This window comes from Haliotis cracherodii, unplaced genomic scaffold (genome assembly GCF_022045235.1).
Source record: "Haliotis cracherodii isolate W230 unplaced genomic scaffold, xgHalCrac1.p SCAF_11, whole genome shotgun sequence".
NCBI lineage: Eukaryota > Metazoa > Mollusca > Gastropoda > Lepetellida > Haliotidae > Haliotis > Haliotis cracherodii.
This window is the reverse complement of record NW_027266266.1, coordinates 45,305,288-45,449,466: the sequence shown is the minus strand read 5'-3', so window position 1 is coordinate 45,449,466 and position 144,179 is coordinate 45,305,288. Positions and strand designations below refer to the sequence as shown.

The 144,179-nt window shown below is 39.7% G+C and overlaps 2 protein-coding genes across 6 annotated transcripts; both read left to right on the top strand.

Moving 5' to 3' along the window:
- The first annotated feature begins 24,257 nt into the window (after window positions 1-24,257).
- On the top strand, window positions 24,258-30,725 carry LOC139455134 (E3 ubiquitin-protein ligase TRIM45-like). Its single transcript, XM_071236690.1, has 4 exons — window positions 24,258-24,281; window positions 27,805-28,906; window positions 29,380-29,424; window positions 30,085-30,725. Exons 1-4 carry the CDS (start codon window positions 24,258-24,260, stop codon window positions 30,723-30,725), a joined length of 1,812 nt encoding a protein of 603 aa, XP_071092791.1.
- Window positions 30,726-40,779: 10,054 nt separating this feature from the next.
- LOC139456545 (TNF receptor-associated factor 4-like) lies at window positions 40,780-141,495 on the top strand. Of its 5 annotated transcripts, none has more exons than XM_071238314.1 (7): window positions 40,780-41,729; window positions 129,742-129,793; window positions 130,618-130,722; window positions 134,431-134,595; window positions 135,283-135,444; window positions 136,344-136,499; window positions 137,647-141,495. In XM_071238314.1, exons 1-7 carry the CDS (start codon window positions 41,533-41,535, stop codon window positions 138,259-138,261), a joined length of 1,452 nt encoding a protein of 483 aa, XP_071094415.1. In that variant the 5' UTR covers window positions 40,780-41,532; the 3' UTR covers window positions 138,262-141,495. The 5 variants fall into 5 exon arrangements, with proteins under 5 accessions (XP_071094415.1, XP_071094419.1, XP_071094417.1 ...); XM_071238318.1 differs by having other exon boundaries at window positions 40,809-40,830; XM_071238316.1 differs by lacking the exon at window positions 40,780-41,729 and adding an exon at window positions 93,992-94,036.
- Window positions 141,496-144,179: the final 2,684 nt, after the last annotated feature.

Here is a 144,179-nt window from a genome sequence, read left to right as displayed (position 1 = left end):
GACTCATTCATCTATAGTTATGATGTTTTATATATATTTAGATAATTTTCCTGAAAGAATTTTACATCTTGTCCATATTACTTTTTTCATAACTATATTGCCTAAGTAACCAAACGGCAGTACACATTCTACCGTTATACTATTATGAGCATAACAGTACCTGTTACATATAACAACATAGAAATTATTTAGTGGTCCTCGTTAAAACTTCTACATCTAGTTAGACAGATATTTCTCACTCTCACACGTTTTAAGTCATAAAAAACATTTCTTAAAATGAAATAATGACAGATTAAATGAAATGACCGTTCAGCATACAAACAAAGTGAATTAGCTGGACATATAAATTGCATGTTGACATTGTAAATAAAAAAACTGGTCTGACCTATAGGGCGTGTGTCGTGCTGAGACGGAGTAATCCGAGTGGTGCTGTGACGGCTCCGAGTGGCGCTGTGACGGCTCCGAGGGGCTCCCTGTTGTAGTCATGGGGAGCTGCGATGCTGTCGAGTTCTGTAAGACCACCAAGAGTCGCCCATGTATTGATCTACGTAACACGGAATATCAACGAGTGGGAATTGAACGTGTGATGGAGGCTTAACAAGGGCCTGCTATACACGGATATGCTCTTTAGAGCGGCACACTTCCCCTTATGTCGAGGGTTATTGGTATAAATGGTACCTCGAGAAATAGTTTTGTTCGAGGTGGGAATATTTTAGAAGGATGGGAATGTGATGCGGTTAGGTTTAAGGAGTTTGAGATACATTGATTTACGAATTGGATATGATGGCGATCAGCTGTGGCTTTGTCTTGACATAAAGTAACCATCCTTTAAAGTATATGTATTTGTGTTAGTTATTATTTGTATTCCCAAAATGACATTTCGTTTGATTTTATTAATTATGTGTGTGAACAGATGAGTAAAGATGAATGTTTGAATAGTATTCATATTCGTACCATTGTCAGCAGAATAGGATGACATCTCTGCCACAAGTCTAAATAAAACTGAATGGCAAATTTAATATGAAGTTGTAAACGTGTAACATAACGCTGTAGGTAATGGTGGTGGTAGTAGTAGCAGTAGTAGTAGTAGTAGTAGTATAGGCAGCAGTAGTAGCATTTGTAGTAGAGGCAGTAGTAGTCGTTGTTGTAGCAGTAGTAGTAGTAGTAGTAGTAGTATAGGCAGCAGCAGTAGTACTAGTAGTAAAAGTAGTGGTAGTAGAGGCCGCAGTAGTAGCATTTTTAGTAGAGGCAGTAGTAGTCGTTGTTGTAGCAGTAGCTATATATATAGTAGTAGAGGCAGCAGTAGTAGCAGTAGTGGTATCAGTAGTAGTAGTAGTAGTAGTCGTAGTAGTAGTTGTTGTTGTATCAGTAGTAGTAGAAGTTGTAGCAGTAGTAACAGTAGCTGTAGTAATAGTAGTAGTAGTGGTAGTTAAATGTAGTTGTAGTAGTAGCATTAGTAGTTGTATCAGTAGTCGTAGTTGTAGTTGTTGTGGTAGTTGTTGTAGAAGTAGTTGTAGCAGGAGCAGTGGTATGTTTAGTTATGCCCTAAGGACACATACAGAAAGACATACATATTACAAAGTACAAAATAAATATGTGCGTCCAGCCAAAACTGATTTATGATCGCAATATTTACTTAAAATATATAAAATGTGAAGGAATGGAATCAGATACTAAGTGTCGTGTATTTCAGTTATCGTAAAGCTCGTTGTCTTCCTGACAATGAAACGAGTTAATCTGTAAAACAATCTAATAATACCAACCAGTGATGAAAATACGTTTATTATAGGTAACGATCATTGGGCCAAACATATATTCCTTTATAGGTTTAGACTCTTGAGCTTGTGGTCGAATCTGGACCAGGCAAACCAGTCACTGGAAGCATCGGCAACAATCCACGGGGACCCTGGACATACAATCAACAAAGTCACCGATCCTGTCCACCCGATCCCCAGGTTGCTACTGCACAGCCATTCTAAGGACCTCCCCACGGGGGAGAAGGTTGGAAGAGCATTCACTGCTGTCCTGGGTATTGATCAGCATGGTCATCTCGTGGTTTCAGAACTTTAAACAGGCAAACATTCAGATCAATAAGATTATGTAGTTTGTGTCACGGCTTGTCAGCTTAATATTGGAGGAGTTCTATAGCGTTAACGCTAGAGAATAACCCATCTCGATCATGCTCAATATAGAGGTGAAACATATGTGAATGGATCACTGAAAAGTGATGACACGGGTGTTTGCGAGAAAGGTAAGCACGTCCTACCCTACCGGTAACACATAACTTTCATAAAAAGGGAAATGGTTTGTTGGTCGCCTTACAAGCTTGAAGTCATGTATCTGTCAGACGTTTCCACGTTGATGAAACCACGAATACGACTATGGACAATCATAGAGTCATAACCAGGTCGAATCTATACCAACCCAGGATATCCTGGCATCCTGACCAAGGGACGCAACTCTGTATAGGATTATCTGTGCGAGAAAACATGAAGGAAACATACGCTTAGGTATTTTGGAAATGTAATTAGTTAAGAAACCTCCTCTCTGTCATTCAGGGCGTATCTACTTGATAATGGTACTGTATTCTTGAGTTATTTCTTACCGGACGCCGTCGCATGACAGGAATGAATGGGTGAATATTGATTTACGCCGCATCAGCAATGTTCCAGCTATTCGCGGTGAGCGCATGACAGGAGTACTGCTGGGCGACGTCAGGCAATGAGTACTCTCTTTTAACGCAGAATGTGTGAGCGGCAGGTCCCGGTACAACAGGACATGCGTATCTTTTTTCGCGAACACCTGGTGTCATTACTGATTTGCATATGCCCAATGGAATCTGTTTCAAGGGATAATCGAGACTGGTTGTTCTCTGCGTTGACGTTTCATAACATATTTTTTTTCAGCATATTTTTGTTTTCACTGAAAAATAAAATTGTGTCCAAATCAATAACAAATGCCTCTCCCCTGATGTATCGGCTGTTCCGGTAGTGAGGTGGTGGAATGGGTTTCCACGTCACTTTGAAGATTGTTGCACCTTGTAGTAATGTGCATGAATCTGCGTGCGTGCGTGTGTGTTTGCGCGCGCGCGTGCATGCGTACGTATGTGTGTGTCTGCTTGACAAGAATACCTCACTTAGACACAATATAAACCAAGTCGACCATTCCTTGTTTAATTACCTTATTGCCGAACGCCCTGCAAGGTGGCGTCAAGTAAAACCTACCCTTAACGTCTTATGACATGACGTGGCGGGGATCGGACCACCGACCCTCCGCTCTCCGGGCAGACGTTCTATCCACTATGTGAGGTGAGGTGAAATTGGGTTTAACGTCGCGTCCAAGATTATTGCGCTTATATAGCGACGTGCATGCACGCGTGTGTGTGAGTGTGTGTGTGCGTGTGTGTGTGTGTGTGTGTGTGTGTGTGTGTGTGTGAGTGTGTGTGTGTGTGTGTGTGTGTGTGTGTCTGCTTGTACTAGTCCGGACTGATGCCGATTTATAGTGCTAGCACACTGAGATATCATGCCGCAGTTTAACATGGATGCCCCACTCAGACAGAGTATACTGACTCCGAGCCGACCAGTCCTTGTTTTAGCCCTTTAATGCCGAGCGCCAGACAGGGTAACAACAAGTACCATTTTTTAACGTCTTTTGGTATGACGCGGCCGGGGAATCTATCTACTATGCTTCTGGAAGATTCATGTTGACAGTGAACATAAAACATGATGCCCCGCAATAACGACAGTTTTCCGAAACTCCTACAAGAGAGGTGAAATGGGTTTTAACGTCACGTCCAAGATTATTGCACTTATATAGCGACGTGAATGCACGTGTGTGTGTGTGTGTGTGTGTGTGTGTGTGTGTGTGTCCTGACATGCCGATTTATAGTGCTAGCACACTGAGATACAATGCCGCAGTTTAACATGAATACCCCACTCAGACACAGTATACTGACTCCAAGCCGACCAGTCCTTGTTTTAGCCCCTTAATGCCGAGCGCCAGACAGGGTAACAACAAGTACCATTTCTTAACGTCTTTTGGTATGACGCTCTACCACGAGACCACGGAGGCGGTCTTCCTACAAGTGAATCTCATCAAGTCAATCAAAGCAGTGCTGGACATAAACCATCCGTTGAAGAGTTTATTACACATTCAAGAATTATATAAAAAATCTTTTTGTAACTATAAAAGATGACATTAATCTGCCTTGGCGTCTCCTGTGTATTCGACAGCTCTTTGGGTTGATGTGTGCAGATTGAGTCTTTGGTGGATTGGGTCTCTTTTCAATACTGCACTTCGTATATTTTGGATTATATTCTCGTTCGCCCACTGCAATATTTTACGTTTTGTGTTATATTTCTTTCTCTAATCAACGTGTATGGCCGTTTAGAGAACAATCATCAAGCCATGGTTTCGAATTACTCCTTTACTCTTTATGTCGCTGAATTTTAAAGTGAGATTATAACATTTAAAAAAAAATCTGATTTGGAATTCATGTAGCGTCTGCAGATTGTCATGAATCTGTGATTAAATATTAATTTTTCAACGCATCGTATGTTTAACAACCACCAATATTATAACATGTTTATTGACGTAAAAGAAACAGACATACTTTCTGTAAAACGCACTTTTCTTACGACCCTCATTATATCAGGACTCGTACATTCTGAATCTTTCCGGAAAGATCTGGTTAGAATAGGTCTTCAGCAACCCATGTTTGTCGTAATAGGCGACTAACGGGATCAGGTTGTCAGGCTCTCTGATTTTGTTGATGCATGTCATCGTATGGTCATGGTGTCATTCACTGGATTGTCCGGTCCGGACTCGATTATTTACAGGCCGCTGTCATACAGCTCGGATATTGCTGAATGCGGTGTTAAACAACAAACAAATAACATTCTGAATCTTCCCGCTGGCGTGCTCGTCACGTATGACGTCACGATGTTTCTCTCTATTTCAAAATGACGTAATTCTGAATGTCCTTACTTCTACTGCGGTTTGATGACACTTGTTTAAAGAAACTTCTGCATCTCGAGATGAAACTGTAGCCATCTTGTTACTGGTCCTAACTGCCCCTTGGTTCGTATCAAAGACATTTAAATATATAAACATCCCACTTCTGACACTAGTTTATAGAGGCCCCGACCTGAACTTCCGATAAACCTTGGCCGTCTGGATGTCACTAAGACTCAAACACTTCTGTAAATGAATAAAAACCTTTATTCATGTGGGTTTAACAATGGGTTTTTTTATGCGTACAACAATGCTTTCTCATAAGAACATTCCTATCAGGTTTATGGTTTATTGTGCATGGACCAGTGTCAAGGCAACATAATTTTTTCCTTTGATAATAATTGTACACCATATGGCTTCTCTCTCTGAATAACTTGACAGTTACTGAGCAATATATGTAAGGACAAGGGGAACTGCTTGACTGTATTATTTGCCCTTTGGATTGAAATTGACCTTTTGACTGCGAAAGCCAGAATGTCCAGTATGGATCTCATCGTATTTATAGGTTTGATAAAATGGTCACATGTCTGTTTTAGACCAATCAAATTACGAGAAACTATGTCCCGTTACGCCCTTATTCCTTGGAGGGATCTACTTTCGCAACGTGAATCACTGAAGAGGAAGCCGAACCATCTCAGGAGGTAATTTGGTATAAAAATGAGTTTTTATACCAGTCATAATTTCGTCTAATTGATTCTCGAATTGCCTTCCAATATCACAAGATAAACAATTACGGCCTGCTACATGCTACAGGGGACGTAGTAACTAAAAGTAACGTCAACTAGGAATGACGATGGACAATTCAAGAGGAAGATTACAAATGCAAAGGGACAATCGGAATTTATCTGGTACATAAGACATTTAATAACATGAATCGGACACTGATATGATTTGAAAGAAGCGCCGGATGTCATGTCTATACACATTTATCTGGTACATAAGACATTTAATAACATGAATCGGCCACTGATATGATTTGACAGAAGCACTGGATGTCATGTCTATTAAAACATGACATTGTTCATAAATAGTGATGGGCACATGAATACATCAGCGAAGATTACATCAGTTCCTGATTTCAGAATTAACAGCAAATCTAAAACACGTCTTGACTGAGCATCAAATACAGGGATCCTCTGGACTTAATTCATCAGATTAAATAAACGCTAATCTTTTGGCAAAATCAGTAACTTCATTGCGACCTGAGCTGGCGGTCACAAGTTAAAATGTCGAAACACGTAGCTCCGCCCTGATCACAAATTCACATAAATATGGATAAATAACGAGGTTGGTTGGTTTGTTGTTTAACGCCGCACTCAGCAATTTTCCAGCTATATAACGGCGGTCTGTAAATAATCCAGTTAAGACCAGACAATCCAGTGATTGACATGAGCATCGATCCACGCAATTGGGATCGATGACATGCATCAACCAAGTCAGCGAGCTTGACCACCCGATCTCCTTTAGTCGCCCCATACGGCAAGCATAGTCGTCTTTTACAGCAAGCATAGTCGCCTTTTACGGCAAGCATAGTCGCCTTTTACGACAAGCATAGTCGCCTTTCACGGCAAGCATAGTCGCCTTTTACGACAAGCATAGTCGCCTTTTACGGCAAGCATGCAACGAGGGATGTCAAGGGATTGTGATCTGTTTGTTGAAGAAGGAAGGTATGATTTATCTATATCTGAAGGTGAATTTGTGTAACTGTATGCTTAGAACGATGAATTCTTCAAAGGTTACGGTCAACGGACACGTTATTGACATTAACGCTTATGAGGCATTGACATATCCTAAACAATATTAGTAACATAATAGCATTGACATATGATTATTTTACTAATAACAGAAGCCCTATAACAGCATGCTGACATAGATTATAAGTTTTACAATTAAGATACACTAATAACTCTTCAATCTTGTGATGGTCATCACAATATTCACATTATAATGTCATGGCGTTATATTTGAACCAACCGAAAATGTCTTGCGATGTTTAGAGCTAGACTCGCCATGGGGTTTTTCGCTGTATTTAGTCGTGTTTGATATCATAATACACTGAGGTTTAGTGTTCAGACTCTTACTATTTAGAAGCATAAGGAATCAAAGTACCGATTTCAAATCTTTGCAAATGCTTCCGAAGTACGTCTTCTTGTGTCTCCCCGAGACACTACTGCCCGTATTGTTGGAAGGAAATAATTAGCAATAATTAGGAGATAAACATACTGTGTTTTCAATGTAGAGCTAGGTGACCTGTAGATTTAACCGCGCTTAATTGAATTTGGAACCGAACGCGCACAGTCGTATGTAGAAAAGCGTAAATACATTCCCTTTGTTGATTTCTATCGTGTTTTCTGCACGAAATGTATTGTCACACATCCTTTGAATATTGTAGTAACCGCATCTGTGCATTTTGTAACCTGTAATTGTAGATATGATTATTTAGTGAGTGAGTGAGTGAGTGAGTTGGGTTTAACGCCACTTTTAACAGTATACCAGTTATATCACGGCGTGTCAGCTTAATGTGGGAGGAAAGCCCGAAATGATGCAGGTCTCAGACGTTTACCACTTCGGTGAAACCCACGAGCACGGGTATGGTGCTGACAAACCTAGAAACATAATTGGGGCGAACCAAGATTCGAACGCACAATCATAGGTTTCTGGCGTGTTATACTGCGAGCATGTGAGGTTGTGTACTTAACTGCGGGAGAAGGAAAGTTGGAGCACTTGGATTTGTGTTTTTCACTGTGCCATCCGAACAATAAACACGCGCCCACACATCGCTATATATATTCAATAATCTTGCACGCGACGTAAAACCCGATTAAACCTGACCAAACGTAACTGGAACTAAAACAGCTGAACCAAGTGCTTTACTCTTGCGCAGTGATATCGGTAATAATACTGTTCGACGGATCTGACGTCACCTCAGAGGGACATAACTCTGTATTCTATTTTAGAATCACGTTGGTTTGGTTTGTTTGTTTGTTTAACACCGCACTCAGCAATATTCCAGCTTTATGACGGCGGTCTGTAAATAATCGAGACCAGACAATCCAGTGATTGATATCATGAACCTCGATCCACGCAATTGGGATCGATGACATGCATAACCAAGTCAGCGAGCCTGACCACCCGATCCCGTTAGTCGCCTCTTACGACAAGCATTTTAGAATCTCAAGATGTATTAACGTTTCCGGGCCACTTCTTGACCCTTCATCAGGTGAATCAATACGCCACAGAACTAACTGTTTTGTAATCAGTACTTTTTCGACGTCTTCGCTCTTTGTGAATACCTTTCTCCCACAGTCTGAAATAATGACAGGGAATATTACCAGACCCATGACCCAGGCCTTTAATGGCATTTTAGCCACATCTTGACAACAGCTAAGACTGGTGTGATCAACTGTTACCTCGGGAACGGTAAGTCTGTCTGGCATGTTCAAGCTGGGTACATTCGTGTCAATCAGATCTGCACGGGTCCATTATCGCGTCCTAATAATCTTAACCCCAGTTTAGAGTTTCCATTATCAAGACAAACACGGCTTAATGAGATAATTGTTGTCTGCAGCTCGGGTAATGCGGATTACATTATGTCATGGTGGTTAGCCAGATGCTGCTGGTGCTGTCACGTCATGGGGACGCCAGAGATAGACAGATTGGCCAGAGAGTGGTTTCGTCAATGTATCAGCGGTATCGATACACACTATGCCAATCACCGTGATATGGGGAACGTGTGTGACATGGGTATCATATACTGGAATATCGGGACGTGTCTGGTCTGAACTGCAGTAAATGTACAATAGTCCAACACTGCACTTTATCTCTTAGCTACTATATTTGTCCTCTCATATTGTCTCACTTTGATGTCTAAGATCTCTCCACTGCTCTCCCCCCACCCCCCCCACCCCCACCCCTCTCTCTCTCTCTCTCTCTCTCTCTCTCTCTCTCTCTCTCTCGTAGCCTAGTGGTTAAAGCGTTCGCTCGTCACGCCGAAGATTCGGGTTCGATTCCCGACATAGGTACAATGTGTGAAGCCCATTTGAGGTGTCCCCCGCCGTGATATTGCTGGAATATTGCTAAAAGTGGCGTAAAACCATACTCACTCACTCTCTCATTCTCCCCCTTCCTCCTGTCTTTGTCTCACTCCCTACCTATCTCTCATTCTCGTCTTCTCTCTCCCTCTCTCATTCTCTTTCTCACTTCTCTTTCTCCCTCTCTCATTCACTCTCTCTCCACTTCTCTCTGTGTATCTCCTCTCCCTCTCTCTCTCTCTCTCTCTCCCTCTCTCTCTCTCTCTGTCTCACTCTGAATCACTGTAGCAGTTTAGTATGTATATCAAATAATGAGTAGAGTTTTAGCGCTCTAACGTCCATACTGTTTAATGAAACGGCATCACAGACACAAATGTAGCGTTGCTGTCATCAGGCTGCCTTGGGCATTTAACTCGGCAACAACGTCGACGATGTGTACCATAAGAAGTCCGCTATCAGTTGCAGTTTTCAATTCAAAATAACCAAAACATAATAATTTATTGGATTATGAAAATATTATATCTGTGAATGTACACGTCTGATAGTTGCACGGGTGTTGAGATACTGGCGTGTGAACATCAGACGCCTCCAATACAGGGATGTGCCGCCCACAACAGAGTTGGTCATTCAGGTGCCCGCCTCCGATATAGAAAATCCAACATAATTTCTCAATAAAGTGGTCATGGAACTATGTAGAAAGGTGTATATTGTCCTCATCGTTAGCTAATATAAGTTCGACGTGCAATAAACTCATTAAGGTCTTACTCTTTTCTATTTTTGTTTGAATTGTGAATAAAGATTTAAATTTTAAAAATGTTTTAAAACAATTCTTACTCTTTTGCCCTATGTGGCACTCGTGGAAAGTTGGAAGCATATCAGTTTCAAAGCTCAGGGGACATATTAGGGGGTGCAGTGTTGTGTCCACACCCCAGCACAGGGGCCTGCCAGAAACCTCTGTCCCACATTTGACCCGAGTATTATCCCTTCCGAGTTCGTTACAGGTGTGTCCGCCCGTCAGACATTGGGGACAAGGCGAGTTCGTTACACGTATGGTGTCCGCCCGTCAGACATTGGGGACAAGCCTAATTCGTTACAGGTATGGTGTCCGCCCGTCAGACATTGGGGACAAGGCGAGTTCGTTACAGGTATGGTGTCCGCCCTTCAGACATTGGGGACAAGGCGAGTTCGTTACACGTATGGTGTCCGCCCGTCAGACATTGGGGACAAGCCTAATTCGTTACAGGTATGGTGTCCGCCCGTCAGACATTGGGGACAAGGCGAGTTCGTTACACGTATGGTGTCCGCCCGTCAGACATTGGGGACAAGCCTAATTCGTTACAGGTATGGTGTCCGCCCGTCAGACATTGGGGACAAGGCGAGTTCGTTACAGGTATGGCGTCCGCCCTTCAGACATTGGGGACAAGGCGAGTTCGTTACAGGTATGGTGTCCGCCCGTCAGACATTGGGGACAAGCCTAATTCGTTACAGGTATGGTGTCCGCCCGTCAGACATTGGGGACAAGGCGAGTTCGTTACAGGTATGGTGTCCGCCCTTCAGACATCGGGGACAAGGCGAGTTCGTTACAGGTATGGTGTCCGCCCTTCAGACATTGGGGACAAGGATAGTTCGTTACAGGTATGGTGTCCGCCCGTCAGACATTGGGGACAAGGCTAGTCTGTTACAGGTATGGTGTCCGCCCGTCAGACATTGGGGACAAGGCGAGTTCGTTACAGGTATGGTGTCCGCCCTTCAGACATTGGGGACATGGATAGTTCGTTACAGGTATGGTGTCCGCCCTTCAGACTTTGGGGACAAGGCTTGTTCGTTACAGGTATGGTGTCCGCCCTTCAGACATTGGGGACAAGGCGAGTTCGTTACAGGTATGGTGTCCGCCCGTCAGACATTGGGGACAAGGATAGTTCGTTACAGGTATGATGTCCGCCCGTCAGACATTGGGGACAAGGCGATTTCGTTACAGGTATGGTGTCCGCCCGTCAGACATTGGGGACAAGGATAGTTCGTTACAGGTATGGTGTCCGCCCGTCAGACATTGGGGACATGGATAGTTCGTTACAGGTATGGTCTCCGCCCTTCAGACTTTGGGGACAAGGCTAGTTCGTTACAGGTATGGTGTCCGCCCGTCAGACATTGGGGACAAGGATAGTTCGTTACAGGTATGATGTCCGCCCGTCAGACATTGGGGACATGGATAGTTCGTTACAGGTATGGTGTCCGCCCTTCAGACATTGAGGACAAGGATAGTTCGTTACAGGTATGGTCTCCGCCCGTCAGACATTGGGGACAAGGATAGTTCGTTACAGGTATGGTGTCCGCCCGTCAGACATTTAGGACAAGGCTGGTTCGTTACAGGTATGGTGTCCGCCCGTCAGACATTGGGGACAAGGCGAGTTCGTTACAGGTATGGCGTCCGCCCTTCAGACATTGGGGACAAGGCGAGTTCGTTACAGGTATGGTGTCCGCCCGTCAGACATTGGGGACAAGCCTAATTCGTTACAGGTATGGTGTCCGCCCGTCAGACATTGGGGACAAGGCGAGTTCGTTACAGGTATGGTGTCCGCCCTTCAGACATCGGGGACAAGGCGAGTTCGTTACAGGTATGGTGTCCGCCCTTCAGACATTGGGGACAAGGATAGTTCGTTACAGGTATGGTGTCCGCCCTTCAGACATTGGGGACAAGGCTAGTCTGTTACAGGTATGGTGTCCGCCCGTCAGACATTGGGGACAAGGCGAGTTCGTTACAGGTATGGTGTCCGCCCTTCAGACATTGGGGACATGGATAGTTCGTTACAGGTATGGTGTCCGCCCTTCAGACTTTGGGGACAAGGCTTGTTCGTTACAGGTATGGTGTCCGCCCTTCAGACATTGGGGACAAGGCGAGTTCGTTACAGGTATGGTGTCCGCCCGTCAGACATTGGGGACAAGGATAGTTCGTTACAGGTATGATGTCCGCCCGTCAGACATTGGGGACAAGGCGATTTCGTTACAGGTATGGTGTCCGCCCGTCAGACATTGGGGACAAGGATAGTTCGTTACAGGTATGGTGTCCGCCCGTCAGACATTGGGGACATGGATAGTTCGTTACAGGTATGGTCTCCGCCCTTCAGACTTTGGGGACAAGGCTAGTTCGTTACAGGTATGGTGTCCGCCCGTCAGACATTGGGGACAAGGATAGTTCGTTACAGGTATGATGTCCGCCCGTCAGACATTGGGGACATGGATAGTTCGTTACAGGTATGGTGTCCGCCCTTCAGACATTGAGGACAAGGATAGTTCGTTACAGGTATGGTCTCCGCCCGTCAGACATTGGGGACAAGGATAGTTCGTTACAGGTATGGTGTCCGCCCGTCAGACATTTAGGACAAGGCTGGTTCGTTACAGGTATGGTGTCCGCCCGTCAGACATTGGGGACAAGGCGAGTTCGTTACAGGTATGGTTTCCGCCCGTCAGACATTGGGGACAAGCCTAATTCGTTACAGGTATGGTTTCCGCCCGTCAGACATTGGGGACAAGGCGAGTTCGTTACAGGTATGGTGTCCGTCTGTCAGACATTGGGGACAAGGCGAGTTCGTTACAGGTATGGTGTCCGCCCGTCAGACATTGGGGACAAGGATAGTTCGTTACAGGTATGGTGTCCGCCCGTCAGACATTGGGGACAAGGCGAGTTCGTTACAGGTATGGTGTCCGCCCGTCAGACATTGGGGACATGGATAGTTCATTACACGTATGGTGTCCGCCCGTCAGACATTGGGGACAAAGCTAGTTCGTTACAGGTATGGTTTCCGTCCGTCAGACATTGGGGACAAGGCGAGTTCGTTACAGGTATGGTGTCCGCCCGTCAGACATTGGGGACAAGGCTAGTTCGTTACAGGTATGGTGTCTGCCCTTCAGACATTGGGGACAAAGCTAGTTCGTTACAGGTATGGTGTCCGCCCTTCAGACATTGGGGACAAGGCTAGTTCGTTACAGGTATGGTGTCCGCCCTTCAGACATTGGGGACAAAGCTAGTTCGTTACAGGTATGGTGTCCGCCCTTCAGACATTGGGGACAAGGATAGTTCGTTACAGGTATGGTGTCCGCCCGTCAGACATTGGGGACAAGGATAGTTCGTTACAGGTATGGTTTCCGCCCGTCAGACATTGGGGACAAGGATAGTTCGTTACAGGTATGGTGTCCGCCCTTCAGACATTGAGGACAAGGCTAGTTCGTTACAGGTATGGTGTCCGCCCGTCAGACATTGGGGACAAAGCTAGTTCGTTACAGGTATGGTGTCCGCCCGTCAGACATTGGGGACAAGGCGAGTTCGTTACAGGTATGGTGTCCGCCCTTCAGACATTGGGGACAAGGCGAATTCGTTACAGGTATGGTGTCCGCCCTTCAGACATTGGGGACAAGGCTAGTTCGTTACAGGTATGGTGTCCGCCCTTCAGACATTGGGGACAAGGCTAGTTCGTTACACGTATGGTGTCCGCCTGTCAGACATGGGGACAAGGCTAGTTCGTTACACGTATGGTGTCCGCCCGTCAGACATTGGGGACAAGGCTAGTTCGTTACAGGTATGGTGTCCGCCCTTCAGACATTGGGGACAAGGCGAGTTCGTTACAGGTATGGTGTCCGCCCGTCAGACATTGGGGACAAGGATAGTTCGTTACAGGTATGGTCTCCTCCCGTCAGACATTGGGTACAAGGCTAGTTCGTTACATGTATGGTGTCCGCCCGTCAGACAATTGGGACAAGGCTAATTCGTTACACGTAGGGTTTCCGTCCGTCAGACTTTTATTATAAGCTTTTTCGGATACAGCTACAGGTAAAAACGGGTGACATTTTTCATATATCATTTAGGGATAATTATGCTGATGGATTTCGAAATCCGTCATCGAAAATTGATATTTGACAGAGTTATGCCGCTTGTTTGGGAGTTTTGTTCCCTGGACCCAATTAGGACAAGCTTTCACAGAAACTACTATGGATACAAGGATGATATATTGAGCACGTCATAAAGGGATACATATGTTGATGTGTAATCTTCATAAATTAATATCTTACAGAGGTATGTACGGAAGCTTTTAGGGCCATTTGGTTTTTACCGGGTTTTTTCGATACTATCTTGAAATTTCAAGATACTAAGTTGAAATTTCAAGAATCTATCTTGAAATTTCAACTTAGTATCTTGAACTTTCAACTTCTATATCTTGATATTTCATCTTAGTATCTTGAAATTTCAAACTAGTATCGAAAAAAATATAAAAAAACAAATGGCCCTAAAAGGCTTCCGTAGGTATGCCCCTCGATTATTGGGTGCATGTCCTACATGCTGCGCTGGCTCCACAATGGCGACAAGATCTCCCAGAAACTATTTCAAGTAGAGATTGCTGCAGAGCATCAATAGCTCCCCGCCATATGATGTTATGTGCAGAAGAAGGAAGTGTAAGCTATGGGAGGAGAGAATTTGTGTTAAGTACAAATTGGTTGTTATTAATGTACTTATCTTTGGAAAGCACAATAAATGAAACAGTGTCTTTAATTGGTCAGCACAAAGAAAACCCAGGCAAGAAAACTGGGCCTGTCAGGCAAAACTTGATATATACCCACTATTAGTACCAATAAAAAAAATCCTATATAGATAACACAACAAATGTCATTCTAAAGCATGTTTTTGCAGCAAATATCAATATTTCAGGTCAAAATGTTGGTTGGGTTAAATAAAGCAAACTTTTAAAATAGTAAACACAAAAAATGTAATGAATCCACTCTAAATATACTTCAGTTCAAATGTAAAAATTCACGCAATCATTAATGGATTCCCATGTATCTAGCAGCAAGTTAGGAACATACAGTTTGGTCACGTTATCTATAAATATTGAGAATTATCTTACATATTGTAAAAACAAAGGCCATAGGTCACTTTTCTCAAAACTTCGTTTAAGTAATCACAAACTAAAAATTGAAACAATTGTAGATATACAAAAACACCAACCCCATTTGAACAACGTCTCTGTGAAACATGTGATGTCTCAGAAGATGAAAAACATTACGCACTGTCTTACATAATACAACCAAGACAGAGAATCACAAATAATCCCCAGTCATGATAAAGAATTTGGTACACTCTGTTAAAAGGAGCAGATTCTTAATAAGTTTACCAACAGTTATCCAGAAACAACTTCCAAGATCTGTTAACATATCAACAATAACAAAGAAATTCCTTGTACATGTATGTAGTACATTACCATAGTTTTGGTCAATTCTCATATTGTTTCCATATCATTATAATACACTTGTTTTTTAAATAAAATTCTTATAATGTACCTACTTTGAATGTTGAATGTTCCTGTGTTTTTTAATTGTCGTTTATTGTGCATGTATTTTGTAGTTTGTGATTGTGTAATATTGCCACTGTTTCTTCATGGAATGTTCCGCAATACATATCTCATCTAAAACATCTTTGTTGTATAATAGTTTCTTACAGTTGTTTACGGGGGCATGGTTGGCCCAGTCGCCGAAGACGCTGCAATTCGCTATGCAGAGTTGTGTCCCTTTGGCACGCCAGAAACCTATGACAGTGTGTTTGAATCTCGGTTCGCCCCGATTTTGTTGTCAGCACAAAACCCTTGCTCGTTGGTTTCACCAAAGTGGTGAGCGTCTAAGACCTGCATCACTTCAGACTTTCCTCCCACATCAAGCTGACACGGAATACTATTCAAGACGGCGTTAAACCCAACTACCTCACTCACTCTTGTGTATGGTTCCGTTTGGTTAACTGGGTTTGTGTTGTGATTGCTTCCGGCTTAGATTTGAAATTTGTTTAGAAGAATGTTACTATGTTCAGCCCAAACATCGTGAAGATATCATGCAACCGTATTATCCTTTTGGAAAATAATTGCAAACTACAGACCAACCTGTTGATTTCCTATGTATCCAGAAGCAAAGAATATATACCGCCATAGATGGCATCTCGAATAGATTATTACCGAATGAATATGAGTTTGAAAAACGCCATCTAGGTTAATATCAACAGAGGTATGGCCGTACTTCAGTCATGACGCATAGTTACACCAAAATGGTAACAAATGGTACACGTGCTTAGGTGAAGATATAAAGAAAAATTTTCACAATTGAAAGGATGTGTGAAAACAATCTACTTTTGATTCCTTTGTCATGTGTTATGTTACTGCGATATATAGAGGATACTTCATGTGTCGAGTGAAATGACAGAGAGTGTGTGTGTGGGGGGGGGGGGGAGATATTTTCACGAGACACATGGAATATCCTATTTATTATATACTTTTTGAGTATCGCTAAACAAAGATCTGAGAACATCCCATTACGGATCACGTCAGAACGACATTTTATCCGACCGATCAAAGCGTCGTTTACCAGATCATGAAAGTGAAAGTCGGAATATTTTTTCTAATCATGCAACCTCGAAAACGTTAACACGGGGTATTCCGAACGACAGTTAGGGCCCGTACGACTGATTCCGTCAAAATTAAGGTCTATCTCTCGCTTCAGTGGGATTAACATTTGAACGGAGGAGGCGTTGCACAGTACGTGGGAAGCACTGCCATGCAATCTCAACCATATCATCAGATTTTGTGCGGCAGCGAAAACTAAGATCTGATTTTAATGAGATTGGTGGTGGTCTATTTATTGACCTTTGCACACCACAAACTTTCCCTGTTAGCTTCATAATATAAAGGGGGCACAGGTGGCCCAGTCGTCTAAGGCGCCTTAATTCGCTGTGCAGAGTTGCGTCCCTTGGGCACGCCAGAAACCTATGGTTGTGGGTTCGAATCCCGTGCTCGTGGGTTTCACCGAGGTGGTAAACGTCTGAGACCTGCATCACTTCGGGCTTTCCTTCCACATTAAGCTGACACGCCGCGATATAACTGGAATAATATTAAAAGCGGCGTTAAACCCAACTCCCTCACTTACTTATAATATATGGGGCGGTCGGGTAGCCTAGTGGTTAAAGCGTTCGCTCGTCACGCCGAAGACCCGGGTTCGATTCCCGACATGGGTACAATGTGTGAAGCCCATTTCAGGTGTTCCCCGCCGTGATATTGCTGGAATATTGCTAAAAGCGGCATAAAACCATACTCACTCACTCACTCATAATTAGATGAGCAGTCCTCACTTCTTTTCCTGTTTAGACTTGATGATATCGCAGTTTTTTATCAGACCTATATGCAGATACACTTTGGATGGGTATGGATCACTGTTATTTTAAGTTTGTCAGCACTATACAAGTACTTGAGTCCTCTCGGCCTTGCCTCTCTCAAGAAGCTGACGCAACAAGATATGACTGGAACACAATTCTCAGCGTAGTCTTTGATAAGCATTTACAAGTTGGAAGAACACAAATACATGGCACTTTTTCACCTAATGAAGGAGCCAGAAGTAGTTCTGAAACGTCGCGACAAAGAATAAAAGAAGTTGTTATCCATACAAAGTGTCATGTATTCCTATGCTCAGTGACTTTAAACACAAACCCCACACATGCACCCTTTGGTAATGTCTGTTTTGATGACCTCGCAGTTTGTTTTTGAGCTCAGTCGTAGTGTTTCTCCTTTTTTTAATTAAATTCTTACAATATTTCTACTCATGTTGCAAATCCCAGGGTCTTCTTCTAAAATGAGATTCCACACCACTGCTCAAGTCATGTAGAGAGTGTCTAGTTTCATGTAGAAACTCCCAACTTTTGTCACGAAGAAAATCAATAAAATCTGTATTAATTTCTATTTTTCACGTATATCCACTCCTGAACAAACGAAATTATTCACCCATGTACGTATGATGGGGGAAAATGAAACAAGCAAGATATAGTTTTTCGATGGTGATGAATTTCATTCGGGTATGATAATTGAAGAGCTTAGAGCTAAAAGGGGCCAAAATGCACTTTGGACGTTATTGCATATTATTGCATAAATTACATCTATGAGTTCTTGTCTACCTGTAGAAAGAATATTGTATGTTTTCAATGATGCGTTTTTGAAATAAAGCTACTGAACATTCTGTAAAAGGGCCAAAATCATGTTCCAAAAGGGCCCAAGTCAATTGCTAGATTTTGGCCTTTTTAGCTCTCATTTCCGTGTGTGGTTGAGACTGGTTGTCTGAGAGATTGGACACCTTATTATTGTGTTTCAACTATTTCAACAAAGTTAGCATTAGTTTAAATCATTTAAATGCACTTCAATACTATGTATTTGTACTTCCAGTAGTAGTTTATCAATCTCACATGTCAAATCCGATACAAATGCCTGAGGGTCAAAAAGGGCCAAAATTACAGACATTGACCCTTTCCACCCTTACACAAATTAAAAACGTAAGTTTATTTCCTTTTTTGAATGTTTTATATAACAACATTTATATCTCTGCGGTCAGAATGCATTAATGTCTAGGAATTCATCGGTAACAAATGTTCATTAGCATGCATATGGTTATGGTTTTCATCATTTTTCTCAAAACGGACTCCACATGACATTGGCCCTTATGGCTCTAAGCTCTTCGATTGTGTATCGGGACTTAAGTTTGCAGTGTTTCATCAACTGTTTTAAGACTTAAGGTTTTGAAAGCGTTTGTAATTTGTGGGTCAAAACAAATTTTGAAGTGTATACTTTTTTTGCCTGGAATCTACAGCAAGTAATGCTTCTGATGTGAAGCCGAGACGCCCAAACAAGGCCCCATCAATAATGTTTGTTTGTTTGTTTACGCCGCACTCAGCAGTATTTCAGCTATATGACGGCGGTCTGTAAATAATCGAGTCTGGACCAGACAATCCAGTGATTGGCATCATGAGCATCGATCCACGCTTTTGGGATAGATGACATGCATCAACCACGTCAGCGAGCCTGACCACTCGATCCCGTTAGTCGCCTCTTACCACAAGCATAGTCGCCTTTTACGGCAAGCATGGGTTGCTGAAGACCTATTCTACCCCGGATCTTCACTGGTCCTATCACTAATATGCTTATATATACGCTTCTATTGTTATGACACGATCACTGTGGTGACACTAACGGAATGTTTCACCTGTAGTGTCCTTAGGTATCATGGTACAATGATGTTCATGTATCACTGTTCAATCACTGTTCTTACTCAAGGATAAGGCCGCCTCCGTGGTCTAATGGTAGAGCGTCGCCCGGAGAGCGGAAGCTCCGGGGTTCGAGCCCCGGATGCGTCATACCAAAAGACGTTATTAGATGGTACTTGTTCTTACCCTGTCTGGCGCTCGGCATTCAGGGGCTAAAGCAAGGACTGGTCGGCTCAGAGTCCGTATACTGTGTCTGAGTGGGGTATTCATGTTAAACTGCGGCATGATTTCTCATTAGGCAAGCACTATATCGGCATCAGTCCGGACTCGTCCAAGATGACACCACGTACATGCACGTCGTATATAAGTGCAATATTTATGGGGCTATTTATGATAACGAACCCACGAAGGCCCGGGTTCGATTCCCGACATAGGTACAACGTACCACGTGTGAAGGCCTATTTCTGGTGTCCCCCGCCGTGATATTGCTGGAATATTGCTAAAAGCGGCGAAAAACCACACTCACTCACTCATTCTTACCTACATCAATTACAAGCCGTATATGAGGCAAATGAGATATATGTTGTTGTTTTTTTTAATAACTCCAATCTAGGAAGGGACACTAAGAATACTTGTAATTATAACTATCTTTTTCATTTTAATCACTGAAATACATCTTAAAGACTACTAGTACGTTTCGTGACTTCGTACTTAGCAAGAATTTTGTCAAAATTAATATAATACATGTGTCAAGACAATATAATGACGATTATTATAATATATTTTGGGATACTTAGTACACATTCACGGCCTGAAATATCTTGACTCAATTATTTCCCTAGGTCCCGATTACCCGTAAAAATATTACACCATTCATTGAGGATGTTGATGAAAATATCTACCTATGCGTAGGTTCGAATCCCGGTTCGCCCCGATTATGTTTTTAGGTTTGTCAGCACCATACCCGTGCTCGTTGGTGTCACCGAAGTGGTAAACGTCTGAGACCTGCATCACTTCGGGCTTTCCTCCCACATTAAGCTGACACGCTGCGAAATAACTGGAATACTGTTAAAAGCGGCGTTAAACCAACTCACTCACTCACTCTACCGGAGCGGTCGGGTAGCCTAGTAGTTGAAGCGTTCGCTCGTCACGCCGAAGACTCGGTTCGATTCCCGACATGGGTACAATGTGTGAAGCCCATTTCTGGTGTCCCCCGCCGTGATACTGCTGGAATATTGCTAAAGCGGTGTAAAACCATACTCACTCACTCACTCTACATTTTGCACTGGGAAGCGGACACTTCCGTCCTTGGAATTGAGCCTTGGTGTACAGGCTGACACGGGGGGACATTGTAACCAACCGATCCTCATTTATGTCAGTTGTTTGAACACCTGGTGAAATCACCGATTTTCAGTGATCCATTCATAATTATAATTTTCACCCGCTAGTTCGCCTTATTTAGAATCTGTTTCGGGAAACTGGTTATTCTCGCATTTTAAAATCTGTTTCGGAATTGAATTGTCTCCCAAAGTGCTTGAACGTATTTATGCTGCAAACTGTTGAAGAAAAGAATTTGTCCGCTACAAAGAATACAGTGTTGCAAGAGGCTTTTTTTAAAAAAAAACACACCAATTAGGCTGACAGTTTAAATGTTTTTTTAAATATCTTGTTTCTTCAACTGAGTGAGATGGGGGGTCGCCAAAATGTATCACAACTAAGTTGTTATTTGTTGTTTTGTCTCTTTGTTGCTGTTTTTTGTTGTTTTTATTTGTTTTGGGTTTTTTTATTTTTGGTATGTTTGTGTGTTGTTGTTTTTGTTTGTTTGTTTGTTTGTTGTTGTGGGGGTTTTATTTGGGGGGGGGGGGGGGGGATGAAAAAATGACACAGGATGAGTGGGGAGGGAGGTCGCCAAAATTTATCACAGCTAAGTTTGTTTTGTTGTTGTTTTGTTTGTTTGGGTTTTTTTTGGGGGGGTGGGGGGGCTTACGAAATTGACACGGTTCTATTTCTTTGACGGGGCATCAAATTATGAGAAAGTCGAAGACCAATCTCACCGTCCCCCCCCCCCCCCCCGTAGTAAATAACAAACCCCTAAATAAATATTTTACAGTGGAAGATAGGATCTTCTGTAAAATAAAAATATGAAGATTCAGTTAAATGCGATTTCCACGAAGAAATTAGTTCCTATGCAACACGCCATGTCCTGAAACCTACACACATTTAAAACGCAACCTAGATGGGATATCACAGCTCACTCAGCCTCCTGTCCGTGGCAGCAGAAACCCGCTGTGGGGCGAAAGCTTTCACGTCAAATGAAGGCCCGTGGCGCCCAAATGGCCATTGGAAAGGGTTACCTTGCTTGGACGTAAATATCCAGCCTTCCATTTTCCAATTTTCTCCTGGGGTGTGGAGAGTGTCTCTTCCATTATAACATTATCCGTCCTCATACTAGTAATGGGGGGACACACTCCCCTAACAACTTATGTCACGAGGCTGGGGAGTACCAGATGTCGGCAAGCGTTTAGTTCACCTCACAGGCGCCGTCGGAGATGTTGCGAAGGGGTCAGTGATGGAGCCACTGAGGAGCGGACATCAGACTAACGCTTAGTCTCTGAAAATGAATAATTTTGCTATAAACAAAAAACTCCATTTAAATGGAAAAAGAGACCCAGTGAGGTGGAAAATTCAGACCCTGAATCAAGACTTGCTTCATTTGGTGTTATAGCATGACAGTAAGGTGAGGTGAGGTGAGGTGAAATTGGGTTTAACGTCGCGTCCAAGATTATTGCACTTATATAGCGACTTGCATGCACGTGTATGTGTGTGTGTGTGTGTGTGTGTGTGGCTGCTTGTACTAGTCCGGACTGATGTCGATTTATAGTGCCAGCACACCGAGATACCCCACTCAGCCGACCAGTCCTTGTTTTAGCCCCTTAATGCCGAGCGCCAGACAGGGTAACAACAAGTACCATCTTTTAACGTCTTTTGGTATGACGCGGCCGGGGATCAAAAACCCGGGCCCTCCGCTCTCCGGGCGGACACTCTACCACTAGACCACGGAGGCGGTCATTACAGTAAGGGAGGGGAAAGTAGGAGATACTTTCCACATGTTTTCATGTTTTTAATCAGGGAAACCAACAATTTGCGGACTTCGCGGGGTAAGACCCGTTTTATTACAATAAAGAACTTGATAAAGGATCAGATCGTCTTGATTGAGCGCCGCCATTTTGTTTGAATGATTTTACTCCGCTGTTAGCAATATTCCAGCGATATCACGGCAGGGAACGCCAGAAATGGGCTTCACACATTGTACCCATGTTGGGAATCGAGCCCGGGTCTTGGGCGAACGCTTTAACCACTAGGCTACCCGACCGCCCTTATTTTGTTTGAAGCAGATGCAAGTAATATGACAGGTGGAATCTGATTGGTCAGTATGAGGGACGTAGAAGGGACATAATAGCCACTGGTGGCGCCACGATCGAGCCATGAAATTCCAGCCTCGTTCGGCAAGGGAACCTGGACTTTTATAGTCAGTTAACTCCCTTGTCTCGGGAAGATGCGTGGCACTGTTTCATGACGAGATCTTGGCACTACGACTGTTTATGGTATATCTATTTGAGATACGACAGTCGTTATGCTACGGTTGCTTTGTAAAAACCATGGGTTGCTAAACCAGGACGACCAATAATTGTTGATTAGTACAGGCTCCGTCCCTTATAGCAACGGAAATAACGATCGTCTTATCGCTAAGATTGCTTTGTGTGACAGGGCCCTTCCATTAAATAGCGGTGACTTCCCTGTACAGTAGAGTTTCTATAGAGGCCATGCTGTACTACGGGCAAGGACCCGGGTTCGATTCCCCACATGGGTACAACTTGCGGAGGCCAGGTCTGGTGTCCCCCGCCGTGATAGTGCTGGAATATGTCTTAAAGCGGTGTAAAACCATAGTTACTCACTAAGGGAGCTGATGTAACATTAATATTGTTCCTGTAAGAACGGCATAACGTATGATTTATCCGTGGGTAGCTATCAACGAACGAAAAGGTCATATAGTAGTGTTACATAGATGTGATTTCGTAGCTTTCATCTGCTATGCGTGATTATTTTAAAACAATGTAATATAATATGTTCGTACCACAAGCATGTGGGGTTTAACATGCTGGCACTACAAGCATTTGGAGTTTAATATGCTGGCACTATAAGCATTTGGGGTTTAACATGCTGGGACCACAAGCTTTTGTGGTTTAACATGCTCACACAACAAAAATTTAAGAATTGACCTTCACTTTGTGTGAGTTCATTGGAGTATGAACCTGCATAGAGTGAGGGCCAAACTGTATGAACGTCGGAGTTCGCACCACAATCATTTCGTGTTGAACATGTTCGCACCACAAGCATTTCGTGTTTAACATGTTCACACTACAAGCATTTCGTGTTTAACATGTTCGCACCACAAGCATTTCGTGTTTAACATGTTCGCACCACAAGCATTTCGTGTTTAACATGTTCGCACTACAATCATTTCGTGTTTAACATGTTCGCACCACAAGCATTTCGTGTTTAACATGTTCGCACCACAAGCATTTCGTGTTTAACATTTTCGCACCACAAGCATTTCGTGTTTAACATGTTCGCACTACAATCATTTCGTGTTTAACATGTTCGCACTACAATCATTTCGTGTTTAACATGTTCGCACTACAAGCATTTCGTGTTTAACATGTTCACACTACAAGCATTTCGTGTTTAACATGTTCGCACTACAAGCATTTCGTGTTTAACATGTTCGCACCACAAGCATTTGGGGTTTAACATGAGTTGGAGACATGGTAAGACTGTCACTGTGTTAGAGCAATTTTTTTAGCGATATGTGATGCATCATTCTTTTGCAACATCATACTTCTCCCCTCTCTCCTCATACAATTCCGGGGTAGAACTTGACCCTAGCGCCCTATACTTGTAGTACGCGCAATGACATGGATCAGGTGATGAGACTCGGTAACTTGGAACTTTTTCTTTGAACCCAACTGTGGGACGTTGCTCACAGTATCAGTGATTTGTCTGCCTGGTCCAACTTCATTATCTACAGGCTGTCGTAATATAGCTGAAATATTGGTGACTGAACATTTACGGCGTTTAACAACAAACACAAACAAATAAACATGCCCAACGTTGTCAACGAGGTCGTGAGTTTCAGAAGCGCACGTAAAATACGCATAGCATTGTCAGTCGGTGTTACCGTGTCGATAGCTGATGTGTCGACCGACATGCGCGTTTCCCAGCGTGATGCTTGTGATCTCACGAGGTTACACGAGACTGATTGGTTGACGTCGTCATCTGTGTGTGAGTGAGTGAGTGAGAGAGAGAGAGAGAGAGAATAGGATGGTCCTTAACAGAGTGTAGTAGGGGTCATGACAGAATAACGGGGCGGGAAGGGGGTGGGGGGGTGGGGGAGATACACAGAGAGAAGGGGAGAGTGAGTGAATGAGAGAGGGAGAAAGGGAGAGAGAGAGAGAGGAATAGGATGGTCCTTAACATAGTGTAGTAGGGACCATGTCAGAATAAGGGGGCGGGATGGGGTGGGGGGTGGGGTGGAGATACACACAGAGAAAGGGAGAGAGGGTGAATGAGAGAGGGAGAAAGAGAGGTGAGACAGAGAGAATGAGAGAGGGAGAGAGAGGGAGAGAATGAGAGATAAGTAGGGAGAGTGGGACAAAGAGAGGAGAGAGAGAGAGAGAGGGGGGGGGTGGGGGGGGGGGGAGGGAGAATCGGATGGTCCTTAACATATTGTGGTAGGGGCCATGTCAGATTAACTTTCGTTATATGAAAGAGTAGGGTGGTCTTTAACTTCTTTTGGGTAGTATATGTGTCAGCCATAGATACTCCAGTTGGTAAATACTTACATCGATTACGTCACATAAATAGGAACCATGTAGCAGAACGGGTTCGACATGAGAACAGTGTATGAAACCAATTCTCGGCCTCTACTTTTATTATATTGCTTGGGGACACGGATGTGATATAACTGCAATATTGTTAAAAGCGCCATGAAACCAAACTCATTCACTCACTATTTTGATGGAATAATGCTGAAAGCGTCGTAAAAATATGCTTACTCACTTATCAACAGATTTCATGTAAAACTGTTACAATCTCTGATGTCAAACAGATCTCACCTCTGATGTCAAACAGATCTCACCTCTGATGTCAAACAGATCTCACCTCTGATGTCCTCAAATACCCACGTGCGCTTTGTACACAAACATACATCACACACACACACACACACACACACACACACACACACACACACACACACACACACACACACACACACATCGCTCAATTCATTCACCTCTCCGGATATCCCTTCAGTACAGTCCCTGTCACAACACAGCTTCTCTATAGCATCACCAGGGGCGGTCGGGTAGCCTAGTGGTTAAAGCGTTCACGCCGAAGACCCGAGTTCGATTGCCGACATGGGTACAATGTGTGAAGCCCATTTCTGGTGTCCCCCGCCGTGATATTGATGGAATATTTCTTAAAGCGGCGTAAAACCATACTCACTCACTCACTCACTAACTCACTATAGCATCACTAGCCCACAGTACCTACAGACCGACTCCGTGGTGTGTAACTACAAGAAGTGGTATAAATAAGTGTCGCATGCAACTATGTATTTGATCGCCAACAGTTAATAAAGCAAAACAACCTGCACGAATTGTGTTGTTTAGTTTAACTCCGTTTTGCACAGTGTGCCAAGGCAATGCTACTGAGTCGACGTCCGCCATAAGAGCTACATACTACAGCGTGCATGTGCAATAATCTTGAACGTAGGGGGGCACGGGGGTCCCAGTCGTCTAAGGCGCCGCGATTCGCTGTGCAGAGTTGCGTCCCTTGGCTACGCCAGACACCTATGATTGTGGGTTCGAATCCCGGTTCGCCCCGATTATGTTTCTAGCTTTGTCAGCACCATACCCGTACTCGTGGGTTTCACCGGAGTGGTAAACGTCTGAGACCTGCATCACTTCGGCCTTTCCTCCCACATTAAGCTGACACGCCGCGATATAACTGGAATACTGTTAAAAGCGACGTTTAACCCAACTCACTCACTCACTTGAACGTAACGTTAAACACCGTTTAGCCTCACCAAACAGTACCCAAGTACCCCTGACATCACAAAGCCCAGGAGGATAGACAACTAAATAGTTAATAATGACACTTTGCAGATGAAAAGTGTATTGATCGTGACTGGACACTTAACGATGCCGGAATCCCGCCTACCGCACAGGTGGCTACACTCGCTTGAACGTGCCACAGGTCACGGCGTGGGTGCGTCTGATGGCGTAGCCGTTAGTCGGAGACATTGTATACCTATCTAGTCAAATATGGATGGTTCTATTTTAATCTGCAGTGAAGCGGTTCGTGTCACGTTTACGGGAACAGGTGTCATAAACCACAAGCCATTACTGCTTTGAATATTTGAAGAACTGCGTCGGTGAAGTCAGATCAAGATAAGTATTTGTGTGCATAAAAACTGTTATTGTAGTACCCGATACCTCTGCTGTATGTAAATATTGTACAAACATATCAGGCATAAAGGATAGAATGCCAAATGTTGCATCATTTATTTTACGGGATTTTATGGAGAGAAAAATCAAATGTCCCCGAAAAATCTGGGGGAAAAAAAGAAATTGCCTGCCACAAAAATCACATTGTTGCAAGATGTCTTACTTAAAATAATTCAGGCTCATAGTCTTAAATAAAAAGAACATGCCTGGTTTTGCAGCTGTAGCTAAACAAATATCTCATCTTGATACGAAATCCAAGGTCAAATTATCAATAAAATGAAACTAAAACAGTTCTAGTCTGATATGTTCAGAAATGTATATACACATGCTGCAATAGTGCGTTAAACAGCCTTGAACATTTATATCACAGCGTGTCAGCTTACAAAATGTGTGAGGAAAGCCGGAAGTGATGCAGGCCTCGGACATTTACAACTTTGGTGAAACCAACGAACACGGGTATGGTGCTGACAAACCCAGAAACATAGGGGGAATCTGGGACTCGAACCCAGGATCACGGGTTTCTGGTACAGCGAATTGTGGCGCCTCGGGCTGGTCCATTTGTGTCCTCCATTTGTAATGGGGCGCCTTGGACTGGTCCATTTGTGTCCTCCATTTGTAATGGGGCGCCTTGCACTGGTCCTTTTGTGTCCTCCATTTGTAATGCAAATGGTACACGGCAATATTAACGTCATGTGACTACAGCTGAGCACAGCCTCACTCTTGGTCTTTATATTCAGCGTTCTGCTTCAGAAAGTATTCTGCTGCCTTTACGCTCAGCCCAACACTTTATCCCAAGGGACCAACAGAAATAAAACAGTCTGCTATTCATTCCCACTAATCCATGTACGTGCACTTTATATTTAATTAATTAAGAAGTATTTGTGATGACATTCAATGTGTATCATATTACTTTATACATTAAAGAAGCTAAACTGTATTTTCAACACTGATGACATCTCAATTGAAGGCCCATTGTTCGACTAAGTTGCAGGTATCAAATATCTGCTTTGTCGTTGAACGGTGGTCTCGAACAGTATAGTCAGAAACATATGTCTGTGGTACACACAAGACCATGACGGACGCCTTAAACTCGTTGACACTCAGAAGTATTCTAATCAAGTGCCCTGTATGTTCCCAGCTGTTTGGCGAGTCCAGGGTTCCATATCGCCTGACGTGTTGTCTCCAGTCTGTGTGCGGACTGTGTCTGCTGGACAGCTACCCTGAAAGGGCGTTACAGTGTCCCGTGTGCCGTCAACGACATCATCTACCCCACGGCGTGACCTCCCTGCCCCCGGATACTCTCATACACAAGCTCATGGAGCAAGAGAAGATCAGGACCGGAAGTCGTCTGCCGTGCACGGACTGCCCTGACAACCAGGACGCCGTGTTCAGGTGCGAGGAATGTTGTGTGTGTCTGTGCAAGGAATGTAATAGCGCCCATGCCAGAAATAAATATTTCCTCAAACACAAGGTTATGACGTTAGAGGAGCTGAAAGGAAGCACTCTGGACGGATTCCGGGTCCGACATGAATGCAGTGAGCATCATCTCTCCCAAAACTTCTTCTGTAAGACCTGCGACGCAGTCATCTGTGTGTCCTGTACTGTTGAAGCTCATGACAAAGAAAAAGGACACACCGTAGTCCCTGTAGAGGACGCTCATAAAGACAAGGCCCTGGTCACAGAGGAAAATATGTCTCAGCTTAAGGACAAGGCTTCGAGTCTGGAGAAGAAAGTTGGAATGCTGGAGAAAACTGCTGACAGAATCGTCACGGCTAGACAAGAAGCAAGGCGGGAGATCTTGACCACATTTGATAGACTATTCGAAGAGCTGAAACTGCGAAGAGCTGTGGTTCTTTCCGATGTCGAAGATAAGTCAAACGCGAATCTGGTGCTGACTGAAGACGCCTTGGAATCGAATAGGATACTACTGAACCGGGTCACGTTATCTTCACAGCGCATTAAACAACTCAAAGGACAAGCCGACCAGACGGAGGACCTGCAGCTGATGGCGTCCTCGGTCGCCTCGGTCACCGCCATGTTGGAGGAGACGCCACTTGACGTCGACTTTGCAAGTTCGGGTGTTAGCTTTGTACCGGCCAACTCAAGCCACCTGACTTCTACTATCCAGATGACGGGGCTTGTGAGATCGGTTGTCTTTTCCCCTACAAAGAAGCCCAGGCATGTGCAGGAGGCAGACATGTATAATACCATCTCACTGACACCAGTGGAGATACCACAAGGTAAGTGTTACATGGAGAGGGAAAACACTGGAGTTGATTTGAGTTTAGTTTAGTTTAAGGCTGCTTTGAAAAGTTATGTGGGAGGAAAGCCCCATGTAATGCAGGTCTTAGTGTTTGACTTTTTTAAACCCATGTGGATTGTAATAGTGCTGCAAAGCATAGATTCAAACCACGACCATTGGCTTCTAGTGATTTAATAAGGGACGCGACTCTGCACAGCAACTTGGCAACCTGGGCCCCTGCAGACCATAGACTTGAAAACGATTTTTATACTAGAAGATCAGGCGAACCCATTTCTATGTACATGTGGTAAAGACCGCCTCCCTGGTCTGCCCAGAATAGCTAATTTTATCCAGAGCTCGGATGAACGTGACAAGGTTGTGAAACCTGTCTGAAAAAGGATTTACATAAATGAGTTGTATCAATTTCTATCCAATATACTTATTGTATGAAGTGTATTGTTTATTTTCCAGTCAGCTTCGAGGATGCATACATCGGGGGAAAAGCAGGAGTCTTCTGTGAGTATTCGATCTAGAAGCTGTAATCACATTGTTACCTACTGATGTCGGTAAATTAACCAATGTGCCTACGTTATGTCAACCCCAGTTACCTGGAAGTAAAACTGCTGTCCCGTGTGCACTATATATATGGGCGGTTGGCTCATTCATATACATATAAACTACGGGGCAAAAGAAAGTATACACCTATGTATGATGTTGGTTGGTTGATTGGTTGATTGGTTTGTTGTTTTACGCCGCACTCAGCAATATTCCTGCTATATGACGGCGGTCTGTAAATAATCTAGTCTGGAACAGACAATCTAGTGATTGATATCATGAGCATCGATCCACGCAATTGGGATCGATGACATTCTTCAAGCAAGTCAGCGAGCCTGACCACCGATCCTGTTATTTGCCTCTTACAACAAGCGTAGTCGCCTGTATGATGGTGGCAAAATATAAAACCAAAAAAATGGTTATTCGAGGGCGATGTATATATTTCAAACAGGTATCAAGTTTGTGTTTTGGTCCTTAAGTTTGCAGTGTTTCGGCGACTGTTTAACAGCCTAGTTTTTATGACGTTTGTACGTTTTCCATCAAATAAAATCTGTTCACCGCGGCTTTAAAGTCAGTCACTGTCTAACGTTACCAGTGATTATAAGCTCATTGTCTGCGCAGCCCCGTATTTGGAGTGGGATCCATCCACGGCAAGCAGTGACGTCACGGTATCTGGAACCATGGTTACTAACGTCCTTCCAGAACCCCCTCTCCGAGACACCGGAAGTCGTCTTAAGGCGCGTCGACACGTGATGACCTCTAAACCCGTGACCCTTGAACCCTGCCAGTGCGCGCTGTACCAACTGAAGGTGAGATTCTCCATCACTGAGGCACCGAAGGAGAATAGTATGATATTTGAGACTGCTCTGACTAGTACCCCAGTCGATGCCGACTGGTTCAAATCAAATGGACTGAGCGTCTGCGTAGTAGCATGCGACAACCACGAGGATCAACTCTGTCTCAAGGTCATCTATGACGGCAAAATTCTAACAGATGAGCCTCTCCTTGAAAACGAGGCTGGCGAATCACGTGATCTTCAGCTTTGTGTCGTATTGGACAACGACAAGAAGAAAATGCATATCGTCGATGTCGCCGACGCCAGGATAGTGCGGTCTATTACTGATCTTGACCTTGCTAAGCCGATGTGGGTCATGATGGCGCTGGCGTCGCCACAGTGGTCGGACGTCAGAGGTCAACTCATGTCAGGCCATAACGCCAGACTGACGCCTGACGTCACCAACCTTCTGTCCTCCCTGTGTTGAAGTACATAGGGGAGGGCAAGTACTTCACGTTCATGAGCCCCGAACATGGATCATTACGTTCACGGGGCGGTCGGGTAGCCTAGTGGTTAAAGCGTTCGCTCGTCACGCCGAAGACCCGGGTTCGATTCCCGACATGGGTACAATGTGTGAAGCCCATTTCTGGTGTCCCCCGCCGTGATATTGCTGGAATATTGCTAAAAGCGGCGTAAAACAATACTCAGTCAGTCAGTCAGTCATTACGTTCACTCTCCACTATCAGTGTTGTAGTATGAAATTGAGTCAAGATATTTCAGGACGTGACTGTGTAAAGGTATCCCAAAATATATTACAATAAATCGTCATAATATTGTCTTGACATATGTATTATATTAATTTTGACAAAAATATTGCTAAATACGAAGTCACGAAACGTACTAGTAGTTTTTAAGATGTATTTCAGTGATTAAAATGAAAAAGATAGTTATAATTACAAGTATCCTTAGTGTCCCCTTCTTAGATTGAGATTTATTTAAAAACAACAATATTTATATCATTTGCCTCATATACGGCTTGTAATTGATGTAGGTAAGAGTGAGTGAGTGAGCATGGTTTAACGCCGTTTTTAGCAATATTTCAGCAATATCACGTCGGGGGACACCCAAAACGGGCTTCACACATTGTACCCATGTCGGGAATCGAACCCGCGTCGTCGGCGTGACGAGCGAACGCTTTACCCGCTAGGCTACCCGACCGCCCCTTTGTAGTATGTAGATATGTAGAGTAGACACATAGGCAATTTTCTACCTTATGAAAGTTTAAAGTAATTCAATTTATACACATTTTTGGGCATAAATGAGGATTAAACTCCACTAAAAAGTACAGTATAAAAAAATTATTAATTTCAAAACTTTGAAACCACAGATTAATCCCACAAGATCCCTTGATATGCAGTATTTACAAAAATACTCAAAAGATACTCAGTTTTTTTTGTACAAACGTATTAGTCAAATATTGTTAAAAACGCAACAGTGCACGAAATTGAAAAATACGTTCAAGGAAGAAATTTCTCCTGTAGATAGATTATTTATGACAGCATACTTTTCAGATGCACTGCTGATACAAAACCAATATGGTTGCAATACAAAAATGTATATTCTGGTCCCACAAATGATAGATAATGTATCATAATTATGTAGTCAGCACTAAACGTAGCCTTTCCGCCACAAACACAGAGACGATGGAACCTGGAATTGCTGCAAAGTTAATCAGGTCTGGACTGGTCACATGCCACCGATCAAATGAGAGTAAATATCATCAGACAACTAATACCAATGTTATGAATATCAAAATAGACAAAAAACGATCATTTGTAATCTCCTGGTTATCATTTCCCAAAATGATACATGTCGAGCAATATAATGAACACATCCTTCTTTGGTGGTGGCTAAACATGAGACAAACAAAAAATGGTAATTCGAAGGTAATGTAATTGCTACGGGTGTCATAGTTGTGTTTTGGCCCTTCCGCGACTACAGTAAACTACGGTTATAACGAACACGCTTATGGCGAAAATTTACTTTTTTGTCCCAACTATTTGCTGTAGTTATGCTGTATATATAGAGGATTCATCACAAGTGTTTTTTAATATGGGAAATATCAACCGAGTCTTAGTTAATCGGTATTTGCCGAGCCTTTGGCGAGGCAAATACCGATTAACGGGACGAGGTTGATATTTCCAATATTAAAAAACACGAGTGATGAATTCTATTTATCATTTTTGCTTCCCTATTAAGGAATAATTGCATTAACAATAACATCAGCAACTTGTCGAAATCTTACGTATAGATCGTGCGTAGTGATATATGTTTTCCATAGCCGTGTAAACCAAAAAAACAACCTCTTAGCTCCTTTATGGCATATTCCTTCGCTGAGAAAAAAAGTACCATCAACCTGTAACCTGTAATATCCATTTGTCAACACGGATATCACTGTAGCACTTCCCCTTTGATCTATTAAAACATTGTCTCCAACATCAAAGGTATCCATGTTGTTTATAAACACCTACTCACGTGCACCGGCGAAAAAAGTCCCACTTCCGGTTATCTAATTTGCATATCTAATTTGCATACTTATGTCATTGGGGTATGACATACATGTTTTTATGTCATAAGCTTATGTCAAGGATAAATGCTTTAGTTAAATGATAAATGCATATAACGAACCGTGGCTACAACGAACTAAAATTAGTGATCCCTTTGAGTTCGTTACAACCGTAGTTTACTGTATGTTCATCCTTATAACGTTTTGATAAGGTTTATCATTTATGGTCAATTCCTATTGTTCTTTCAGATCTTCCATAAAGAACTTATACAATATTATTTCATCTCGAAATGTTTAACCCTTATAAGCTGCAATCTAGAAGTGTAGGCTTCCATGTTTTGTCCTCTTTCGGTAATTGTAAATTAATTCATCTAACACTTATACATAGTAAAGTATGTTAGTTTGAGTGTTGTTGTTGTTGTTGTTGTTGTTGTTGTTGTTGTTGTAACAAGTATTTGAACCTCTGAAGAAGTATAACCTATTTGCAGTGTCAAGACACACTTGTTAATCATGTGTTCGAATCCCTGATTTTGATATATATACAAACGGAAAAAAGTTGTGCTTCATATAAAGTGGCGTAAATGTTATTTTATTGAAACATAATATGCCGTCATTCGTCTGATCAATGTTTCACTTCATTGACAAATCCCAATAGCAAGTCATGAGTGTTGCCCTGCCACAGATGCGTCTCCATATATAGAGACAATATTGTGTTTCGATGAACACTTCGGCAACTTCGGCAACAGTCTGGCAACTTCGTTTTGCGCCATTTCCGGTTGAAGCATACCCACATCGCGTACACCTTAACTTTTTAGCTAGCCGTGTCATTGTTGACGGTTAAACAAAAGTGTTTTTTTTTATGAGCACCTGATAGCTAGACAATCAGTTGTTCACATTTTAAAAAAACACGTGTGTGAGTATCATGCTCCCAACAAACACGCAAACATCGAAATGAACATGCACGTGTTAATTATGAAACATGACCTTACAGTCGAAATGTCTTCATGAATATGTTACTTTTCCCGTTAGTATATTAAGCAATGCCTCAATATGAAGACAGTAGCACATTATTCTGTCACGCGTTCAGAACAGGTTCTTTTACTAGTGCTTCGTTTATTTGTACTGAATGATTGAAGCGCACGTAAAAGGTCCATACATTACTATATTGGGCATTAGCCTGTCCTGCTGGAGTGAGTGAATGAATATGGTTTTACCGAAGGCCCGGGTTTGATTTCTCACGTGTATACAATGCACTTACTCGCTCGCTCGCTCACTCACACTCACACACACACACACACACACACACACACACACACACACACACACAAACGCTCACGATGTCAATCACTGGATTGATTGTCTGGTCCAGATTCGATTATTTTCAGACCGCCGTCAAACACTTTGAATGTTGTTGACTGACGTTAAACAACTTCACACTATCCTGTGAGTGAGCGGAGGTTGTACTACGGCGGCTGGTAAATAAATCAGTGGGTGACTGAATGAACAAAGATCTGCGTCATAACGACACGATGACACACAATCTGTCAGGTAACAGGTCTTGTGCCAAACATGAGGTACTGGGGGGCCTATTCTGACACGGAATCCCCACGGGAGAGTTTAACTGTGTCTACTCTGTGGGTGTGGCATCAAGACATTTAGGTGTTATTTTTTTCGCGTGTCTTCACTAAAGAAATGAATTGGCAGTAAGGAACCATTACAAGAGGGAATAATGTTTTTAAGCTACAGTACAAACATTCAAGGTCCTTAACATGTGATTTCACTCTGTTTTGGGGGGTAATGGTGATAATCTTTTTGTATACGTGCAGTTTTACATGGGGTCACCTATATTAGCAGATAAGACAAAACATATGCTCGCTTCCTCGTCGACGTGCCAGTTGAAGCAGTGATCCCCCCTTCCTTCATCCATCGCACCCAGAATTCGAAAATAACCAACAAACCACAAGCAATTGCAGATTATCTTTCCCGAGCGAATATTTGTTTGTTTGTTGTTTAACGCCGCACTGAGCAATTTCCTAGCTATATGACGGCGGTCTGTAAATAATCGAGTCTGAACCAGACAATCCAGTGATTGACATCAAGAGTATCGATCTACGCAATTGTGATACGATGACATCAACCAAGTCAGCGAGCCTGACCACCCGATCCCGTTAGTCGCCTCTAACGACAACCATAGTCGCCTTTTACGGCAAGCATGGGTTGATGAAGACCTGTTCTATCCCGGATCTTCACGATCTTCGTCTGTTTGTTTGTTGTTTAACGCCGCACTCAGCAATATTCCAGCTATATGACGGCGGTCTGTAAATAATCGAGTCTGGACCAGATAATTCAGTGATTGACATCTTGAGCATCGATCTACGATCTTCGAAGACATGCATCAGCCAAGTCAGCCAATGACCACCCAATTCCGTTATTCGCTTCTTACCACAATCATAGTCGCCTCTTATGACAACATAGTCGCCTCTTACGACAAGCATGGGCTGCTGAAGACGAATCCTAGCACAGATCTGTGCGCACTGGTTGTCACATATATATCTCCATACATGCAGAAAGCACATTGAAGTCAGTTCGTCAACAACATCCCGTTAGTCGCCATTTACGGCAAGCATAGGTTGCTGACCTAGTCTACCCGGATCTCCACAGGCCCCCTGCCAATGTATTAATATACAATGTGTAACAGAAGTGTAGAGTAACAGATAGTCCTTGAAATAAAGTTATGTAGAAGGTTTAAAATAATCATTCTACAAGGGAACCACGAGTTTATAAAAGGAACACAAATCTCAAGGACTAGAAGGTCATTCACTTATTTAGAGAAATGTCCCAACTTTTGTGCGCGCCATTACTAATTACTGTTTACGTGCTGCTGTTCTGTTTCTAGGGCGCCGTGATTCGCTGTGCAGAGTTGCGTCCCTTAGGCACGTCATAAACCTATGACAGTGGGTTCGAATCCTGGCTCGCCCCGATTACGTTTCTAGGTGCTCGTGGGTTTTACCAAAGTGGTAAAGTTTGAGACCTGCATCACTGCAGGCTTTCCTCCCACATGAAGCTGACACGCCGTGATATAACTGGAATACTGTATAGAGCGGCATTAAACCCAACTCACTCTTTCCTTAGCCCTAGTCTTCCAGACCCTAGAGAATAAATATTACAAAATGAGTCCAACTCAAGTCTAGAATGATTGGGCAAGTCTAGCCAGCCTCAGCTCTCAAAAGTAAGCATTGTTCTGGGCTCCATTTGGATTTTTATTTTATTTTGTAGATACAGTAAAGTACGTTTATAACAAACACGCTTATAACGAACTGACGGATATAACGAACTGATTTTTTGTCCCGACTATTTGCTATAGTTATGCTGTATATATGCTTATAACGAACTACGGTTATAACAAACTAAAGTTAGTGGTCCCTTCGAGTTCGTTATAACCGTAGTTTCCTGTAAAAAAAAATTGAAATAAGAGAACTTTATTTCTGGGATTAAATGTTAGTCTCCCTGCCGCAGGGCGGCTTCACGTACCAGCTGTGTCAAATGCCATGGGAATGTATACCAACAGCCCTGCTCCACGGCCACCCACAGCCCCACCCCCTCCGCCATCGTGATGGGGGTGTCCCGGGGACGGTGCTGCACGTTTGTGGAGTATTGGTGGCTTAAACATTAACAAGGTCTCCTGACACCCATCAGCCATGATCAAAGCGTTCTGCTTGAACCATCGGGGCCTACTTGCACAAACCGACGTTAGTGCGTATGCTAAGACTGCTACGTGTCTCTGTTGAAGTGTTGGAGTATCACAAAATCTTAGCGCTAAGATTGCTTTGCGCAGCTGGGCCCCGATCCACAGTTAGTAGACTTGTGTCCAGCTTGATGGAGGTCTTGAGCTCCTGAAGATGCTATTGGGTTAAGGCTATGATAAATTAATGGTTAGATTTTCATCCTTGTCCACCTCATAACTAAATATCAGAGTGAGTGAGTATGGTTTTACGCCAGGTTCAGCAAATGTCCAGCAAAATCTCGGCGTGGGACACCAGAAATGGTCTTCACACATTGTACCATGTTGGAAATCGAACCCAGGTCTTCTCCGTGACGAGTGTACGTCTCAACCACTAGGGGGTGGTCGGATAGCCTAGTGGTTAAAGCGTTCGCTCGTCACGCCAAAGACCCGGGTTCGATTTCCAACATGGGTACAATATTAATGTTTGAAGCCCATTGCTGGTGTCCCCCGCCGAGATATTGCTGGAATATTTTAAAGCGGCGTAAAACCATACTCACTCACTCAACCACTAGGCTACACACCACACACACACACACACACACACACACACACACACACACAACTTACAGCATAGGGTCGTAATAAAAGCTTTTTGTGTTCCCATCGAGAGACTTTACCACTCGAAAAACACCAAACACGTCGTCTAACCGAACACTAATTCTTCACATGTAGACATGAGACATGTAAATAATGCACAGTGTCCTTGAGTATTCAACGCAAACGATAACAGTGAAGAAAGTGTTTTAGTCGAACATAAAATATTACAAAACTGGTATTCTAGTTAGTTAAGTGATTATTATTCAACATTAACCAACTTGTGTCGCGTGATTTTGTGATTAATGGAAAATAATTTAAAAAAACGGGTTCCAATATGTTTGTTGACGGACTACAGGTGAGTTGCGCGTCGCTGTCTGTGAGTGTCGAGTGTCGAGTGGTGTATGGCACTTTTCAGGGGCTACTGATGACGTCCACCGTGGCGCACATCACATGTTGATGAACGCCGCACTCAGCAATATCCCAGTTGTATGCATGCGGTCTGTGTACATCGTCGAGTCTGGACCAGACAATCCCGTGATTGACACAATGAGCATCGATTTACGTTATTGGGATAAAATGATAAGCATCAACCAAGTCAGCGAGCCTGACCACCCGATCCCGTTAGTTGCCTCTAACGATAAGCATGGGTTGCTGCTGAAAATTCTACCCGGATATTCACGTAGGTTCTCCACACGTACGACCACCAGCTGTTAAGGCTCCGTTCGGCGTTTGTCGGCAGATTATCTTGAATGCATACTGTATAATCGCTTTATCAAAACTGAACATGGTGGGTAGATAATAAATAATTGTTAAATCATAAGTAGATTATTACATAAGTATTAAATGATTTTTGTAATTTATTTATGTGACCTAAGACCCTTCAAAGCAAACTGTAGGTAACAAAGACGGAATTAAGGTTTTATTCCTAGATGAATGTTTACCTGTTGTGGCGCTTAACCCGCGACTTGTTGCCTCATTGTGAGCTGACTGGCTGATCAGCTGAGCCTGAGCGGTATGGTCGGAACACGTCCTCACAAAACAGTTTAACTGTTAATATCGTTTGTTTGTTTGTTGTTTAACGCCGCACTCAGCAATATCCCAGCTATATTATGTTGGCGGTTGGCAAATAAGAATTAGTACATACATTGTACAATAAGAATTTGTACATAGCATCTGTTTAACACACATATGGACCATCCTTTGTTTGTTTGTTTGTTTGTTTGTTTGTTTGTTGTCTCACCTTGTACTCAGCAATATTCCAGCTACATGACAGCGGTTTGAAAACAGTTGAGTCTGGACCAGACAATCCAGTGACTGGCATCAGGAGCATCGATCTCCGCAAGTGAGATACGATGACATGCATCAGCCAAGTCAGCGAGCCTGACCACCCGATCCCATTAAGCCTTTTACGGCAAGCATGGGTTGCTGAAGACCAATTTTCTAACCCGGATCTTCACGGGTCTTACCTGTTAATAAGATCAGGTTCGTCTTCACACTGTTTAGACGCATTTTCAATTTACAGACATAGAGGTTTTCGGTATCATTGACCATTATTTTGAAAAAAGATATTAACAGTTATTACGGTTATATATCCAAATCTCGATGATTAAATCTGACTAACACGATCGCCGATAGACAAAGGCGACGCCATGTTTGTTTGTAAACACTGGAAGTAGTACCTACGTATACTTGACCTTGTTAATTTGCATATTTATCGGTAAATGACTCAACGAATACCATCTTTATCCGTTGTCGTTATCGTGCATGTCAAGAATTCTACCATTGTACAAACCTATTTATCTAAGATAATTAAACCCAGCTACTTTCCCAGGTGGATATTTCCATGGTATTATGATTACACTGGCTGAATGGTGTTTTACGCTAGAGTCAGAAACTCAGTTGTATGGCAACAGCTTGCAATGTAATCGAGCCCGGGGCAGGAAAGAACGGTGACAGCATGATCACCGATCAATGCTATCTGGGTACGATAACACAGCTAGATTTGGTTGGTTGCTTTGTTGTTTAACGCCGCACTCAGCAATATTCCAGCTGGGTCTGTAAATAATCGAGTCTGGACCAGACAATCCAGTGATTGATATCAGGAGCATCGATCCATGCAATTGGGATCGATGACATGCATCAACCAAGTCAGCGAGCCTGACCACCCGATCCCGTTAGTCGCCTTTTACGACAAGCATGGGTTGCTGAAGACCTGCTCTAACCCGGATCATCACGGGTGTCACAGCGTTAGAAATTGGCACTAGTCCTATAGTCCTTGCCAAACTGCCCAATAGTGAAGGTATAATAAGGACTAGTAGAAATTTGCCATTTTTATGGGTTTTTTTAAGTGTTATCATTATAAGGACTAGTGGACTAAACTGTTAGTTTCTATCGCTGTAACACACAAGCAATTACACAAGTACCAACCGACCCATGAAGATTCGGGTTAGAAATGGTCTCCATATTTAGAAACCCATGCTTGTCGTAAAAAGCGACTGACGGGATCGGGTGGTGAGGCTTCCTGACTTGTTTGATGCATATCATCGTATCCCACATGCGTAAACTGATGTTTATATTGCCAATCACTGGATTGTCTGATCCATACTCGACTATTTATAGACGCCGAAATATTTCTGAGTACGGCGTTAAACAACAATGTACCAAGCACCCAAGCGGAGGTAGACGTATCTCTTTGCTGCCCCATATAAACGATTGATATTGATTTGTGAGACGCTCCTTAATTTCTTTTTTTTTATGTCGCTTGTCACAAATCAATACCAAAATCGTTTATAGGGAACCACACCCAGATACGGTTACAGCTACTACAACCACCCAATTGCTGAGTGTGGCGTTAAACAACAAACAAACAAACAAACAAACAAACAAACAAAAACAACCACCCAATTGCCGAGTGCGGTGTTAAACAACAAACAAACAAACAAACAAAAACAACCACCCAAGATCCGTTGGGGATTAAGGGTTAGAATTGGACCCCACCAATCTGTATGTCATGGTCGTAAGAGGCGACTTAAAGGATCGGTGACTTGATTAATTGAGTTGATGTTGCTCATATCAGTCACCTGTTTGTTTGGCCCATCTATTATGTAGAGACTTCTATCGTATAGGTGAAATATTGCTGGGTGTGCTTTTAAACAACAAACTACCTAACCACCCAATCCTTAGTTTAGTCTTTATTAACACAAGCAATGGATGCGTGTCAATGCTTGTGAATGCTATTCTGCCTCTGATCAACACTTGATGTCTTTATGCTTCAAGGTTTTGTCCTGAAATAGATAAAGATGACTGTAAACATGTCAATAAAAAGTTCATTGTCTTATTTAGAAACGGTAAAAAGGCTCAGGTAGAGATCGTGCCAGGCTTCCTTTCTCCAAACTTCTTGACGTCGTTTTTGTGACAACGCATACACACTCCTCACGTGAAGTCATTATCCAACATTCCGTCTTGTACATGCAGAACAGATTATCCTTTCTCCAGGTAACGCTATTCACTCCAACTCACGTTTGTATTTTTTCCTGCGGTTAATGATTACTAAAGCAAGATGCGGTACGTGCTGAGCGGAGATCGGCGTACGCGGTGAACGACATTGAACTTATCTCTTGAGCTCATTGAAACTATACTCTCAACTCTACGCTCGCTGCATAGTCGCATAACTGCTTTCGAGGTGGGCGGGTGGCGAATTCGAAGGTGTGTGTGTATACATAGATCTGTGACTATAGTTACTGATTGTAATACAACGGTGTTGTATGTTTTTCGGTATGTCTTTCCTTGTAGATAGTTAACTTGTAATCGTGTTCAGCGTGTGTTTTCTGTCACGATCGGTTTGATAAATGCCCGAGGTTTAATCAAGGAAATGTTCACGTGACGAGGAAATAGTACAACGAGACCTGTGCGCGAGAAAGTCAGCGAAGAAAACAGTCCACGACAATCACAAGGGTCTGATTCATGCAGCTTTGCGGAAGACAGGATGGGTCCTTTGAAGTAACAGAATCGGGGATAATTTGAAGAGGTGGATGATACCTGTCTCGACGATTATGATCGGATCGTCAGTCGTGTGACGGACGGCATGGCGATTTAAGGGACTTCTACGGCGTTGCTATGTTCAAAACGTTAATTGCAACCCAAGCTTATATTCTAATTATAAAGGAAGTGCTGTTATAATCTTCCATGGACTTAACGGTCCAGTGCACGCGCCGATGTTTGTCACGTGATACAATCTTACAACCACCGTTCATAATCTCGTCTGCTCAATCAATACGCAGACGATATCCCAGCCAGCTGTGGTCCACGCGGTGTAGCAGACGACAAATATACAATGTCATATTCAGTGGATATTAGCCCGTTTTGATGTCGGTCGACAGCGATTAGTGGCAAGTGAATTTCTTTTACATGAAACGTGTGAGCTGTTGTTGGACTGCCCCCCAGCGTGGATACTGTCAAGCGATGACTGGGTTTACTGAGATGTTTGCTGACAAATTACACAGACGATGCTTCTGTCCACTGTGTCGTCTGCCCATGAGAGACCCAGTCTTCATTAGCTCCTGTGGACACCGATTTTGTGATGTTTGCCTTCAAAGCTTTATAAGGTAAGTCACGCTCATTTATTGAACCAGCCAGTTCCCCAGTAACCTGTGACACAGATAAAGTGTGTTCAACCTAGTGATAGCACTGTTGTATACAGCTGTGTGCTGTAGAATTTGTTCACATATGACAGGTCGCATTGGTTCACTGTTTCACTTACAGTTACCAATTATACCACCAAGTACGAGCTGCTAAAACTAATATGGTTGATTTGATTTGAGTTCTGTCCAGAAACATCCAACTCGCTTCAGGATATATTGGTCATGTTATAACTACTTTATACCATGACTAGGGATAGGTAATGTTTACATGTTGGCAACTCTGTAGATATACTCTTTAGTTTGTTGGTAAATATTGTTCTCCATACCAAAAAGACTATGGACCACTCAGTAGTTTTCTGCTTATTCAGCACTTTTGATGCCAGAATACTATCCATGCCAATGGAGGTTATGCTTTGTTTGTTTGTTTGTTGTTTAATGCCGCACTCAGCAATATTCCAGCTATATGACGGTGGTCTGTAAATAATTGAGTCTGGACCAGACAATCCAGTGATTGACATCATGAGCATAAATCCAGGCAAATGGGATACAATGACATGCATCAACCAAGTCAGCGAGCCTGACCACCCGATCCCGTTAGTCGCCCCTTACGACAAGCATAGTTGCCTGCATTGTAAATATTAACTATGCTATACTGTTAAAGAACATGATAAATAAATAATAATTACTATCTCTATCTGTGACTTCAGTCCTCAGTCTGAGCCAAGTTTGTCTGTCTTATCTAACTGATCATCCTAATAATAATCCGTATTCTTAGACAGAAATACACTTCAAATGCAGTGCTCAGATTGAAAATGTTTTAGTCACAAATTCATAAGGAGTCTGTTTGCTTTGTTCCATGCCCAAAATAAAACCTGGCCGTCAGATATACAGGTAGCTGTATGCGGAATAAAACGCATGCCCTCTCACTCTGTCATAATTTAGATGTAGTTACTCAGGAATTGATTTGGGATTTTAAACAACATGTTAAAAAAACATCAGCCAATTTTGAAACATATTTGAGTACTTAATTTCGTAAAATTTGAAAGCCTAATGTAGATTTAACTATTAAGGCTCTTACCTCTTCATCATTCTTTCATCATCACCTCTTGAAACATCTCTTTGCAAAGCTTCTAAGACATCATTAATGAATATTATATCCTTTTTAGATTCCAATTTTGGAATTATTACCATCATTTAGTGTAGGCCTGGTGCTGAATGTTGCCTATCAGAACACAAAGACGTGCCAAAGTATATCTGTCCAGTGCCTCAACTTCAGAACTCATGGTTTTGATAACTGGAACTACCCTACCCATTATTTCATTTGTTAAATGTCCTGAGGTGGTTGTGGTAGATAAAACAATGGAGTAAGCCTACACACTTGCTAACAACCTGTCCATGTTGTAGGTAGGAACAGCAGTCATTTGTTATTCAGCAGTCCGAATGTCATAATCAATAATTGATAAATATGCATTAATTCAAGGTGTTGATATCCAACATTGGCTGATTACAATCCAGTATTGATGGAATACTCTATTGGATTAAGCCCATTTATAGTGATTGATTTAGCAATGATCATTAAAGGGTGTGCCCTGTATTATTCTTATCATTAAGCGACAGTTGTGTGGTTATAACAGGGATATTCAGCAAGTACGACACAGGTGGATAACAAACAATGACACAGTTGCCAATACAGCATGTCACCATGTGTCACCATGTGGCGCCCAGCTGAATTAAAGGTGTAAGGTCATTTCTTTCAGTTTACAGTTTAATATCAGTTACATGTAGTCTTGATAACGTCATTGCATGGATTTAACTCTAACGAATTATTAGTCTCTGTAAATATACATTTTTGATAGAAACAAGACATTCCATTGAAATTGAAAAGGAGGCCATTGAGATGGGTGATTACAGTGGAAAATCTAGTGTCAAATACTTACCTCTTCTTAGTGTGAAAGCATAACCATTTATTAACAGTTATTAACCACAAACTGTTATCACTTATATACATTCGTATTTGAAAAGTCTCTTCAAAGATGAAGAACATAGACATCAATCCAGCCAATTAGCCCTTCAAGAACCTCTTAATGTGAAAGTCAAATTATTGAAAGTTCATACCAACATTATTCCTTCGGTCAGTGTCAAATACTGACCTCTACTCAGTGTGAAAGCATAACCATTAAACTATCATTATAAGCTGTAAGTTAAAGGTCTGACCATCATGATAATTGTAGCTGTGACCAGATCCCCTGGGGGGCAAGGCAGCACTCCTGTGAGGTGAGCAGTTCATCCCCTACCCTCAGGTCCTAGACTGATGCTTCATCTCCGAAAATATACAACTCCATTTGAATTGAAAAGGAGACTTGTGAAATGGGAGATTACTGTGGAAAATCTAGTTTCCTTGATTTAGAGATGCGGTATTATAATAAGAGCTGGGTGGAAGGGTACATAATATGGTCCAGGGATCCTTTAAATCACTTGTTCAAGACAAGCAGTATTCATCTAACTTTGCAACACATCAAGGTGGCCCAGTTATCTAAGGATCTGCAATTACTCTGCTGAGTTGCATCCCTTAGGTATGCCAGGATCTGAAGTTGTATGTTTGATTATCAGATTTGCCCTAATTATGATCATTGGGCCGTAAGCACAATGTTTTGTTGATTGGTTTTATCAAAGTCGTTAATGTCTCCGCCCTGCATCAGTTTTGGCTTTGCTCTAATATTCATCTGACAAGCTGCAATAACATAGTACCCGCCCCTGGGGATTCCGGATTATAGAGGGGCGGTCGGGTAGCCTAGTGGTTAAAGCGATCACTAGTCACGCCGAAGACCCGGGTTCGATTCCCAACATGGGTACAATGTGTGAAGCCCATTTCTGGTGTCCCCCGCTGTGATATTGCTGGAATATTGCTAAAAGCGGCGTAAAACCATACTCACTCACTCACTCACTCACTCACTCCAGATTATAGATGATCCCTACCAACCTGTGCTGGTTGTAACAGGCAGCTCAATGGATCGGGTGGTCAGACTTGGTCCCTTGGTTGATGACATGTCATCACAGCGTTCCCGTTTACCTGTAATTACCATTTTTTTAACGGTAAAATTAGGCATTGACCGGTAATTCATGTGACTGCCAGTCCATACCTGCAAATAAACTACCTTATAAATCTTAGTTGTTGAACAAAACATTGGTTATATTCAATTAAGTATATTTTTCGAACAGTCATCTTGTCTGTTACCATCAGGGTTTCCACTTGTCTATTTCTAGGTTAAATATCCAAGTTTGTGTGAATGACGTAAACGATCTAAGTTACTTCAGAGATGACAGCTTTGCACTGAACATGATGTTGAAAGAATTAAAACCAAATAATTTTCATACATTATTTTATTTGGTGAAAAAGTTGGGACTGGCAAAAATTAGTGGGGACTGGTAACATTAAGAGTCGCCAATCCACCAGGACTGCTAGTTTCAAAAGCCAGTGGGAACACTGCATCATACCGAGATGGTTCATGTGCTTGCTCATAATATCAATCACTGGATTGTGTAGTGCAGACTGGATTACATACAGATTGCCTTCATATAGCTGGAATATTTTTGAGTGTGGAATTTAACAATAACACAGACAGACAGACAGACACAATACAATGGAAGTACTTTTCAGCATGTTCACAATAGCATTATAACCCAAACCCCAACCACCCACTCACTCACTCACTCACTCACTTGAACCTACAGTGCAATACATGGCTCATGGGTAAAAGATGTACATGGTTAATAAATATCACTCTTTGTTATTCTTGCATGCTGGTTCGACTGAAACAGTCTATTATAATGCATATCCTGGTTATGTGAAAAATGTGCAACCTTGCAAAAATCATGTCTTCAACACTTCACTTCATCCCTAGCACTAGTTGGTCTTTAACGATTCAATAACCCTGTTCCCATTACCAGCTTAGGGTACCCTCCCCAACCCTTGACATGGCCCCCTTCCCCACCAAAACAATAGTGAGAATGTTTAGTGACAATGGCAGTTAGTCAAGCTAGGTGAATGACAGAGCATTATCTGTTGAGGACATAGGGCAGGGATCAGCTGGTTCTATATATACCACAACTAGGCTGTATTGTATATATACTGCTGATGTAAGGCTTTCTCTTGTAATGTTGAATGATAAGTTTAGTGTTGTATAACATGTGTAATATGCATTGTTTAAAGTCATTATTGCATCAAAAGCTGTTTCTATTTATAACTGAATGTAATATGGGCTTATTGCCAGCAGTGTTTGTACACAGTGTGGGTTCGAATCCCGGACGGGACTCAACCCCAAAAAGTATGAGAATCTGTACTTTACTATGCAAGTGTTATCCCAAATATAACATTTGTTACATAATGTTTGTACAGTAATTAAGCAGGGTCCAGGGGTCCTTGAGGTTTCCGGTGACAGAATTCTGATCTAGGAAGCTCCTAAATGTTTTATGTTTAACATTAGCATGATCAGCATTACAAGAAAAGAAAACTGACATTATGTCCGCAAACAATGATTTCGCTGTTAACATTGAACTTTACAGTTTTGAAATTTGAAGTTAAAATGATTGATTTATTGACACCCCAGCACAGAGCAAAAGTGTATATAATGGCGTTTTAAGAAATGGTGACAAATGTTCACGAAAGAATTTGAGTTTGCATGCAAGAAACAAAGGGGAGTAAATATCAACTTGCTAAACCTGATCTGTAGTCCTGGTCCACATTTAAACATTGCTGTCATGGAAACTTGATCACAGACATCCAATCCAATCTTAAATGCCTATGTCAATGTCATGACAGTGGCCCTATTTAGAATGTTATTGTTGCTTCCAGTCACTTGGACTTTTATAAATGTTTGGGGGAGTGATTTGGCACTTTGAAGAAGAGTATAAGTGTGAACTTGTGTATCACATTGGTTTTAACCCTGTTTTGACCTCTCAGTTTAATCTTTGCCACTTACCATACAGAACCAATATTTGATAAGTGTTTAGAAGTAGTGCACATAGGAACCAGGCTTATGCCAATGTCAGTGTCTTCATTGTGGATAGGCAAACAAACATTGGGAGTTCTTATTCCTTAAAGGTTGTGGGGTGGCCTAGTGGTTAAAGCATTCGTGACCCCTGAAGATCCGTGATAGAATAGGTCTTCAGGAACCCATGCTTGCCGTAAAAGGAAACTAAGGCGACTTAACAGGATCGGGTGGTCAGGCTCACTGACTTGGTTGATGCATGTCATCGATCCCAATTACCTGGATCAGAGCTCCAGATAAGCTTTTGGTGTTGTAGGTATTTTACCCATGCATTTTAATATCATTGGGTATCAGTAATTTTTATCTGGGTATTCAAATTTCTGTTACCCACTAGTTTTTACACATGTGGGTATTTAAGTTAAATATTTAAAAAACACTTTTCATCAAGTCCCTGCAAACTGGTGTCGTCTGGGTTCGAGAGCTTTATAGGACTCAAAAATACCACAATACTTCCACAAGAAAGTGTGATGGCAAATGATCATGATGTAACTGTCATCGTGGAGTTTGGCAAGGTTGACAAAATGCCCGTTTATAATTTCAAAATAAGTTGCTGATTTTTTAATCGAATACGCAGGGTTACTTCACAATATTTTGATGATACGCACAAGTTTTATTTTTGTAGCGTATCTGTAATGTTCGTTGTGTATTTGATACGCTTGGATTTTATTTTACTGCGTATTTCTGCATTTCTGATGCGTATTTTACGCAGATATGCAGCTTATCTGGAGCTCTGGTGGATTGATGCTCATGATGTCAATCACTGGATTGTCTGACTCAGACTCGATTATTTACAGACCGCCGTCATATAGCTGGAATATTGCTGAGTGTGGCGTTAAAAAAACAACAAAAAAACTAACTAAAGCATTCGCTAGTCACACTGTAGACCCGGGTTCAATGGGTACAATGCGTGAGCCCATTTTTGGTGTCCCTTCACTCTGATATTGGTGGAAAATTGCTAGAAGCAGCGTAAATCCATACTGGCTCCTACTCCTGAAGACTGCCTCTGTGGTCTGTCCGAGCATCTGTCTGGAGAGTGGAAGGTTGGTTGTTCGGTCCCCAATCGTGTCATACCTGAAGACATTAAAATCTGGTACTTGTTGTTACCCTGTCTAACGTTTAAAGGGGATTAACGCATTAAGGTGATAAAACAAGGACTTCTCACCCCAGTGTCAGTATATTGTGTCTGAGTGGGGTATACATGTTAAACTGAAACATGGTATCACCATAAATCTGACTGAAGTCCGAACTCGTACAAGCAGCCACACACACAAGTACATGCATGTCACTATATATGTGCAATAAACCCGTATTCACCTCCCCTCTCACTCCTTGATTATTGATATTGGTGAAGTATGAACACTTAGCGAAACCCTTACGTACTGAACGAGCCAATCTAACAGTAGTTGTGCACATATTCTTTACATCAACCATGCAATCCTAACTCTTGTGAAAGATCATAGGTATGAATGATTCCTCTTAAAAAGACTTGAATTTAAGTAATCTTTAATTTAATCATAAACTGTACATATCTCTTTAATGTTGTAACACGGAAGGATGCAGAGTGTTTTATGTATACTGTCTACAATCTTTGTGTGTATTCTTTATGATTATTGTATGAACATTATTCTTTCTGATCATGCTGAAAAAGTTAAAAAGTATTAAATTCAAAGTCAGGTTCATATGCGTTAAGTATTTTATAGTTTGTATTCTACATTTGCTAATAAATTGTGAATTGGTTTTTATTTTGAAAAATAAATAATGCTGTTTCCTGTGGATGCAGTAAGCTGGGTAACGCAAATTGTTTCCTCCAGAAGGATGTAGGGCCATTAAGCTTATGGCATTCTTGCATTTGACATCAAACATGATCCGTAACTGATCGGAGTAGATTATTTTCCACAAAAGCAGGCAATATTTTTCCAATTGACATAGTTTGTTGCCAGGTGAATTCACATGTAAACAGACAGGTGAGTCATCAGTTGAAAGTAGTGCATGATGAGGTCGTTAACACAGGTAGAGGGGAAACCCAACCTCCCTGACCATTGTAGGAGGACTGCCCTGCTGAGTCCACACAATACACAGATTAAGCAGCACATAAAGTTACTGTTATATTGCTGATGTCTCTGGGGTATAATTGCCAGTTTTACCCTTCAGGCCATGTGGATATTGACAATAACACATGTTTGAGCTGTTTAAGTGCTGATGGATATGTATCAGCATTATTTCACAGTGTAAATAACAAGAAAGGAACCTAACAAGAGGATAATGGGATCGAGGTGGAACACTTTAATATACATCTACTTACAAACTATTCCAACTATGTACAAATAGCCACAAAATAAGCAACTCTACTTCATTTTTAGATTGGAATAGCTATTGACTGTGAGTAAATATTAGGAAAATGTGTTATTTATGTTAAGTTTCCAAGACAGCGATTACTAAATAGGAATATTTGGCAGTTATGATGGATAATGTTTTTTTATTACTTGTGTGTTGTTTCTTTAATGTTTTGTGTCAGATTTAGGGCTTGACACCCCACTGTAAATCACATGTAGTTTGGCAGTCAAACTGATGCGGGATCTTCAGAAGGTGTGCTGTTTGTTGTTAATTATGGAGCCAAACATCCAGATGGAACAGCATTGGTCATTGCTAATTTGTTTTGACTTAGGGTGGGTTTAAGTAACGTCATGAATCACCTAGGTTCTCTTCATTCAACTCACGAAGTGTCGACACAGGAGTTGAGATGTACGGTCTTCTAGTTGTTGGTCAGTGAGGTGACCGTCACCTTTGTGTGGTAGGCAAATATGGAGAAGGAAGACCTCAGGTATAGTTGTCAGTACTCATCATTAGCTGTAGAAGTGGGGTGAAATGGGTTCAAACGTTGTTTTCAAGATTATTGCATCTTAAAAAGCGACGTGTATGCACGTGTGTATGTGTTGTGTTTGTAGGTGCATGTGCGTGCTTGTGGGTGTGTGAGTGCGTGTGTCCAAACTAATGCTGGTTTTATAGTGCTAGCCCACTGAGATACCATGTCACAGTTTAACATGGCTACCCCACTCACAGTATTGTGACACGGCCGGTCACAGTATTGTGACTCTGAGCCAACCAGTCCTTGATTTATTCCCATGATGCTGAGCCCCAGGCAGGGAAAGAACAACTACCATCTTTTAAAGTCTGTCGGTATGACATGGCTGGGGGGTATCAAACCACTCACCTTCCAAACTCCAGGCTGATGCTTTATCAACTAAACCATGGAGGCGGTCCTTTAGATGCAGAAATGATGGTATGAACTTCGCAATGCTATTTTTTTTAAATTGTGTCTGGAATATGCTCTATGCTTTTTATTTTATGTATGATATGCATACTTTTGAAATGGATCCTGTCTTGGCACAAGTTCAAATGAAGTTTTTGGTTGTACTATTTTTCATGTGAGTTTTCTCTTTCCGCCCACACGTGGGTTCATCCAAACAGGTGTATTCACTATTCTGTTTCAGTTGAAGCATTACATGAAACACTAAGTATATATTAATGGCTTCTACCTGTATGCGATAAGCAGCAGCCACTAAAAGTAGCATAAAGTAGGAAAGATAAAAATTTACAAAAAACAGCTAATACAAGACGGCAATATGCCAGAAGGGTTGTGTGTTCCATAGCAACTTCTCTGTTGTATGCTTTAGAAGCTGTTGTGCGTTGTTTTCGATGTCTTTATCATGTTTACCATTATTTAACACTAGGTTAATGTACCTCTTGTGACCTTTAACCTGCTGGCAAAGGTCAAGGTTGATTAGGGTCTACAAATGCCCCATGGTATTTCAGTTATCTAACAGCGTAAATACTGATGGGTGTCCCAGCCTGATGTAAGGTTACGTAAATCAGTAGGTTTTGTTCTTTAACATTTCAGTGGAGGGTAGTCATTAAGACAGAAATATGTTCCCTTAGTTCTGACACCATGGACCGGATGGAGCAGAGACCATATATATATATATCGGCATGTGGTATTACTCAGCTTAGATCATGTAGATGATTTGTCCAATGCCAAGAATATATTTTTTCTCTCATGCAACAAATATTTCATGATTAGAATTAAATCAATTACACAATTAATGATAGATGAGAGAGCTCTTGAAATTGATATGAATATTTTTAATGAATCACTGGCACAATCACCCTCTCAAGTCGAGAATTCATGAACTCAAAATGTTTGATGTAAAATTCATTGACTGCCTCTCACTCCAGTTTGCATGTACCCGTGTGTGTATATTTATGTAATTGTGGAAGCATGGTAAGACCAAACAAATAAATACTTCTCACATCATTCACCTGTATCACTTCAAGTATGCACATGAGGATGTATGCATGGTTGTTTGTTTGTTTGTTTGTTTGTTTGTTTTACGCCGCACTCAGCAATATTCCAGCTATATGATGACGGTCTGTAAACAATCGAGTCTGGACCTGACAATCCAGTGAATTACATCATGAGCATCGATCCATGCAATTGGGATGCGATGACATGCATCAACTAAGTCAGTGAAAGAAATTTTCTTATTACAACCATCTTTGATGATGGTGATTGTAATTTCAGATTTTGCCATAGTTGGTTGGTTTGTTGCTTAACGTTGCACTCAGCAATATTCCAGCTATATGACGGCTGTCTGTAAACAACCTAGTCTGGACCTGACAATCCAGTGATTGATATCATGAGCATCAATCCACGCAATTAGGATCGATGACATCCATCTGACCACCCGATCCCGTTAGTTGCCTCTTACGACAAGCATAGTTGCCTTTTGCAGCAAGCGTGGTTTGCTGAAGACCTATTCTACCCCGGATCTTCACGGGTCTTTTACCATAGTAATGCTGACAAAATATATGCTGTTGTAAAAACACCTTAATGGTATCACGTTTGATTGAGCTGAGCAGATTTTAAGGTAAACATGGTAAAGAGCATGTTATTGATATGGTAAATATGATCTAAATCCTGTGTATTTTGATATCTTTAAGCCTCACTTTAATTAATTCAAGCTTCTTGTTTTCTCAAAATCTTGTCTTTGCCAGACTGGTTGGTATATTTGGAACTAGATTCAAGTTTAATATCAGAAAGATATTGAAAAACAGTGACAAACTGTCTGTTATTTACTCAATTTTTTATGCAAAAATAGTGTTCCAGATGATTGCATGATTGAGGCTTTTTGTACAGAGTTTAAGTTTGTTTTCCTGTGTGTATAAGTGCTGTTGGTTTATGGTTGTAAACAAACGGTTTGTGATTGTTGTAAAAACAGAGGGGATCTCCACACCAGCACGATGCGTTGAAACAGGAAGATAAAGTTACGTGATTGGGCAATGTGATGATTTCAGCAGACGTAAAAACTGTCCCCCAGTGCATTGGGTAACAGAATGTTGAAGTGCTTAGATGCAGATCTATTCTGGGATTTGTCTGGGAAGTGATGGGAACTAGGATCCTGACAGCGAGGATGCTACTGACATGCAATGACATGCTAGTGAATAGGGAGATGTGTGCATGCATGTGTGAGCATGTCTGTCTGTGCGTGCATGTGAGCACGTCTGTATGTGCGTGGGTGTGTGAGTGCATGTAGAAGCGCAGCTCTCTGTGCGTGCATGCGTATGTGCGTAAAATTATTCTTATAATTTGAATCAATAGGCATAAAAAAAACACCCATGATGATTCAGATTAGAACTCTTCAGCAACACTGGCGACTATGCTTGTTGTAAGAGGCGACTATGCTTGTCGTAAGAGGCGACTATGCTTGTCGTAAGAGGCGACTAACAGGATCGGGTGTTCAGGCTCGCTGACTTGGTTGATGCATGTCATTGTATCCCAACTGCGTGGATCAATGCTCATGATGTCAATCACTGAATTGTCTGGTCCAGATGCAACTATTTACAGACTGCTGTCATATAGCTGGAACATTGCTGAGTGCAGCGTTAAAACAACAAAGAAACAAAATATTGAAAACATAATAACAGGTCTGAAAATAACAGGTCATTATTCAATTCTGCAAATTTTGAGAAAAATAAATTTAATCATATTATTGTTTTCACCTTCCTTGTGAATATGCCAGGGGGGAGGAGGTTTAAACAGATATTGTCTGAGCTATTTGAAATAGCAAAATAATAAACAGAAAAATGTTCAAAATAGCATTTATTCAATCAGCAGAATTTATAATTTAATTATTCTGCAAGATTAACATGATTAAGTGAATGCTTGTCCAAATAGCAGTTGGTCCTTAAGCTGGTGTGTGAATTGATCCACCTTGATCTCTAATACCCGGATAATCCAGGAATTCAATAACAGATCGTGACTTTACGGAGGAACTCGAGGTGTAGTCAATAGTGAAGTAACGTGGGAATATGAAGGAGTAATCTCATTACCAGCGGAAAGAAAGGTCACGCTTTAGAGAGTGATGTAAGTCATAGATGTTTTCACTTTGGTGAAACCCTCTAAAATGAGGGTAACAAACCAAGGATCAATGTGAGGATATATATGGGATTAGGACCCTCAGTCAGCAGATCCTTGTTGACAGAGAGAACATGCTTGAATCTGAGAAAGTAGGCATGCACAGTCTCGTTATCAGTGTTCAGACAAAATTCAGTCCAAATCCATTGTCATACAAAATATTTCCTATGGTTTCTTTACAGTGTTCGACTTGTGAAGATTCCGAGGTAGAATAGGTCTTCAGCAACCCATACTTGCCGTAAAAGGCGACTATGCTTGTCATAAAAGGCGACTAACAGGATCGGGTGGTTAGGCTCGCTGATTTGGATTGCTACACATCATCTATCCCAATTGCATGGATCGATGCTCATAATGTCAATCACTGGATTGTCTGGTCCAGACTTGATTATTTTACAGACTGCCATCATATAGCTGGAATATTGCTGAGTGTGGCGTTAAACAAAAAACAACAACAAAACTTTATGCAACTTCACAAACAGAAGATACACTAAACTATGGTTATAACGAACTGAAATGGACCTCTAATTTTAGTTTGTTATAACCGTAGTTCGTTGGAAGCATAAATACAACATCTATACAACAAATGTGCAGGACCAAACATTAAGTTCGTAAAATCAGTCAGTTCGTTGTAAGCCTGTTTGTTATAAACATATGTTACACTATGTAAAATGTGTCCATGATATTCGGAACATCGGTTGCAATCAGATAAGGAAACATATTCATTCAGTTTAAATGTTACTGAATCTATAATGACACTGTAAATGGTTGTTATTCTGTCACATACATGATGCAACTTATGAAGGGAACAAAGATAATAATTTATCATTATAAATCTGCCAGTGGATCATTTCTAGTAGTATTTCAACAACTTTTATACTACAGTTGTATTACTTCATACCTAGTTTGAAAACATGACACCCCCCAGAACATATCTAAAAGCCGCTGTGAAAATCTGGATTAGAACTGTCGTCAGCAGCCCATGCTTGTCTAGTCCTGCGCCATGATTGTGGAATATTTTTATTTTATGAAAAAAAAAATAATCTAGAAATGCATACAAAAGCAAGTCCAGCCAGCTCAAGCTACCTCTATTCTGAAATCAGCATAGGGAAATTTTTTTAATTTTTAGAGTCAAGAAGGATATTGTGTAATATAAGATTTCAGAGACCAAATGTTAGTCTAATGCTTGTTGTAAGAGGCGACTAAGGGGATCGGGTAGGCAGGCTCACTTACTTGGTTGATGCATGTCATTTTATCCCATTGGCATAGATTGATGCTCATGATGTCAAAGGGATTGTCTGATCCAGATTATTTACTGTTCACCATCATATAGCTGGAATATTGTTGGGTACGACATTAAATAAAGAAGAAAGAAACAACCAAACAACCTGATGGATTAATATTATAAGTCAACATGGCTAAACACATATGGAGTTGTAGCTGATAGTAAAACTATGTACTGCATTTAGAAATCTTCTTATTTAATTTGTTTGTTGGAATGATTCAAGATCTCATGACCTTTAGGATATACAATCATTTTTTTATGAAGTCAGCTTCAAGGTTTAAAATGTCAGCTTCAAGGTTTAAAATGTCAGCTTGTGGCAGTAAATACCGACAGCATCTATCTTGACCTGATCAAGACTTTATTGCTTTCGTGAATATATCTAGAAGTCATGTTCATGAATGATTAATTGTAGTTCATATTTAACCTTGTGAATGCTTGATGTATGACTTGTGTTGAAGTCCACGCATTAGTACCTGTGATGAACGTACCCCCAGGCAGATGCTAGACACTTCTGTAAACATTTACTAGTACAAAGGAAAACATTTTTACGATCACTGCAGCCTATTATCATTGTGTCTGTCAACTATGTATAGATGATAATACCCAACATGTTCAGTCATGTTAGACAGGTACCCTTACAAGTACATTACAATACGTTTCTGTACAAATGTAGAGTTTTCAGAAAATACAATAATAATTGTAGAAATGGACAGATGACTAGTGAAGTATTTCTTAAAGATATTACAATAAACTATGTTTATAACGAACATGCTTATAACAAAACTGATAGATATAACATTCTGGTTTTTTTTGTCCTGGGGATTTGCTGAGTATATGCTGTATATATATGCGTATAATGAACTACGGTAGTGGTCCCTTTTAGTTGTTTACTGTAGCACTGAAATAATTGAAAGGCAAGGTATGCCATATGTTTTGCTGACCAAGTATCACATTTTGCCCATAACCTAGACAAACGCTACATTATTTTGGTAAAAACAAGCAACAAGATTGAAATTGAAAAGGGGCTGTATTGGGATGGGAGATTCTGAACCTGTGGAACATCTAGACTTGCTTCTATCTATCTATCTATCTATCTATCTATCTATCTATCTATCTATCTATCTATCTATCTATCTATCTATCGCAATACAGTAAGGACTTGCTTCATTTAGATCTATCTATCTACTATCTATCTATCTATCTATCTCTCTACTATCTATCTATCTATCTATCTATCTATCGCAATACAGTAAGGACTTGCTTCATTTAGATCTATCTATCTACTATCTATCTATCTATCTATCTATCTATCTATCTATCGCAATACAGTAAGGACTTGCTTCATTTAGATCTGTCTGTCTCTCTGTCTCTTTGTCTGTCTGTCTATCTATACAGTAAGGGCTGGGTGGAAGGGAAAATAATCTGGTTCAGGGATGTCAGGGACTGTGAGACAGACCACCCCATAGTCAATAAACTCAACTGTAGCACACACAGCTATCTGTAGGATACCTTTGAAATATTAATGTACTCTACTGGATCAAATGTCAGTGTGTCGGTGGACAAGATCTTTTCAACATGGCTTACACATCTTAATTAAGAATGTTTAATTTGTGACGATGCTGGCAGGTTTCTGTGTTCACTCCTTCACTCATGAATCGACATATTGTTGGTCAGTCTATCACCAATAGGACGTGGTGCAGTAGACTAACATCTAGTCTCTGAAATGAACATATCGTACAGAAAAAACAGTTGTTCAGTTATCTTAATAAGAATATATTAAAAGAGAGCCTAGTGACTCTTCATTTTCAGATACTGCACTAATCTAGACTTGCCAAACATTATAGACTTGCATGGGCTGTATTTGATATATATTTGTAAGACAGACTAGGAACTAAGCTAAGAAACAGGCTAGACATCAAGTCATCTCAGATAAGGTATCATGTTTCTCAACAAGAAGTGGTTTAATTCCTATTTTATAAGAGGTTGACTATTTGCTTTCGGCTAAAGTAATAGTGAGCAGCCTCCAATGTTCTGTAGACGATGATATCAGTGCATTGTAACCTCCTTGTGTGAACTCATAGAACTGTTTGACGGCATCACTGAAAGGTGCTGCATGTACAAGGTGCAGGAAATACAGAAATATGCATGTTTTGATCCAAATTTGTTCCTGATTATGTTAAGAATACCTATTTTAGAAAAGGTTTAACACTCTCAATGCAGACCAACAACCATTCTGAAAGCTGACCTTATATTATTTCATAAACGACCTTTGTATAAGTCTGTGGAAGAGTTGGAACATCATGAAGACAGGAAAGTTTTTCAGGTGAATGAAGGGAAAAGAAATAGCCCTGACACTTTGTTGCAAATGTAAAAAAAATGATCCATTAAAATGTCAAATGTTCATTCCTTTGTATGGTTGTCATAAACAATGTCATCAGTCTTGAAGAAGCATAAACTTGTCAACACACAAACAAGCCATTCATTTTTTCTTCAAAAGTCATGGTTGGTAGATGACAGACTATGTAGTGCATGGACTAAGACAGGGGCCTGAGCTGTCTGTCAAACAGTCCCTTAACCATTATATTTCCCCTACGACCCAGCCCTTATGCATACTGTAATGCTGTAGCCCTAAGTCAAGCAAGTCTAGATTTGCTACAGTTTCAGGCTGAAACTCCCATCTCACTGGAGCTCTTTTTCAATATAAATGAGGCTGCTTCTTTCTATCAAAAGTATATATTTTCGGAGACTAAGTGTAAGTCTAGGGCCTGAGGGTAGGGGATGAACTGCTCACCTCACAGGAGTGCTGCCTTGCCCCCCAGGGGATCTGGTCACAGCTACAATTATCATGATGGTCAGACCTTTAAGTTACAGCTTTTAATGATAGTTTAATGGTTATGCTTTCACACTGAGTAGAGGTCAGTATTTGACACTGACCGAAGGAATAATGTTGGTATGAACTTTCGATAATTTGACTTTCACATTAAGAGGTTCTTGAAGGGCTAATTGGCTGGATTGATGTCCATGTTCTTCATCTTTGAAGAGATGTTTCAAATACGAATGTATATAAGTGATAACAGTTATGCTTGACCAAAGTTTCTGGTTAACAACTGTATAAATATGGAAAAAAATTTATCAGGGTTTAAAATTGGTTCATTTTATAGGACATCGACAGATTGCTGTCCAAAATTTTCTAATGATATATTTTTAATGTTATAGAAATATTGTTGATTAATACATGGAAACGTCCTAATGGCATTTGTCTCCAAAAAGAATCATCGCTGCATATTGTTATGATTGTACTGTTGAATAATTGTCACAAGTACCATGACCTTGATATATAATTGTGTTTGATAAAAGTGCATGTATTTATATGCGTGTCAATTCAATTCCATTTCATGAAAACTAATTCTGGTAATTTTTTCTGAAATTGGTCTTGACTCTGATTGACATTACATGCATAGCTGATCAGACACCCGAGAGGCATTCTTCAAAACACTTGAATCCACAGAACCATACAAACTCAGCTTTTCTCAGCTAATAGTTATATAATTCAAATTCTTACATTCCCAGCATGTGTTTTGGGAAGTGGCCAGCAAACATGATTTTTCCTGATTTTTCTAATAGTAAATTACACCTCCATGCTTATATATCACTCAGGCTGGAAGTGCATCCTCACTCATCCATGTAACCACTAATGTTGGTTAATACCAGTACAAGCTCGATCAGGTTTGTTGCAATGGCAGTTACTTGGGTGTATTAGCATTACAGTTGAACTTAATTAGCTTAGTTTGAATGAAACCTCAATTCATCACCGGTAATGAGTTAGGGTTCGGTTATCACAGGGTACCTGCCTGGTGATTATAGCTTGTATATCAGTCTAGATTTCTTAAGTTAAACAACAGTTTGTTGTACAATGTAATGGGGTCTGTATTGGATATCATTTTTCTCATGTTTTGAGTTAATGACTAATGTGATGTCATATATCATGTTAATATGGGTTCACATGTTTAAAAAACTTACATGATTTAATTTGGGAATTATCTAGGTGTGATTTTACATGAGCAGTTTTGTGAAAATCTCTTGATTTTTATCTTTGTTGCCATTCTGATATGGCCCAGGGCAGTCCCTTGTCAATTTCAGATTTATTGAGAAATATCTGTCCCCATTAAGAGCTTACAGATAACAACTTGCTATGACAACATGATTGAGCACTCTGCACAAAGTACCTGTTTTGAGTTTGGAGAAGATGGTTGTACTTAAAGCAAAGCAAATATTTTTTTGTGAAGGAAAAAGTTGATCTTGAGACACATGATCATTTGAGGTTGGATATTTTTTCCCACTGAAATTAAAAATATATTTATTTATTCTTATGTACATATTGTGGGGTTTACTCGTGTATTGCAAAAGGTGAAAAGAGTTGTGTTGACTTCAAAGCAAAGTACATTTTGTTTTTGCTTCCATTCCTTGGAACTACCCGGTCCCATGGTTAGTCACGTGATTCATTGTTTAATAGCAACAATTATCTAGAACTTCCATGGTTGCACTATAAGTGACTAATGTTTGCATTTCTTTCTGACTATAATGCACGCATTCCGTCTGACTTTATATGTTTGATAGAGATAAAACTTCAGTTTATTTGAGTTTCTAAATACATTTTGCCAGGGCTATGGTCAAACTATTCCTAATTGGACATTTGTACGTATCGCTTGAGACCATCAGTGGGTACCCGGGTAGGGTCGGATAATAGTGGGGTGGGTACCCGGGTACCCCAGCCCTAGTATGGAGGCCTCTGATTGGCATGGACAGCCTGCCACTGACCTATATGTACAATGTTTATATACATACAGCCATATGAGTTGTTCAAACAATAAGCATATTGCTGTCTCAGCCTGTTTAACCTACACAGCTGAGAGGCAACAGCTGACGATTAATCCATCTTTGTCTAATGTGGGATAACGGGGTCAAGAAATAAAGATGATTAATTCAACAATGTAATGCAAGTCTGTTTTTTCTTGGGAAGAATAAACAAAGTAGGAAACATATTCCTAAAGTATCACAATGTTCTGCTGATACACTATTACCTATGTTTATCAAGTTTGTTTGTGGTTGGTCTGTGCCTGTCTGAAGACACAATTACTAACATTGTTGTAATGGGATATGTTTGAGAAGGGTGTTATGTTAATTTAACCACCTGTGGTATAAACAGATAATCATCAAGATAACAGTGATATGTTTGTTGGGATTTAGGGATTATAAATACGATCTTTTAAGAATATAAGGATCAGTAATTCCTGATAATGTTTTTGAATTGATAGATAATTGCCTTAGTTTGAATATCAACTTGATCAGCGATAAAGGAGTCCATTCATCATGGTTCCTTTAGAATGCCACATGATTGCTTCTTTTAGGTGGCTGGGCAATTGTGTCTTTAGTCTCCATGGGGATTGTGATGCAGAATAGATCTCCACTAAATCAAAAGAGCTGCATGACTAACATGGTGCCTGAGTGGTCAGAATGTGTGGTCTGATTGTGTATCACAGTGCTATGAAATTGTGGGTTTTTGCTCATGCAATCAACCACTAGATTACATAGAGATTACCCTACAAGCATGTCTGTATCATACTGGTTTTATGTAACAAGTGTCACAATTCTTGTATTTCCTGACCGAGAGTGAGGGTAATACATAAATTCTTAAACGTGTTTTGTAAAATCAGTACGACACACATGTGAGTGTAATATTTTCTTTATTACCCATTATATTTTAATTGTTTTGAGCAAACCCCGACAAAATATGCCCTGATCACCACCGCTGTCCAAGAAAACAACAATTTGTCGAATGATATCAACAATCTTCAGCTATGTCATCGTTTCTAGTGTAATGTCATTCGGTATGCAAGAAGTGATATTTGCACCAGTGTTCATTCGATTCTTATGAACTCGGTTATTTCTAACCCTATGGGTAATAAAGGCTGTTACGTCATCATGCTTAATGGTGTAAAACAACAACATTAAACAGTAGTGAATGAGTGAGTGAGTATGCTTTTACTCCGCTTTTAGCAATATTCCGGCAAAATAACAGTGGGGGACACCAGAAATGGGCAAAATAGGACTAAATGAGTTATGGTATTATTGAGTTAAGGAGGAATATGCATCTTCCAAACGAGCGATCACTATTAGGTTCAGACAAACTGTTTTGCGAATTTGCATGACATGGGGGAACTGTGCTAATTCATGCAGGATAGAGCTGATCTGAATGACGTTGAAGTATCATCGATAGCCTAAGGTATATAGAATCAGAATATCTTGGTATTTAATTGCTAGATGATACCATTGTGGGCAATGTAAGCAAACATGGACAGACACTAATCATAGTATCATGGTGCCATCAAGAGGCACTTGTGAATCACAACTCGGTGATGCTGTAAATCAGATGTATAATTAACCCACATATGTATGCTTATTTCGGAAACCTTTGTTTGGGCCTCTCAACAGCAGAACTGATAGTTCAGTCTCTGTGCCGATATTTACATATTGACATAGGGTATATCATGTATATGGAATGGCATTCTTTGACATATATTGCTATATTTCATTGATTTGTTGTCTAAAGTTACATTAAGGGTAAATTGAAATTGGACATTGGCTATAGGTCTAGTATCATGTTATGCACTATATTAATTACTGTGCCTGAATTAGAATGTTATTGGACATGTGCTTGGTCTAGTGTCATGTCATGCTCTATATTCCCTACCTGAATTATACAGTTGTTGTGATGGAGAGTAACATCCGAACATAATGCATCAGTTTTACAGCTGTCCTGTCTTGTGCATCCTTTGGTATATATTACACGACCCTTGAAGATCCGGGGTAGAATAGGTCTTCAGCAACCGATGCTTGTCGTGGTCAGATTGGGTGGTCAGGCTCACTGTGTCACTTGGTTGATGCATGTCATCCTATCTCAATTACATGGATCAATGCTCATGATAACAATCACTGGATTGTCTGGTCCAGACTTGATTATTTAAAGACCGCCGTCATATAGTTGGAATATTTTAGAGTGCGGCGTTAAACAACAAACAACATACATATTTTCCACTACTGTTACAACCATATAGTTTTATCAGTACCATACTTGAAATATGTTTGAAACGGAAACACGACAAATCAATCATCTTTTGGAAACTCAAGACTGATGTGAACCTCTGTCTTTCAGGGCAAGGGGAGAGAACTGTCTTCAACAGTCAATGGACATATTGTTGCCATTTAAATAGGGATGGGTATTGGAGGTTTAAAATGTATCAGAATATTTTGCAATGCACTAGGCCGTATTGCAATACGTATCACGATATATTGTATAATTCTTAACTTTTAATTCAGAAGCAATCTGATACATTAAGGTATGAACTGAAATTTATAAATGGAACAAAACAAGATGCTGGTACAACATAATGTTTACTCATTCAATAGAAACGCCATCATCTTGGCTCCTAGTGGCCCAGTCATTTATGGCGCAGCAATACGCTATGCAGAGTTGCTTCCCTTAGGTGCGCCAGAAAGCTATGATCCTGGGTTCGAATCAGGGTTTGCCCCGATTATGTTTCTAGGTTTGTCAGCACCATAACCGTGCTGATGGGTTTTACCAAAGTGGTAAATGTCTAAGACCTGCATCACTTCCGGCTTTCCGCACACATTTTGTAAGCTGACAAGCTGTGATATAACTGTTCGAAGCTGTTCAACTCATTTAATTACAGCATGTGTATATACATTTCTGAACATATCAGAGTAGCGCTGTTTTAGTCAGTTTCATTTTATTTCATTATCTTTAAATATGATTTTTTTTATAAATGTAAGGATCTTCTGACACAAACATTGTGAGGAACGGTTGTGTTGATAATAGGATTCCCTTGATCTTACCTCCAACCAATGTGTAATTACTGTTGATCTTTAATCTTTCCCACAAAGTCGGCTTTCATAGATTATTTTGTGGAGGTTATCTTGATGTTGCATAATTGTTCTTTGAATTCACTTGACAAAGTTATTTCACTTCCTCTCAAGGAAATAATGAGCTAACCTGCACATGAAATTATCATCCTATCAGTTAATATACTGGTAACAAACAAAGATGTAAGGGATTGTTCTTGACAATAGGCATTATGATGTAAATCTCTTTGTTTTGTGCCATCACACAATGCAACCTCTAATTATTCATGGTAAGCCATACACGTTCGTGTTACAAAAGCACCAGTGTTATAATTTTTATAAAAGGTACAGCTAGGCTACCACAGCACTTTTACTAAGTTGACACATGTTCTTAAATCTGCTGCAAGTTTATGAATTTTTACTTAACTTGTAATTAACCCAACTTGTATGTGATTAAATTGTAATCTTTGTGCTAATCAACTCAAATTAGAGTGGGTGAGTGAGTATGGTGTATGTAGATCTTGGTCCAGCACCTTGGCAAGATGTGACTTGCATATAATTTAATGAAATGGACATTTTGCTATTTATTCTGTATTTTATAATGAGTGAGTATTGTTTTAATGTGCTATTTGCAATATTCTGGCGTGGGACACCAGAAATGGGCTTCACACCTTGTACCCATGTGGGGAATCAAACCTGTGACAAACGAATGCTTTAACCACTAGGCTACCCCTACGCCCCATGTATCTTACATCAGTAGTCATCTCATGATATAGTGTATATGATTCCTTGCTATCAAAATGCAAGAATACTTTTATCTTAAAATTTGTGATATTAGTCAATCATTCTTGATATTTTGAATCAAAAGTATTTTTTATATCCTTAAATCAAATGCATAATGTTGATACATGTAATTCATTTCATGATATCTTGAAACTATTAACGATCCAAAAATTCATTAGTGATATCTAAATAAATACACACACAGAATTACACAGTGTTTTTAACTCCTCATGTTCCAATATTTTAAGTCGGAAAATATATTTAAAGGTGTTGTTATTATACATATATGTTATTTAAATCTTCAGAAGTCTTGTAACAAGAATTGTTCAAGTATATAGCTGCACAGGCCAGACTATTTTTAATATTATTTTGTGGTCCAAAATTTCAGTTTGGTAGGTCGGGGAAAAATAATCCGTTTTCAAATATTTGTTCAGATTCCTCTAACAATTAATAATAATTCTGTTGTGTTTTGAATTTTTGAAGGTACATTATAGCTTTTAATTATAGTATTTTATGTGATTGATTTATTTTGATAGCAACGGTAAATTAGGATGCATTTTTAACATTAATACATATTTCTGGTAATCGGAAAAAAAATTCAATGCTTTTTTTTGCTTTTTTTAAAAATTCACATTTCAATTTTTGGGATTTGGAGGATTTGTGAACCAAGTTTTACAAAATGTCTGGCATCATCACAGTGTGCACCTGACTTGGACTCACTGGAAGTAAGAAATTGACATGTTGGGTTAAGAGATTGTTGGCAATCAGTGGGCTGTAAGTGGACACATGCATTATTAAACATAATGAGGGTGTATGGGACTTGCGGTCACTGTTGACACAAGAGTGGTACTGACAGGGCCTTTGGGAGATGGGACTGACTCCTTTGAGGGAACCGCATTATCTGATTGTTGACCCTGTTAATATGATACTAGGGTCATTAAGGTGGACTGGGGAGGACAAAATCTGATTGAACTCTTGTCAGTTTAAGTGGGATTTTTCTCAAAACTAATCTGTATTGTTATGTGGATCACAGGTTTTTAGGTTTCAAAGATAAATGCCCTTGACAGGCAAATTGGGAATAAGTTGTTATTTTGTACAAAATTAGGATTTTTAAAAAGTTTTTCTTTTGAGAGATATATTAACATAGTATCATTATATTTCTTTCAATTAATTAACAATTATAGCCTTTTCATCGTTTTCACGGTTATTGGTCCTGTTATCAGTGTAATACAAGACATCTTGACCAAGCTATCACACTAGTTATAACAATATTGATGTAAAATGGGATGGTTTTTATTTGTGAAATTTGGATTTGGGGATGAATATCAGCCTCGGATGAATATCAGCCTCTGAGCAGTTCCAGATAAATCCCAAGGGATACAGGACATTTTATTATTTTGCTCCATGTTTGATATAAAATGAATTAAAATGATGAAACTACACTTGTGGTTTGATAGTTTGAAAGATGTTTGTAGATCCTTGATAGGTGCAAAAATCCATGTTATCTTTAACTTAAACAGACCATAGATGAGACCTCAGGACATATTAATTGATTTTTAAAAATAATTTGTTGATTTTTCTGGAGCATTTAAATGGTTTTGCATAACAATTTTTCATGCAAATAAAATATTGCGCCTGAAATGTATAGAAATAATCTCTATGACAATCGATGGTGGATGTATTCTTTGGTAACTTATCAAATTCAGTGAGTTCCGTTTCTATGAGACCGCCTCCGTGGTCTGGTGGTGGAGCATCTACCTGGAGCAGCACAGAGATACAGTTAGTCTGTCTCACAGTCCCTGAACAACTTTATTTTCCCTTCCGCCAACCCCTTTCTGTAATGCAAAAGCCCTAAATGAAGCAAGTCTAGATTTGCCTCGGGTCCATCTCACATCTCACTGGGGCTCATTTTTAGTTTAAATGGAGTTATTTGTGTTTCTGTAAAAATTATATATTTTCATAAACTACCGCATTCGACTTAATAAGCGCCCCGATCTAATAAGCGCCCACAGCGACAATTGCTAAGATATTGGCTAGTGAACAATCCCAATTAGCACCCCTTCCGATTGATCAATGTACACAAGATTTATTTATTCGCGTATAATACGCACTCATGTGTTATATGCACCCTTAATTATGGGCATTTAATTCTAGAAAAATATCTGTCGTACATAAACATTTCAGGCTGTCAGCATAAACCACGAAATTTATCTTTCAACTCTGTTTTTTTCACCAAAATAACATTCTAATAAGAGCCCCTATTTCTAATTTTGAGAGCGCCTTGGGCGCTTATTACATCAAATACAGTAAGTGTTAGTCTGAGAAACAGTTACAAAAGCTATGAAGAATTCATGTTTGTTGGTTTTAGCATGCATGTTTAGATATGGTACAAAGAGTGATCAATCTTCAATTTCACTGATTTTGTTATTTTTCGTTCTTATTCTGAACATTGCCAGATTCAGAACGAAAAAGTGAAAAGAATCTCTGTAATCTTTTGCATCAGCAACGTTTTTATGAAAGTACATCCTCTTTCAAGTGTGTTCATCAAAGTTCACCTCTAAAACATCTGCTGAGCATTTACGTAGCGCGTCGCCTATAGAGCATTGATATGCAAATCACTCTCAGCTAAACAAACAGATCAAAGTGTGGCACTGTTTTGCATTGTTATACTCTTTACCACAGTATTGGCACATTGATCCTAATACAATAAATTGATACAAAACACATCAACAGCTGGTACCGTAATATCAATATGCATAATTATTTGCAACATCTTGCTTTATTGAATTTTGTGTTGGGTGTTTTGTCAAGTTCTGTTTTGCTTTCAAAGCTTTCCGGACCATGAGCTTCGGATGTAAATATTGCATTCCTTGTTCCTCACTGTCCTTTGGGGTTCAAGGTTGGAGGATCTGATAATCATTTCTGTATTGTATGTCAAATTCTTTCCAAAAAATATATGAAATGAGCACAATTACACTTTGTTAATATATATGCTTCTGACCCAGAATATATGCAACAATGCATTGTGAATACTATCATAATACACTGCAGGTGCATAAAGCATGTTTTGCCTTGATGCCTATATGACATAGATTATCATCTCATCTCGGAAATGAAAATATTTTACAGAAGAAATGTTTGTTAATCATTTTTAAAAAAAAAAATGAATCATTTCGGAAACTACAGTAATCTAGACTTGCCAACTACATGTATTATAGACTTGCATGGGCTGTATTGGATATATTTGTTTCAGGGTTTGTATGACATTAATCTAGACTTGCCAACTATTATAGACTTGCATGGGCTCTATTGGATATATTTGTTTCAGGGTTTGTATGACATTAATCTAGACTTGCCAACTATTATAGACTTGCATGGGCTCTATTGGATATATTTGTTTCAGGGTCTGTATGACAGACTAACTACATGAGCTCCCCTTGCCCTATCGTTAAGGAATTGGCTGAATTTGGGAAGGTTTTGTTGCGTATCTGTCAATAAATCAGTAAGGACTAGTGTGTTATGTATGAGTTTCTTCCGATGCTTAATGTCAATGAGTTACGAAGTTGGTTCGTATTACATTGATATTCCATCCTATCTAGGTCATCATATATATAAAACATCAATTACAACACCAGAGAAGAATCAGTCTCGGTCTCGAATATCTGCCGAAACAGATTTCATATGAGGGCTTTTCATCAGTGAACTTCCCCTCGTTCTTGTCATCATTGTATGTCAAGATCTTATACTCATACTCACACTAACAAAGACAGGCTTCTCTTTTATACTTGTGTATGCTATACTTTTTATACTAAACTGCTTCTTTAAGAGATGGCAATTTCTGATGAATACTTTATCAAAAGGTGGAGACCTTAACTACGACTAAAAGCCACATTACACCTCTAACTGTTACTGTATTAGTGTCTAAGTGAAATTGCGGATGTTCCCACCAAGCCTAATTGTGGTTTATGAATAGCCCTGTGCATGATTGGGAGCATTCATTGAGCAGCAGGTCAGTCCTAATGATGTGTGATGGCTTTGATCACTGTAGTGTTGAACATGGACCAGACAGCCCCTGGGGTGGGGGAGAGCTGCTCCTGGGGTGGGGTTTTGTCTGAGGTGCGGCTGGTCAATTTAGAGTCCTAACTGACCACTGGGCTCATCAAACATTCCCTGTACTTTTAATACAGGCAGACTGTAACTATGGGCAACTGGCCACAATAAAACAGTTTCAGGACCTGGTGTGTTGCAATGAATGGTCCTTAGGGATTCTACTTGTTGATGGGATCCTGGCAAGGGTAAGTTTCTGTCAAGTGTGTTGGCAATTAGTGTGTGGATGCTGAAATGGTAATATGCCACTTTGATGTTTCACTTGAAGTATTTCCACAAGGTTTAATGATTTCACCTCTGTTAAGTTCTTAAGTTCACAGCTTCCCATTACAATTAGATCTTTGACAACTGCAAGATTTAAGACATTGCTTTATTTGCTAGGATGTGAACATTAGCAAGATCTTGCTTCTTGGGAGTTATTTATTGTAATAATGAATTAACTAAATAATAGGTAAACCAAACCTGGGACCAGGTACTATGTTTAGTAAGTCTGTGTGTTTAGCCTATGTGGTCAACAAATCTGTCTTCATCTTATTTCATTTCTTTATCCAGAATCTGATTACATTGGCATATGTCTCATAATCATATAATTGTGTTCTTTTCTATAAACATAACGGGTAGCCTAGTGGTTAAAGCGTTCGCTCTTCACGCCGAAAACCCGGGTTCGATTCCCGACATGGGTACAATGTGTGAAGCCCATTTCTGGTGTCCCCCGCCGTGATATTGCTGGAATATTGCTAAAAGCGGCGTAAAACCTTACTCACTCACTATAAACATAAATGTAATATCATATATTCAGTACAACTGTTGTGACTTATCAATAACTATTGTAACTTATCAATACAGTATCTACATTAAGTTTTCACTGCTAGCCACCTCATGATATATAAATGTTTATATACCGTGAATGAAAATAATATGTATATCTCTATGTAATGTACATTATGTATATCTACCTCTCATGTTTATAGTTATATTTATTCCCATATGTAGATAGTTTGTACCCTGCCCTACGTGGATGTTCTGTACAATAAACATTCTTGATTCTTGATATACCCTAGTTGTTAACAATTATGATCTATTTCATACCCATCGCTGGTAAACATATCCTACACGCCCCAATGTTTAATGTCATAGATGTAATGTCATATACCCATGTTGTTAACTATTACGATCCATTCCATACCCTGTCATAAACATATTATTATTACTCATTAGTAATATTGTAGAAGTCATTTGGAGGAAATTTCAACCTAAATAATATGTCACTAAAGGCTCCTTAATATGGAGCAGAATAGGCATGTATGATGCCATTTATCATCATTCTCATAAATAATGGTCTGTAATGTCTTTGAAGGGATAATTCCAAATGTCTGTGAAGCCATACTGTATGGTAATGGATTCCCTGGTCCTCCCATTATCTGCAGAGAGCATAATCAGGACCATATTCCTCACTGAAATAGGAAACTGTCAGACACGTTAGACAAATACTTGTGTTATTTCATAGAAGATGTTATGGTCAGTGCTATGTTATTATTCTAAACACCACCCAGACAAACAGATGGGAAGATACAAAGTAGCCTGTGATGCTGGTAGACACTGGATGCATGATGAACACTCAATTAGTGTGGAAGAACAGTGGACAGATGGATCGAAATCAACTTATGAGGAGAAAGTACCGTATCTGACCAGTAGATAAGCCAAATTTTAAGGACCAGGGTGCCGTTGTACAAAACAACTTTAGCGCTACGACTGTCGTAAGTCTATGTTAAGGTATTGGAGTTGCGATCCCCTTACCGCTAAGATCGATTTGTACAACGGCACCCAGAACAAGATTCTGTAGAAAGGATTCGGCTTATGTAAAGAGTAAAGTTTACACTTTCTTCAAACCTTTTCTGTTGGTAAAAGTAAAACTACGTTGTATCGCTTCAGGTGAATGAACAACGGTAGAATAACATTTAAAAAATAACAGTTGCTGAAACAACTGTGGCATTAAATATTGTTTCAAATCCATGGGTAATACTAGTACATTGGAACGCCAGGAACATTATGCCCTCCTTGTATCCATACTGATTGTTTTGCCCACTTTGTTTTGTACACATGTGGCATTTAATGTTACATAGTGTTTCAAAGCGATATCAAGCAGCAGTATATTGGAGCCCCAGTAACATGGTGCTCCTCTTGTATCTATACCATTTTTGGCTGCATGCATACCTTGATGGTAATGTGAGGACACCATTCACAACATGAGACCTGAAAACCTGACATTGAATGAACCAAATTTGGTACGCTTCAGTCAGTGGAATTAACACTGGTTTGAGAACTTGTTTTAGTGAAGGTCATATTTTACCGTTCAATTTCATATGAAGTACACATGCCGGTCACATTTTTACATGACCTCGTGATGCGTCCATTGTACATGTAACATATTGTACATATTTTTATGAGTGTGTACGGGGGCACGGGTGGCCCAGTCGTCTAAGGCGCCGCTATTCGCTGTGCAGAGTTGCGTCCCTTAGGCACGCGAGAAACCTATGATTGTGGGTTCGAATCCCGGTTCGCCCCGATTATGTTTCTAGGTTTGTCAGCACCATACCCGTGGTCGTGGGTTTCACCGAAGTGGTAAACGTCTGAGACCTGCATCACTTCAGGCTTTCCTCCCACATTAAGCTGACACGCCGTGATATAACTGGAATAATGTTAAAAGCAGTGTTAAACCCAACTCACTCACTCACTCACTATGAGTCTGTACAGCTCTAGGGGATGTTTAAAGAATTGATCTGAAGAACTTTAATTTTTATGTCAACCTAGACAGAAGAATAACTACTTTACCCTTTGTTGATGAACTGACTTCAATATGTTTTTTGCATATATGGAGATATAAATGTGAAATCCAGTGCACAGATCCGTGTTAGGATTCGTCTTCAGCAGCCCATGCTTGTCATAAGAGGTGACTAACGGGATTGGGTGGTCAGGCTTGCTGTCTTGGTTGATGCATGTCATAGTGTAGATCGATGCTCATGATGCCAGTCACTGGATTGTCTGGTCCAGACTCAACTGTTTTCAAACCGCTGTCATGTAGCTGGAATATTGCTGAGTACAAGGTGAGACAACAAACAAAATATTTTAAAGGATGGTCCAGATGTGTATTAAACAGATGCTATGTACAAATTCCTTATGATATTTGAACATCTCACTTTGGTTGCAAATAGGAATACTGCTAAAGCCATTGAGGTTGTTTTGTTTTTTTCTGATATGCACACTCTGCATCTATTTCTGACATATTAGTGCCACTGTGGGCAATCCCACATAGCAGAATGTTAATGAACTGTATCTTGCCAGCTCCTAGCATCCAACACATTCACAAAATCAACAGATTTCCAAACAAACTTGATGTGGTGTTTGTTGTGGTTAGCAGTATGGTGCACTGAGGAGCAGAGTTTGGTATGTTGATGTTCCCAAGGCGCTGTCAGTGTTGTAGTGTACCACTGTTCACACATCTCACTGTCATACAGACCTAGACTGACATTTAGTCTGGGAAATAGTTGTTTTATTAAAATATATATCTCCAAAATAAAAAACAACATTAAATCCAAAAGGAGCCCAGGACAACCCTTAATTTCAGGCTGAGGCAATCTAGACTTGCCCAATCGATCTAGACTTGACTCTTTTTTAATTTATGCTCTATTTCTCTAGCTGACAGACTAATACAGACTCTGAAACAAATATATTCAAAACAGCTCATGCAAATCTATGATATTTGGCAAGTCTAGATTACTGCTGTTTCTGAAAATGAAAAAAGTCTCTTGGCTCTTTTTATTATATTTTAAGATAATTTAAGACATGTTTTTTTCTGTAAAATATGTTTATTTCAGAAACTAGATGTTAGTCTAGCTTCTCAAGCTGTAGTTTTGACTCCTATCTTTGTAAGTGGGATTTTCCCCAAAACCTAATTTGTCTTGTAAGGTGGATCATGGATTTTTTTGGGGGGGTAATTTTTGCTGACATTTGCTGAAGATTTATAGCTGAACATCTGCCTCTGACAGGTTTCACATAATCCCAGGGTATATGGGAAATGTAAAGGTCATTTTGCTCCATGTTTGATCTAAGAATGAATTAAAGTGATGAAATAGATTTGTGGTTTGATCTGTAGCGTGAAGTGTACATGTACTTTCTTCTGCTGGCCATGACCAGCATTGCAGAGAACAAGCAGGGACGTAACTACCGGTCTGTGGCCGTTAACTTCACACTGGATCACAGTAGTCATTATACTGACAGTCAGGATGTTTGAAAAAACAGTGACTTGTTATGATTGTTGTAGTGCTAATATTGTTTTATACTTGCAGACTCAGGAGGTAGTAAATCATGGGTTGCACGTCTCCAGCAGAACATTGTGAACACCTGGTGTCATCCCTATCATACACCATAGTTTGTAGGGTGTGCATTCATTACTTCCTCATTTGTTTCCGGGACAACACACACACCCCATTGTTAACACCTGGTGTCATCCCTGTCCTACACCATAGTTTGTAGGGTGTGCATTCATTGCTTCCTCATTTGTTTCCGGGACAACCCCCCACACCCCACACCCCCTACACCAGGAAGTCCAGGGCAGAGCAGGTGCCCTGTACCACGTGCTTACATTTACTCACTCACATAAGAAACATTTGGGAAAAACCCTACGACACTGATAATAATTTACAGTAAAGTTCAGTGGGGTTATTAAAATAAGCAGCATTAGTAGAGGTCTTTGAAAGGCATTTAGAAGTGATACACATAAGGAAGAGAATTTGATGAAGGAGTATGCATATACTCCGAAACATTATGTTCCTCATAATATAGCATTAGTAGAGTGTAGTGTAATCTGTCTTCCAGATCCTAGAGAATAAAATTTGGCAAATCTAGATTTTTCAGCTCTGAAATTAAGTATTGTTCTGGTCGCCATTTGGATATTATTTTATGTTTGTAGATATATGTTTTTTAAATAAGAGAAATTTTTTCATGTACTAAATGTTAGTCTATGTGTAGTGGAATCACCCGATTCTTTCATATTGGTAATGTTAATCTGTCATGGCATGAGAGATTAACTATTGTAATATGGAAGAATCAGGTGATCCTTAACTTCTTTTGTAGGTGTGTGTACAAGAAAAACATTGTACGTTGAAGTTGTAGAAGGAAACACATTCCTTTAGAAGACAAGATTATCATTGAGAAGGAAGTGGTGACAGAACTTGTACAGGACAATCAGGAGGGTTTGATTACAACTGTTATTGCACCCCCAGATGTGCGATACAGGATGATAGTGTCCTCACTTGATAGGGACATTATCTTGGCATATCACTTCTTCTCAATGGGGAATATTGGGATCATTTGACAGCCAATGATGACAGGATAGGTATCAAATTCTCATTTCCAATTTTAAATGTTGGAGTTTAGAGTGAGATCCTGACTATGTCCTTGTATGCTGGAGTTCAAAAATATTGTTGTCAGCTAGGGTTCGATTCAGCTTCCATCTTTATCAGAAGTACTCCATGGATCAGAACATGTGACCAGTATTATATATCCTGCCTGTCATAAAGCCAGCCAATGAGGATTCAGTGGTCACACCATGCTGATTGTATGTCATTGAGCCCTCAGGTTTTGGCCAGTGCTTACATTTTCCACAGGTTTTCCTGCTCTAGACTTGATTATTTAAAGACTTGATTATTTAAAGGCGACAATTGTACAGCTGGGGTACTGCAGACTATGGCATATACAACATCACCCACTTTATCTGATGTATGATGACAAGGAATGACAGATACAGTATTTTACTAAATATTTTCACAGAACTGAATACAGTAATTAAGTTGTCTTCTTTTGTTTCCAGCTATTTCAATTTTATTAAATTCACGGAAAGAGTGAGTGAGTATGGTTTTACGCCGCTTTTAGCAATATTCCAGCAATGTCACGATGGGGGAAACCAGAAATGGGCTTCACACATTGTACCCAGGTCTTCGGCGTGATGAGCGAACGCTTTAACCACTAGGCTACCCGACCGCCCCTTCACGGAAAGAAAAAATATATTGAAACTACCTTGTTTATCATTTCTTATAATTATAGGTTCATATCTTGGCTGCTGGTATTGTATAATAATTATAGAATACTAAACGAGCTCCCGTGTAGTACCAATTTTATGAAACGAGTGAATAGTTCTGGTATCTGACGAGCGAAAGCGAGTCAGATACCAGAACTATTCACGAGTTTCATAAAATTGGTACTACACGGGAGCGAGTTTAGTATTTTATTTATTACTCGTCATTTGTACCTACGTAAAAATCAGCTGATTGACTCCGTACGTCGCATCCCGAGTTCAAATCAGGTCATGCGTATGAATACAAAGTCATGAAAATAGTCATCGTCAAGTGCATCTATAATATCAAAATTTTAGCAATTCCAATGGAGAAAACAACCGAACGCTCTTTTTTTCCACAATAAATCTACTTTAATGAACTTCCTGCGAAACTTCGAAACTGCGGTAATGTTTCGAAAACAATAACAGAACAAGTTTAATCGTTCGTTGACAAGGCCAAGGTCACAACGTCACATGACCGCAGGCAGAGGGATTCCCCCGATGACAGTCTGTTTTCAAACTTTCTATCACTGGCGATTCATGTCTGATGACATGTCACTGCTATGGTTTAGAAAATTTACATTTATCACAGAATTGGTGATTGTACCGGCAAAGATAGAGCTGAGTGTGCGAGACTGGCTAGCTGTCACATTGAAAGTTTGGGATGGAGCAGAGACGGTCGACGGTTGGCAAGTCGGAACACAGAGCAGTGATTGTGAAGTGCAAGAATCACTAGGCCTGTCAATCAATGTACTGATGTGTTTGTGCTGCTCTTCAGAAATTTGTGAATAGTTATTGACACTCTGCACATTTCTATGGCCACTGATTTGCATTATCTGAGTAGGTGGAACATTTTTCTCAGAAAGAGTTTGGACCAGATACTTTCGGGCGGAATGATTCGTCAACCGTTTGGTAGATTCAAGTTTTGCATTCGCTGCCATGCGTTTCATTATGGACCCAAGCTTGTTGATGCCAACAGGTTGTCGCTTAAACCAAGGATGTGTCGGAGCGGGAGCAGTTTTAGAATTTGTTGCCAAGTAGAATGGCGCGTCATGGCCACTGAAACCATTTGGTCTAAGGTTAGCATAGCGCTTATACGCAAGGACGGGGCAGCGATTGTCACCTGTCGCCCAAGCTTTCGGCGTGACAGTCCGAACATCCCGGATGTTTACACCAGTGCGTGTTTTGGTTTGCCGCTCAGCAAACTGCAGGTACTCCATTCCATTTCCATCTTGATTCAACATCACGTCTCCCCAGTGCATATTTCTATGGGGAGTAACGCTACGAAGTCCAAAATGTGTCGTGTTGTGCCACCAAAGTGTATTCAAAATGGACTCGGGAGTTTCGAGACCTAATTCCCCGGATTTCCATAATGTGTCAATGTCGTTCTGACTTAATGACTGCGCACGCATAGGTAAGTTTCCGAGACCTTCTTGTTTTAGAATTTTTTGTTTGGTTTTCAGTACCTCCCTGACGTGTGTAAACTCTAAATCGTGCATAATTGATTTCCCGTAAAATTTTGTTTTGAGGTGCCTGTCTATACTGGCAATCATCCCCCTCAAACTTGTGGGCTCATAATCGGACCCGTCTCCCTTTTTGACGTTCATAAAGAATTTGCATAAAGGTTTACAAAGTTCATGGGCAGGAATGGCTTCTAGTTGTCTGAAGTCATTCTGCTCGTGCATGAATCTAGTGATGATTTTCATGTCATACGCAGTCTTCCTGGAAGTGTTGACATTCTGATTTGTTGCAATGAAATTCGCAATTTCGGAATCGTCACAGTAGGTTGGCAGAACAGGTATTTCATCCCCCTTTAGAGGCACAGGCACAATATCAAAAAAGTCATCTTTGAATAGATCATTAAGATCGAACAAACTGTTGTCATTATCAACAAAGGTGGGTGGGGGTAACATGGCCGAAACTGTCTCCGGAATTCGTTGCGTTCGATAGCGAGGTACCTGTTTCGTGGAACCATCATCCAGTTTAACGTTGAACATGCTGTATGTCCCTAAAGGTTGAACAACCGATAGCACCCGTCCCTTCAGCTGACCATCAATTTTGACACAATCGTTTACTTTTATAGCTTCGGTTGCCATTGTGATAGGATTATTCACTTGACGATAGATTCATCGTCTGCTATATGTACTTTAATTTTCATGTCGTTTATTATTTCTTATTAATAAATATTTTCTCATCCATATATTTAGAACATATTATTTTTTCGGTTTCATGATAATTCATCTGAAGAAAAAGTATTTGTAGTCACGCCCTGGTGAGAATCGGTACATTTTGACAGTAGCCATTTTGTTTGGTCATGTGATGTATCATGTGGCCGGCCAAAAATAGTTCCGTGTGCACGTGATGTTATTAAACAATGTGTAATACCGCTGTATGTTTATTAAACGGGTGATCTCTTCATGGATGAGTAATAATGCAATATACCGGTAATCTAATCATGATATGAATGATAGATATTGGTAGTTTTCACAATTTGATTTCAGTATACATGTATTGATAGATGGTATATATATATTAACAATGCACTTACATTTTCTGAGCCAGGATGGTGACAGCTGTATTTGGAATGACCTTGAGAAATCATATTTCATCTGGAAGGCATATTATATTTTTGTTTCCTTGGTATATCTATAGTGCCTCTTCCTGTGTTTCTGATAAGGTGAAAAGTGTGATTATAAATGGTGATGTCCTCTGGTGGGTTGTGTTTGTTGATGTTGGGGATGATTTGTGAGGACTTGAGAATAAACATTGGGGTCCACAGATAAAATAATCTGTCAGATGGTTTACATCCCCCTTCTTTGTGTTTGCTACCTAATATCTTCCAAAAGTTCCAGATGGTTTTGAAAGAACTTTGAAATTTCAAAATATATTTAGTCATGGTCTGTAAGGAACTCAGCTTGTCTGTATGTTCGACTGGCATGTCTGTACTCAATTGTATTTAATCAATTTAATTGTGCTTAATAGGTTATTAGCATACTGTAATTGCCATAAAAAGTGACCCAGATGTTTAGAAATTGAAAAAGGGGGTGCTTATTAAAACAATTTATTTTAGTGAGTGAGTGAGTGAGTGAGTGAGTATGGTTTTACGCCGCTTTTAGCAATATTCCAGCAATATCACGGCGGGGGGACACCACAAATGGATTTATTTTAGAGATCAAGTGGTAGTGAACACGGCATCTTAGTAAGGGATGCTCAAATGATTATTTATAGATAGATCAGTCTAGAAGTTGATCAGGAGGGCTAATTGAAGCAGGGTGTTTAATACAGTGAATACAGTAGCTGTAGATTCTATTGGTGTACTTGCACTGTGGTGCATAGCAGTATGGGGCTACCAGTATGATTCAATCAAACATATCACACTTAGATTAATGTAAAGAAGAAGTGGAATGTGTGCATCAGATTATGTTTGTAAGTCTACAAGAGAAGCAAGGACTCAGTAGTTAGTTTGAAATATATGTACATTAAGCTTGTGATAAAGGGAGATCCTGGGACCATTCAGTAAAGTAATTTAATTACACCCTAAATCTATCATTTTTAGCAGCAACATCCTTCATTTCCAAACATCGCATTTATGACATTTCTCTCTTAATATATGTCAAATTCATGTGTTAATTCAGAAAAACTGTTCTGATAACTTAGTGAATGAGTGTGTTTGATTTTACGCCGCTTTTAGCAATATTCCAGCAACATCACAGCAGGGTGCACCAGAAATGGTGAGGCCCTTGTTTGACAGTAAAAACTTTATGATAAATAATGCAAGTGTTAAGCATTAGGATTTTTAAATCTTGCAATAGAAGAGATTGAAATAATAGCATGTCCTTTCAGGTTGTTTACTGGTCTTAGACTCAACCAAGATGATTTTGTCCACTTGCCTGTATATCAAGAAGAAAATAGAATTGTTATTGCACAAAAACTCCCACTTGGGACCTAGTACAAAATAGAGTATTTATATGGTGTAGAGATGAGAACATGATATATGTATACATGACATTAATGCATGAAAATGTGATGGAAATGAAAATACAGGTGATAGAACCCTTTTCATATGTATGATTTTTACAAGTTTTAGAATTATTGGCAATGTTCGTCAGTATATATTTGGAAGGTGAAGACATATGATTATGATTTTTTGTACAGATTTTAATGGCAGATACAAAATTATCCAATTTGGGCTCCCCTGTTGGTCTTAGCTGAATATGTATGACTTGTGTTCGAACCCAGAATCTTGTACTTCAAGGCAAAGTTTAATTGAAAATGGACGTGGCCTGATTGGTAAAGACAGATGTCAGATAGGAGGATTCTTGGGCAGCCTGTGTTAAGATAAGATAGAGAGAATTAGCATGGGGACCGGGTGTTCACAGCTTCTGGTGTAAGGGAGGATAAGAAAATCTATGGGGGATTAGGGGATCTCCAGGGCTTAGTTCATTTCCCCTTCTGTTCTGTGAGGTTCTTCACATCAAAGGTAAACAGTTTAACTTTTGTTGAAGTGTCTTGCTAGTGTTGGTAGGAATCAGGTGTTATGACAGGAAGGCTTTAACCATGATCTATACTTAATGGAGACCACATTTCCTGATGTATGTTATCACCAATGTTGATGAAACTGCTGTCATATCTCTGTCACTATGGTTGATGTACCAAAATGGTAGGTATGATGAGTACAAAAGTGGGACTTTATGCATGTGTGAAGACATAAATAATTTTAAATACTGTTCCTCTTTCTGTAGATTTTTAGTAGTTATTACTTATAATATACCATATGTTGAAAGCTTTCTTTGTGTTTCTGTCTGTCTGTCTGGATGGATGGATGGATGTATGCATGGATGGATACTCACAGATGGATGGATGGATAATCAAGGATGGATAGATGGATGGATACTCACGGATGGATACTCATGGGTGGATGGATGGATGGATTATAAACAAACTTGACATACCTCTTGACAGACACTTACACTATGATTGTACATTGTGCTATTTCATTACATGTGCAACTTGCTATCATTACTGGGTTATTATCATGCACATATGTATGTAGTTTATAGTATAGTTATCTCGATGGAACGTTTGTGCAATGAAATATCTGTCTGTCTGGCTGGGTGGCTGGTGTCCATGTCTATCTGTCTGTCTGTCAATCACTGTCTGTCAATCTATCTGTCTGTTCATGACTGTCTGTCTGGCTGTCCATCTGTCTGTCTGTCAATCTATATGCCCATCACTGTCTGTCTGTCCATCACTGTCTGTGTGTCTATCTCTGTCTGTCTGTATCAACCATGCCTGCTACAGTGTTGTTTGTGTTTCAAGAGACAAAGTGTTTTACATTTGACCCTGGTATATGCTTCCTACAGGCCAGACCCCATTTCTCAAGGTGTCTAAATACCTGCAACATAAGTACTACCTATTTGGCCTGATTATATGGATACTGAACACATAAATTCCTGAGGGAAAGTTATTGATTAGGACACATGCAATGCATCTTTCACCATGAATAATGTAACCAATGTTATAAGGTCAACATGTTTTATTACTTGAGTCATGGAATATTGCATAGTCAGATGTTTTTTAATGTGGGGAAAACATGAGAAATATATCAGAATTTATGTGTTTCTATTCATTTGATAAGTATTTATTTTCAAAAATAAATGCCAGGTGTGTCACTGTCAGGTCATTGGACATGTTGAAACAGTGTCTAGTAGAGGGGGAACAAGACTGGGATAAGAAAGAGTACTGTTTTCATTTCATCATGATTTGTCCAAGTCAATAAACAATGTTTGAAGTTGATGTTTCAATGCTAATCTGGGGGCAGCCAGGTAGCCAAGAGGTTAAAGCATTGGCTCACTGTAAATAAGGTCTGGGTTCAATTCCTCACATGGGCAAATGTGTAAATCCTGTTTTTAGTGTCTCATGTATGTCGTGAGGTTGTGGTTCGATCCCCTGGCCTTAGATACCGAAAGATCTTAAAAATACTTCTTGTTACCCTGCCCGGCATTCAGCATTAAGGGGATAAAACTAGGACTGGTTAACTCGGAGTCATTAAACTGTGGCAGACCATTTCACCATCACCATCACCACTCACTCACTCACTCACTCACTCACTCATTACAAATCTGTTGCAATGCCTTCTGTTTCATTGTCTTCAAATTGCTTCCTTGTATGATACATGGGTCAATTTAAAACAAAAATGATTTACAGCTACATATTACTGTGATTAAGCCTGCTCCAAGTAATGGAAAAGGTTACGCCAGAATCAGTTAGGCCATGGTTTATTAATTTAATGTTTCACGGTTTTATTCCAGCTTTATTTTCCACACAAGGTTGGTCAAAATAAAAATAGAAATAAATGCCAATCAGAATTTATATCTGATATTTTGTACTGTATAAGAGGGTCTATGTTACTAGCGGTACACTTAATAAATTAAGTATTTGTAAGTTTAATTCATTTCTTATACTGGCTGCTTTTCAGTTCCTTGAATCGAAAAATGAAAAATATATGGCCTTACAGAATTTGTTATTATTATCATATGCAACAATTCCACAAACGTTATCAAAGAGTCAGCTGGAGGAAGGTGCATTATGGGTTATCAGTGTTGCTACCAAGTCAATTAACTTCTCCTGGGTTTTATCTGGACAAGAGGCAGAACACTATGGACCTATGGTGGTATCACTGTTTGAGATTTGTAAACTCAATTATTGAGGAAGCACTTGATAAGCTGAACTTGACACTATCACAGCACAAGACCAGAAGTGGGTGCAAAGTGAGACCTTATCTGAAGGGCAAGATACAGTCATTTGTCAATGAATAAACAAAAGATAATGACAATTTTCTATAAATGGCCATCGGGGTTATCTCAGATTGGATACAGTTTCGCAGATAATAGGTGTTGATGTGTTTTCAATAACTGCAAGCTCACGTGCAGATGAGGATAATTCAAAGTTCATGTCAATGTTTAAGTAGATTATTATTGCACTCTGAACAACTTTTTGAGGCATGGACATATTTTGTAGAAAATGCCCAAATCTGTAAACATTTTTTACCTTCACGCCTTGATTAGAGTACACAAAAAGTGTTTCGTGTCTGTCTGTCTATCTGGCTGGCTGGCTGGCTGTATGTCTGGCTGGCTGTATGTCTGGCTGGCTGTATTGCAGCTGTATGTCTGGCTGTCTGTCTGTTGGGTGAAGAAAGTGACTGTTTACTACTGCTGTTACATCACCAGCATGTAAATAATCAAATCTGGACTAGGGAAATCATTTCTTCCTGATCTGCTCTCACAACATACATGAGACACTAGCTACATTTTCTTGTGTGGTATCCTTATGTGTTGAGTCCTTGTGTATTGAGAACTATGCTTTATTCTGAGGGTTTACTGATGACACGTTTCATGTTGTTAACTGACAATATTTGTGAATGTAGCTATACACATTGTCAACATAATGTAAACGGTTATTACCCATTGATATTGCTTCACTAAGAATACAACAGATGGCATGTATGTCATGTGGACAATGTCTTAAAGCCTAGTGTAAGCCATATATTGTAGGTTAAAGACCTTCATATCAAAGATATGTGTTTATAAAGTTTATGTTATACAGATGTGAAATATCTCACATGTGCTTTCAGTTTTATCTCTATTAGTAGTCACCTTTGCCTAAAATAGTTCACCTTTTACCCTGCAGTAAAACGATTAAACTGTCCTACAATCTATCCACACATCAAAGAGGAAGGACAATATTCAGGCATCATTTATTTAATAGTCCTATAACTGAGGTGGATTATTGCCTGTTATTACATAGTTCAGGCATGCATACAGTCGGCCCATCTCCACGTTCCCCATGTGATCAATGTTTTATTGATGGGATTGTACATCTGTTGGACTGTGAGGTGCCTAAGTGTTGGGACCATGTGCTCAGTGTGGGGTGTGAAGGTGGGCTTCTATGCCTGAACAAACTGGGGTAAGCCTGGTCAATCCTTTGGTGTATATGGGATGTTATCTTCAACTAGGATCATCATTATGTGCAGTGGTCTGAATGTGGTGATAAATGATATATTACATGCAACAAGTATTCCATGGTTGTTTGTTTGAAAAAGCAACAAAACCTGTTCGGTTCCTTGTAACGTCTTACATATACTGAACAAAAGTAGTAAGGGATCATGATATTTTGGGAGATTATTTTATCATGTTTATGAAATTGTATGAAAAAGAATGCCCCAAAATATTCATGGTTCATAACTTGTTTTGTTCAGTTTATTTAAAAGTGACAAAAACCTTTCTGTAGACTAACATCTAGTCTCTGAAATGACATTTCGTACAGAAAAAAACCGAGTTGTTAAATTATCTTAATAAAAATATAATAAAAAGGAGCCCAGAGACTTTCTTCATTTTCAGATATACAGATACTGTAGTAAATCTAGACTTGCCAAACATTATAGACATGCATGGGCTCTATTTGATATATTTGTATCAGGGTTTGTAAGGCAAACTAACCTTTCAGTTCCTTGTATGATTGGCTGACAATGTATTATATTAATATTATCATCAGTGGTAGAAGCCATATAATGGTCCATATAATGGTAACATATTGCAAATTCCTTAAAAATGGCATGTTTCTACAAGTCCTTTTAAAACCTTATCTCTTGGGCAGTTTGGCAACTACTTCAGGACCCAGAGCCAATTTCTAGCACAGCTTGTGACTGAAATATTCCATGGATGTATTCTTTCCTGTAATGTGATGTATGAATTAGAATTGAAGACTTTTAGAACAAACACAAATTGTTGGTATCTGTCAGGCATCAGTAAGACATTAAATACCAGCAAGAATTACATATTTCAAATACATGTTCCTGAATGAAAACATAAAATCTTGTGCGTGTAGAACTATATTTTCTAAAGCCAACCTCTTAGATATAAAGGACTTTTTTCAGTCGTTTCAGTAAATAGAATCTAGTTTGTTAACTGTTGTGTCAATGCCCATTTTATTTTATTTTTCAGGGTGTTGATTTGATTCAACAGTGTCTACTTTAATAAGCCTGATATCCCGATGTAAAAAGTTAAGCCTCCATGAATGATGTGTTGATCATGTTGATATTTTTATCTGAAATTAAGTAATATTTTGCGTGAACTTCATATGGTCTTGACTGTATTTCCCCAAAAATTATTTTTTTTGGTTACCTCGTCATTTAACTGTGGGGCAGGACATGCTTACCCTTTTTGCCAACATGTGGTGTCATCTCTGATTTTCACTGATCCATTTATAAAATGTTCACGGTATCTGTCTTTTGCACCCAGGGCGGTCGGGTAGCCTAGTGGTTAAAGCGTTCGCTCATCACCCCAAAGACCCGGGTTCGATTCCCGACATGGGTACAATTTGTGAAGCCCATTTCTGGTGCCTTTAGCCTTGATATTGCTGGAATATTGCTAAAAGTGGTGTAAAACCATAGCCTTTCACTCACTCACTCACTCTGGCGTTGACGTTTTATATTTACATGGTATTTTGGGGGAAGAAGTATGTATTGAGATGATAATAATGACGATAATAGTTCAATCTGCTGTGATAGATATTTCATGAAGTGCAAAGCGTGTACCATTGTTTCATGACCCTATGATGGGGACGAGATATTGTCCCTTATTTATTAATCTACAAAGTTCTTTCAGACCATTTCCTCTGACAGTGTAGGAAGCAAATGACTATTGTGTAGCTACAAACTTGGATTGGATCGATATGTATCATTTGTATCATGGTGTGTTGACGTCAGTCATGCAAGTCGAGGTAACCAAGTGTCAGAATCTGCCACTGATCAACAACAGGGCGTTGTGTCCCTTGCTCTTTGTCCTGATTTCATTGTCAGCAGATCGATCGGCCAGTCACGACATAGATACTCCTTTAATTATACACTTTCAACATGTTCAGATACAGGCTTGTTCTTCTGACATATAATCATGATTGATCTTGTACAGGTGTCAAAACAACCTTGGATTTGTTCTTTTGTTTCTGCCTTCCCAAAGTACAAAACCATCTGAGCTGTATTGGAAATATGCCATTGGTTTGAGTCATTTAGGTTGTCTTTTTATCTGAGAGTGATATAACAGTGATATGGTATGTAAATGTTACAGTTTTAACAGTTGCGATGCTACTTGGAAAAATTGTATTTTTGTGAATTTTCTTTGTAAAACTACTTGTTAACCCTAAAGAAGCTGACATATTTGTTATACAGTATTCAGATCATGTGTATATTTTCCTTACATTATGTAGTAGAATAACATTGTTTGAATGGGTTGCGAGTGAAAACATAATTACCGTATTCGACGTTATAAGCGCCCAGGGCGCTCTCAAAATTAGAAATAGGGGGCGCTTATTAGAATATTATTTTGGTGGGAAAAAAAGAGTTGAAAGATAAATTTCGTGGTTTATTGTGACAGCCTGAAATGTTTATGTACGACAGATATATTTCTCCAGAATTTAATTGCCCATAATTAAGGGTGCATATAACACACGAGCGCTTATTACGTCGAATACGGTAACAGAAGACGTGACTATTTCTTGAATCATGCATGCATGACATGAATGTTTCCCATGAAAGATATTGTACGTAATGAACATATATGAAAATATTGCTTTTCACAAAGGTAGCTTTCATACATGAAACATGTGACAGCAATATTATATATGTTTCCCAGGTAACACGTTCACCCATCCTACAAGGAATGGTGTCGTAATTGTTGTTGCATTATTTCATTGGGATAGTTGTGGTATTTGCTACTATGGTTTTTCAATCACAATATTTTCATGAGAGAAACAGAATATTTGTGGCCCGTTGGAATTGTTCCATCTTGTGGCTTGACATGACAGTGACATCTAAGAGAAGATCAACTAAATATTCTATTTATGTAAAATTTATAAAACATATTATGAAACCACCAGAAAACCTTCTTCAATTGTTCAGTGTAAAATATTTCCATCGAATCATAATAAATACCCTGGATCACTCCAAAATGCCAATACCAGAGTATAATCGTATTATATTCCGAAACTGATTCCATAGGTGCATAGAAATTGAAAATTATATGAATGGATCCCAGAACATCAGTGATGACACCTGGTATTCGTGTAGCTGCCATAAAAGTTCCGAGTACCATGATGGGATTCGAACCACGGACTTTCTAATCCGAGGTCGGATGCCTTGTCCACATGACCAAAGAGCTTAACCCTGTCAGCAAGCTGACAAGGTAAGGATGTCATCTGTGGGATAACTCCACGCCCTGCTACATTTGCGAAAAGGGTAAGCATATCCTGCTCTACCGGTAGCACCCACTACAACTTTTATAAACAAAGTGAGTGATTATTTGTCGCTTAAACAAGCATTACTATTTCCATGTGATAGTGGCCTGCAAAGAATCGAGTCTCAACCAGACAATCCAGTGATTTGGGAAGCGACATAGCCTTCTCCATCTCTTCTATCTTGTGAAGAATATATACCTTCCCACAGAATGTCTCTTGCACCTGATTGTGATTTGATTGGACACCTATTATTATTTAGTGTCATATGAATGGGACTCTAACTGAAGCTATATGGAATTGAATGGCTCTTGGAATGGAGATATATACAACTGATAATTGAGAATGCTAGATAGACAAACACTTAGTCAATGAAAACATGTCTTTAAAATAATAAACATATATTTTTACAAGAACCTTTCCTCTTCTGCTAGATGGAATCAAGCAAACTAGACTTGGTTAGTTTGATCTAATCTTGCCGAGGCTTTTAGTAAAAAAAAAATACCTAAAAAATATAAATTCCAAGGTCATGGTGCAGGACTAAATGCTAGACTTGCCGAGGCTTTTAGTAAAAAAAAAATATATAAAAAATATAAATTCCACAGTCATTGTGCAGGACTAAATGCTAGAAAACATGATACATACTCCCCTAAGTTGATTATATCTAGGCAGAGGCACCAACTGGTCCAGTGATGTCCTCTGTTGCCTAATGACACTATGGTGCCATCATTTAACATGTGTAGTTGTTATTTCTTGTTTCCCTTGTGAAAACAACATTGTTATTCAATAAAAATCTCCTTATTTTCTCCTAAGAAAGTTTTGTTGTGTGAACACATGAAGCTGAATTAAGACAGTTGGTGACACTTCCAGTAGATCGGAGTGGAATGTCAGACACGAATGAGTTGGTGACACGTCTAGCAGATTGGTGTGGTATGTCAGACAGGAGTGTCGGGACTGTGTCATATAAACAAAACAAACAACAGGCATTGTTATTGATAATATTCATATACTTAGTGTCTAGCCCAAGCATGCTCTCTCACATATCAACATGGAGATCTGATATCCAGTGGAACTCACCCCCAGATTGTCCCCGCAGCTAGGTCTGACATATAGCCACCCCCCATTCATGGAAGCATGAAGTGTCAGTTTTCAGAACCCCCAACATCATCATAGAACTTGGTAGGACCATTAACACATAATATGTCCGTCTCTTTGACGGAAGAGTTCCTATTGTAAGGGTGGATAACTCCTCTGATATCGGATGACACAGTTCAGAAGTCACGAGTTTGATGTTTCTACTTGACGGGACAGGTAGAAGTCTGTATAAGGCAGGTGAGATAGTCCGGGATTAGATCCATCAGGGAGAAAGAGGTATCGGAACAGATTGATAGCAGATTAGATTATTTGAAGGATTAGAAGGGGGTAAGTGTCAAAAGTAGATAGATAGATAGATATAGTCCTGAGTACTATTGGTATCAAACGGTTAACATATTTATTGCACATTGTTTGTCAAATATATGCTCTTTATGAAATCTAGGAGAAGTCGTTATAATTGTTTCGTGTCCATGTGAGACATGTCACAGGAGACCCTTGCCCTACTCTCAAGGTGTCATCGTTGTACAGTCGCCCATCGTGAGTGTTCTCAGTGTCCTTTCTTGTGCAGTCTAACACTAAAATGCGAACTTTCAAGTTTGTAAAAATGGATGTTTCCAGTTTCTGATTTAACATTAGTGCAACTCACTTAATCCAGAATTTTGTTCTAGGCCTGTTGACATAGTCCCCTTTGGATATGGTAGTTTCAGTAATCCTGCTAAAGAGTCTGTGTGTATCAGTTTCACTCGAACACTGTGAGTTCTTGACAATGTATTAGTCCGCGACATGACTATGGTGCTATCTGCATGGACAGCATCTGTTGAACCTGTAGGCTGGAGGTCCTAATGGCTTACTGTCATGTCAGCACTTTCCTGTTCTTTGTGAAACACCCGATAGACATCAAGATCGGCTAATTGCACTATCTATCAAAAAAACACAAAATACAATCAAGAGAATATATTCATCTTTGTGTTTTTAAAAAAAAATGTAAATACATTGGACATTCCACTTGAATTGCAAGTACTTTCATTTTTATATAACCAGTATATATCTTATTTTGTTTTGGGTCAGTGAAGAGTGACGAATATCTGCCCTAATTTGGAGCAAGGGTTTAGAATTTTGGACAAGTGTCATTTAACAACTAATGGAGTTCTTTTTCAGTTGTACTAAGCATGCTTAATGTAGGTTTAGTCTGTTTTATGTTGTGATGTTCAGGTGATTGATCATTTTCGATGATTTTTATGTTGAGTGCTATATTAAGAAGCATGAATGAAATAACATAAAATGGCAGGTGGAGCATACTGCTGTAATTATCGGTTATCTTTCACAAATGCATTATTCACACTTCGCCTTTCTGTTCAGCTAAGTATTTGCTAAATGTGTTATGTACTGCAGCCTTTGTTTAAGGATGAATAGGAAATGACATTACGTGGTTAAAGTTTTCACTACCTTCAATTAATGTTGGTGAGTTGAGACATAATGGGGAACGTCGATTTCAAGATTATTGACTTTTTAGCAACGTAATTAATGGACGTAAGTAGCATACATTTTGTATAAACTTGATAGAATATGGTTTTCAGAAGTCTTATTGTGTTTTTATAGAAAGCTGCACCATATGGTAACTAAACGTAGCCAAGGCTAATGGTTTTATTTTAGATCAATAAGGCCTTCAACAAAACTACTGTATTTGACGTAATAAGCGCCCAGGGCATACCGTATTTTCTTGAGTATAGTGCACACTTTTTTTCGGAAAAACACAGCTGTGTAGAAGGGGGTGCGCATTATACACGAATTAGAAATTAGAAATAGGGGCCTCTTATTAGAATATTATTTTGTCGGAAAAACCCCCGAGTTTCTGTGGTTTATACTGATAGCCTGAAATGTTTATGTCAACAGATATATTTTTGCAGAATTTAATTGCCCATAATTAAGGGTGCATATAACACACGAGTGCGTATTATACGCGAATAAATGAGTCTTGTTTACATTGATCAATCGGAAGGGGTGCTAATTGGGATTGTGCACGAGCCAATATATTAGCAAATGTCGCCGTGGACGCTTATTAGAGCGGGGCGCTTATTAAGTCAAATACAATATGACTGTTTTGGCAATAAAAAATAGAAGGTTGGGGAGGAACACAGGAATTATTTTTTCTCTCCTCACCCAAATTACCCCTATCAAATTCATAAATGACCATCATATTTGGTGCATTTATATGTATACTAGGGCTGTTATGATTCACTCGTGTATTCGGTGAATCGAACCGCATACCTTCATGAATTGAATTCATTATTCGTGGTATCGAATATTTACCAAAAAAATTAAAGATTGCAACCATGAATATGCAGTCATGTGCATATACATACACTGCACCTAAAAATATCCATAGGAACTTATTATATGCATAGATTTCTTTAAAAAGACAACATACTTATACTATACAATATACTAAACAAACAAACAAACAAATAAATAAATAAGGCTTGTGAATTTCTTGTTTAGTCAGACCCATTTTGTCAGGTTTACAGGTTGCCCTAAAGTAAACCATTTTTGCCTCATACTTATGATGACAGCTTTGTACATGGCATTTAACAGGCAACTAAAACTAGGCACAATTGTCCATGATAACATGAGACACCAGTAAGGAGGCAGGTTGGTAAGAGTAATGGGTAGATCAAACCTGCGTAACATGACACAGTTGAGATTATGCTACTCCACAAATCACGCCTACGACTGTCTGGCATATCACCTGCAGTTATCTCACCTGCAGAGAGATGAGGACAGTGGTCATAAACCCTCTCTGTCCACCTCACCACAAAGCGGGGATATTTAGGGTTACAACAATCGTTGGATCCCACAAAAGGGTGCACCAGGGCGTGTTTGGTTTACCACCTTTGATCATAGACTGTTAACTTGTTAAAAGGTAGATATGTGGTAGTAATGTACTCATGAACAGCCCTGTAAATAACACTCAACTGGGATAGTTTACGACAAATGTCATTTTATAGATATGAACAGTCATAAGTTGGAGGGGCATGGTGCATGACCCTGTTTGTACATATGTCAATCTACTGCTCACTATTGTGTGGCTATTTTATTTGAGTGGCAAGTGTTTGTATGATTTTACACACAGGACATTGATTTTACCTTACAAGTGTGTGGTGACTCGAGTGTGGGATGAAAAGGTAAGGTCACGTGACATTTTGTCCAAATTGTGATGTTATAGGGTAGTTGCGATTCATGAGGTAATGATGCATACAGTACTGTACACCTGACAATACACTACACCTACCCATGTGTCAATTTGGGGACCCATGAAGATACGGGGTAGAATAGGTCTTCAACAATCCATGCTTGCTACAAAAGGCAACTAGGCTTGTCGTAAGAGGTGACTAACAGAATTGGGTGGTCAGGCTCGCTGAATTGGTATCCCAATTCTGTGGGTCGATGCTCATGATGTCAATCACTGGATTATGTGGCCCAGACACGATTATTTACAGACCGCATCGTATAGCTGAAATATTGCTGAGTGTGGCGTTAAACAACAAATAAACAAACAAACAAATAAAATCAATTTGTGACTTAATTCATTATTGATTTTAAAACTTAACGCAGTTTTGCAAAAAACCTAGCCTAAATACTGTTAGTAATTACCTTTATTAACCAGTGATGCAAGTTAAACACTACCTGGTTGATTGCAACAACCTCTTGGTAGCCTGGGCGAGTTTCATGAAGTAGGTGTATCCTGACTCCCTTACTTCATACCTAGCTAGTGCTGTAGTACTTGATTCTTTCACAGATTTTGCACATCCAACAAAGTTTGTAAGGTATTGCAATAGCTAAGATACATGTAAGATATTGAAACTCTCAAAACGACAATGGAAATACTTATGTAAACATAAGATGCGACTAACGGGATCGGGTGGTCAGGCTCGCTGACTTGGTTGATGCATGTCATCAATCCCAATTGCGTGGATCGATGCTCATGATATTAATCACTGGATTGTCTGGTCCAGACTCGATTATTTACAGACAGCCATTGTATAGCTGGAATATTGCTGAGTGCGGTGTTAAACAACAAACCAACCAACCAACCAACTTATGTAAACTGTATGAGTTCTATAAACTTGTAGTATTTCAACAGACAAATGAGGTATTAAGTTACATATGTTGATGCCATGATAAGTATCTTTTTTTACCTTCTAGAATTTGTTATTCGCTAATGTTTAGATACAAACTATGATCTGGTTTCTAAAACTTAAGTAAACAGGATTTTCAGTGATCCATTCATAAAGGTTACACCTTTATTTTGCCTTATTCGCCCAATGGAATCAGTTTCAGTGGATAACAAGACTGCCTATCCTCTGGCAATTTATCCATGTTTGCTATGTATACATCATGGACCATAGATGAACCTTCATATTAAACAAGGGGCGGTCGGGTAGCCTAGTGGTTAAAGTAGTCGCTTGTCATGCCGCAGACCCCGGTTCAATTCCCGACATGGGTACAATGTGTGAAGCCCATTTCTGGTGTCCCCCACCATGATATTGCTGGAATATTGCTAAAAGTGGCGTAAAACCCACTCACTCACTCATATTAAGCTAACTATTCACAAACTGTATTCAGTAGAGTACTCAAACTAATTTTATTTGGTTATTTTATGATTGATAATATACCACATGTGCAGAGTTGTTACTAAACATTACAGGGACAGTTTATAGGTAATATTACACACAGGACGTGATGGTGGAAATATCTACCCTGACATGATTAATATCCTTGTGTCGTACTACCAGACAGGCCTGGAGGCAGGGAACTGGTTTAACAGGAGTTGTACAGGCTGTTGATGCCAGGCCATTGGTGGAAACACAGGAAAAAGCAGTCAGCTGGTGGACAGTGGTTGTTATCACTACTTATGCCTGTGTGATATTACTCAATAACACACAGCTTGTTCTGCATGTGGATTGTATAATGAATAATTGTAATGTGATTGGGACAGTGTGAATTAAGAAGACAGGCAGAAGGTTCAGGGATCACACACAGGGGTTTAAGATATGCAGATTGTAGGTACTGTATAAGTGTATTATCTCTACCTGCCTCTTGACAAAATTTAAAATACTGACATTTTTAATATATAATGTTTGAACTGATGAAATGTTATGACTTACTTCACCTACTTGGATCTTATTCCATTGAAGGGTAATTAATGGCTATGTATGAATGGATGGATAGAAAAAGTTATCTTGAGATTGTAGTTTCTTTGTTTTTGCTTTAGATGTCAGTATATCACCAATTTCATTCGCTATGTCTTATGTTGTGTCAGATTATTTAATTACTCCAGTACAGCGGTGTTTTACATTATAAAACTGACAAACATCTGCAAAAACAGTTATTACTACTCCAGATTTTGATAAATGAGTTTTCCATTTGGGTCAGTTCACACCAAAATTGAAACATCACTCTGGTTGCCACACACCTCGAACATGGCTGGCACTTGACAAGTCATACATTTGTTGCTTAGATACATACTGATAATCCTGACAACAATACAAAGACAGTTTGTCACAACATTTCTGAGAGCAGTCCAGTTGATGAGTCAACCTGATGATGAACATAGTTCATGAAAATTATATCTGCTGTAGATCAAAGGAAATCAGGCTTATTTTTGGTACAGATCGATGCTTATACATAGACTTTGGTACTAAAATTATTACGAACATATTGTAAAAAAATGTCATCTAGGGTCACTGACTTCCCAATACTTAGATTTTCATTTGAAGTTCTAAAAATTGACTCTTTTCACTCACTTTAGCAACATTTGTTTATTTGACCACGTCAGAAGTCCAAAATGTGAAAGTGTAGGAGGAAGAAAATGCTAGCTGTTAACCATTTGAACATTTCTGAAATGTTCATACAAATATATCAATCCTACCCCTCCCCACCCAAGTGGATTGAAAAGGGCCCTTAATTTCCATCCTTCCTCTTTCTAGCTTACAGTCCAAAGACTTGTCGTCAGACTACACTTCAAACCCAGGAAAATATGAAACACAAAACTCAAAACTGAAGCTGTAACTTGGGTGACATACTTGTTCCCAGTAATTTGATCAGGCAGCTTCACATGTGTGTTTATGTTTACACGTCCACAAAGATTTCAATTTCCTGTTCCTTTCCACTTCCCATCAATATTTAAGGTGTCTTGTTACACACATGGAAACTATCAGTGGTCATGTTATTCCACTATGGCCATATGAGAAATCACTTTCAAAATTTCTCAGGTACAGGTATTATTCTTCAGACATCATTCCTGAAAAATATATGAATTTTGAGAAACGTTTTTGTCTTCATTGTGTCACTATGGATTAGATTGAGAGAATCAAGAATAAAAAAAATAATTTTATATTGTTCAGAACAACTCGTGGGACATGGTACAAAATATCTACTTATGGGAGTAAATATAACTATATACATGAGAGGTACATAATGTAATTATATATACAGATATCGCGTATCATTTTCATTCATAGTGAATAAACATTTATATGTATCATGAGGTGGCTGGCAGCATAAACTTTAATACTGTAGATACTGTATTGATAAATCAAGTGTAGAGACTGTATTCATAAGTCACAATAGTTGTAGTAAAGATTTAACATGATGTCTAAACTTTGTCTACAAGACAGGTTCATTTAATAAGCATGTCAGAGATAATTTGTGAAACAGATTTTGCTTTTTCAGGGCAGGGGTTCAGGATACTTGCTAAGATTTTATTATCATTTTGGCTGTTAAATAGATCGAGTGTTTGAAGAAGTAACTGTCTTTCGTAATGATAATTCATTTTTTGAGAAATGTTTCGAGAATGTATTACAAATTAAATAAGACTTTTAGCATCAAAGTGAGAATGTTTAACTGTAGACGACAGAATGTCTTTTCCAATGTCAATCAATCAGTCAATCAATCTTTCTTCACACGCTTAAGAGGCCACCTGGCCTTAATTACATACGTGTATCACAGAGGTGTTGCGCACAATTTTAACTGTTATTTGCAAATTTGGTTCTATATTACAGTGCGTGGGATATATACATGGAATTGTTTTGGTTAATGTATCTGGGGGCACAGGTGGCCCAGTCGTCTAAGGCGATTTGCTGTGCAGAGTTGCGTGCCTTGGGCATGCCAGAAACCTATGATTGTGGATTCGGATCCTGGTTCGCCCCGATTATGCTTCTAGAATTGTCAGCACCATACCTCCGTCACCGAAGTGGTAAACGTCTGAGACCTGCATCACTTCGGCCTTTCCTCCCACATTAAGCTGACACGCCACGATATAACTGTAATACTGTTAAAAGCGGCATTAAACCCAACTCACTCACTATCAATGTATTTCGACTGTTACCAGAGGTCGAAATTGCACAACTTTTCTAATAAATTGAGGTTAAAGGGAGGGTAATCAATGATATGACAGCAGGTAACAGACCCAATGTGGGTCAGAGGTTGAAATAAGACCATTAACAAGTGTAGAAGGTTACAATATTTGTTTGATTTGCTCTCTGCATTGTTGTATTTTCTGTTAGGCCCTTGTAGCTGCCCTAGATAGAGAGGAAATGATGAGTTACAAGTTTGAAAGGAGAAAGGGAGTGTGTTATTTTTTCATTTTGTAGGAGTGCCTCCTTTGTCAAACAGTAGTTGTGGCCCCCACAGGAAATAGAAACTTGGATTGGAGTATCAGATGATATATGAGAAAATAAAGAGCTTCGAGTGTGAGATTAACTGATCATATCAGTTACCCTAACTGGTCATTCTGAGTGACACTGGATGTATTCCTCAATAAACAGAAATGTTCAATATCCTCCAAAATATATTTGCTTTAACTGTTGGAGTTCAAATTATAAAATTACTACTAATCACCAGCCCTGCCCACTTCCAGTGAGATAACGTTCACCTGACAACTTAATCACATAACAGTTTATTGTAAAGGAAATTGGGCACTGTCGGATCAGCCAAGTTTGATCCATTGATTTACCTGTTCACATGAGTCAGATGCTGTGTGTGGTAAATGTGAAATATGTCGATAGACCAGCACACAGATGGTGGGTAGCAAGGTGAAGGATTGACAAAGGTGAAGGTCGAAGGTGTTTAAACATGTTAAATGATGAAGAGGGTACAGATTTACAGGTACGTGTTCAACATTAGAAAATTGAAATTCATGAATTGGAGACCAATTTGGTTCCTGTTTATTCAGATGGTTTATTTTTAGTTCGTAAAATGGGTGATGTATTTCAATAAGATGTAAAGGATCAGATGTATATTGATTCACATAGCTCTGGGATGGACACACCTTGAAGTATATGTTATTAAACCTACGGTGAATAAAGTATTTTCATTTCACAAGGTGAACTAAAGAGGTATGTTAGAATTTACAAGTATACTACACAAGAAAGTTAAAGAACACCCAATTCATGCCATGACAGATTAACTCTAGTAATTTGACAGAATCTGATGTCCTTGACTTCTTTTGAGTAGTATATTTTAAGGCAATTGAATTATTTCTCTTATAAATCCCTGGTGAACATCGCTGGAGCTCGTTACTTTGCTGCATAATAAATGACAAATATCCTGGGGATATTGAGTGTGTTTTTAGTTGTTGTGCTATAAATAATGTATCGTGTGGTGATACTGGATGAAATGTAACCACTCTGCATCTGTCGGCGATGATTGATAACCAGCTTTCCCCTCAGTATTGATGGCTTGTTCAGTGTCCAAGCCTAGACCAACATACAGTCTTTGAAAGATGGTTATGCAACAACTTACTTAAACATCATTCTACAAGGTAAACCCATGAGTATTAAAGGACACCTACAGATCAGAATGTGATGAGAATAGAATGGGGTGATTGTTTTTATAATATATGTTACTATTAAATATATACTGTGGAGAATATACTATAACAGAGACTATAAATCCCATCATAGGGTAATCAGAATTATCCCACTTCCTCCCACGAGTGTTCCTTAAGAAAATTCAAATATCTGATTGTACTAGCAAGACAATGAAAATAATAACATATAACCCCAATCAGCTATAATATTGATTCACTATTTTCCTGACGATAATGCTAGGTAACCATGGAAAATCATCAGCAGCCGATACAGCACAACTAATTACAATCTATGTGACACTGCAGCTGACATTTTCTCAATTAAAGGATGTTCTTTTGGCTGCTATTCCCCAGACAACTTTCACTACTGATAATGCACACTTCTGAGAAATTACAACATATAATCTCACTTGGAGGCCATTGATTGCTTAAGAAACAACTGAATCATGAAATAGGTTATTTCATAGGTTAACAATGGACTCACGAGGCATGGTAGAGCTGCACGTTTAGTTATTTGTCTAATCAATCCAAGCATGGATGTTTACATTTCTTCTTACGAGTCTTATCAGAACTGTTGCGTTGCATGCATCATGTGCCATTATTCAAAGCCAGAAAGAAAAATTGAGCGAAACATAGCTTCGCGATTACTAATAACACCGTTTGAAAGAGATCGATATCCTATTGAATGGTGATTGATTCAGCCACCTGAAGAAGGTGTAATCAATTCCGCTGACCCATATTCCCTTTCATGGTTAATTGCTGGTAATATGATATCCATGCTTAGTCAGACTGTGCACTCAGTGGAGGCGTTTGATTGGTGTCGTTCATTAGCTGCAATAGTCCATCACAATGAGGTATTTTTATCCATACTTTTTTCTCTATCAATCCATGTGTATTGGAAAACTTTTTATCATTCCTGAATTGGTTGGAGTGGAAACTGATTGTTTTGTTGACTGATAAGATTGCTAGTTACAATAAATGACTGATGAAAGTTTACAAATTGATTTAAACATGGTGACCTCTTTTAAATAAGTCTTTGTATTGATTTCCTTGTATGTGGGGAAACTGCTTGTGATGTTTAAATGATAGTTTTATGTTTAGTTCTAAAACAGAATAAGATAGTTTGCCAGTGTCATTATTAAAAAGCTCAATGCTTAACACCAGGAATACATATTTTTACAGCAAGTTTCAGCATATTCATTCTGTTCAACAGACTGACATTTCAAAGTTTCAAGTTGCCAGTAGGACAGCTGTGATTACTGTTCCTGATGAATATTTCTTGACAATTATCCAGTAGACCAGCGAATTTGTCGAACCTTGATCTTAATGGTGTGATCAGCTTCTGTAATATCAACGGTGCGTGTGTTTGATGTTGTTTAACGCCGCAGCAATATTCCAGCTGTATGACGGCAGTCTGTAAATAATCAAGTCTGGACCAGAAAATCCTGTGATTGTTATCATGAGCATTGATCCATGCAATTAGGGTAGGATGACATGCATCAACCAAGTTAGCGAGCCTGACCACCCGATCCTGTTAGTCGCCTCTTATGACAAGCATGGCTGACTTTTTCGGCAAGCATGGGTTGCTGAAGACCAAAGCCTACCCCAAGTTATTAAGTTGACAATTTCGGACAGACAACTAAATTTTATTAGTAACAAATCTTTGCAACAATCATATATCTGACTGCGGTTAAAGTGGACATGATGTAAGACCTCAGTGCCGATGTTAATTCTGCAGAAAACAAAAGGATGTCCTGAGGCAGAATAGCTAGATGGTGCAAGTTTGTGGTAACAAGTTTTTGTCAATATATTTTTTATGGACTAGATCCATAGCAGTGACTTTTGTCACCTATTCATCAAAGATACAGGTGAAGAAGTTTGTTTGATGTAAATGTCAAAATAACCTCTTATTCGTTCAGTCAATTCTTTGACCTGACTGAAGCCCATTTCTGTTTTCCCCTGCCGTGATGTTGCTGGAATATTGCTAAAAGTGGCATAAAACCATACTCACTCACTTTGACCTGACACAATCAAGGAATAGTCATGAAACCTGCCTATACCTGCGTGTACATGTGAATTGTTTGAGATTAGAGTATAAACATATGCCTGATAAGTGTATTTTTGACATTGTCATCGATGTATAGATGGATTGTAAACACACCCACACCTGGTATTGTGGCCTCTAATGTGTTGACAGAAATCTTACCCAGGTGTGTACTTCCTCCCAGCACTCATACCTGATCATACCTTCCTGGTCTGACATGATCGATGGAGCAATCTGGGGTGGACAGGAATGTACACATACTGGAAGGAGTGCAAATATTGTGCCCAAATACAAGGCCATGTGGTCATTAAAGGTATAAATGATATGATGTGTGTGATACGATTCATATCGCAATTCAAGGGAGTTCTCACAAATATATATTATGGCCAGATACAAGACCATGTGGTCATTAAGGGTGTAGCGATATCTTCTATCTGGCCATGTGGTTATTAAAGGTATAATGATATGATGTGTGTGATACGATTCATATCGCAATTCAAGGGAAGTCTCACAAATATATATTATGGCCAGATACAAGACCATGTGGTCATTAAGGGTGTAGCGATATCTTCTATCTGGCCATGTGGTTATTAAAGGTATAATAATATGATGTGTGTGATACGATTCATATCGCAATACTAGGGAGTCCTCACAAATATATATTATGGCCAGATACAAGACCATGTCAAAATTAAAGGTAGAATGATATGATGTGTGTGATACGAATCATATCGCAATACAAGGGCAGGGAGTCTTCACATAAATGTCATGGCGAGATAGAAGACCATATGTTCCTCAAAGATATATCAATGTGGTGTGCGTGATACAAGGCATATGACAAAAATAGAATTTATACATACACAAAAATTTATTATGTGACACATGGTAATTCCACTTTCACTTTGAAAACATCAATATTGCTTTTGGAGAGCCATGTTTTGTTTTAGTTTACCAATGCAGTAGTCTCAATGTCATCCATCTTAGATGCTGATTTGTGTTCAGACTCAACAATCTTAGAGTATTTTTTGTGGACTTTTCAACTATAGGGATCGTATTCCTTGTATTGAAATGCAGTCTTTGCTAACCGGACCATAATACTTGAGGGTTCCTTTATCAAATTATTTGTATTAACCCTGATATAGAACGTTATTTTGGGGACTATGTTTGTCTAACATTAGAAACAGACCGCAGAATTTGAAAAATGTTTGACTTTAAGAAAATCAAGCATGTCCAAAGAGTGGAATCCCATTCCCTGCCTGTCATGCTCCTGCAACAACAGCCTGAAGAAGGGAGGTATGTGGAGGCAGGACTTGCTTCAGCATGTGGACATGTAACTGTGTTACATCAGCTGTCTGTGTGTTGAGGGGGGAGCTGGGAGAGTTGGGGTATGGCAAGGTGTGCTGTTGGTCAGGCTACACAAATATCCATGCACAGGGCCAGGGAAGTGTCAAGTTCACAAATACATTACAGAGGTCATTTTTAGATTTTTACATTAAATGTTTTGAGTTTAATATGTGTATATTTGTGTTTAAAATGACCCCAAGTACATGTTTTAAATCATATAACTCACAATTACATAATGTTTTGGGAATAATAATTCACCCTAAGTTTGAGAATACAATGGCAGGTGTGGGCTGCAGCCAAACATATGCTTGTTTAGATCTCCATGGCTATTACCGACAACCCACAACAGGCTACCCTGTACCTGGAATGTTGGGTTCATTTAGCATGTTCAGATATATCTGATTTTAAGTTACTTTTTCAGGCACATTATGTTGCCTTTTGAGAATCTGAAGAGGTTTCCTGTAGATTCTTCTAGTTTCCAATACAGACCCTGAAAAAACCCATCATAATGAACCAATGCAAGTCTATATTAGTGTGGCAAGTCTATATTAGTGTGGCAGATTTCATCAGTATCTGAAAATGAAGAGATTGTCACCCTTCTTTTAATTATATTTTATAATACAATTTACAAATTAAGATATTTTTCTTTTCAGATACTTATTGTTAGTCCATATTCCTTATATAGATGAATATTGTTTTAACCAACACCTATAGTCAGACAGTCATATAGATTTAACATCCGCTTTGGATCCAGTCAATTTTGTGGATGACCAATACAAAGACGGTATGTGGTCTGTGGCCAATAATATTGAGGCCTTTAGTGTTTAATATCTTTGCCAGGTAATACATTTATGGCAGCTCACAAGACCTTAGTAAGTACTAATTAACACATATCACCTATTACAACTATACAATAGAAAGGGGGACTGATACGTAATTAGTATATTTAGGGGGTGGGACCTCATCCTACTTGATTGACAGGTCAGTGCTCAGTTAAGTTTGTCCCATTCATGACATAATGAGCCCTGTTTGTATGAAGGCACATCTCCCTGCCAGATAATTAGCCAGCAATGATCTAAGCCAACAATCAGGTGTCACTGGACAATCCAACTAGGGGGTCACAATGACCCTCAGGGATCCTTCACAGTCTATATCATTATCAGCCAGTAATAATGATGTAATTACATCTAAATAAACATGGCTATCGGACCTAATGTCAAACATGCCAGTTTTAAACAGCTTGCTTGAATTCAACTTTCGCTATTTCCCTTGTTGGGGCAGTGTTGTGTGTTAGAGGGGGAACTATGTCGCCCCCAGGGAGGTGATAAGAAGTGACAAGGAAGAGGACAATAAGACCACACAGTTTCTTTGGGTATAGGTATGCCCCGAGTGTGAAATTGTATCCCCAAGAAGAGCTTATTAGATCATCCAACCATCCATCCATCCACATTTCTCATTACAACAATGGAAGTATGTTCTTCGTGACTCCTTGCTCATATGTTTTATTTCATGTGTCGCCGCCCTCAGCTATTTTCAGCTATATGATGGCATGTAAACAATCTATAACTGATATATATAACTAATACACTTGCATTTGACCCAACTCACACAACAATAAGGAAGATAATTTATGGATGTCAACTTCTCTATTATGAGGAACACAACGTTTCGGAGTATATGCTTACTCCTTCATCAGGTGATCTTCAACAATCTTCCAAATTAATAGAAAAGATATTGTAACTGTCTACCATTATATTTTTAAATCATGCCATTTGCTTTGATGATGATGATGATGATGATGATGTCGAAGCTGACGATGACGATGATGCACTTAAAGCACTTCCGATGGATCGGATTCGCACTCGGGGTAAAAAGAGTAAATCCTGGTATGCACACAAACACGTCCACACACCCATAACATGATTTAGGTAAACCAATATAATGATGTATGAACTAAGCGTGTAGACAAACCCTAATAGTTGTCATATCCCTGTGCCACGAGGCCAGCGGTATGTCGCTTGGCACTGGATTATTCCAGATCATTCCAGATCAACTGCCTCTGTTGACTCATAATTTAATGAGTCGAGAGCAGGAATGATCAGGCTCTGTGTTTACCTAATGAGGGGTAAAGTACCCTTGTGTAAGTCCACCAAGAATCTGAGTGTCAGACAGCAAATTGGAGCCTTGGAACATGTTGGGTCCATTTCTTTATCCCCATTGAGTGACAATTATTCAATATTTACTCCATTCCAAAAAGATTAGGGATTAAACTCTTGTCATAGGTGTCAAACAATTGTGATTTCTGTAAGGTGATTAGCTGAATCAGGGACAAATGCTGTAAGGTCATGACCCGTGACCCTCTCTAGGGACACTATAAGGACAGCGCAGGTGTGCGGAGCCTGTCAGTCTTTGGAATACACTGTTATAAGAAGTATTTTATCTTTGACATCAAGTATTTGGGGTTGATTTGGTGATTTTGTTTGTAGTCATGATGGCATTCATCTGTCCAAGGTATGTTTGAGTCATGTTTAACTAACTTTTGTGTACCTTAACTGTGGTGGGTAATGCTTCATGATAAGATTATTATTATAATTTTAATTATTATCATTGTTATTGTTATTCTTATTATTTTTATAAATGCACAAGAATCCATTCACCACATGAACGCTCATGGTGCCAGGGGCGGTCGGGTAGCCTAGTGGTTAAAGCGTTCGCTCGTCACACCGAAGACCCAGGTTCGATTCCCGACATGGATACAATGTGTGAAGTCCATTTCTGGTGTCCCCTGCCGTGATATTGCTGGAATATTGCTAAAAGTGGCGTAAAACCAAACTCACTCACTCACTCATGGTGCCACATTATTATTACCTCAGGATGAGTGTGCATTCAGATGTCAGATGCCTGTGAGGCACCAGAAGGTTAGTAGTCACATACCTTGTCATCCTACCGGGTACCCATTTACTGCTGCATGATCAAAGGCATATTTCTTGCTCAGGAACTATAAAGGCAAAGCCAATATGGTTCGTCCTCACAGGTTTCGGAAACTATTGATACATAGAGAATCTCACCCGAGTGTGTTTTGATATGAAATATATCAACACGAGTTGATAAAAGTGGAAAAATTCGAGGCTTGCCGAGGATTTTTGCCACTTTTATCAACGAGTGTTGATATATTTGATAACAAAAGACACGAGGGTGAGATTTTATTTATCATCCAACATCATTCTTTCAACTTTTTCAATTTGTAGACAGTAATTAGCAGTGTCTTCAGTGTAAAAAGTACTGCAAACAGCTTCAGTAGCAGAGCCATTAGTGATGTCATTTGATTGTGATGTCATGGTAACCAGTGACGTCACAATCGTCTGCAAAGCATTGTGATGTAATTTCATTGCAGCGATATCTACAGTGTAGATATCGCTTATGTACTATGTTATTGTTATGTTGGAAATATCAACCATTAGTAAGTTATCTCCTTGACTTTGACACAAAATCTTGCAGAATGGCACAAAAACCAAAGTAGTTCTGTGACCTAATGTACATACTGTTTATAATGTACCCTTACAAACATAAGTTCTATTTCATGCATATATGATGTTGATATTTAAGCACTAATATTTGAAAAATATTGAAACCAAATCTTTTTTGGTGTGTCATTTTATGCTGCATTTAGCAATATTAAAGCTATATCATTGAAACCTGTAAATAACTGAGTGTAGGCAGTCAAACCAATGATCGATGTTACAAGCAACAGCCCATGTCGTTGGGGTATAATGACAAGTCATTGAATCTGAATCGTGTCGCCTAATCACCCCCGCTGCACCTTCTATGACAACCACAGAGCTACAGATAAGCTGCGTATTTGCGTAAAATACCCCCCCAAAATATTCAAAACCCAAGTACTTGCAATTAACTTGAGTACAGGAATGCATGCATTAAATGAAAACCTCAAATGTATAAAAACACAATGCGTAAATATCCAATGAAGCTTTTTCAGCATGCATACAATGGAGCTAATTTCCGAAACACAGTTACGAGCTAATTTACTTTCCAAGTCAAGCCTTTAGTTAGAAACCTTATGTACATCTAAAACATAATATATTTTTTTAAATATCAAAATGTTCGCTCATTTTGGGAAAAAAACAATAGAGTGATGAACAGATGAGTGAAAAAATATTGGTTACCCAAAGAAAAATGTAATAACCCAATTAAAATAGAGACCTTGGAGTAAAAACTCAATTGCTCAAAAAGTTATCTGAAGCTCTGCAACCAAAAAAGTGCTGGGGACATGCTAAAACATGTCCCCCTACCTACAGTGGGCATAAATACCACGACTGGTTATATTATCTTTGAAAGGGCACATCAATGTGTCATTGATACCACACTGGATCTGTATCCCTCGTCTAATTGAACATTCTAATTGTATGAACATTTCACAGTCCATATCAGTATTCACCAGTGTTTTCATCCATTTTAGATTTATACTTCTTATTTTGAAATTTAAATTTTCTTCGTTCATATTAAACTGCTGATGGTTTGCCTCTGCAGTTAATAACCATATTCGACATAATAAGCACCCAGGAAACTCTCAAAATTAGAAATAGGGGACTCTTATTAGAATATTATTTTGGTGAAAAACAACAGACTTGAAAGATTGTAAATTTCGTGGTTTATGCTGACAGCCTGAAATGTTTTCAATAGGACAGATATATTTTTCCAGAATTTAATTTTTCAGAATTACAGATGTATATAACACACGTATTATACAAGAATAAATAAGTCTTGTGTACATTGATCAATCGGAAGCGGTGCTAATTGGGATTATTCACTAGCCAATATATTAGCAAATATCGCCGTGGGAGCTTATTAGAGCGGGGCGCTTATTATGTCGAATACAGTATCTACTTTCTTAAAGTCTTGTTAATTAACTTCTGGGGGCCATTGGAAATAGCTAGTGTAGCTGTAGAGACAAGTGGAGCCCTGCTGTTGGACCATGTTGTAGAGATTCTACATGTCTTCATTAACATATGAGGTTAACATGGCTAATGGAGTTTGAGTTTTTGAGGTTCTATGTCTCGAAGTATGCTCAGCCAAGTTCAGACATCTAAGATATGTGGCATATAAGTGGAATGCTATATCAATTTAATAAAAATGGTTCCTACAGTTTAGATAGTATGCATAATGATAATGCATATTTAAATACCAGGAGATCTTTGACAAGGTAGATAAGAAACATTAAAATTTAATATTTCCATTCATTCATTTCATTGCTGGTCTATTAGACTGGCATGAGTGAGTGAGTGAGTTGGGTTTAACGCCGCTTTTAACTGTTTTCCAGTTATATCGCAGCGTGTCAGCTTCATGTGGGAGGAAAGCCCGAAGTGATGCAGGTCTCAGACGTTTACCGCTTCGGTGAAACCCACGAGCACGGGTATGGTGCTGACAAACATAGAAACACAATCGATGTGAACCGGGATTCGAACCCACAATCATAGGTTTCTGGCGTGCCCAAGGGACGCAACTCTGCACAGTGAATCGCGGCGCCTTAGACGACTAGGCCACCCGTGCCCCCAGACTGGCATGAAATCGGTATGACACACAGGAACTTCCTATAAGTCCGATACATGACTTGCCCAATTTCTAACTTCATATATTTTGTAATAGGAGCTCCTGTTCCAAAAATAGAATGTTGATATATTTTTTTTTATAAGAGCAACAGATCCCCCTGGCACTGATGGTAGTTTGATACTTGTTACAATTACCCAGTGATGATCATAGCAGACAAATGCACCCATGACACCACAGTTTTGGAGGTGGCTTTGTTTACTGAAACACTTTTGATTCTCACGATGATGTGTTTATGGAACTCCTATCTTTGTGTAATGTGAAGAACATTGTGTGGTGTGTCCTTTTCCAACAAATCAACTCAGTTCAGCATTTTGTTCAAATGCACTGGTTATCTCAAACAAAGAGACTTATTTCCAGAAATTATTAAATAATGATATCTGCAATAGAGATTTCTAGAAACAAGTCGGGTAAATGGTAAATATTTTTATTGAAATCTTTTTTAATGGATAATTATGAAACGACGATGTGATTTTCATTCTGCAGAGGAAGTATATCTCAAAACTAAGACATATTTTATCAAACATTTAGCACTAGATAATGACATGCTTCAGTTTTGTCTTACATTTCCAACTCTGTAATTGCCTAGTATTAGTGTGGTATTTAAATATTTACTTTGAGCTGTTTTGTTTTATGGAGAGTGGCATAAAGTTTAATGGAGGTAGTTTGTATATCTCAAAACTAAGAAGGGATTTATCAAATATTTAGTTACTAGATAATGACTTAATGTTTGTGTAATGGTTAATGTACCTTCATGGCAGAATGATTTGAATCATATTAAAAACAACCCACCAGAAATGAGCACTTCAGCAGCAATTTTCTCTATTTCCTTTGCTCATTGATGATATCTTCTTGTCTTGTTTGCATCATCTAGTTTTGTCAGGATGTAATCAAATGCTCAGTAAAAGTAGAACCTGAATTGTTTTTCTGTTTCCATGGAAACAGTCAAATTAAATGTTATTGTTCGCAGACATCTTGTGTCCACTCAGTGATTGGACTAGAACAGTGTAATAGCTGATGGTACATGTTCCCCAGATAATTACGATGATCAGGAAATATTGATCATTTGATAAAAGGTTGACTGAAAAATATTAAGAGATTACAAATATATATATATATATATATATATCACTTTTGTAAAGTTGTGCCATATCATGAAGAATTTAAATGAAGTCATCAGATCACGGATTAAAGAAAAGATCCTGTTTGCCTATTGCTAATACACACAATATAATATGCGAGTGTGTAATGCTAGATTCATTGTTCATGAAATCACGATGTGTTGCTATGGTCACAGTGCTCTCTTACAATCATTTATTCATTCTTCAAACAAGCCAAAAAAATGCGATTGATTTGTTAGATGTCCTGCTAGGAGTACCTGTGTCTCAAATGTCCATATATCATGAAACCCTGTATTGCATGAAGCCCCGTACGTTTTGTATCAGGCACTGTGTAGCATGAAGGCACCATAAGGCATTGCAGCAGCAGCCAGCACCAGTCTAGCCTGAGCTGTAGGTGATAACGCAGCTCTCAGACACACTGTCGCAGTCGTGTAGGTGAGTGTGAGCCTCAGGCATAGACTGCTCTGAATCAGTACCATCTATATACAGCACTGGTACCCCCGGAACAGGGAGAGGTTAAAACCCTGTAGAAGTGTCAACTTCCTTTGAAGCTCTGTGTGGAATTTACCAGAATTACCTGTTTCTGAAAGAAAGTGACTATATCATTTTGAAATCTGTGTCACTATTGTTACCTTGGATCCATATTAATGAGAACTGGATATGAATCTGTCTGAAGCATCTGTTGCTTTTTGAATTCCAAAGCTGAAGGTTGTGTTGGGTGTGAAATATCACTGAAGGAAGAATTCTGGTGAGTAATTTATTAACCGAGTCTCTCAAGTATTACGGGTGAATTATTTATCATTAACAAGATAGGTACTACAAGTGTATGATAACTGCTTTATAGCATGCCAGGCTTGTAGCACACTTTGCATGGGAATATAACCTAGCTAGCATTGTATGACTGATAGGTGCTTGCTGTGGAGAATAGTCATGAATATTTCAACTTTCTTTCCTATCTTTATACAACAATGACTTCTTATTTTTGTGCCAAGTTCGTCAGTGGGAAATAAATTGCTCCTTTATGTTAGGTAGGATTTAAAAAAGGAAGACGACACATTTGAAATGAATTATAAAGTTTGACTTATTTCTTGTCACTTCCGACCTTGTAATGTATTTCCTGTTGGCTGAATGTACATATTCTCACGCCCCCTCCAGTTTGCCATCACATTTGGAACAGTTTATGAGCAATAACACAGAGGTGGGAAAGCAACAATTACGTGAAAAAGTAAGTTCACTGAATCTGTTTAAAAATAGACAACAGAACACTTTGAACAATTTGAAAAGTGTAGCTGTGTTTTACATTGCATCTGAACTTTAATGACATGTATTGCAGTAAATATTATCCCATCATATCAGTTGCTATTTACATGTAAGTTTATGGCCCTATTTACAAATTATTATTCTCACCATTACCAGTCATTACAATTGTCATCAGTCAAATTCCTCCATGTGGTAATCCCTGCAAAGTGCTACCCCAACAATTTGTTAATTACAAGCACCTGTAGTATTTACACATTGCAACTTGACCCTGTGAGTGGGTGCATGTAATCGGCCCTAATGAATGGAAGGTGTGAATACGTTAATCATTGGTTATGTAAAAGCCTATAATGTGTTGAAAGGAAATAGTCTATAACTAGAGGAAGATGCACATGGCTGGTTGTATAACACAACATGGGGACACTTGTGATGTATGGAACACGTGAGAGGGAACTTCCCACATGCCTGTCGAGTTGCCATTGCAGAAGGGGATTTCCGAAGCATTATACAGGTCCCATATACAAAAACCTCACATTGTCATCAGACTATTGTAGAGAGGTGAGTTTACTTACCGTAAGTAGACTATCATCTGATGCTCCTCTGTAGCAGATGTTGGGATTAGTTGTATTTTTTATAATTTTATGATACAGCTAGTCACCAATTAGTATTGAAATAATGTTTTATTAGATATTCGTTCATAAAGGTGCTATGAACACGGTTTGTATCTGTCATTAATTTTGTCAGGAGACAAATTCGGAATTAAACCATATCTAAAAGTAACCACCGCATTAGAACACCGCAAAGCAGTTACAAGGGTAAGGCTCAGTGCTCACGACCTTCAAATTGAGACAGAAGAAAGATAATGTACATTCTGTGATTTTGATGTAACAGATGATGAGGAACACTTCCTGTTGCGATGCCCTCTCTACAAAGATCTGAGAGGGGAACTAAATTCATCACCTGGCTTTGCTATGCACCCACTATCACTAAAAGTACTATTAAATCCACCAGAGCCCTTTGCAAAAATTATCTCTAATTTTATTCACAAAATGTTCAGGCAAAGAAAATCTGCATCTCCTCCCTAACAATATATTCATAGCAATACATGTATTTGTATTCTGTTTTGTATGTCAATGTTTTAATTAGTCATGTTCATGTTTTGTACCCTGCCCCCTGTGGGTATTTATGTACAATAAATATTCTTCTTCTTCTTCTTAAACCCTGAAAAGTAATGGAATTATGTTTTTAGTTTTCTGGGCCTGTAATATTTTAGGAAAATAGAAAATTGTTATACAGTCATAGAAAAATAATATTGTTATACCAGTATTCTTTTCTGGTGATATATCAGTGAAAAGACTCAGATTTTTCATGTGTTTCTGAGTTAACACCACCCAAAGTGTGTTATTGTGTTGTGACTCTTATTGATATGAAATCATAGAAAACTGGCATCATGCCTTGGAAAAGACATGGAAAAGTCAGGAAATATGTTGGTCATATAGTGTATGAACCCTACACAGTTCCACAGAGAGGAGGCTGGCATATTGTAGCCTGTCTTCATGAATCAGGCCAGATTGCATTATTATCAGGGAAAGAACGATAAGAAAAGAAACAGCTAATGCCTTTGATAGAACAACAGACCAAGTTGTCATCAGCGTGTCTTGATAGCTAGCTATCTGGTTAGTTGGGTGCTGAACACATTAAAGTGATTTTGAGAAGCTGACAGTGAAAGTAGGATGTATGTTAAGAAAACCTACTTGTCATGGAAGCAGCTAATATGTAGGAGTGTGTGTGGATGTACAGCTGGCAGGCAGGCTGTGGGACTACTTCACAAACAGGCAAGGAGGGGATTGATGTCTACATTAGACATATTGAGTCTTAGAAGGGCTTGAGTTCATGGGTTTTAGTGGAAAGTGCTTATTTGTGGGTTTTGTGAGTAAAGTGCTTGGAATCTGTGAGATCTATTAACAGCACGGCTCTCTTATGCTCCTCAGTTTAGTTAAAGAAACCTGCATGTGTAAATCAGGTGAATAGTAGCAAAAATGAATGCTTCCATTTTCTAGATTTCTAGTGTCTGCCATTTTCTTATCCTTGTGTATGAAATGACTGTTTCTTTAACAGTTAAATGTGTTTAAGTAATTAAGAAGTCTTTGAAATTTATTGAAACTTATAAATAGGTTGCTCAAGATCTGAACATGTTGTCTGTATGTTGTGTTGTGTCACCACTCCATCCCTCGTCTGCCATGTCATGAATAGTGAGGACATTGTTAGATATTCTCTCTGGCAGACTTCTAAGCATATTTAAGATTTCTCACTCAATTCTCATCTTCTTCGCAGCTCTAGGAAAAGAGACAATAGGGTTCTTTATTGACTGACATATGGTCTATGAAATCTTTTATTACACAATTCACTTCTCCCCTCTCTCCCTTAAAACGTGGTGGCACGTGGTCCTGTGCACAGCGCACAGTTCACTAATCAGGTGAAGTTAAGCAACGTCGATCTCGGAGAGTAGTTGGATAGGTGACCATTTTGAGCTTGACTCCTGAGAGTTTCTAGGGCTTTGGTCCTGCACCACACTGAAGCACATGTACCCCATGTGGTGTCTCCTTAGGCAAGTGACTTTGTTCGAAATGTGCCTCTGTTCATCCAGCAGTAAGTGGGTACCCGGTAGGATGAAAAGGTAATGTGGCTGTTAACCTTCTAGCGCCTCACAGACAGCTTGGATTGTATACTCCCCAGGGAGCTGAAAATGAAAATAGAGTGCTCACTGATCCATTAACCGAGGTAATAATAGTGTAGCGCTAAAAAGTGTGCACTCTACTCAAGAAGATACGGTAGATATGTATCCATTTGTTTTGAAGCAGGGTCAGAAAGTAATCTTTGTTTCATAACTAGTCAATATAGCTTGCTTGTGTTGACTGATATTGTTCAGGATGGCCCAAGATGACAATTTGTCTTTTCCAGGACATAATACAATCAGTGCCAAGCAGTGAAACGTTTGAGATAACATCAAACTGAATTGTGCTTGTACCTATGAATTTTAGGCATCCCAGATAGGATACCAGAGCTGGTGCACATTATTTAAAGGCTGGCGACACTGAATGCTATGTGCAGACCATTACAGCAGCTGTCAGTTCCTTCACTGGCTACGTTTGGCCCACTGAACGCTACAGACAGATCCTGTCTGGTGCTGACTGGGAGACAAGTTGACATAACATTACCTCCTGATGTTTCTGATGGTCAGATATGTTCTTGAAGATGATTGCTGCACCTTTAATGCCGGTAGCATGTTGGAGAAGAGCAACATAGCTGATCAGTAAAACCAGATGTTTGGAGAATATTTGCGTTGTAGCTCTGAATTGTAAGAACACTTGGGCAAATTGGCTGTCCCAACAAATTTCATTTAAGTCCACTGAACCCCCCTCCCACCCCAACGCACACACACCCCCCTCTAAGAAATGATGTAAGTGTATTATGATCAGGATTATGTTTGTTTTGATAGAGGTTCCTGTCAGTTTTGAGTTTCCAAAAGATGATTGAATTGTCGTGTTTCCCCCCCCCCCCGTTCCGTAGTAGTTTGTTTGTTGTTTAACGCCACACTCAGAAATATTCCAGCTATATGACGGCAGTCTTTAAATAATTGTGTCTGGACCAGACAAGCCAGTGATTGACATCATGGTCATTGATCCACGCAATTGGGATCAATGACATGCTTTAACCAAGTCAGCGAGCCTGACCACCTGATCCAGTTAGTTGCCTCTTATGACAAGCATTGGTTGTTGAAGACGTATTCCAACCTGGATCTTTACGGGTTGTTTAGGAATATGAAATTTAGTGTGTTCGTGATTACTTTTGCCTTTTTCACCAAGGATACAACTTTTGAACTGGTATGACCATCAGGCTTGTGACAGTGTATGGTAGACATCAGAACATATGCTTCGCATGCCATTCCACATATCAATAGTTAGAATATGTCTGTTTCCTGCAATCAATTATTTACCTTCAGACTTTTGTCTAGATAGGATCCTGTATTATTGATTGTTATTTCCAAACCCTGAAGTTTATCCCATCTTAGGCTTAACAAAATAAAAGAATTGGTTTTCAGGCAATTACTTTTGAAAATGTTGCTTTGTTCAAACTAGTATGTAACCAAATAAACAGCTGTGAACCATTAGCCTGGGAAAGGGCCTCCCTACATAATCAAGCATACAAACTCCTATTGCCGCCATGACCGTAACACGAGATGCGCAGTAAAGCAGTGGGCATGTAGATGGAAGTGACTGTATGCTATATTGGATCGCATTTTTAAGTATTAGAATTCATGTATTTTTTTTTAAAATGGAAATTAAAAAAAGAATGGTGTGATGGACTTTATGATGATGCTAGCGGTGACTGAGAACCAAGACTAATTTGTATTAGCCTTAGAAACAGGTATTCACCAATTATAGTTTTACATTAACAAAACAAAACAAATTGAATCATGACGAGGAACAAGGAAGAGGCTGTTGTGTCTATTGAATCTGAACAGGAGGAAAGATTTGACGTAGTACAGGTTCTGTCCAGTTTTATATCGTGATCTCACTTGTATACCTGAAGAAGGCTTTCCTGTATATTTCGATAGTGATACTGAGCTGAGCTATTAACAAGGTGTGTTTGTCAAAGAGGCAGATACTCAGGTGAGGAAAAGTTAAACAGTCAAGACAGGTATGGACATAATAATTGCACTGCTGAGTAACATAATGAACTGAGCCATCACCACTGGGTATATTTTGAGGGACAAGAATGGACATCAAATGTTGTATTCATTTGAGGTAGATGAGCTCTTAAGCTCTACAAATATATAATTTTGATAAAAACAAGCATCTTCATTGGAATTGAAAAGGAACCCAAGTGAGATTGGAGATTCAGAACCTGTGGAAAATCTACGCTTCATTTAAGTATATAGCATTACAGTAAGGGCTTTGCCAAAGGAAAAATATAACAATAGTTCAGGGACTGTGCGACAGACTACCTTTCGGGGAAGTGAACATTTTTAGCATGTCAAGAGAATGCTTTAACTAAGCGGGCATACCGCCCCGTTTCATTGAGAAAGGGTGAAGGTAAATAGTGTCTTTATGTCAGGTGTTAAATATTTGTGAGTGTAGGTCTGTTACAGTTCTTCACCTTCATCACTATTGAAGGTGTTGAGAAAGGGGGAGGTGAACAAAGCCATCAGTTAACTTGTTAATGTTGCAGTGCTCTGATGGATCGAGGGGCGGTCTGGTAGCCTAGCGGTTAAAGTGTTCGCTTGTCACGCCGAAGACCCAGGTTCGATTCCCAACATGGGTGCATTGTGTGAAGCCCATTTCTGGTGTTCCCCGTCGTGATATTGCTGGAATATTGCTAAAAGCGGAGTAAAACCATACTCACTCACTCACTCACTCACTCACTCACTAACTCACTAACTCAGATGGATCAAGAGTGGTGTAGCCAGCAATATATTTACTTCATGTATCAAATTTAGTCAATCCGCTTATTTGGAGATCAGGTTATATTGAACTGTTGACAGGCATGTTACGACATTTATATCACTCATGCTGTTAAAATACTATAGTGATGCTCAATCATGATTTGATAAGTGATGCCTTAACTCTGGATGAGAGTTTTTTTTCTATTTCAATGCTTGTATCACTGATGTGATCTGCTCAAATTCACTGATAAACCCTTACTCTTCTACCCCATGAATATCCGGGTCTTCAGCAACCCAAGTTTGTTGTAAGAGGGGACTAAGGGGATTGAGTGGTCAGGTTTGCTGACTTGGTTGATACATGTCTTGGTTGATAAATCATGCTCATGATGACAATCACTGGATTGTTTGATTCAGACTGAGATATTATTGACCACCCTCTTATAGCTGGAATAAAGTGTGGTTAAACAACAAACAAACTTTACACTCTTTAATATAAACTACATATTTTGTAACCCATTTATCAACTTTTTAGAAAATAATGCCAATCTAAGTCGTTAATGTGTAACACCAATTAAACAGAACCATGCATCTTTTAGACCCTAAACATGTAGTATGACTACACAGAGCATTTAACATGTTTAATGGAGAGGGTAGACTAACATTTAGTCTCTGAAATGTTATATTACACAATATCCTTCTTGTCTCTAAAAATAAAAATAAAATTCCCTTTGCTGATTTCAGAATATAGCTAGCTTGAGCTGGCTAGACTTGCTTTGTATGTATTTCTAGATATTGTTTTTATTAAATACATATATTCCACGGTCATGGTGCAGGAGTATGGAGGGGGGACTGGACTGTGTTACTTATCTCACCAGAGACCCACATGGTGATGCCAGACTCCTGCATCCAGCAGATGAAAGGAGGCCTTGCCTGTCGCAGCACGTCTGGTAAAAAAGATGGATTCACATGTACATTGCCCTAATGAAACCCATGCCTGTGACTTGACAGCACATGGTCAGGACGGTGTTGAACTGGTCATAGAATCAGGCTTGTGGCACAACCGTAGCACACACCTGTATTTATTGGGGGCCAAATAGCTTTGCTCCAAGGCTGTACTGAAAGATAAGTCCATGGATGTGTAGTAATATTCTTTCCTCCTAATAGGCAAGTCTAGATATTTGTACTATCTAAGGACTGCAGTCTCCCTAGGGACAGCTTCTTCTTGTTATTTACATAATCTAGAAATTATGATTTAAACTAATAAATATTGCCGTAGAGACTTTTGCAACTCAAGAGGTCTATAGTCTGGCAAATTGACAGTTTGATTCAAGTAGACACATATATAGGCTGAAGTAAGTGTCACAGTGAACATCAGCCTGACAGGCACTGCTAACCTAGACTGACATTTAGTTCTAGAAATATAGTTATCTTATTAAAAATACAAAAATAAAGTCTAAATGGAGCCCAGAACAATCCCTTATGTCCTAGAACTGAGGCAATTTAGCCAAATCATTCTAGATTTGAGTTGGACTCATTTTTTAATATATTCTCTAGGGTCTGGCAGACAGAAAACTGATTACCCTAAATTGAGTGAGTAAGTATGGTTTTACGCCACTTTTAGCAATATTCCAGCAATATCACAGTGGGGGACACCAGAAATGGGCTTCACACATTGTACCCATGTCGGGAATCGAACCCGGGTCTTCGGCGTGACAAGTGAACGCTATAACAACTAGGCTACCCGACAGCCTCTCTAATTACACGGAACCTGTGTCTGAATTTCATACTACCTACATCTAACCTTGCGTTGAAGGCTGCAGCATCCTGTGGAGCAGGCTCCCTTTAAGCTAACAGAGGGATACCATTAATATCATGTGGTATACAGATACAGCCTCAAGGTTATAATTTCATTAATAATGCATACTGTTCAGCTGTTGTATTTCAAAGTAGATGTTCTAGATTATCAATATTACAATATTTTCATCTATTGCGCCCAACAGCTAAGGTTGTTTATTGCTGGTACTTCAGTAATATTCCATCAGGTGAGAGATACTATCACTGTGGCTGTATACAACCTGAATGTGTACAAATGACCCAGGTAATTATGAATGCTACAGGTGTTGGTGCATCTTTGCTTATCACAGGTCACAACGTCCCCCCAAGGGAGACAGACCATCAGATGGTTTCTGTGCCGGAGTTGTTTGATAATTGAATTTTACTGGAAACTAGGGCAGGAACGAGTCCAAATTTAGTACCCGGGTACCCCCACCCCTATTACCTGACCCTACCCTGGTACCCGCTGTAGGTTTGAAGAGATTGGGGGTGGTCAGGTAGCCTAGTGGTTCGCTCGTCACGCCGAAGACCCGGGTTCGATTCCCGACATGGGTACAATGTGTGAAGCCCATTTCTGGTGTCACCCTCCGTGATATTGCTGGAATATTGCTAAAAGCGGTGTAAAACCAAACTCACTCACTCACTCACTCCCTGTAAATAGGGTAAAACATGTCTGATATGGAATTGTTTGACAGTAGCCCTTGCAGAATGTATTTAGATACACGTATAAAACGATGTGGTCATGCAAACACTGAAGTTGACTGAAGTTTTAGCTTTGTTCACACATATATAAGTCAGAAGGAACGTGTTCATAGTCATGAAGAAATGCGAACATTAGAGACCTAAAACTGTCATGTAACCATGTAGTTATATAGTGAATTTTTGTCATGAAACAATATATCACGTGACTAACCAGGGGTCTGGGTAGTCCTGTGGGTACCCGGGTCCTACTCAGTACCCACCCTACCCGAGTTACCAATCCCAGCCCTACTGAAAACCATAGAAACGTGTCATAATTCATATTAATAGTTGTAGCAGCCAGGTCAGGACATAGAATTCGTAATGTTCTTGGGTGTTGTCAGATTTGATACACATGTCACCTGACATCTACAAACTAACTTTAGAATTTCATATGAGGAAGTCAATACATTGTAATTATTTTTTTTATTTATAGTCTGTCATCTGATCGGATTATTAATTCAAGTACCATATTTTCGGAATATTAGAGGTAATATATATTCCTTTATTTGATAAAAACTATCTAAATTCTATAAATTGATCAAAACTACACATTTACTCGAGTTCTTCAGTTTCTCCTCTATTCTGGTTAAAGGACAATATCTAGTTTGGGTAGTCGACGATGTTTTTACTAGTGTTTCACAAAGAGGGGTATTTGATGTGGGGGAAGCAGCTCTTGACCCTAAAAGCATGGTTAGTAGGTCCATGTGGCTGTGTTTACACACATGGAGGAGATAGGCAGGGTTCACTTCTGGGTCCCTGTAGCTTTAGGCAGTACACGGACAGATTGCAGGTAAAACATGGTAAACATGCTGGTGGCGGCATGAACAGAAGGGTAATATTTGGGTACATGTAGTCGTGGATTTCCCATTAACTTCAACATTGAATGCTGGCTGTAGTACTGTAGGTTTAGTTGTGATTTATGTCGATGATGCAGTTTGGAATTTATGTAGTGATGCTTTAAGTTTGTTTTGTTTATTTGTTGTTTAACGCTGCACTCAGCAATATTCCAGCTATATGACGAGAGTCTGTAAAATAATCATGTCTGGACCAGACAATCCAGTGATTGACATCATGAGCATCGATCTATGCAACTGGGATACAATGACATGCATCAACCATGTCAGCGAGTCTGATCACCCAATCCCGTTAATTGCCTCTTACGACAAACATAGTTGCATTTTACGGCAAGCATGGGTTGTTGAAGACCTACCTTGTATCTTCACGTGTCTGCTTAAGTGTAAAGATATATATGTGTATATATTTGTGGAGTTTTACCTTACATTCTTTATAATTCTAGACCATTGTGAATGCATGAATAATATCTCATTAAAGTTTTATTGTATGAGAAGGAGAAATAGAAGTTATTGTAAAAGCACCCTCACAATGCAGGTACAAAGTGTCTTCAAACATCTACAAGATAATGTTGTACATGGAAAGAGGTGTGTAAACATAATGTAATATACAGTATATGAAGTAACAAACAGCATTGATAATGTATACAGGAAGGAGGGTAGGATTGCCGTTTGTTAAACATTTGAGATATAATTTTGGGGATGATAAGAGCAGATTTGGCATTACGATTAACTTTTAATGTCTTCTGGACGGTTGTTACTTTTGAGGGAAGGTTTTGTATTTTGATTGAAAATATGTTTTATAATAAATATTATTTTTATTGAAGTAAGAATTGCCATGACCATTCTTTCAAATGCGTAAAACTACTACGTATAACCAACAGGAATCCATCTGTAACTCTGGTCAGCAATTGCATGTAAACAGATTTTTAAAAAGTGAGTCAATGGCATCATTTCTAAATAATGAGCTCTTTCCAAAAAATGTAGAGCTGCCGCATAAACATTTTTTTACCCTCACTTCTCATTTCAAAGTTCATCTAAATAGTTAATGATAGCTCACAACTGGCATATGGCTTGAGTTTTCTAGAGGGGTGAAACCAGATAAATTGGGGCTCAGTGGATCCTCGCTGTGCAGGCTCCAGGTATCTCGTATCTCTGACTGCCAGAGGGCAGCAAGTCTGACAGCTCCACATGATCACTTCATATTTCTGCAGAGAAAACTGTAGAAAAAAAGGATGTAAAAATGTAATTTTATGTTTTTTAGTGCTTTCGGTACTGACTGGATCATTAAGCATCTGGTTGGTTGTTTTGTAGTGTTTGTTTAGAAAAGAAACATTTTGTTTGTGGATGTAAGTCCTTCATGGTGACGAATGTGATGAGAAAGATTGCTGTATGGATTGTCCCAGATCTATAACTGCTTCATGTTTTTTAATTGTTAAATGCTGAATCAGCAATATTCCAGACTGGACCAAACAAACCAGTGATTGATATAACCAATGATCCTTGCTGTCAGGGTACACTATTAACAAGGTCACCATGTCTGATCCGCCTCATACGACCACCATCGTTCCTGAGTATCATTTCGTACCTGAAATCGCTATGAAGGTAAACTATATTACTAACTAGTGAGTTACTTGATTCTCAGAGTATCCTCATGTGAGTCATGCCACTGTTCTGAGATGTCATTCTCTACAAACACCTGACAGGTATCTTCCTTGTATGTTACACAGGTGTTCTTGCAGTACAGGTACCCTGGTGTGTCAGTGGGGTATTCTTTTGTTACATGCAGGTATCCTTGTATGACATCATAAAGATGCATGGATTCTGGGTATGCCATGCATTAATCCTGGATATACCGTGCATTGATGCCAGATATGCCATGCATTGATGCCAGATATACCATGCATTGATGCCAGATATGCCATGCATTGATGCCAGATATACCATGCTTTGATGCCAGATAGACCATGCATTGATGCCAGATATACCATGCATTGATGCCAGATAGACCATGCTTTGATGCCAGATAGACCATGCATTGATACCAGATAGATCATGCATTGATGCCAGATATGCCATGCATTGATGCCAGATAGACCATGCATTGATGCCAGTTACACCATGCATTGATGCCAGGTATACCATGCATTGATGCCAGGTATACCATGCATTGATGCCAGGTATACCACGCATTGATGCCAGATTTACCATGCATTGATGCCAGATATACCATCCCGACATGTCTCCTAATTATGCCATCCAGGATCACAGATATCTGATACGACGTGAAAATGATTGAATTCCTGATATCCATCCGTGGGTCCAGGTAGGATATCATTATCAACAGTAACAAACGTAAGTGTTACATCTCCACTCGTACACTATTCAGTGAAGCAGTCTTTTGAAATATTACCCAACCATAATCCAACACTGGCCATCCACATGACAGCTGTTATTCCTTTGTAGCCACAGTAGGCAGATGGCTGGTGGGTGTGCTCAGGTCCAGGTTACCCAGGTCCTATACATTCAAGCAGCCCTGGTAGTAACACATTGTAATATGATAGGGTTTGCTGCTCACCCCACCCGGAATCACTTCTAAAGCTATTGTTTGAGTACGGGAAAATATGTGATCCGTGATCTGAAATACTTTTGTTATGAATTTTGATAAGAATTTCAGTTGAGGCACGATATATCTGTCAGTGTTATTTGGTGCATATTCAGCATTTAGTTACCTAGGTAAAAAAAAGGTTCTTATCAAATGTAAATGAAATGAAGAAATTTTGTTTTACATTTGTTTTTCATTCGTAGATGTTAGCTTCAAATAGCTTTCTGTAAGAGTAAATATGAGGGTGTGATTTGGGTTTTACGTCACTTTACACAGTATTCCAGCAGTATCATGGCAGGGGACACCTGACACCTGGTTTCAGTCATTGTACCCATGTGGAGAATTGAACCTGGATCTCCGGCGTGACGGACAAACGCTTTAACCACTGGGCTACCCCATCACCCCCAGTAAACATGAACTTCATCTTGTTTGGATAATCTGGAACATCAATGATTTTGCTTGAGACAAATGTCATTAGGACATTTTTTTATGATTTTAATAAATTTGTAATGGACATTTTACTATACCATCACCCAAATTGAAAAATATTTCCCGGACATTTTGGATAACAAGTAGTCAGATTCCAAGAAAATGAACGAATCTAAAAACCCTGAATATTTTACTGCGTTTTGTTTCATTTTTGTAAGGGCTTTGTATATTGCCACATTCACTATGTTGAGTTCACAATATAGCAAATTGCATTGACTGTCGTGCTCACCCAAGTATAACATACAGACCACTCTAGGGGATGCAGTATGTTGAAAAACACCACGCAGCTCCTAAATAGCCTTCTTGATAACAAGTAGCGCATTGTGAGGAACACCCAATCATGTGAAAATCTACAGTTAGTAGTATTGATTTCAGCTGAATGTTGACAATGGACAATTCTTTTCCTTATCACCAGATACATTAGACATCTAAAAAAAACACATGAAGAAGCAAATGTGTGAATTATCATTGATTGCATTGATATCAGTACTTTGATCTCTAACTGATACACATTTCTGGCTATCTTTATTTATACTTGTCAAATGCATTAAATATGTATTTAGATGTATGCTATATATTTACCACAGAAGAATCTGTAAGAGTAGAAAGCTATTTTCATCAACATGTTGATAATGTGTACATTTGTCCACTTGTAATTCAGTCATTAGTTCATGAACTGTGTTCTGAACAAGGCCGCGCATGTTGTGAGGCAACTGTGGAATCATATGTAGTGAGTGTGCATATTGAACAGTGCTGGTAAGTTGTCATGGTAACACTTTATTATTGAATCGCGTTACAGTCGTAAATAACTAGATCATGTTGCAATGTCAACTTTTGTCCCAGATAAAAGTTTCAGGCTGACAGAAAATCAATCAGCATTGTGGATTATGGGTGTGCCCGGTAAAAAGATTCATTACAAACAATAATACAGTCATTGATGATTACAAAAGTAACTCTTACATTGTTCTACTCAAGGTATATACATGATGAATAGGAAGTCTGTGTTCAGAACTTGACTCGTTAGCTGGAACTTGAGTATTTATTCTATTTTAGAATATTATCGACTTAATAGGCTGAATTTTTTTGTACACTAACTCTGACTAACAAAGTTATGATAAAGTATTGGTTGTTTTTATTGTTATTATTTTTTATTGTTGATGTGGAATATAATCAGTTTTGGGCATGAGACATATGCAAATTTGATACACAATTTTTTTTTACATTAACTCTGACCAACAAAGTTATGATAAAGTATTAGTTGTTTTTATTGTTATTATTTTTTATTGTTGATGTGGAATATAATCAGTTTTGGGCATGAGACATATGCAAATTTGATACACTTTTTACTGTTTCCAGTAATAAATCAGTTTGTTTTCTATTTTCATTTCGTTTATGACAGTGATGGGAGGAAAATTTAATTAAAATCACATTGTTCACTGGTTTCATAGTTTAGCTCTATGTGTTATTTATTGAAATGGGCAGGTGAAATAGTAATGCTTGCAAATAAATTAGAAGTTAATTATTTTTGGGACGTTTTACTACTGGTCACAAATGAGCTCTCAGTAGGAAAGGGTTAGGTATGGGGGCGCTATTGTTACAGACAGCTGTAGGGGGATAGTATTCCTTGACCCTCATTAAAACATGACCTTTCAGCAGTTAAAAAGTCGCCAGGAGCAATAATAAGAGTGGCACGTGTCCTCGGTCAGAGTGTGGAAAAACAACAAAAGGGTGGCTTGTGTGTGGAAACTCTACCTAGAGCTGCTGCCCTCTCAGCTTTGTTGTGAGAGCCCTCGCAAATGAGGGGATCCTGTGTAAACAAGCATTGGGTTCGAAAGTGACCAGGCAGGGTTCAGTTATCTCTCTGGAGATAGCCCAGGTCTGGCCATCTGAAGTAGTTCAACAATGCAATTGTATTGTGATATCATCAAAACCTCACTACCATGACAGCAAGAGGATCACAATCTACTAAATGCATCTCAAAGATGTAAATACACCCCTTTTGATTTCAATGGACCTTGTCGCCATTACCTCAATCCTCTCCTGCTCATTGTGGCTTTGAAATTGTAAACACCTAATACGATGCCCCATCTTGTTTCCCATCAACCTCATTTGCAACGACAACAAAGAATATTCAGATAAAATCCCGTTTGAACGTGCGGAGGCTGATGGTAAAGATGTTTTTCACGGTGGACAGTGATGGAGGTGTTTTGTTTCGTGGCCTGCTTGTCTGGTAGCAGTGCATAAGCAGATGTGGAGAGGGAGCATTAAACAGGGGGGCAGATGGCCTTACCTGGCGGCCTTACCTGATGCCTCGTTTACATACAGGTGGAGTGTAATGGGGAAAATACCGCAACATAAACCAATTAATCATTTAAATGCTGGTTCCGCCGTGATTTATAATTTGAATACACCATCTGCAGGTTTAATTTCATAATTTGTAGAGATGAAAAAAGACACTCGTATTGTGGAGTTTGGAGAGAAGTTAATAGAATTTTTTAGACCTTAACATCAGCTGGATTTATGAACCAAATTGCAGCATTATCTCAAGATAATGATTACCCTGAAATGTTATAGCTTCACTATGTAGCAGGGCGTGGAGTCATCCTACAGATGACATCCTTACTTTGTCAGCTTGCTGACGGGGTTAACCTCTTTGGTCATGTGGACAAGGCGTCCGACCTCGGATCAGAAGGTCTGTGGTTCGAATCCCATCGCGGGACTCGGAAATTTTATGGCCGCTACATTGGCGCCCAACGTGGGGCTGAGCACGTTCATATTAGATTTGAGCAAAATAAGCCTCAGTACCCCTGCTATGCGGCCCGGGACGTGCCTTCTGTTGACGGGGGAGTATGTAGCAGGGCGTGGAGTCATCCTACAGATGACATCCTTACTTTGTCAGCTTGCTGACTGGGTTAACCTCTTTGGTCATGTGGACAAGGCGTCCGACCTCGGATCAGAAGGTCTGTGGTTCGAATCCCATCGCGGGACTCGGAAATTTTATGGCCGCTACAACATCAAGAATAGAACATATAGTTTTTAACATGTGAAACCGATTTAATGAGAGACATGTTTCTCTTCTTATTGAATCAGAAAAATGAATCCTTGTATTACGAGGACATGATTTGTTAATGTTTTCTGGATAACATATCATTATGCTGGAGAAAAACTTGATATGTAATCTTGAAACATGGCTGATACGAGTTCAATGAGGTTGCTCTGTATTAAATGTGTATCAGTTTACTGATGAAAAGACAATCACTTTGATAAGCATGGCACTTGACTCATCTTTATCAATGATTGATAGTTAATATGAAATGTAAGCTTTTGCAGTATTATATACCCATATACATCAAGACATTTAATGAAAAAAGATATTTCCAATTTTATTTCTTTGCGTTGGGGAAAAACCCATGAAAAACTGTGTGTCACAGCTGTGAATTTTTGGGGAAAGTGTGCACTATACTCAGGAAAAAATTGTAATTTACCTGATACCATTAATGAAATTTTTATGCACTTTTGAGTGTAATCAAAATGTAAGTAAACTGGCTTACAAACTGGTGTTTACTGGCTCAGAAAGTGCAAACAAATTGATCCTATGGACAACAGCTGGTTTAGGAAGTGCAACTATAAACCATTTTGATCAGAACATTGTAACACAATCCTTCAATTTGTTGGCAAGTTGATGTTGGCTGCAGAGTTATATCTATGTAATCCAAGTGTTATATTGCCTGACTGGAGGATATTGCCTAGGGCAGGTGGGTTATGCTACAGAATACATCCTGGTGCCAGATTTCGGTGTTAAAACACAGGTTGTATTTCATGTGTTGAATGTTAACTTATAACTCATGTATATGCTGCTCACAACAAAGGAATTTTAATATATTTATAATGTCATTAACACATGAATGCATGTCAGGATTCTCGTGTGAAATGGTAATGATCATTAGTTAAGTACCATATGTTTGTTTCAGTGAAGGTACCAGGCATTCATTTTAATATTCATCCTATTTTATTAAAACGCCCCAATTAAGGTTAATTTCTAATACACTTATCAATACTGCATGACAGTTCATGATTTCCCACAACTTTAAGTGTTTAAAGATTATGCATTAGTTATGCACAATTAAACTTCAGGTATCGCAATATTTAAAATATTTATACAGATCTGGTAAAATTTCAGCTTTTCATTTAGAATCATTAAGCACCTGTTTTTATTACATGGTCTGACGATTTTCCTTGTAATATGATTTTCTGGTTTTGAACGTAAACAGTATTTTCAGTCCTCTCCATAGTATTAATGATGATTTCATGTTTAAGTAGTATAAATATTTCATAAGAAAAACTTTATAAAATGGCTAATGTTACTATTCTAGGGGGCCAATGCATTAGTTGTATTTATTCTCCCAGTATGAAAGCTTTGTGTGGTGCTGAGTGTTTCTTTGTTTTGGTGAAACTTATTAATATGTTCATTTTTCCTACATTAACCCCTTGTGAGATAGAAGTGTGTGAGGGTGGTGGGCGCGTGGCGGGGAGTGTGCCCCTGCTGCCTGGTAACAATACCTTGCCACCTTTGTCTCTTGACTCAAGGGGTTGTTGTATGGCCAAGAGGGGGAAACTTCAAACATAAATCTTTTATATCCCTTGGGACGGCACTGGAGTTGTGGTCTTGTTGATCATGCGTGAAACTCTCCATTTGACATGGATCAAAGATGAGAAGTGGAGGTTGTCAGATGGGAGGGGTTTGTTGATAGGGGGAGGGAGGGGAATAAGGGCCATATTATCCCCAGTGTGAGCATGTGGCAGATGTTGAGGGGTTACCCAGACTAGCTGCCTGCTTCAAGTTCAGAGCATTCCAATCTTTTAGATGAGGAATGTTTCAGGTTTGTGTTTGTTTAAAGAACACTGGGGTATAAAACTGACAGGTGGAAATGCTGTCAACCAATCAGAACGAAGCAGTCACTGTATCACATGAAGCATAACATCTGTTGCAGCGACACACCACATCACTTACTCTAGGGGGCTCAGTCAGTGAGGGAGCTCTTGAAGACTCAGGTGACAGGACATGCACTGATAAAGAACTGAAACTCAAAATAACAGTCCCATGTTAAGGAATACATTATTTTCTGTTATATGAGAAAGAGTGTTACTCTGTTGCCAAGTTGGTTCAGTGTACCACACCTGTGTGATAATTCTTACATCACCCTACTGGTGGAACTGGAGCTTGGATAATACTGCCCAGCATTATGTTGTCCATCCACACACCAGGGAGCAGAGACAATATCTGGTATGTATTCATTAGACCCCACTGGAGCATATATGTATCACTTGTATCATCAGTCACCAACTAGTGAATAACTAGCCTATAACGCTTGATAACGATGTTACTACCCATCTGGCCCCTCCTCCAAGCCAGCTGATGATGTCTTCATGCTGAGAGTGCTATCCAGACTCTCATTTGATAGCTGTACATACTGTGATAGTGTTTATTTTGTTACTTAGAAGTACTGCTAGCTGTTCAAATTTTGATATAAATAAAAACATTATCACAGTAAGGATGTCTGATTTTCAATATGAAAATTATTATGGTAAGAGGTTATTATGGGCAAGTGCACACAGTATGGCTGTTTTAGTGTTTTTGCAGAGGAACAGTGTGTAACGTTCAGCCAAAAAAAAACATTCTGTAATTTCTTGAACAGTTTGTCATTGAGTAGGAAAATAAATATTTGAAACATTAGACCATCTAGCTGTTTTTTCAGATCGTGATATTTGATTCAAGATATTTTGAAACCAATCTTAGATTATTTTGTGTTATAACTCATCTATTATAGTAATATAATTAATCTTAAGTGTCTGTACTTATTGTTAATGTATTCCCTTACATTGTACATCATTTGAAGCATAAACATTTATCAAAAGGCGTGCATACATTTGAAGAAGTTGCCATGCTTGATGTGTACATCCATTTTACATCAATATGGAAGTACCTTAATATCTTTTCAATTTTTATTGGCTATAGAAATTTGGGCTTGGATTGTACAGGATATTACAACTTCACTTACTAAAGGCTAATTATTGTCCCATATGAATGATACTGTCAGATGTCACCATCCCAAATTAACTTACAAATACTTGCAAACCCTCCTATAACAATAGCACACCGAGGCAGGGTCATTACCCAGTTCCTGTGTTTTGTTGCTCCTGTCTCCGTCTCCCGCCTCGCAGTGTACAGGGCTGCACTGACAACACGTGTGGAGAATACAGGGGTAAGTGTGGCAGACACAGGGCTAATCCAGGGTGAGAGGGGCGTACAACAAGGTTGTGACCTGGGGCCATGTCTATTGAATGGTGCTATTGGATAGGGAATCTCAGCCCCTAAGGGCTGTAGTGGAGACTTGTGTAGGGACAAGTACATATGAGGAGTAATATTAGTACTTAGCACTATAGGAGGACACTTGAAGGTTTGAAATTTCTTAATATTTTTAGAGTTTACTTCACGGTACTTTGGAACTTGGTATTTTATGATTCTGTAATGTTTTTACTTTTCTCACACACTGCTAATTTGCAAGGCTTATGGTGAGAGGTTATCAAATATGATAAACATCTGGTTCCGTTATTCCTTAATTCATTGATAGTTCATCGTAGGTGCTTTGAAAACAAATAATTCTGTTGCATCCGTTTTCTTAACAGCTATATTGCAACCATTTTCTTATCAACAATGTGGCAACTATTTCCTTATCAATTATAGTGATAGTGAGAAATTTGGCCGGAAGATTGGAGGGGAAGATGATTGTAAGGATTATTTCAATCATCTTAAAGTTTGATGTGGATCTGTAAATTATAAAATAAAATAACAGGTTAGCCTAGTTTGGGTCCTTATGAACAAAATGTAATGATTTAATATTGGAAAAAATTAAGTTTTAGTCACATTAAAAGTCCCTTGGATTATTTTTATAGTCAAGGCGATCTTTACCCTCAGTGGTATGAAAAAGACTTGTCATTCTGATTTTTTTCTTTTCACGTTTCTATTTTTAAGATCAGCAGATCCGTATCCATGCAAACAAGATGTAAGGCATTATGGAACCTAAGGATTCTTTCACTTTATATTTAAACACATAAGGGCAAAATATCCATCGTCTATTGACATGTCCACTGTGCTGCCTGACAAGTATTGAGAGCCATGTCGGCCCCTGCTTCCTGTACATTGTACTGCCTATCTCAAGCACCTGTCTGTGACACAATACTCAGTCTGCCGGCCCCTGATACCTGGACACTGGACCCGCACGTCCACTCACCTACAAGTACAGGAAATTACTGTCTGCCCAACATACCCAATACCACAAAATCAGACAGACACCAGAAGGGAGGAAATAACTCCCTCCAGTCAAACATGACTTTTCTGAATAGATTGCATTTGTGGGTGTCCTGACAACTAAGACGAGGACACATTCAACATGATGAAGTGCAGTGTTGCGTTATCACAGTTCCTGATACACACAACCCGGTATTGATCTTGAAGAATGGTATTATTGTATCCAATTGCAGGCAGCTGATGTGGCTTTAATGCCTAGTTAATGCCAGTGGTACAGATTACTTTAGATAGTCTCTTGTGAAGCTATTTGAAATTTCCTGTATAGGAACCAAATCAATAATTTGTGTATGATGTAACAGCACTCTGTGTTATAGACAATTAACCAGGTGGAGTTGCTGGTATCTGATGCTTTGTTGGATGCATAGGGTAGCATATATGAAGTATCTGTGTCAAACGCTTTTGATCTGCTTGCCAAACAGGTGTTTTCACATTATTATAAACTGATCTTACTAGGACAGAGGAACATTTACTAGAATCAGGCTTCAGACTAGTGTGTCAGCACCATACCCGTGCTTGTGGGTTTCACCGAAGTGGTAAACGTCTGAGACCTGCATCACTTCAGGCTTTCCACCCACATTAAGCTAACACGCCGTGATATAACCTGAATAATGTTAAAAGCGGCGTTAAACCCAACTCACTCACTCACTGCTGGACAATTGCTCACTGCAGCTTTAATAAAGAGATGTTTATTGAATAATGATAGAAGTTTCCTGAGAGTGGCCTATTTCAGAAGGCAGTATACAGTCTCTGACTTGAGCCACTAGTCCGTGGCATGAGTCAAGTGAAATGTTTTTCAGTCCATTAATCTTTACTAATGTAGTCCATACATTAACACAAGGATTGACTGAAATGATGTCAGGAGACAGGTTCAGACTTCAGGTTTTATAACTAGAATAATGTTAAAAGCAGCATTAAACCCAACTTATTAAGGGCTTGTTCTTCCGTAGCAGTTGAGTCAATTCCACAAGGAACATTGTCTCAAGAAGACTTGATAACCAGGAGGTACTGAGTCATGTTTGTGTAGGACAATGTGATAGGCAGTGTTAGATACTGAAGCATTTGCTCTTTATGCTGAATATCCAGGCTTGATTCCCAGGGCTACAATGTGCAGTGATTTATTTGGGATTTCAAACTATGTGCCCTTGTGATCCAAATTGGGGGAAAATACATGATAATTGTTGAAAACTGGAATTCTGAGTAATTGGGAAAATTTAAATTCAAATTGACAATTTTTGCTGTCATTTGCTGCAAACTAGGGGTCGAATATCGGCCTCTGTGCAGGTCCAGATATATCATTTATCATATGAAGTGGATTCTTGGTTCCCTGTGCGGTGATATTGCTGGGATATCGCTGGATAATGTATTAAACCATACTGTTTCTTTTCTATGGACAGAGCTATGGCTGTTATGTTTTGTATGTAAAGAAAAATCACTTCCTTTGCAATGGGCCAAATATGTGCCTACTTCGTAAAAGGTTTTGAATTACTTGCATAGCTTTCATAGTAGGTGCTACATTGTTTTCCCCAAGGGGTAGGTTTTGATCTGACCATGACAACAGTTACCACCTTGACAGAGAAAACAGCCTGTATCATATGGACGCCATCACCCCTTGCTGTACTGGTCAGTCCTCCAGGAGAGTGTCAGGGCTTGCCTTCCTAGAGAAGAACACATGTCTACTTCAGACCCTACACACCAACTGATAGACTCACATCTAGTCTCTGAAATGAACATATTTTACAGAAAAAACAGTTGTTAAATTATAGTTATAAAAATATAAGAAAAAAGGAGCCCAGAGACTTTCTTCATTTTCAGGTACTGCAGTAATCTAGACTTGCCAAACATTATAGACTTGCATGGGCTGTATTGGATATATTTGTTTCAGGGTCTATATGACTGACTAAACAACTGACACAAGGAAACTTGTGTGTCAACTCATTGCTAGAGGTGTGCGGTATTACCGGTGTACTATGATTTGAAATAGTAATGAATAATGTATCACAACATGTTTGAAAAGACTGATATGTTCTGTTTTTCAAAATCTTGCATATTTCATCTTGTTGGCAAAGTTTACTTAAGTTGACAAGTTAAACTGAAATCAAGAAATTTGCAGCTGATTCCAGTGTTTGATAAAGCAAAACTATACAAGACTAGCTTCCTGTATATAATGTGTGTATCACACATGCATTGTGACCATAGCAACATCCAATAAATTGGCGAATGACTACAAAGGTGTAATAAATGTGGGTTATTTTTATTTAGGTTCATAAGAAATTGCAGATGAAAGAACATGTGCAATATATTGTGGTACATCAGTATAAAGGCATTGTGTATTCATACGTGGTACATATCGCAATACATGAATCATTGTTGCAATAAATTGCAATACGAAAGTCAATACCCATCACTACAGATAACAAGACATTTGCTGTTTGCTTCCCTTTTTTTTTAATAGATGTCAGTTTGCATTTTAATAGTTATTGTCAACAATTGTCATGGTGTTGTTGTCGTCTATGCAAAGGATGAATATCAGGAATGACTACACCACACCTATTGATTGATTGTGTGTCAGATCACAGTTGTCTTAATATACCATGGCTGTATCAGTCATCTACAATATTGCTTTCATTCAAAAAATGTGACCAAGGTTTATGTTTTATATGAAAGGTCAACTGTACAAACTCTTTGAGTCTACCCATATAATCACAAACAATCTTGGATGTATAGGATGCATGAACCAGCTTATTTACTTTATTTTTACATCTATCAGACTTTCTTGCAGCGTGACCTTGAGTTGTATTTGTGGCATGAAAGTTTAGTACAGCAGTTATTACAGGTAAATCGTACGTACTGTTTCAATCAGAGGTGGTTATTATGATTTGAAACCTCTCACTACCAATCAGAATTGACTATTTCCCAAAGTCATGGTAGGATGATAGTTTACATGTATTAGTTCCTCAAGTAGCTCACAGGTTTCTTAGTCATCCTATAGTTATCAATAGGTGTGTCCTGGCAAAATAGATGTTGTTATCATATCGTCTCAATGTGGCCAGGTTGTATATTCTGTTATCACCCTATCTCCTAGCTGAGACATCAGATAGGTATTCCATACCATGAGATACTGCCTCATAGCACCATGTTATCAACTGGAAGTCTGTGTCATCATCCCTATCACCACAACAAAGTGTCTTTGACATGTTTTATACACAGGCCTCATTGCTTTAGGCTATACATATTGTATAGAGAGCTGTCCATTGTGTATGATGTAAGAATGTAGGTACTCTAATCAAACAATTCAATAATCTAATGAATATTTGATTAGTGGTCTTCCCATCTTAGAGGATTACATGCCCTGAGGATCTCACTGAAGCTGAATTATTGATGAATCTTGATCCTTTCTCAGTTTTGAGATCATGTGGGAATTCCAAATAGCAACGGAAAGTGTGGCTCTTTGATAATTGATGAAGCGGTGAACTTGGAGGATGTAATATAAGTGTTGAAGATGGGTATCCAGGGAATATACTGTGACCGTGTAGACTGAAGTTCTTGCAGTTGCTCCAATAACTGTTTGATGGAAATGTTGTTGGTGGAGATTTGTGTTGTGGTGTTTCCAAATTTATTGGATGAAAAAAGTTGTTCTCACATTATCAAGTTGACAAGTGAATGTGACTTTTAGTTTACAATATTCCTGTCTTTCTGAAGATAGCTACACCTAAAGTTTGTGAAACATACCGGTACTTCTTTTGATGACTGCAGTATACAAAAGAAAAATGGCATTGTCTCTACTCTTTTGAATTATCCAGTCATTTTAAGGAGGGACATAGTTTCACTATGGTATACTTTTGTTGAAGCCAGGAACCTGTGACGATCCAAGGTAGAAAAGGTCTTCAGCAACCCACTCTTTCCTTAAAAGGTGACTATGCTTGTCACAAGAAGCGACTAACAGGATCGGGTGGTCAGTCTTGCTGACTTGGTTGATGCATGTCATCATATCCCAATTACGTGGATCGATGGTCATGATGTCAATCACTGGATTGTCTGGTCCAGTCCCAATTATTTACAGACCGCCTCCATACAGCTGGAATATTGCTGAGTGCAGCGTTAAACAGTTAAAAAGTTGAAGCCAGGCAAAATGATTGAAGTTGGAAGCAGTGTTTGAATCGCGCATTGATCGATTAGAAGACTGGTATTTGTTTGGTTGTAGCCAGGCTAGTATGGGGAGTTATACCACAGCTGTGCAGCCAACATGTACAATGTATTGAAACTGTTTCTTTCTGTTGCAGTGCTGGTAACATCAAGTGCCCTGATGACGACACAACTATAGATTATGCAAAGGTAAACATTTACACATTATGTTAGCCTGCAGTATTGCCAAGACGACTAGAAATGTGTTTGGCACAACATTGGAACATTTTTTGATATGTTGTGGGGTATTTGGTGCAGTTGTAGTTTAGTTTAATATTCTTGAAGTAAAAGTACAGTAAACTATGGCTATAACGAACTCAAAGGGGCCACTAATTTTAGTTCCTTACAATTGTAGTTCGTTATAAGCCTATGTACAGCATATATACAGCAAATGGCCAGGACCATAAGTTTGTCATATCTGACAGTTTGTTATAAGCATGTTTGTTATCAACATAGTTATCTGTTCTGATTATATACTGTTTTTTTTTCTCATACTTTGAAATAATGGTGTACTGCAGTTTGATAGTCATTGAATCTTTAGCATGTGCAAGACATGATGAATCACTGTACAAGGATGGATGTAAATATGTTTAATGTAATAGTTTCTCAGAATTTTAATCATGGATAAAAAAATAATTTATATGTGTAATTTGCCAATACTGATACCTGGGGGTATTCAAGGTAAACTAGATCTCCTGTTTCCAGTGGTATCTAGATCTAGATCTTTCCTGATTGCATGTCATCTTACACTGATGGTGGTATTGATATAACCATGTTGCTCTTGTTTATAAAACCAGATGCTTTCTGAAAATAAATATGTTAAAACCAGTAGTTACATGGATCCTATACTACAGCAAACAAAGACCCTCTTACAACCTCATAGTTTGAAGCATCGTCATCAGGGGACATCAATTGGGTATGTCACTGTGGGTGGTGGTTGTTGTCTCCCTGCACGACAGTGTTTGGTGTTGCAGATCTACCCCGACCAGGAGCTGCAGTCAGAGATCATGAACACACACATCCGATGTCGCCACCACAAGGAGGGCTGTCGCTGGGTGGACAAGTTGCAGAACCTTCAGGTACATAGCCCCTACAGGTGGAGCAGGATGGTGTGTTGGTGGGAGGGGGGCAGGTCCATGGGCCCTACAGGTGGAGCAGGATGGTGTGTTGGTGGGAGGGGGGCAGGTCCATGGGCCCTACAGATGGAGCAGGATGGCATGTTGGTATGGGGGGAAGGGGGCAGGTCCATGGGCCCTACAGATGGAGCAGGATGGCGTGTTGGTGGGAGGGGGGGGGAGGGTCCATGGGCCCTACAGATGGAGCAGGATGGCATGTTGGTATGGGGGGAAGGGGGCAGGTCCATGGGCCCTACAGATGGAGCAGGATGGCATGTTGGTGGGAGGGGGGCAGGTCCATGGGCCCTACAGATGGAGCAGGATGGCATGTTGGTATGGGGGAGGGGGGCAGGTCCATGGGCCCTACAGATGGAGCAGGATGGCGTGTTGGTGGGAGGGGGGGGGGGGGCAGGTCCATGGGCCCTACAGATGGAGCAGGATGGCGTGTTGGTGGGAGAGGGGGGGGGGAGGGTCCATGGGCCATACAGATGGAGCAGGATGGCATGTTGGTATGGGGGGAAGGGGGCAGGTCCATGGGCCCTACAGATGGAGCAGGATGGCATGTTGGTGGGAGGGGGGCAGGTCCATGGGCCCTACAGATGGAGCAGGATGGCATGTTGGTATGGGGGGAGGGGGGCAGGTCCATGGGCCCTACAGATGGAGCAGGATGGCATGTTGGTATGGGGGGAAGGGGGCAGGTCCATGGGCCCTACAGATGGAGCAGGATGGCATGTTGGTGGGAGGGGGGCAGGTCCATGGGCCCTACAGATGGAGCAGGATGGCGTGTTGGTGGGAGGGGGGTGGGAAGGTACATGGGCCCTACAGATGGAGCAGGATGGCATGTTTGTGGGAGGGGGGGGCAGGTCCATGGGCCCTACAGATGGAGCAGGATGGCATGTTGGTATGGGGGGAAGGGGGCAGGTCCATGGGCCCTACAGATGGAGCAGGATGGCGTGTTGGTGGGAGGGGGGGGGGGGGGGGGGGGGCAGGTCCATGGGCCCTACAGATGGAGCAGGATGGCATGTTGGTATGGGGGGAGGGGGGCAGGTCCATGGGCCCTACAGATGGAGCAGGATGGCGTGTTTGTGGGAGGGGGGCAGGTCCATGGGCCCTACAGATGGAGCAGGATGGCATGTTGGTATGGGGGGAAGGGGGCAGGTCCATGGGCCCTACAGATGGAGCAGGATGGCATGTTGGTGGGAGGGGGGCAGGTCCATGGGCCCTACAGATGGAGCAGGATGGCATGTTGGTATGGGGGGAAGGGGGCAGGTCCATGGGCCCTACAGATGGAGCAGGATGGCATGTTGGTGGGAGGGGGGCAGGTCCATGGGCCTACAGATAGAGCAGGATGGCATGTTGGTGGGAGGGGGCAGGTCCATGGGCCCTACAGATGGAGCAGGATGGCGTGTTGGTGGGAGGGGGGTGCAGGTCCATGGGCCCTACAGATAGAGCAGGATGGCATGTTGGTGGGAGGGGGGCAGGTCCATGGGCCCTACAGATGAAGCAGGATGGCATGTTGGTATGGGGGGAAGGGGGCAGGTCCATGGGCCCTACAGATGGAGCAGGATGGCATGTTGGTGGGAGGGGGGCAGGTCCATGGGCCCTACAGATGGAGCAGGATGGCATGTTGGTGGGAGGGGGGCAGGTCCATGGGCCCTACAGATGGAGCAGGATGGCGTGTTGGTGGGAGGGGGGGGGGCAGGTCCATGGGCCCTACAGATGGAGCAGGATGGCATGTTGGTGGGAGGGGGGCAGGTCCATGGGCCCTACAGATGGAGCAGGATGGCGTGTTGGTGGGAGGAGGGGGCAGGTCCATGGGCCCTACAGATGGAGCAGGATGGCATGTTGGTGGGAGGGGGGCAGGTCCATGGGCCCTACAGATGGAGCAGGATGGCGTGTTGTGGGGGGGGGGGGCAAGGTCCATGGGCCCTACAGATGGAGCAGGATGGCGTGTTGGTGGGAAGGGGGGGGGGGGCAGGTCCATGGCCCCTACAGGTGGAGCAGGATGGCGTGTTGGTGGGAGGGGGGGGCAGCAGGTCCATGGCCCCTACAGGTGGAGCAAGATGGCATGTTGGTGGGAGGGGGGAAGGATGGAGTAAGGTGTGTGTGTGGTGGAGGGATGGTGTGTACATTGCCCCCACAGACACTGCAGATATGTAGCTTGTATCAGCTGTAACTGCATATACAGTTTGGGGGTGGAGGGGAGATGGGGGGCAGGTACATAGCACCTACAGACACAGTGAAATCATGTTAATCCAGACAAACATGTTACCTAGGAAATCTTTCAAATTAATATAACAAATGAATCATGAGTATGTCTGTTTAATTAAATATAGACATTCCCACTAATGCCTGGTAGGCAGGGTTTCTGGATAAACAGGGTCCAGACTTACAATGTTTCACTGTGGTAGTAGATTGATACTGCTCAGTTTTGATGCTAACATCATAGAGTCAATGTGCAAACCACATCCCTCCAAATGTCATTCTCTTTGTGGATGACTGTTGACATTGTCTCTTAATGTTTAAACTAAACACTTCATCACCTTAAAGACTCAGGCTGGCAGTTACTCAATGGTTGCCATTAGCAACATGAAGCTCCCATCACCAGACTGTCTGATGTAGGCGTTGTTTTTTGTGAGCTTTTGTCAAAGCTGCTTAACACACATGAGGCCTCAGTTCACCTCTGTGTAGAAAACAATGATGCTGTCTTTCCATGTGTATTAATGTCATGATTAATCATGATTCTTGTAGCTAAACGTGTCTATTGCACAACACGCAACCTCTATAAGCAGGTTTGACAATAATGGTTCCTCTTAACGGTTTCTTATAATTATTAACAAAATTTAGATTGCTGATAGTGGCGGTAAACAACTACCAAACAAACTACCAATCCCATTTAATCTGCACCAACAAAAGCTAAATATGTACTGTAGGGATATCAGGTTAGAATAGGCCCTCATTTAACTGGTCGTAAGAGGCAACCAAACTGATTTCCCTTCAACATCACTTGTTTCTCTGGTCAAGACATGTTAATGTACTGGCTGCTGTGACGTTGCTGGAAAGTTGCTTACTGCAGCTTTAATCTGAAGAGATGTTTATTGAATAATAATAGAAGTTTCCTGAGAGTGGCCTATTTCAGAAGGCAGTACACAGTCTGTGACTTGAGCCACTAGTCCGTGGCATGAGTCAAGTGAAATGTATTTCAGTCCATTAATCTTTACTAATGTAGTCCATACATTAACACAAGGATTGACTGAAATGATGTCAGGAGACAGGTTCAGGCTTGAGGTTTTTAGCCCAGACTTCATACAATCGGGGTTCACTATTGTTTGTTGGTTGGTTTGTTTGTTGGTGGGTTGGTTGGATGGTTGGTTGTTTAACACCACACTCTGCGATATTACAGCTATATGACGGTGGTCTGTAAATAACTGAGTCTGGACCAGATAACCCAGTGATTGATATCATGAGCACCGATCCACACAATTCGGATACGATGAGATGCATCAGCCAAGTTGGCAAGCCTGACCAACCAATCCTATTAGTTGCCTATTACAGCAAGCATAGTCGCCCTTTACAAGCATGGGTTGTTGAAGACCTATTCTACCCCGGGTCTTCTCTATTGTGACACATGAGACCTTCCACATTCTCTTACTCACTCACTCACTGTTTCAGGCTCATCTCCACAACTGCCGCTATGACTCTGTGCCGTGCCCCAACAGGTGCCCTGCCAAGCTGTCCCGGGTGTGCCTGGAGGACCACATGGAGTTCACCTGCCCCAAACGGCGCGTCACCTGCGACTTCTGCAGTCAGATCTTCGCTGGGGAATACTTCGAGATGGTGAGTTGAGAACAGCTGCCAGTACAATCAGCAGTTGGGAAACTGAATTATTTTTTTTCAGAATTGTGGTTACTGTCTACAATAAACAAGATCTACATTGTGGAAATGGTCAAATAACCTTGCTTAACTGCAAAATTACCTCCTAAAAAGAAATGCCCTTCTGTAATGATAAATGTAGCTGAATGTTTGCTCAGGGGTAGATTGGACGATATGTATAAGATGCCTACATCAAATGGGAATATTGGGTTTATTTCAGTTGTTTTTTTTAAATGTTTTTTTTTTAAAAAAAATAATAAAAAGTCACCTCCACAAAATGATATTTAACAAACAAATAACTGATTTGCCTTCATAGATATGTAAAGGATTGCCAATATTCATTGTTTGACCCACTGCATAACAATACCAACTAACTTGGAGAATGCGTCTTCACATCATGATGAGTGGTTACAGTGTTAGTTTCCTTGTGGGGCGGTCGGGTAGCCTAGTAGTTAAAGCGTTCGCTCGTCACGCCGAAGACCTGGGTTTGATTCCCGACATGGGTACAATGTGTGAAGCCCATTTCTGGTGTCTCCCGCCGTGATATTGCTGGAATATTGCTAAAAGCGGGGTAAAATCAAACTTACTCACTCACTCACTCAGTTACCATGTGTTTTAATTAGTCACAACAGCATGTCTCTTTGTTTGTAGACCCACACAGGAAACTGTCCGAAGGAAGTGACCTTTTGTGAAAACAAGTGTGGTGCTAAGTTAGAGAGACGCTTTCTGAACAACCACATGAAGAACGAGTGCCACAAGCGAACTGTTCACTGCAAGTTCTGTCAGCGGGAATTTGTGCAGGAGACGTTACAGGTATGTTGACAAACATCTGTACCATGATTAGGTGGAAAACACAGACCTGTACTTGATTAGCCAAGTAAAACACACACCTGTATCTGATTAGCCAAGGAACATGCACACACCTGCACCTGATTTGAGAAGTATTCAGTTTTAGCCTGGCCTGTCAGCTTTATGTGTGAGGAAAGCCAGAAGTGATGCAGATTTCAGACTTTTACCACTTTGGTGAATCCCACCAGTATGGTGCCTACAAACCTAAAAACACTAACAGGGCCAACCATGGTTCGAACCCACCATCATAGGTTTCTTGCATGCCCAAGGGATGCAACTCTGCATGGGAATGAATGAATTAATGAGTAGGATCATGATCTACGAATGTAGGTTGTTGGCATTCATTTCAGTGATACAGATTATTGAATAAAACAACATGACTGCAAATCTACAAGTTTTGCGGCCGAGTATTCAATCAATGAACCTTCCAACTATTCTAACCCATGAAGGTCTTGGTTAGAGTTGGTCTTCAGCAACTTATGCTTGTCGTAAGAGGTGACTATGCTTGTCGTAAGAGGTGACTATGCTTGTCGTAAGAGGTGACTATGCTTGTCGTAAGAGGCGACTATGCTTGTTGTGAGAGGTGACTATGCTTGTTGTAAGAGGTGACTATGCTTGTTGTAAGAGGTGACTAACTTGGTTGATGCGTGTAATCGTATCCCAATTGTGCTCATGATGTCAATAAATGGATTGTCTGGTCCAGACTCAATTATTTACAGCCTGCTGTCATATAGCTGAAATATAGCTGACTGCAGCATTAAACAAAAATAAAATAATTATACTATTCTATGCTGAAAATGGATCAGTTTGCCTAATCCTTCTCCTGATGTGTGTTGACATGAGTTATCTTTCCTTGGCCACAGACCCATCAGTACCAGTGCCCACGGTATCCAGTGCCCTGCCCCAACCGATGTGATCCAACTAAAATACCTCGGGAGGAGATGGATGTCCATGTACAGGAGATATGTCCCTCAGCAACGGTGCCATGTGCGTTCAAAGACGCAGGCTGCAAGTTCAAGGTATGACAACATTCTTACTGGTTTAGGGAACTGCTTGTCCTGCCCTGCTTATCATACTTATATCTGGTCTGCTTGCACCAAGCGATCTTAGCTCTATGACTTTTGTAAGCCTGTGTTAAAGTATGGGCAATGTGATTGTCATGGTGCTAAGATCACTTGGTACAAGTTCACCTTGCTCTTTAGAATATAATCCTTAGTTCTTTATTCCTATTATCTTCTGAATTTAAGAACTGCATGTAACTTGAATTTAAAGCAATCAACTTAAACATTTATTTTATGTCAATTTATTATTCATTCAACTGTTAAATTTAAAGTTAAACCATTGATATTTTATTCTTTAAACATTTGAATTTAAAGTAATTGCTTGAACAATTCTTTCAATAATTTATCATCCTTAAAACTGAATTTTCATCTTTATCTCAATTTAAATTAAACTGTTTCATACATCTCTAATAATCCAACATGTATCCAGTTTTCTGCCAATTTCATTAAAATCAGATCTTGGTTCTCACTACTGCTAAATAAAGATCTGAGGACATCCCATTACGGGTTATGTCAGAATGACCGACCAATAAAATGACCAATAAGAATGTCGATATAAGCCAATCAGACAGCAGCTTTCAGGAGCAATATGGCACTAGTTTCAAACTGGGAACTACACTTAAAAATATTTTGACAAGCCTCTCGATTCAAAATTTGAAAAGTGAACAAAAGAACATACTGGAATGTGTAAAAGATTGCCAAGATTAGATTGTATAGCAGTACTTCGCATGGGCAATGCAAAATCTCATCCATTCAAATGTTTATCCCATTGAAGCGACAGATAGACGATGTTTTTGATGAATTAAATCGTAAGCCCATAACTGTCGTTCAGAGTACCCCGTCTTAAACTTTTCGAGGTTGCATGATTCTGACTGTCACTTTCCTGATCTCATAAGCGACGCTCTGATTGGTCAGATGCAAGGTCATTCTGACGTGACCTGTAATGGGATCTCCTCAGATCATTGTTTAGCGGTAGTGAGAACTAAGATCTGATTTGAATGAGATTGGTTTTCTGCAATCCCTTCACTATTTCTGCTTATTGCTGCATGTGTGTCGTGAACCCTATCTAACGAGCAAGCCTCATTTTCAGTGTGTTTCCTTGCAGTGCCCTCGGTTCAGCATGGATCGCCATCTTGAAGACTCCATGAAGATTCATCTCCAGTTCATGTGTGACCTTGTCAAGAGGCAGCAAGCTCAGATGTCGCAACTCTGCAATGCTCTCCACGCAGTGACGCAGGTAACAGACGGGACGTTCATGTGGAAGATCAGCAACTACAAAGCCAAATACATTGAAGCCATTTACAAGAACGGGAAGGAGATTGTCAGCCAACCCTTCTACACATCTCGCTATGGCTACAAGGCAGCGCTGTCCGTGTTCCTGAATGGGAACGGCGCTGGTGAAGGCAAATATTTGTCGGTGTATATCAAACTCCTGCCTGGAGAGTATGACAATGTACTGGACTGGCCGTTTTTGTTACCGGTGTCATTCACAATTTTCGACCAATGCAGTGACCCAGATATGAGAGTGAACATAACGGAGAGCTTCGTGCCTGATCCCACGTGGAAGCACTTCCAAAAACCCAGCAAAGACATTGAATCTCTAGGATTTGGCTACCCCAAGTTTGTGTCACATGAGATTTTGAAATCCAGGGATTATATCAAAGACGACTCCATCATTGTGAAAGTCTGTGTGGACAACAAGAGGTTCATCTTGCCTTGAGCAGGACACCATAGTCAAACTGTGCCATCATTAACATATTTATTACATGTGATTTTTATCATAACACTCAGTGCTGGGACATATAAGTCATATTTGTTTGTTCACAACTGTGTATAACATGGATATTCAAAAACATTTGTTCCACAGGGGACATACACATTATCAGTTGTATGCAGCTCTTGAATGGATTCAGAACAAATGGAAACTAGGTTGTGTCTCACAAATGTTTTCTCAGTCAAGTATATTTCAAACACTGAAAAATATTTGAATTTCTTATAAAAACACCTTGCCCAACTTGCACAAAGTGATCTTAGTGCTAAAAATAAGTGAAATTTAAACATAGACCAACAAAAGCAATAACATGGCTTTGAGATACATGTAGTATGCATTTGTCAGGACTCAAAATGTTGTTATGTATAAATTTATGAGGAAGAGAATATATGGATGTCAACTTCTTTATTAGGAAGAACATCGTATTAAAGAAGTTGACATCCGTATATATTCTCTTCCTTATGTATATTCACTTCTAAAGACCTATGAATTTCTGCTTCTAATTTTCCTCATTCAATGCTATAAAGGACAAAACAGTAGTAAATTTGGCAATTGATCATCAGAACAATCTGATGTCTGTGGTATCCATTATGGGGGAGGAAACTGACTCAAAATATTTAATCAGTGTGTTATAAAAGAAATGATGTTATTTATGGTGTGTCCATGCTCCCCACCCTTCTACTACAAAAAATGATTTTTTCATACAAGAGCTGGCATTAATATCCAAGTCAAATATTTGACATATTTAATGACACTTTTTTTTAATTTCAGTATTCTTGCCAGTGATCAATTAGCAAAGATTTCAGGCTAACAGGCCAGTGATAATATTGTTGCCCAGTATATTTGTCACAACATTTTGTTGTCATTAATCAACATTTGATGTTTGTTGTGATAGCTAATGTTTGTTTGAGGAGACAGACACAAGTTTCATTAGTCAGTTTAGTTATCAATGTTAACATACTGAGTATGAAAATATTTAAAATTCTATGTTGAGGGGAAAGGATTTTCTCCTTATGACGCGATATTAGCATTCAGTAGACAGATAAATTCCAATAAGAACAGAAAGTATGTTCCAGTTCTTATCAACACATTTGATGATCAGTTCCTGTGTTAAGAGTTACAAGATTTCCATCTCGTGCCAATCAGTGTTGGATTAAGAATGTCAAGGTCTCCTTGTCTTTTTTTGGAATCACTAGATTAAAGTATACCTCAGAGATCCCTTAACATACAAACTTTTCGAACGCTGCTTACCTATTTTAGTTTAACCTTTATTCTGGCAGATGTTCTTTGTGCCAAGTTAACAATAATTGCCTAAACATTTTTGTAAATAACAAAATAAATACAAGTTACAAGAGTAAGAAACTTCTCCAGTGTATGAAGGGACTGGTAATGTTGATGTGATATAGCCTTCTGATCATGCTGAGGCTGTGTGTGTTTCTAGTCATCTCATGGACACAGTGCTGCTCAGTGTGTGTGTTGGGTTGGGGGTACTTAAGCTTACAAAGCTCATGTTTTTTACCAAGGATGATATCTTTCAGTACAGCAGGTCCCATCCTAATGGATCATGTCATATTTTGACCTGATTGTTTTGTGGGGTGATAAAACTATCATATCACTACATGACAACCCATTAACCCACTTATCCCTCGTTTGGCCATATTTCGGTAGATCTGTTCCTGTTAGTTATACCTTCTTTGCCTCTGCAAAATCTAACCACTTCACTGGCAATGACCCATGTGGAAGTATGCAGGTGCTTGTTCCTGCTACAGACAAGCTGCTTTTATAGCATCTTAGTCACAGCTAACAGGGAATACGGCTTCAACATAGTCACAGATAGCAGGGAATACCGCTTTCCTAGCAACTTAGTCACAGCTAGCAGGGAATATAGGATAGACAAGTAGCAGGGAATAGTTCCGTAGACAGTCAGATACGAGAATGATTGGTGATCCTTCATAGTGAGAGCAGTAGTTTTGGATCTACTGGTGAAAGTATGCCAATGCTGCCTAATAATATGGTATGTTTGAGGAGGCTTGATACAATCCCATTAGTGCAATATTGCCTTTGCATAACATAAAAAAACATGGAAACACTCTCACAAGGCTCATTGATCTCTACCTTACTTCCAATAACCTCAACACACTGACATTATTAGGCTAATAATTGTAGTTGGTTCTCCGGCACTGATGATTTAGCCGAAACACATGAAAGCATTTTATTTCTGGTTTTAGACAAAAATAAATACAGGTAAATGTCAGACATCTTACACTAAACTACATGCTCACTCCGTCAATATCATTGCGGGAGAAACAGATGTTTTAATGTTTTATGTCTGTGTGTCATTTCGGAAGAAGGTCAATATCAAATATTCGTACGTCCATGTCATAATTATTTCATCAACATAATTATCTCAATTTGTATTGTATAACATAATTGTTTGAATTGATTTTCTATTTGTTTTACATGCATTTATTTATGTATGTTTACAGGGAATATGCCTTTTATTGTGTTACAACATACTGCATATATGTCTGTACTGTTGTCGTATATGTTTGATATATAGAGGGGTTCTCCAGACTGAGGGGTCAGTGTTGATAATGATAGAAGAATGTTTTTTACTTTAAACACACTGATCTCAGTACAGATCTAATTGTTCATATACCATAATATCTCATTCTATTCTGATTTAAGTTGTTAGATGAAGAAAAAAGAGAAAGTACTTAACAAAGATGTGGATATTATTTTCTTGTACTCAGTTGTTGGATTAAACAAAACAGATTATGATATTTGATGTGGCATGACAGAAAGGGTGGAGGCTATGAGAATATAATGATTGGATGTTTGTCTCTTCTAACCTACCAAACACCCTGCCTCACATCATTCAATGTTCCCATGTACCTAAAGACAAAAGGTCTGGGTAAGTCTGGGTCTTCAGCAACTCTTGATTGTCATAAGAGGCGACTAATTTGGATCTGGTTGTCAGACTCAGTGACTTTGATGGTGCATATTATTGTATGCCAATTGCGTAGATCAATGCTTATGATGTCAATCTGTGGATTGTCTGGTCCAGACTTTAATATTTACAGACATATAGCTGGAATACTGCTGAATACGGCGTTAAACAACAAACAAAACAAACAAAAGACTAAGAAAATTTATATGGGCATTCTATTTGCTTGAATAAAACCCACCCTATACATAGTCTAACCAGACATTCATGTTCATGTGAATCAAATCTGTCTGCAGTTAATGTGCTGATGTGCTTTGAACAGTTTGTTATAAACATATGGCACATAGCATAAGATGCCTCTGCCTTACATTTTATTAAAAAAATGGATGAAAATCTAATCAATAATTTATTGTACCCAAAAGGATAATATAGGATATGATAGGTCTCTTCATGTGATATCTAGTTCCACTACTGACTCTCAACAATAAGTCATTTCTCATCACCAACAACATAGCCTAGTCCACAGTTTACATAACAGCATCAAATACAAGGCCAAAGATAGGTGATGTGTATGAGTTGTAGAAGTGTCACTAGGGGTATATGTGGTTTTAAGCATACCACAGTAGGTTTTATACCAGGAGCCAGAGGATTTATTGTCACACTCAGAAATGTGCAGCCTGTTTTCTTCATGGCAGGGTATAAGGGATTTATTTCCCTCCCAGGCAGGATACATAGAATTTAGGAGGTAAGATGCTGCTTTGTATTATAGGGAAGGTCATGGCAAAGTGATTAAAAATTGGCTTTGTGTCAATTTAAAAAAAATCAATTTTTATGAGAAATCATTTACTCTTCCTGTTTTGTCTTTGATGCCGTTTTTGTGTCTGGAACTTAACAATATGATCAAGGTTGATAGAGGGTTATACTTAAACTGAGTTCTGTTTGGAAATAATATTGTTAATGGGTTACACATGTGTAACATTGTTAAAGTATTTCTTATATTCAGCCATGATACTCACATTGAGTACAATGTAAGACAGGCCACAACATTAATAACTTGTTTACCATCACTGTTGCCTTTTGTGGAAAAATGCTTCTATGTTAAGCTATAAACATTACCTCCCTGCCTCAATATTCACAAGAACAGACTAACTTTGTGAACCTTTAACATCTTTATTTTTACAATGCTTTGCTATTATAAGTACAGTATTTGATGAATACATCTGCCACGAGAGTTTCGTCTGTTTTGACTAATTTCAGGAGGAATGTTAGTTGTTGTCATTATCCTCACTTTGACCAAAATCTTAGTAAATAAGTGTTGCATATTAATGCTTAATAAACAGTTTTGTGTATTTTGAAGGAAATATTAGGAAGATATGGATACAACCATACAATGTGGAGATTGGAGTGTGTATATTGGTTATGCTTACAGAAGTTTTAATATGCTTAAATGCATAATAGCTGAATAACAATGCAACTTGTATTTGGACATTTAATTTTCACACACAATGATGTTATGACTGTTTGAAGACATTGTTAAACAGAAATGTCAACAAAAAAGATATTATTGTACAGATTGTTATGTGTGTTGCCATGGTTACTGTACTGCCAGAAGTCATGTGTATATTAATTGTGTAAATAAACTACACAGTATCATAAGATTTTGTTTGTGTTTACTCGGAGGTGTTCCTCAACTGAATCTAGATGTGTGTATTTCAGTTACTGGATTGACCAGTTATCCTTTCATTGGACCAGGTCGCTGATGACCTGATGACAATGACCTGAGGCATGGATTGCATCATTGATGGAGATGAACTGATGTTGAAACAAACGATGAAGGCTGTTCCTAGAGATGAGATTACAGTGATAGAATCAAGGTACTTATCAGGATAAAGTGATTAAAATACACATGATGAAGATTTCTATGAGATAGCTTCTATGATAGTAACAAAGTATTTTCTATGAAATGAGACCATATTAATAAAACAGTAAAGTTATTCCCTGAATTGATATCTTAGTAACATAAATGATGATGGGTATTCCCCGAAATGAGCCGTTATTAACATGAATGACGAAGGGTATTCCCCGAAATGAGCCGTTATTAACATGAATGACGAAGGATATTCACCGAAATGAGCCGTTATTAACATGAATGACGAATGGTATTCCCCGAAATGAGCCGTTATTAACATGAATGACGAAGGGTATTCCCCGAAATGAGCCGTTATTAACATGAATGACGAAGGGTATTCCCCGAAATGAGCCGTTATTAACATGAATGACGAAGGATATTCCCCGAAATGAGCCGTTATTAACATGAATGATGAAGGGTATTCTCCGAAATGAGCCGTTATTAACATGAATGATGAAGAGTATTCCCCGAAATGAGCCGTTATTAACATGAATGACGAAGGGTATTCCCCGAAATGAGCCGTTATTAACATGAATGACGAAGAGTATTCCCCGAAATGAGCCGTTATTAACATGAATGATGAAGGGTATTCCCCGAAATGAGCCGTTATTAACATGAATGACGAAGGGTATTCACCGAAATGAGCCGTTATCAACATGAATGACGAAGGGTATTCCCCGAAATGAGCCGTTATTAACATGAATGACGAAGAGTATTCCCCGAAATGAGCCGTTATTGATATGAATGACGAAGGGTATTCCCCGAAATGAGCCGTTATTAACATAAATGATGACGGTTATTCCCTGAATTGAGATTATAATGACGTAGGTTATACAATGAAATGAGAACGTTATAATAAAAAAATGACGGCTACTCCATGAAATGCGAACAGTTTAATCAAACCGACGGCTATGCGACGACGGCCTGTACATAAGTCAGACAATCAAGTGATTGATGAACCAGAAAGAGTTACACGTCCACACAGGAATAAATATCTGCAATTTTCACCAT

Coding starts and splice junctions, on each gene's coding strand:
- LOC139456545 (XM_071238314.1), top strand. CDS start 41,533: ATGAAACGTGTGAGCTGTTGTTGGACTGCCCCCCAGCGTGGATACTGT. Junction 41,730..129,741: donor TGCCTTCAAAGCTTTATAAG/GTAAGTCACGCT, acceptor TTTCTGTTGCAG/TGCTGGTAACATCAAGTGCC. Junction 130,723..134,430: donor ACAAGTTGCAGAACCTTCAG/GTACATAGCCCC, acceptor TCACTGTTTCAG/GCTCATCTCCACAACTGCCG.
- LOC139455134 (XM_071236690.1), top strand. CDS start 24,258: ATGCCCAACGTTGTCAACGAGGTC. Junction 24,282..27,804: donor CCAACGTTGTCAACGAGGTC/GTGAGTTTCAGA, acceptor GTATGTTCCCAG/CTGTTTGGCGAGTCCAGGGT. Junction 28,907..29,379: donor ACCAGTGGAGATACCACAAG/GTAAGTGTTACA, acceptor TTTATTTTCCAG/TCAGCTTCGAGGATGCATAC.